Source organism: Eumetopias jubatus, unplaced genomic scaffold (assembly GCF_037043125.1).
Source record: "Eumetopias jubatus isolate StellerSeaLion01/CBP00866 unplaced genomic scaffold, mEumJub1_p1.0 scaffold_16, whole genome shotgun sequence".
Taxonomy (NCBI): Eukaryota; Metazoa; Chordata; class Mammalia; order Carnivora; family Otariidae; genus Eumetopias; species Eumetopias jubatus.
Window position 1 is genome coordinate 8675366 of NW_028274822.1, and position 144179 is coordinate 8819544.

The window sequence follows — 144179 nt, forward strand, 5'->3', positions numbered from 1 at the left end:
CTGCTCATGCTCTCTCTCTCTATCTCTGTGTCTCAAATGAATAAATAAAATCTTAAAAAAAATAAAACTTTAGTTTTCAATGTTAGAAATTGAGTGGGAGAAAATGGATATTTTTCGGATCAGCTCCTTTTCAGAGAACTTTAAATATTCTTTAGTGATGAAAATCTGCTGATCTGTTGTAGAAGCCTCAAGGAAAGTCATAGAAATAAAAGATAATTCTGCACATTGAACAATTTTCTGTATTTGTGTTAAGGATAATTTATTACACTGTTTTATTATCAACTATTCTGTGTTGGTAATTCACTGTATTAAATCCCAAGTAACATTTAATTGACTTATAGCAACCACAGCACAATTCTGACCACAAACGTCTGAAAAAACATGTCAGTTGATTGTATGACATTTACACATTTATAGCTATAAAAGACTCAAAGTACAGAACTTGGATTATTATAAGATAGTATAGAAATTTTGGTGCAAAGCACACCATAATCAGAGCGAAGTAGGAAGCCTTTAACACATGGGGTCTGAAGTCAACTACGTGTGTACGCCATATATCCTGAAGTAGTTCATATTCTTTTTTTTCCTTGCCAAGAGCTCCTGTTAGAACAGGAGGAGAGAATTACTTTGGCAGAAAAGGATAGAGAGCAAAGGTGGAAAGTGGAAATCATTCATTTGGCAAATATAAGAGCTGCCAAATAAAATGAGGCACACTCTTCTGAAATGAAGGGTGAAGAAAAATTGCAAGTAAGAGAGAAAGCAGACACAGTAAATAGGGATTTATGTGGGACAGAGCTAGAGAGAAAGAAACCAAAAACTCGGGACACCTGGGTGGCTCAGTTGGCTAAGCGGCTGCCTTCGGCTCAGGTCATGATTCTGGGGTCGTGGGATTGAGCCCCACGTCTGGCTCCCTGCTCGGCAGAGAGCCTGCTTCTCCCTCCCCCTCTGCCTGCCACTCTCCCTACTTGTGTTCTCTATCTCTCTGTCAAATAAATACATAAAATCCTTAAAAAAAAAAACCAAAAACTCAAATTATGCTTGAGCTGGGCACTCAGACCCTGCCACCTCCTGACATACACTCTATTCTCTCTCCATACCAAAAATATTACAGTGTATTTTTTTCCTACTGAAACGTTTTAAGATTGTGCACTGTTTAATAGGTATTTTAATAGGAAGGTGTCAGAGCATTTCAAGTAAGGCTAACATAGTGCTGCAAAATTGCTACAGATCCCATTGCTTGAAAATCAACAGCTGGAACAAATTTTATTATTATCCCTAGCCCCTGTGAGTCACTGTCTAAATTGTCAAGGTAACTGTCATTTTTATTATAAGTTTGAGGTAGTCATGTTTCCTCTATTCCATTTGGATCACATATTATGAATGCTACAAAATTTTTAGAAAATGAATTCATAATAATGTAGGTAACCCTACCTGAATAAATATCCCTCATATAAGAAAAATTAAATAGACAAAACAGAAAAAAATAAACAGCAAGGACATGTAATGAAAGAAAACTATCGTATCAGGAAAGGAAATAGTATTGTTAGAAGAAAGTAAGTATTCAAAGAAAACCTAAATTTTGAAATTATGTGTGTGTGAGAGAAAGAGAGAGAGAGTGTGTGTGTGTGTGTGTGTGTGTGTGTGTGTGTGTGTGTGTGTGTTTATTCAGTTAGGCATCTCCTACAAGATGCAATGTAAAATGGCCTTTATGACGAAGGCATGAGACATTATAAGGAAAGGCTGTGTGTAGCTAATGGCTAAAATGAAAATAGACAAATGTAAAAGGAAATCTGTAAAGCTGATTTTAAAATTGTTCTGAATGCAGAGTACTAGCAGCCATGAGAATATAACAAACTTGAAAAGCTTTCCCAGAACTCAGGGGAAAAGAAATCTAAGAGTTGAAAATCCTGGGTGAGAATATCACTGACTAACACAAGTGCGCAAAACAGAGAGGGCAAATGTGTACTGGCATTGCTGAAGGGATGACTAATGATCAAGAGGTGGAAAGAAAACACAGAAAAATGAAAACACAGAGGAAAAATATTGCATTCAAAGCTTCCTCCGCTGAAATGTAAAGACGAGCACACACACATGTAATTTTTACAATTACATTAAAATTATTAACTCATGTTTGCAACAGGATATATTCTGTTCTCATTTTAATTAGTTGCAAGGCTAATTTTAGTACTTTGGCAGAAAAAAAAAAAAACACTATACTTCCAAGGGGCAAACATTAAAATGATGGTGGTATCTTTTCTGTAACACCAAGATAGTAGGATTGTGTTTATCGAGGGCAAAATGTTGTGAACTTAGAAATCTGTGCAATCCAAGTTGTTCTTCATGTGTGGAAGGATAGGACCTGCTTATTATTCTTATTATTCTTGGAGAAAAATACTGAAATATTAAGAGTTCAAATAAAAGTATTTTATAGGTTTTTATTTAAAAAATTCAAAAACCAAAAACATTTAAAAATACATATATGGTCAAAAAATAAAAATAGTGACTCTAATCCCCACTAAAAATAATAATAAACATGATTTGGGAGTATAAATCTTATGAGAAGTTTAAAAGTATATGAGATTGTAACTTTGTTTAACTGGGAGGAAAAGATTAAAAAAGTACTCAAGGAACTGTACCATACACACCAAAAGACTTCAAAAGTGACAAATTTGAGGAATCATCAAAACTGTTATATAGGTTGACAATTTGTGAACATCACGAAGGATTACTCATTAATTTAAATCTAAAGCATAACATTTACAAACTGAAAGTGTAAAATAAAATTTAATAACACTGAATTTATATCTACTGTTAACATATTTTTACTCAGGTAATTTCTAGAAGAGCAGGAAGAACAAAGGGCAAACATAAGGTAAACAAGTCTTCATATGGGGGGGTATTTTAAAAATGTAATTTTATTCTTAATTACAGGGATGTAATTAAGAAATTCCAGATTTTAAAAATAAATGACTCTTAGTAGAAACAAAATCAAGATCTATAGCTCCCAAACCAAGGGCAGAGGACAAAACGTAAAAGCAGTGCCATACAGCATAATCCCTACAGGAAAACAGAAATGCATAGAGAACATCAGGCATGCAAAAGCAATAAAAAAAGAAAGCATACTAATTTTTTATTTATGACATTGTTGTTAATATTTTAAACCCTTTTATAAAAGATAAAACCCTCAGATTAAGTTAAAGTAATACCCATTTATATTCTGTGTCAAAGAGGCACAGAATGGGAGATGCCAATTTGGGTCAGACCCTGTGCAGCTGCTCATCTTTGCCTGGCTTCCGGCCTCTTTTCCCTCCAGACCGCCCCTCCCTGCTCTGTAATAACACAATGTTGTGGCACAAATGTGCAGCTCCTAGAGGTCACGTTTCAATTTCTACCAGAATTCTGGGAGTGCAAACCAGTGTGGGATCACGTGGCCAATGAACTGGGTAGTGGAGTGGAAATAAAATGCAGACTTGGCTCCTTGGCAGCTGGAGGCTGGAGGGGTGGGGGGGTTGGGGTGGGCGGGAGGGTGGGTGGTCTAATTCCCTATAGCAGGTCCTAGCTCAGCCATCTTTGAGTCCCAGATGGAATCTGCATGTGCCTCCCTGTGGCTTTCATTCCTAAGCAGCCCTTCTAAACCTGAGGGCTTAGTGAATTTAAGGGGAATAGTATTTGTCATTTGCCTGTCTCAAAATCTTCATGCTTGGGAGAGAGATATGACTTGAGTATATAGGCATCCAAGAGTAGGAGAGCTCTCTTCTCACAACTCCTCAATCTAAGAGTTCTTTGAGATCTCAACACACTGTTAGAGCAGAGCCTGTTGGGCCTTCCGTGAGCATCTGGTTTTCTACAGCTGAATGACTTCAGTATCCTCCCAGGAGATGTTGCTGAGGGGATGAAAAAATCATATCCAAAATGTGGTCAAGAGTAGTATTTTAATTAGAAGAAAGAATAATGCTATAAGGATGAAATCAGAATGTGAAAATTACATTTTGTTAACTAGAAAAATTTACAGAATAACTTTAAATTTGATGAGACTCCTCTTCAAAATATGAGATAATACATCAGCCCATGCCAAGGCTACTGCCAACAACAACAAGGAAAAAATGGCCAAATTCAAAAGCCATATTTTTAAAGGCATCTGAAATGTGTAAGTGCAACAAAGGAAGAGGGACTACAACTTCAGAGAGAAGAGAGCAATTCAGATCTGATCTGACAAGCACCAGTCACTCCTTATCTTCTATTTCCCTGGAGAATCAGCTAATTCTGATGGAGGCTTGGCTCCGACAGAGAACCATTACTGGGTGGGGATGGGGAGGAAGCAAGCAATGCTGTTAGGGACTACACACGGCTGGGATGACAAACTCAAGATGTGAGGGCCAGCTTTCCAAGACATTCCTGAGTTCTCAGGCTGTTGGGTAGGCTAAAGAGTTAAGCTAAAAGCTTCCAAAAAGAAAAGAATCTCCCATAATTCCACCAGGGACAAAGCCCTGGAAATAGAGCAAGCAAGAGATGACAGCCTGGGAGGAAGCCAAGATTTACCCATGGACCCTACCAATCCAGGTGGAGCTAGAAACATGAGAATAGCAGAGGTTGAAATCAACAAACAAGAAAATGGTGGTTAAGAGGAAAGAAACAAAAACAACAGGAAAAAATAAAAGTAAATATTTACCTATTCACGGAGGTCAGCAAGAACACTGCATTCATAAGACATAAAGACATTTAAAATAATGACGGGAGACTGCTTAAGTTAAAAGTAGCGTAAAATTTGTATCTTGCATAATGTTATTTTTATTAAGTGACTAGTGATATATATAAATGGATAGGTAAACACTAAAGATAAAAACAAGGAATTTAGGAATGCTGGGAAAGGTACATTCCCAATTGATAGAGCTGTACCTAAACAGGAATCCCTCCCAATGGTAAACAATACCATTGTTTATTTGGAATTAAGTGGTTCAACAGTAAAGGTAGTCTGAAAAAAAAAATGGGTACTTACAAAAATATACAAGTAAATAAAAATAAGCAACGATTAAGTTGAAAGGAACCAACATGCCAGACACTTAATTATAGTCCACCCCTAGGCTCTGCCAGAAACAAGTTGAACATTCTCCTGAAGGTGTAATTCATTTGACTCTGAATTTGTTATATACTCGGTTGTCATGAAGAGATAGAAGAGGCGTGGAGATTGGGGCATTTAAGAGTTCAAGCTAGAGCTTCATCTACTGTAGTGAATTCTCAAGAGATATTATTTAAAAAAAAGTAAGGAAAGCATATGCTATAGTAACGTGAAGATAAGTAGCAGGAAAAACACTAACATATTTAAAAGCAGTTGCCTCTGGGGAATGAAACTTTGGTTAAAATGAAGTATATTAGAAAATTTCATAAAATCAAATATAACACTATGCTTACAACTGGAATGAAAATAATTAGAAAAAAATTTCATAATGTTAAATATGTTATAATTTATAGCTTCTGAGATTTGTGTTTTCTTAAAAAGGTCTTCCCCAAATAACAACAACAAAATCTATTTTCTTGTAAGACTTTCAGAGTTTACTTTTGTTTTTTAATATCTCTTTTATCTACTTGCAGTTTAATTGTGTATGATTTGGTATAGGTTTTTTTAGAAATTTCTTTAAAAGCTTTATTCTTAGAGAGAGAGTGCACGTGTGAGTGGGGGGAGGGGCAGAGGGAAAGAATCTCAAGCAGACTCCCCACTGAGTGCAGAGTCCCATATGGGGCTTGATCTCAAGATTCAGAGATCATGACCCGAATTGAAGTAAGAGTTGGACACTCAACCAACTGAGCCACCCAAGCGCTCCTAAGAAAAAAAATTTTTTTATCTAACTCTATACTTTGACAGATTTATTTTTAATGTTACTAATTTAAATAAACATAGGGAGATAGCTAATAGACTCATGTACTCTGTGCAAAGTCTTAATTTCATTGTGTTGTAGTGAAGAAACTATGTAAAATTTTAATGTTTTAGACATCATCTTATAGATGTCTTAAATGTTACACATGCCATTGTTTCCCCAAATAGAATTTAGTTAAATCAGCACAACTATCTACTTTCTCTTCTACTTTTTGTAGTTATCACAGACTTTGAATTTTACGCACTTTTTTTAAGTTTTTATTTAAATTCCAGTTAGTTAAAAGTGTCATATTAGTTTCAGGTGTACAATACAATTCCATACAACATTCAGTGCTCATCACAAGTGCCCTCCTTAATCCCCATCACCTATTTAACCCATCCCCCCACCCCCACATCCCCTGTGATAACCATCAGTTTGTTCTCCGCAGTTAAGAGTCTGTTTCTTGGTCTGTCTCATTCTCTCCCTCTCTTTACATATAAAAGGAACTTCATGCCAGAGGAATTAGTAATCCTTCTTAAAGATTTCACTATAGTTCTCAGTGGACTACTACAGTAGTTTCTCACATTGATCAAGTATCAGAGGAATAATAAAATCTGACTGAAGTATTATTCATACTTCCTCTCTAGACCTGTTCCAGTCTCTGAGACTCGGGCATTGGACAGCACTGGCCCCATCACCATGTCACAAGCACTGATATCCAAGCACGGGGTATATTCAATCCACTCCTCACAGAGTCTTGGCAACAGGAAATGTATACTGCTAAAATGAAACATTCATGCTTTTCTTTGATTCTGAAATTCCTGTTGTTAAATGTTATTTTACAGTTTTTTTTAATTTTTTATTGTTATGTTAATCACCATATATTACATCATTTTTTTTTTTACAGTTTTTTAAATGCTCTGATGAATTTCTGGAATAATATAAAAAAAAAAAAAAACACCCAAGTACCTCAGCGTTAGTCAAGACATATGTTGACTGATTTTCCAGTTCCCAAATATTTGTGGTAACTACCTCTGCTCTTGGTGGTGTCCCTGAGAGAAAGCACCAGCTTATGATTAGAATCACTGAGTTACTGGAATCCTCTGAAATTATTCTCATTCCTACCCTTGATTTTAAATAAGTACTGCCTTTCTTATATTTTCAGAAATTATCTCATCCTCTGTTACTACTGTCTGTAGAGCATCTGGGCTCAGAGCAGGGGGACTGTGATGTGTGTACGCATGTGAGCGTTTTGTAGTCTCCAAATATTTTGTTTTCCTTTTCTAAATAATGAATTGGATTCTGGAAACTTTAGCCCAACCATAGCATAGCAGGAATCACTTAAAGTTCTACTCAGTAGTTGAACTAAAGCAGTCACCTTTTAAATGTCACATTTAAGATAAGGGCATTTAGTCCAAAATATATTTCATCCCTAGAGAAATTAAGTTAATTAAAGATTTATGTAAAAAGCTGCATTTCCATTAAATCATAATATTCTCTGAGCTATATTATCCAATCATTCACAGGAAATAAAAATAGACCTAAAAGCAAGCTAAAAAGAACTGATATATTCTGATTTTATTTAACTGAATGAATATGTCTAAGAGTATAGAAACATATTCATCCACAAAATTACAATTTATAGATCTGAATACTATTTTCTTACTCTATATCCCAAGTTTCAGCTTAATGTTAAAATGAAAGATCTTTTTAGTTTTAAGTTCACATTCTTCTCTTAGTCATCCCTTGGTACAGAGGATTGCCTAGTATCTTTCTCTGAACAAAATTTGACTTGTTCGATAACAAACTGGAGTGACCATTAAGAGAAAAGAACCCCAATTCCTTCTCTTATCTCTTTATGGGAAACAGTCTCAAACCTATTCATCACTGTTGTTCTTCTTGAGATCCTTTCATTCTCATTTTTGGTCACCATTTTGGTGACCAAAAATGAAAAGTGTAGTCACTTTTAAATACTAATAAAATAAATATGAAATGAATTAATAAAAAAATGATTAGTGAAATCCTGGCCAATGAAAAACATTTTATTGGTGTATATCTCAACTACAGTTAATCTGTCCTTAATTGAAGCTTCATAAAATAATCATAAAAATGTTGGCCTTCTTCAAAATGGCAGGATTTTCATATCATCAGTTATGGCTACAAGCTCACAATTAAACGGCTATTATCCTCTCCATTTTACAGGTGAAAAAACAGATTTCAAAATACCAACTGATTTGCTCAAATGTCTTGTGCATGTCTGATGGTTTCCAAAACCTATAATTCTGGGAGGTCAATAAAGAAGAGGGTCTGGAACCAGGAGAGATGATGGACTCTGAAAAACAAACTGAGGTTTCTGGAGGGGAGGAGGGTGGGGGGATGGGTTAGCCTGGTGATGGGTATTGAGGAGGGCACATTCTGCATGGAGCACTGGGTGTTATGAACAAACAATGAATCATGGAACACTACACCAAAACAAATTATGTGATATATGGTGATTAACATAACAATAAAAAATAAAAAAAAAGAATTCACGTCACCCTAAAAAAAAAAAAAAAAAAAGAGGGTCTGTCCAATCCACAGACATGCATATGCCACTTAAGCAAATCATATACTCATTGAAGCCACTGTTTCTCCCCTGTAAAGTGCTGATACTGTTTCTCCCCTGTGAAGTGTAGATTCCAATATCTACAGCTCAAAGCAGGTAGAGTAGTGATTGTTGCATTGTGGGGGCAGGAATGAGAGCCATTGTTCCTATTATGTTTGTGCTTCAGCTGTCCTCCTTCAGCTGTCTTTAAATTTGTTTCCTATTATGTTCTCTTCCTTTAGGGCCACTTTTATTTCTACTTCTCTTCTAATACAAAATAATATAGAATTATATATTGCTGTTTCTCTGTTTCTTTATCCAGCTCGTCATTGTGGCTTTTGGATAGCTTATTTCGGACAAATCTCTTTCACATCCCTCCTGCCATTAATTGGTAACACACCCCCATAATTATGGTTCAACTTGGACTTGAGTATTTTCTCCAGATAGAACACATTCAAATATAAGACATGTTTCTCTTGTATTTTAGAGGTCCAAATAAGAACATTATTACATTCAATATCAAACTGTTTTCCTATTTAAACTTCTCAAGCTATTATTGCAGAAAATAATTATACTGGTCTGGTAGAGTTTCCTTTTGAATACACCTCTTTCCTGTTTATTAGTTTCTTTGGTGAATATGGTGGATATAGATGCATAGAACACATCCCTAAAAATTACTCTTTTTTAACCAGAAGAATCATCCTCCATGAAAGTGTAGCCTTTCAAATGTTCCTTCATTAGTTATGTCCCCAAATGAATTTAGTCTTCATTTGAAGGCATAGAAACCAGATCTTTTGAGTTTATTTCCAAAAATATTACTGTCCTGACAATAATATATCATGGGAAGAAACTTTTTATCCATTCTCACTTAGAAATGGATCATGTCAACAAGATAAAAATGTATTAAAATTAGAAATAATCATTCTCATGCTTGCCACTCCATCTGGTGTGATGTGCCCCATGTTCAGCCACAGAGAGGAGATCTGTTTGTCTACCAAGGCAAGGGGCTTTGGAGATTTTTTCATTTCCCACACCGATCACAGTCTACATTTTTGTTCCTAAGAATAAGCAAGGGTTGGGACAGGCCAGGACACAGAAGGCCTTTGCATCTTGGAGGAAAATGCGCATGATGTGTATGTTCATTCTACACTAATCTTTAAAGTCTATGTAGAAGCTCCTTTTGGGATATGGAGACAAAACTGTTTTCAACATTTCGATTTAAAGTCAACTAACAGCTCCTTTCTTCCATACATTTGTATTAACCTCTGTAATGGCAGCATCATAAGGTAGGCATTATTGGAAGCATGAATAAACAAGGCTATTTTCCATATGTATCACTTCACGTTTTACATAAATGTTACACTTCACAATAAAATGTTCAACTTTCTTTATTGTGATATCTCTTTCTTTAGGCTGTTCAGTATAAACTATGCTTAAGTTATTATAGTTCTGTTTTAAAATATTTATGTCTGAAGTTGATCAGTATAATAAAAAGAATGAAAAGGGGTATTTTCAAAACAATATTGATTTTCAGGGCACCTGGGTGGCTCAGTCAGTTAAGTGTCTGCCTTTGGCTCAGGTCATGATCTCAGGGTCCGGGGATCGAGCTCCGTGTTCAGCTCTGTGCTCAGTGGGGAGTCTGCTTGAGAATTCTCTCTCTCCCTCTCCTTTTGCCACTCCCCATGCTTGTGCTTTTGCTCTCTCTCTAAATAAGTGTTTAAAAATATATTGTTTTTTAAATTAATGTGGCTATGTGTATTCTAATTTAAGGAAAACATTTAGATTACTATTTTCTTTTATTCTCAGTGTTTTCTAGTATTTACAATTCTAAATGTTTTCCTTAAAATTACAAATAATAACATTTGAAGAGAAAAATTCAGACCTTTATTTTATTGGTTAATGCCTATGTTTTTATATTATACTATTGTGTCCCTGACATTTTTTTAGTCTAATATATAAGAGTTTCAGGTGTTATCAAGATTTTTATTATAAAATGATGTTTAGTAGAGATGTAAGTAATTTCATCGAGATTTCAAAAGAGATAAGGCCACATAGCCAATAAAAGGATACAGGTTTAAGTATTTAAAATCAACAGCAAGCATTATTACAATTTTAGAATTTTGTGTGAGGCATTTCCAAGATTTCTTAAAAAGTGCACTTTCCTTTTTGCACAGAAAATTTACTTTCTAAATATACTTGTTCTGAGGGAAATTATCTCTTAAAAAGTACAGGGAGGTGAATAAACCTCTATTTGTTAAATATCAATGTCAGGTATGAGGTCAGATAGTTCTCATATACTATTTCATTCAGTCTTTGAGGGAGTGTGATATAATTCTATTATAAGTAACACGCTCAAGGTCACAGAAATGATAAATAGGAAAGTCTACCTTCTGATCTAGTTGGAGGAATATGAGCACAAGCAAAACAAATCAGAAGTTATTGTATTTGTGGTGAATTGTCTGCAAACATGAATGGTGACAACTTCTAGGACATCCCTGTGTGTGCATATGGCTCTTTCCATAAAGCCATGGGGCCAGTTTCCTCTTCTCTTGAATAAATCCACATACTCTGGAATGGCCCTTTGACCTTCTTTTACCAGTAGAATCTGGAGGGGTGTACATTGTGTGACTCCCCAGGAATCTTCCTGAAAGTCAATGTCCATATGAAGAAAGTCAAGCCTGACTACTTGAAGCCAGCCAGAGGCCTAGCCAACAAATTGCCACTCCTCAACCCCTGTAAGGTTGAGATGGGATCAGAGATGGGAATGAGGTCATTTTGGACACTGGCCCCAGTGATCTCTCTGTGGAATGTGCTGCTGGAGTAACCACAGCCACCTCCATTTAAAACACAAAACCAACCCACTGAACCCAGCAAACCCGCAGAACTGTGATAAACAATTTATAAATTTTGTAGGCAATTAAATATTTGGGTAATTCATTTTGCATCAAGAGCTATCTCAAACATGCACTGGTCCCTGGAAGTGAGGTGCTGCCATAACAAAACCCTAGAATCAGTGGCATTGGATTAGGGACCATGGACAAGTAATGCCAAAAGGACAGCGAAGAGATTGTCAGTGATGGCTGCGAGATCGGGAACAAGATTGTTACTGGAGGCTGGAGAAAAGGAGACCCATGGAATGCCCGGTTGTAACCATTAGCAATCGTGTTACCCGTGAAACATGGAAAACCTAACCCTGCGTAATAAACTTGTGAGCCTAACAAGATTTCCAGCCAGAATGTTAAAGTGACAAATGTCTTCTGTTAGCCATGTGTGATAAGCAGTTGTATGAGGAAAAAGAAGCTAAAAATTTAGTTTTCATGCATATTTTACAGGAAATAGAGAAGGGAGTCTCAAAGTAAGATTGTCTCCAGGTGCAGATAAAATCAAACTGACAATAACACCTTTTATTAAGAACTAAAAAAGACTTAAGGCAGGGCTTAATAGCAGTTCATAGGTAGACAGACAAAGAATACAAAAATCTTAGGAGTATTATGTATAGCAGCCTGACAAGCACCGAGAAGAGAGAAATCTGTCTCAAAAGGACAGTAGCTATGGTGTGTGGGACATAGCTGTAGCAAGTACTGATAAGGTTCATATAAAACTCTTAAAGGTTTAAAGGAGGTACTACCAGGAAAATCACCACCAGGTTGAACTAAAATAAAGAGTTAAAAATGAAAAGAGGCCTCTACTTTCCCAGTATTCTATGGTGACGCTGTGGGAGAAGAGCTAATTGACAGCAAACTTGACCCTTTCTTTGAAAGAAGGATGATTATGCGGGCAAGCAAGGGTCTAGAGTATAAAGCGACAATCATGCTATCTCTTGGGAACTAGTTACCATTTAAGAAGCACAGACTGTGCTACCGAGTGGTGAGAAATGAACGACATGGGGGAAAATGCCTGGGCCACAGAAACCCCAGCCCCTCCAGGGATCTGAGTGAAGCCACCTTGGACATCCCAGCCACAGTCAGACTCCCAGTTCAATGTAACCACAGACCCATATCACACAGGGAAAAACAACTTTTCAGCATGGTCTACCCACCAAAACCTGGGCAGTGAGAAATCACTGCTGTTCCAGCCACTGAGTTTTGGAATAATTTGCTGCATAGCAAGCTAGAATTAAAACAAAAATTTTGTTCCCAACATTTAGTAAGGAAATCAGCGAGGCAACTGACAGTCCAAAACCATTACCTGGACAAATCAAATGTCCACTATGCAAATCCCAATCCTGAGGAGGATTTACCTAGAAAGCTGGGTGTGCTTTCTTCCACAATCCTTTCCACGTAACCAACTGTACCTCCATTTCTTCACTTGGTTCATGAGGATAATAACAGGTCCCGTCACATAACTCTTACGGAGATTAAATGAGTTGACCCATATGAAGCACCTAGAATAATGCTTTGCATACAGTAGCCCTGTAAGTGGTAGCTGTCAGTAAGAGTCTGTATCGAGATCCTAGATTGCTGCCTCATCTGCCTATCATAATAGTTGAGCTCTAGAGTAGAAAAAGGACATGATATGATGAGAATAGAAAAGCCCACTTCTTTTTAGCTCTGGGAGCCAAATTTTAAGAAAAAATTTTCAGTTCTCCTTTATGTGCTTCAGTATGGAGATGGATTGTGTGTAAGCAACTGCTACAGAACATAAATCTGAATTGAGGGAGGGAGGTGGGGAGACTCTTGTTTTTTACAAGCATCTGGGCTCTCAGGAGGAAGATAGCTCACCTGGGACACAACTACAGAAAAACTGAGAAACGTGGTCAGGCAGAGGGAGGTGCTAATATTTAACTTCTCGAAACTGCATTCAGTTCTCATAGGGGTTGCAGCTCAAAGGAGAGCCCATCCTGGGGCCCACACTGAAGGTTCCATTGGATGAATCACTCAGTCTGTTGGTTCATAGGGAATGTGCTGGGATACAACTCAAGTTGTACCAGAAAGAGTCAAGATGGGGCCAGTTTAGAAAGACGAATGATGAGCAAAAAGAAGTGAGTTCACATTTCGGCATCACAGTGCTGCAGAGCATCCAGGGACAAAACGGACTAAATCTCACCATACAGACCAACAGACACCCACCAGTGCAGGCTTAAGGGCCAGCATAAGGCTGACAGCTAGCCTCTGTGCCCCAGATCTCTGAGTCCCCCTTAGTCACGTCTTCCCCAGCATTAGAGCAAGAAACAGGGATAAAAGGGAAGGATGGGTGAACAGGACTTACTTACAAAAGTAAGCTTCATTCACTAATCACTTAGTTTTCATTTTTTCCCCACTAATTGAGAGATAAACACCATGTATATTATTTACTGTTACATTTTATAAGTCTGCTCCATTTGGAAGTAGCTATCTAGGATTCCATAGTGGGATTTTTAAAAGTAAATTTCTTTATCTTAAAACCTAACTTAAATATAAAGTAGTTAACTGTACTATATAAAAACATTTTAAAGACCTATTCCTCTAAGTAAAAGTTCATACTTTGTTCATACCACTCACAGGGATATCACAGCTTTATTTCAGAGTGATTTATACCTAGATAAAATACTTTTCAATACTGGTGGACTTTTCTATGATTTTACTGCAAAATGACGGTCCAGATAAAAGCCAGAAGCCTTCTTACTTTCTCAGAGGTACTTATAGCTTTTCCATAGCTTCAATCACAGGTGATCTATTACTTTTCTGAGAGTATTTGTATCAATACGAGTGTAAATCTTAGCTTGCTCTGTCAGTCTCCCTATAATACAGATCATGATGTTTGATACCTCTGCCCACTTTTGCCATGAAGATCCTTTTGACTTTCAGAAATTTTACACCTTTTAGAAATTGTTTTTAAATGACTTTTAAATTGTGTTTACCATAACATGAAACATTTATTGGACAAAATAATAAAGGCTAAGAAGTCCATCAATTCAGGGCTCCTGGGTAGCTCAGTCAGTTAAGTGTCTGCCTTTGGCTCAAGTCATTCTGCTTCTCCCTCTCCCTTTGCCTCTTCCCTTTGCTCGTGCTCTCTCTCTCTCAAATAAATCTTTTTTTAAAAAGTCCATCAATTCAAATATTAGGTGACTTTGAGTTTCTTTCATTGATATTTCTAATTAATGAAAATGTTATTGATATATAAGAAAATATGGAAAAAAGGATAGCAGTATTTTCTTATCTAAGGGTTCTTTTTTTTTTTTTTTTTTAGATTTTATGTGTTTATTTGACAGAGAGAGAGAGAGTGAGCACGAGTAGCAGGGAAAGACAGAGGGAGGGGGAGAAGCAGTTTCCCCACTGAGCAGGGAGCCCGATGTGGAGCTTGATTCCAGGACTCTGGGATCATGACCTGAGCCAAAGGTAGACGCCCAACTAACTGAGCCACCCAGGCGCCCCTAAGGGTTCATTCTTGAAATCAACGTATTTTCTGAAATAATTTGTAAGTGCCCGAGTTTGCTTTCCAAGTTTTCATTTGTCTCTGTTCATCTTGAGATCCCTGGAGCTTATAGATCTGATTCAGGAAATCATCAAGCTGAAAGCAAAGCAGAAAATGTTTGACTTACAATGATTGAAATGAGAAAATCCTTTTAAAAACAAATTCAGTTTTTATGTGATATTCTTTTAAAAAAAATTTTTTTTAACATTGAGTATAGTTGATCACAATGCCACATTAGTTTCCGGTATCCAACGTAGTGATTCAACAACTCTGTATATTAGGCTACAAGTATGGCTCCCATCTGTCACCATACAACGCTATCACAACACAATTAACTATATCCCCTGTGCTATATCTTTTATATCTGTGACTTGTTGCATAACAGGAAACCTGTATTTCCAACTCTCCTTCACCCATTTTGCCCATCCCCCTACTTGCCTCCCCTCTGGCAAGCAACCCTTCTCTTTATAAGTCTGATTCTGCTTTTTGTTTGTGTATTCATTTAGATTCCACCTATAAGTGAAATCATATGGTATTTGCTTTTGACTTACTTCATTTAGCACAAATACCCTCTTGGTCCATTCATGTTGTTGTGAATGGCAAATCTCATCCTTTTTTAAGGCCGAATAATATCCCATTAGGTATATGTACTACCACTTGTTTTTCTTTTCACTTATGAATGAACATACATGGAGTTGCTTCCATATCTTGGCAATTGTAAATAATGCTATAATAAATAGAGGAGTGTATATATCTTTTTAGATTAGTGTTTCCATATTCTCTGGGTGAATACTCAGTAGTGGAATTACTGGATCCTATGGTAATTCTTTTTAATTATACTTTAATTTATTGGATAATATATAATATAAATATGGATAATATATTTAGTTATCCACACTGTTTTCCATGTGGCTGCAGCAGTTCTCATTCCCACCAACAGTGCCTGGGAGTTCCTTTTTCTCCACATCCTCGCCAATACTTGTTGTTTCTTCTGTTCTTGAGTTTGGCCATTTTGACAAGTGTGAGTTGTTCTCTCACTGTGATTTTGATTTGCATTTCCCTGATGATGAGTGATGTTGAAATCTTTTCATGTGTCTGTTGACTATCTGTATGTCATCTTTGGAGAAATGTCTGTATATGTCTTCTGCCCATTCTTATTTTTTTTTTATGTTAATCACCATACATTACATCATTAGTTTTTGATGTAGTGTTCCATGATTCATTGATTGTATATAACACCCAGTGCTCCAAGCAGTACATGCCCTCTTTAATAACCATCACCAGGATAGCCCATCCCCCCACCTCAGTTTGTTTCTCAGAGTCCATAGTCTCTCATGGGTCGTCTACCCCTGATTTCCCCCCTTCATTTTTCCCTTCCTGCTATCTTCTTCTTCTTCTTTTTTAACATTTAATGTAGTATTTGTTTCAGAGGTACAGGTCTGTGATTCAACAGCCTTGCACAATTCACAGCACTCACCATAGCACATACCCTCCCCAATGTCTATCACCCAGCCACCCCATCCCTCCCACCCCACACCACTCCAACAACCCTCAGTTTGTTTCCTGAGATTAAGAATTCCTCATATCAGTGAGGTCATATGATACCTGTCTTTCTCTGATTGACTTATTTCACTCAGCATAATACCCTCCAGTTCCATCCATGTCGTTGCAAATGGCAAGATTTCATTCCTTTTGATGGCTACATAATATTCCATTGTATATATATACCACATATTCTTTACCCATTCATCTGTCGATGGACATCTTGGCTCTTTCCACAGTTTGGCTATTGTGAACATTGCTGCTATAAACATCGGGGTGCACATACCCCGTCAGATCCCTACATTTGTATCTTTGGGGTAAATACTCAGTAGTGCAATTGCTGGGTCGTAGGGTAGCTCTATTTTCAACTTTTTGAGGAACCACCATACTGTTTTCCAGAGGGGTTGCACCAGCTTGCATTCCCACCAACAGTGTAGGAGGGTTCCCCTTTCTCCGCATCCCAGCCAACATCTGTCATTTCCTGACTTCTTAATTTTAGCCATTCTGACTGGTGTGAGGTGTTATCTCATTGAGGTTTTTTTTTTTTTTTTTAATTATGTTAGTCACCATACAATACATCATTAGTTTTTGATGTAGTGATCCACGATCCATTGTTTTCGTATAACACCCAGTGCTCCATGCAGTACATGCCCTCCTTAATACCCATCACCGGGCTAACCCATCCCCCCACCCCCCTCCCCTCTAGAACCCTGTTTGCTTCTCAGAGTCCATAGTCTCTCATGGTTCATCTCTCCCTCCAATTTCCCCCCCTTCATTTTCCCCTTCCTTCTCCTAATGTCCTCCATGCTATTCTTTATGTTCCACAAATAAGTGGAACCATATGATGATTGACTTTCTCTGCTTGACTTATTTCACTTAGCATAATCTCCTCCAGTCCCAAACATGTTGATGTAAAAGTTGGGTATTCATCCTTTCGGATGGCTGAGTAATATTCCATTGTATATATGGACCACATCTTCTTTATCCATTCATCTGTTGAAGGGCATCTCGGCTCTTTCCACAGTTTGGCTATTGCAGACATTGCTGCTATGAACATTGGGGTGCATATGGCCCTTCTTTTCACTACATCCATGTCTTTGGGGTAAATACCCAGGAGTGCAATTGCTGGGTCATAGGGTAGCTCTATTTTTAATTTTCTGAGGCACCTCCACACTGTTTTCCAAAGTGGCTGCACCAACTTGCATTCCCACCAACATTGTAAGAGGGTTAACCTTTCTCCACAACCTCTCCAAAATTTGTTGTTTCTTACCGTGTCCATTTTTGCCATTCTAACTGGTTTAAGGTGGTATCTCAATGTGGTTTTGATTTGAATTTCCCTGATGGCTAATGATGATGAACATTTTTTCATGTGTCTGTTAGCCATTTGTATGTCTTCTTCAGAGATGTGTCTTTTCATATCTTCTGCCCATTTTTTGACTTGATTATTTTTTTTGGGTGTTGAGTTTGAGAAGTTCTTTATAGATCTTGGATACCAGCCCTTTATCTGTAGTGTCATTGGCAAATATTTTCTCCCATTCTGTGGGTTGCCTCTTTGTTTTGTTGACTGTTTCCTTTGCTGTGCAAAAGGTTTTTATCTTGATGAAGTCCCAAAAGTTCATTTTTGCTTTTGTTTCACTAGCTTTTGGAGATGTATCTTGAAAGAAGTTGCTGTGGTGATGTCAAAGATGTTACTGCCTATGTTTTCCTCTAGGATTTTGATGGATTCCTGTCTCACCTTGAGGTCTTTCATCCATTTTGAGTTTATCTTTGTGTATGGTGTTAGAGAATGGTCGAGGTTCATTCTGAATGTGGCTGTCCAATTTTCCCAGCACCATTTATTGAAGAGACTGTCTTTTTTCCATTGCATGTTTTTTTCCTGCTTTGTCAAAGATTATTTGACCATAGATTGAGGGTCCAGATCTGGGCTCTTTATTCTGTTCCATTGGTCTATATGTCTGTTTTTGTGCCGGTACCATGCTGTCTTGGTGATCACTGCTTTGTAATATAGCTTGAAATCGGGCAACGTGATGCCCCCCAGCTTTGTTTTTCTTTTTCAACATTTCCTTGGTGATTTGGGGTCTTTTCTGATTCCATACAAATTTTAGGATTGTTTGTTCCAGCACTTTGGAAAAATGACATTGGAATTTTGATTGGGATGGCACTGACGGTATAGATTGCTCTGGGTAGCATAGACATTTTAACAATGTTTATTCTTCCAATCCATGAGCATGGAATATTTTTCTATCTTTTTGTGTCTTCTTCAATTTCTTTCATGAGTGTTCTGTAGTTCCTAGAGTATAGATTCTTTACCTCTTTGGTTAGGTTGATTCTGAGGTATCTTATGGTTTTTCGTGCTATTGTAAATGGAACTGTTTCTCTAATTTCTCTTTCTACCATTGCGTTGTTAGTGTATAAGAAAGCAACTGATTTCTGTGAATTCATTTTGTATCCTGCCACATTACTGAATTGTTGTATGAGTTCTAATAATTTGGGGGTGGAGTCTTTTGGGTTTTCCATATAAAGTATCATGTAGTCTGCACAAAGAGAGAGTTTGATTTCTTCCTTGCCAATTTGAATACCTTTTATTATTTTTGTTGTCTGATTGCTGTTGCTAGGACTTCTAGTACTATGTTGAACAATAGCGGCAAGAGTGGGCATCCTTGACGTATTCCTGATCTTAAGGGAAAGGCTTTCAGCTTTTCCCCATTGAGGATGATATTTGCTGTGGGCTTTTCATAGATGGATTTTATGAACTTGAGGAATGTTCCCTCTATACCTATACTCTGAAGAGTTTTAATCAGGAAAGGATGTTGTATTTTGTCAAATGCTTTTTCTGCGTCAATTGAGAGGACCCTATGGTTCTTCTCCCTCCTCTTATTAATGTGCTCTATCACATTGATTGATTTGCGAATGCTGAACCACCCTTGCATCTCGGGGATAAATCCCACTTGGTCGTGGTGGATGATCCTTTTAATGTATTGTTGGATCCTATTAGCTAGGATTTTGTTGAGGATTTTGGAATCCATATTCATCAGGGATATCGGTCTGAAATTTCCTTTTTGATGGGGTCTTTGCCTGGTTTGGGGATTAAGGTAATGCTGGCCTCATAGAATGAGTTTGGAGGTTTTCCTTCTGTTTCTATTTTTTGAAACAGCTTCAGTAGAATAGGTATTATTTCTTCTTTGAATGTTTGATAGAATTCCCCAGGGAATCCATCAGGACCTGGACTCTTGTTTTTTGGGAGGTTTTTGATCACTGCTTCAATCTCGTTACTGGTTATTGGCCTATTCAGGTTGTCAATTTCTTCCTGTTTCAGTCTTAGCTTGTAGGTTTCCAGGAAGGCCTCCATTTCATCAAGATTGCTCAGTTTATTGGCATATAGTTGTTGATAATAACTTCTAATAATTATTTCTATTTCCTTGGTGTTGGTCGTGATCTCGCCCCTTTCATCCATAATTTTATTAATTTGGGTCCTTTCTCTTTTCTTTTGGATAAGTCTGGCCAGTGGTTTATTGATCTTATTAATTCTTTCAAAGAACCAACTTCTAGTTTCATTGATCTGATCTATTGTGTTTCTGGTTTCTAATTCATTGATCTCTGCTCTAATTTTAATTATTTCTCTTCTAATGCGTGGCTTAGGCATCATTTGTTGCTTTTTCTCTAGTTCTTTAAGGTGGAGAGTTAGTTGGTGAATTCAGGATTTTCCTTTTTTAAATTTTAATTTATTATTTTTTATTTAGTGATTCATCACTTAATGTATAACACCCAGTGCTGCTCATAAAAAGTGCCCTCCTTAATGCCCATTACCCATCTAGCCCATCCCCCACCCACCTCCCTCCGTCACCTCTCAGTTTGTTCTCTATAGTTAAGAGTCTCTTATGGTTTGCCCCTCTCTCTCTCTCTCTCTTTTTAAATTTTTTATGATGTTAATCACCATACATTACATCATTAGTTTTTGATGTAGTGTTCCATGATTCATTGTTTGTGCATAACACCCAGTGCTCCATGCAGAACATGCCCTCTTTAATACCCATTGCCAGGCTAACCCATCCCCCCACCCCCTCCCCTCTAGAACCCTCAGTTTGTTTTTCAGAGTCCGTCGTCTCTCATGGTTCGTCTCCCCCTCTGATTTACTCCCCTTCCTTCTTCCCCTCCTTCCATCTTCTTCTTTTTTTTCTTGACATATATTGCATTATTTGTTTCAGAGGTACAGATCTGTGATTCAACAGCCTTGCACAACTCACAGCACTCACCATAGCACATACCCTCCCCAGTGTCTATCACCCAGCCACCCCATCCCTCCCACCCCCCTACCAGTCCAGCAATGTTTATAGCAGCAATGTCCACAATAGCCAAACTGTGGAAAGAGACAAGATGTCCATGAACAGATGAATGGATAAAGAAGAGGTGGTATATATACACAATGGAATATTATGCAGCCATCAAAAGGAATGAGATCTTGCCATTTGCAATGACATGGATGGAACTGGAGGGGGTTATGCTGAGTGAAATAAGTCAATCAGAGAAAGACATGTATCGTATGACCTCATTGATATGAGGAATTCTTAATCTCAGGAAACAAACTGAGGATTTTTCTATTTTTTTGAGTGATGCTTGGATGGCTATGTATTTCCCCCTTAGGACCGCCTTTGCAGTATCCCATAGGTTTTGGACCAATGTGTTTTCATTCTCGTTGATTTCCATGAATTGTTTAAGTTCATCTTTGATTTCCTGGTTGACCCAAACATTCTTGAGCAGAGTGGTCTTTAGCTTCCAAGTGTTTGAATTTCTGCCAAATTTTTTCTTGTGACTGAGTTCCAGTTTTAAAGCACTGTGGTCTGAGAATATGCAGGAAATAATCTCAGTCTTTTGGTGTCGGTTGAGACCTTATTTGTGACCCAGTATGTGGTCTATTCTGGAGAAAGTTCCATATGCACTCGAGAAGAATGAGTATTCTTCTTCTGTTGTTTTAGGGTGGAATGTTCTGTAAATATCTATGAGGTCCATCTGGTCCAGGGTATCATTCAAAGCTCTTGTTTCCTTGTTGATTTTCGGCTTACATGATCTGTCCGTTGCTGAGAGTGGAGTATTGAGGTCTGCTACAATTAACATATTTTTATCAGTATGACTCTTTATTTTGATTAACAGTTGGCTTATGTAGATGACTGCTCCCATGTTGGGGGCATAGATATTTACAGTTGTTAGATCTTCTTGTTGGATAGACCCTTCAAGAACGATATAATGTCCTTCTGTGTCTCTAATTACAGACTTTAGCTTAAAATCTAATTTGTCTGATATAAAAATTGCTACCCCAGCTTTCTTTTGATGTCTGCTGGCATGGAAGATGGATCTCCATCCCTTCACTTTCAGTCTGGATGTATCTTTAGGTTCAAGATGAGTCTCTTGTAGGCAGCATATGGATGGGTCCTGTCTTTTTATCCAATCTGCAACCCTGTGCCATTTTATGGGAGCATTTAGGCCATTCACGTTGAGAGTGATTATTGAAAGATACAAATTAATTGTCATCTTGTTGCCTGTGAAGACATTTTTATAGATTGTCCCTGTAAATTTCTGTTGTATATCACTGTTGGGGTCTTTCTCCTTTTATAGAACCCCCCTTAATATTTCTTGCAGGGCCGGCTTAGTGGTCACATATTCTTTCAGTTTCTGTCAGTTGTGGAAGCTCTGCATCTCTCCATCCATTCTAAATGACAGCTTTGCCAGATAAAGTATTCTTGGCTGCATGTTCTTCTCATTTAGTACCCTGAATATGTCTTGCCAGGCCTTTCTGGCTTGCCAGGTCTCTGTGGATAGGTCTGACGTTATTCTGATGTTCCTCCCTCTGTACGTAAGGAATCTCTTCCCCCTAACTGCCCTTAAGATGGTTTCCTTCGTTCTAAGATTTGCAAATTTTAATATTAAATGCCAGGGTGTTGGCCTGTTTTCCTTAATCTTGGGAGGGGTCCTCTCTGCCTCTAGGATGCGAATGTTTGTTTCATTCCCCAGATGAGAGAAGTTCTCAGCTATGATTTGCTCAAATATATCTTCTAGTCCTCTCTCTCTCTCTCCACTCCCCCCGGGATTCCAATTATACTGACATTGGAACACTTCATGGTGTCACTTATTTCTCTGATTCTATCCTCATGGATTCTCAGTTGTTTTTCCCTGGCCTCATCTTTTCCCTTTTTATCTATTATATTGTCTTCCAGGTCGCTTATTCGTTCTTCTGCCTCACTTACCCTAGCTGTTAGATTATCTAGATTGGATTGGATCTCATTGATAGCATTTTTAAGTTCTGCCAATTCAGCTTTCATTTCTGCCCTTAGAGACTCTATGTTGCCATTACTTGATTTCTCCATTCTAGCTATTGTCTTCACAATTGCTAGCCTGAATTCCATCTCTGACATCTTGGTTATATCTGCATCCATTTGTAAATCTGTAGCATAAGTCATAATCTCTGAGTCTTTTCTATTTTGGGGGTTCCTCCACCTAGTCATTCTGTTGATGGGTGGTTGAGGGAATGTATAGAGTCCAGATTATTGACCAGAACCCAAGCAAGATGCACCTGTTTTATAGGGACCTTAGGATTGCTGGCCTCTTATTTTCCCAGACTGTCTTCTGGGGAAGGGGCCTGCCGCACTGTTACTCAGGCAATCCTGTTGGGGTGGGGTTGCCCTGCCCCCCTATGGCAGGGGATGGGCTTAGTGGGAATCAGTTTTGGGGGCTTTTGTTCTCTGGCGGCTTTCCCTGGTGGGAAGCCCAGGTAGTATCTTTAAAATCATCATTCTGAACTCTAGTTCTGACATCTTACTAATGTCCATATTGATTTGGTCCCTTCCAGTTTGTACTGCCTCTTGTTCTTTTTGTGTGTGTGTGGTGATTTTTTCCGTCTTGTCATTTTGTCCAGAGGAGAATAGGTGAATGAGAGAACAAAATGTTAACAGGGTAACATGACCCCAGAAAAATATACACTAAACAATTCAGAAGAGACCTGAAACCAGGGGAAATGAAGGGGAAAGAAAGAAATAAGAAAAAGAAAAAAAAAGATAAAAGCAAACAAACAAAAAAAACAGAATATGATCAAATATGATCAGGCTGGTGCATAGGTCAGTGCCACACACTAGATTTTGGGGATCCTTTGGTCTGTTAGAAGACAGTGCCTCCCAAGTTTTACAGAAAGAAAAACTTATATGTGAACAAAATAAGGGTAAATAGGATGAAGGGATGGAATATGACTGTAAAGATGAAAATTATAAAAGACTGTATAAAAGGAATTGATAAGTTGGTTGAAAAAAGAAAGGAGAGGGGGCACCTGGGTGGCTCAGTTGGTTAAGCCACTGCCTTTGGCTCCAGTCATGAACCTGGAGTCCCTGGATCGAGTCCCGCATCGGGCTCCCTGCTCAGAAGGGAGTTTGCTTCTCCCTCTGACCCTCCCCCCTCTCATGCTCTCATTCTGTCTCTCAAATAAATAAATAAAATCTTAAAAAAATAATAGGTATTGTTTAAAAAAAAAAAAGGAGAGGGTTTAAAAAAAGCGGGGGAGAGATTGTGATCAGGCAGGAGACTAGAACTAAGCCATAGACTAGAGAGTTAGGGTGTATTTTGGTCTGTTAGAAGAAACTGTATCCCAAAATTTTAAAGAGAGAACTTATATACCAAAAATAAGGTTAAGTACTCTGAAGGGATAGAATATGACTCTAAAAATGAAAAATAAAAAAGATTTTTTTAAAAAAAGGGGTTGATAAGATGGTTGAAAAAGGGAAAAAGAAAAATTAAAAAGTTAAAAAAAATTCACTTTGAAAGACTAAAGAATCATGGGGAAAAAGCCATGAATTCTATGTGCTGTATTCCCCTAGCGCTGGAGTTCTGCCATTCTCATTGATCCGGTAAACTTGGTCTTGGTTGGCTGTTCTTGCTGATCTTCTAGGGGAGGGGCCTGTTGCCGTGGTTCCCAAATGTCTTTGCCGGAGGCGGAATTGCCCTGCCCCTGCCGGCGGGTTAAGTAATCTGCTCAGGTTTGCTCCTGGGAGCTTTTGTTCCCTACAGCCTTTCCCTACAGCTTTCGAGGAAGAGAGTGAAAATGGTGGCCTCCCAATTTCTGCCCGGTAGGAGCCAAGAACTCAGGGCCCCGCTCCTCAGTGCGCCCCCAGAGAAAAGCAGTCAATCACTCCCATCTCCCCGGTCTCCGGCTGCACTCTGTGCTCACCGGGCCTAGGACCCAGCGTTTCTATCTCTGGCACCCGACCCCGTGTGGAGTCTCCAAACCCAGCAGATCCCTGCAGTGCGCTCCTGCACCTCTCCTCCTGGGGAAGGGAGGGGAGTCTCCCTGGATCTGCTCCTTGTTGGATCCCTGCTGGAGGAGCAGTGGCCTGACTGTGCTGTGGATCACAGTTTATGACAGCCCCCAGCTGAGAGCCCGCGCCTCGGCTCTGTCTCTGCAGCCGGCTTCCCCACTCCGATACCTGGGAGCTCTGCCACACTCAGGCACCCCCGGTCTTTCTGTGACCCCGAGGGTCCTGAGACCACACTGTCCCAGCGAGGGTTCCACCCCCGCTTAGCCACTAGAGCAATGTCCCTCAGCAGAGCAGACTTGTAAAAGTTCCGATTTTGCGCTCCACTGTTGTATCACTTGCCAGCAGCGGCTGATGGAGGCTCCCTCCCCCGCCATCTGTCTTCCTGAATATTTCCTCGGATTCACTTCTCTGCAAGTCCTACCTTCCAGAAAGTGGTCACTTTTCTGTTCAGAGAGTTGCTATTCTTTTTTTCAATCTCCTGTTGAGTTCGTAGGTGTTCAGAATGGTTTGATCCATATCTAGCTGAATTCCTGGGACCAGACAAAATTTAGGTCTCCTACTCCTCTGCCATCTTGCTCCTCCCACTGCCCATTTTTAAATTGTATTATTTTTTTTGTGTTGAGTTGTATAAGTTCTTTATTTATTGTATACTAACCCCTTATCAAATGTCATTTGCAAAAATCTCCTCCCATTTAGTAGGTTGCCTTTTTGTTTTGTTGATTCCTTTGTCATGCAGAAGCTTTTTATTTTGATATAGTCCCAGTAGTTTATTTTTGCTTTTGTTTCTCTTGTTTTAGGAGACATCTAGAAAAATGTTGCTATAGCTGATTCCATAGAAATTCCCGCCTATGCTTTCTTTGGGGAGTTAATAGTTTCAGGTCTCACATTTAGGTCTTTCAGCCGTTTTGAGTTAATTTTTGTGTATAGCGTAAGAAAGTCCAATTTCATTATTTTGCATGTAGCTGCCAGTTTTTCCAGCATCATTTAAAAAAAGATTTTATTTATTTATTTGACAGAGAGAGAGAGAGAACACAAGCAGGGGGAGTGGCAGAGAGAGAGGGAGAAGCAGGCTCGCCGCTGAGCAGAGAGTCCAATGTGGGACTCAGTCCCAGGACCCTGGGTCATGACCTGAGCCGAAGGCAGACGCTTAACTAACTGAGCCACCCAGGCGCCCCAATTCTAGCACCATTTATTAAAGAGACTATATTTTCCTCATTGTATATTCTAGCTTCCTTTGTCATAGATTAACTGATCAAAACGTAGGTTTCTTTCTGGGCTTTCTAGTCTATTCCATTAATACACATGCCTATTTTTGTGCCAGTACCATAATGTTTTGATTACTACAACTTTGTAGTATATCATGAAGTCTGGAATTGTGATACCCCCAGTTATGTTCTTATGATTGCTTTGGCTATTTGGGGTCTTTGTGGTTCCATACAAATTTTAGGATTTTTTGTTTAGTTCTGTGAAAAATGCTGTTGGTATTTAGATAGGGATTACATTGAATCTGGAGATTGCTTTGGGTAGTATAGACATTTTAACAATAGTCTTCCATCCATGAGCATGGGATATCTTCCCATTTATGTCATCTTTAATTTCTTTCATCAGTGTTTTATGGTTTCCAGAATACAGGTCTTTCACTTCCTTGTTTAAGTTTATTCCTAGGTATTTTATTCTTTTTGGTGCAGTTGTAAATGAAATTTTCTTAATTTCTCTTTCTACTGCTTCATTTTTAGTGTTTGTAAATGCAACTGGTTTATGGATATTAATTTTGTATCCTGCAACTTTACTGAATTCATATATTACTTCTAATAGTATTTTGGTGGAATCTTTAGGGTTTTCTGTATAGTATCATGTCTTCTGCAAATAGCAATGGTTTAACTTCTTCCTTTCCAATATGGATGCCTTTCTTTTTTCTTTTTTTAATATAATTACCAGGGCTAGGACTTCCAGTACGGTGTTGAATAAAAGTGGAAAGAGTGGACATCATTGTCCTGTTCCTGATCTTAGAGAAAAAACTATGTTTTTCACTTTTGAGTATGATGTTAGCTGTAGGTTTTTCATATAGGGACTTTATTATGTTGAATTATGTTCCCTCTAACCCACTGTGTTGAGAGTTTTTATCATGAACAGATGCTGACTTTTGTCAAATGCTGCTTCTGCTTTGACTGAGATGATATGGTTTTTATCATTTGTGTTGTTGATGTGGTATATCATGTTAATTGATTTTCAATTGTTGAACGATCCTTGCATCCCTGGAATAAATCCCATTTGATCATGATGAATGATCCTTTTAATGTATTGTTGGATTTAGTTTGCTAATATTTTGTTCATTTTTGCATCTGTGTTCATCAGGGATATTGGTCTGTAGTTTTCTTTTTTTGTAGTCTCTTTGTTTTGATACCAGGGTAATGCTGGCCTTGTAGAATGTATTTGGAAGCTTTCCTTCCTTTTCTATTTTTTGAAATAACTTGAGGGCAATAGGTATTAGCTCTTTAAATGTTTGGTAGGAGTCACATATGAATCTATCTGGTCCTGGAATTTTATTTTTTGGTGTTTTTCTGGTTGCTTGATTCCATTTTGTTACTAGTAATAAGTCTGTTCAGGTTTTCTATTTCTTGATTCAGTTTTGGAAGATTGTATACTTTTAGGACTTCATTCATTTCTTCTAGGTTGTCTAATTTGTTGGCATACAATTTTTCACAGTAGTCCATTTAGTCCTTTGTATTTCTCTGGTGTCAGTTTTTGCTTATCTTTGTTTTTGTTTATTTGGGTCCTCTCTTCTTTTTTAGTGTGGCTGAAGATTGTTATCTTTTCAAAGAACCAGCTCCTGGTTTCATTGATCTTTTCTATTTTTTAAAAAAGTTGTCATTTACTTCTCTGATCCTTATTTTCTTCCTTCTCACCTTTTTTTTTTTTCTAGTTCCTTTAAGTTTATATTATCTGAGATATTTCCTATTTTTTGAGCTAGGCCTGTTTTGCTATATATTTCCCTCTTAAAACTGCTTTTTCTGTGTCCCAAAGATTTTGGACTGTGTGTTTTCATTTTCATTTTCCTCCATCTATTTTTTTAATTTTTACCTTGTTGATGCATTTGTTGTTTAGTATCATGTTCTTTAACCTCCACGTTTGTATTTTTTTCCAGTTTTTTCCATGTGATTGATTTGTCATTTCATGCCATTGTGGTTGAAAAAGATGCATGATATGATTCAACCTTCTTATATTTACTGAGACTTGTTTTGAGGCCTAACATATGATCTATCCTGGAGAATGTTCCACGTGCACTTATAAAGAATGTGTATTCTGTTTTTTGGAGATGGAATGTTCTGTATATATCTGTTATGTCCATCTAGTCTAAAGTGTTGTTTGAAGGCACTATTGTATGACACACTCTTATGCATGAGTTTCTTTTATATATATACATGAGTATATAAGAATATTCATTTACTTTCAATAACAGAATTAATGTATGTATTCAGCAATAAAATAAACATCTATGTGGAGTCTAGAATATTTGAACAAATCTTCTTTATTTAGGCACTCTTTCTCCTTTCCTCCCCTAAGTCAGTCACTAGACTGCAACTTGTACTTACTATTCCCATGATTTTGAAAATATATGGTTTTAACATGTATAAATATATATTTAGATATATTTAAACATAACATGTATATACATACATACACATATGCTATGTAATGTTTCCTTTAGTTGTTTTTAACTTCAATACACAAAAATTTGATTATCATGCTGTATGCAATCTTTAGATACTTGTTTTTTAATTCAGTTGCTAAAACTTATTTATATTTGTGTCTCACTGTAGTCTATTTGTTGTATATGTTTTGCATTATAGCGCTACATAAATATGCCATGATATTAAACCACCCTCCTGTCCATCAGTGTTAGTTTGTAGCCTGTGTTGCTCTAAATATTCTTGTATATGCCTCCTAATGCATATGGCAAAGTTTTCTTTTGAGACAACTAGTAGAATTACAAGTTATAACTTTATAATATTTAATTTTATAAGATTATACCATCATGTCTCCTAAAATGGCTGAGTAATTTACCTCTCATGAACAATAACAAGTTGTGAGATACTAAAACTTTGCCTATCTGATTAATAACATGTTTGATACATCTTTAATATTTTTCTTTTGTGTTTATGCTCATTCTATTTGGAGATTTTCCTTTTTTTCTCATCTGTACATTATTACATTACAATCTTGGAACACTTATAACAAAGAATGAAAATAAAGTGTCTCCACCTAGTGTATATCAACTTTATAACTTATCTTTCCATTTTATTTAAGAATCTTTGAGGAATATTTTGTTAAAATTTGTCAATATTTTCTTATTTTAGAATGTATTTAAAAATGCTAAAAATACTTCCCTACTCAGTTTAGAGAAATATTAATCTGTATTTTGTACTAAAATTTGTTAACGTTTTGCATTTGTCATTTGAGAGCGAGCGAGCACAGGGGGAGGGGCAGAGAGGTGGAGAGAGAGTCTTAATCAGATTCTGCATTCAGCATGGAGCCTGATGCAGGGTTTGATCTTAAGACCCTGAGATCACAACCTGAGCCAAAACGAAGAGTCAGATGCTTAATTGACCCATCTAGGTGCCCCAGGTTAATTTTTTTTTAAAGATTTTATTTATTTATTTGAAAGAGAGAGAGAGAAAGTACATGAGGGGGGGGAGGGTCAGAGGGAGAAGCAGACTCCCCGCTGAGCAGGGAGCCCGATGCAGGACTTGATCCAGGGACTCCAGGATCATGACCTGAGCCAAAGGCAGTCGCTTAACCAACTGAGCCACCCAGGCGCCCCCTGGGTTAATTTTTTATACATGAGGTAAGATAGATATCCAATCTACTTTTCTATATAGAAGAAATATTTTGATAGGTATATGTATTGAATAAACTTTTTCCTATTGACCTGACTAATCTGTCAGATATAAAAATTCTATATATTCTGTGCATCAGATTTCCTTTATGAAATCTATGGATCTGGTTTTGGGGGTTACTTTATTTGTCCTTTTATCCTATAAATTTCTAGGGCCTTCATTATAAACCTTTATATGTAATAGGGTAGGCTCCCTTCTCCCAGCTTTTTTTCCTCAGAAATATAAAAGGTATTCTTGATTCTTCATAATTTTGGAAACAACATAGTGAATTCATGTTTCCATGAACAACCTGATTTGTATTTAGCCCATAATTATATTAATTCTATAGGATAATTTGACATTATTTCAATATTTAATGTTTTAATGTCCATGAACATAGTATGTTTAAAATATTTTAGGCCATCCTTAAATTCTAAGTATTATAACTTATTCATTAGAAATTTTGTACATTTTGATTTATTTCTAGGAATTTTATATTTATGGTATTAAATGGGATATTTAAATTTTTTTCTAAATTTTATTGATGTATAGTATTAATTAAAACTTAATTGAATTATTTTATAAAACTTACATCTTGCTAAACATTCCTTGTATTCCTAAAAATTAGTTGATATTTTCCTTTTTTCTGATATAAGGTTATTATTTTAAAAGTTTCATTTTGAAATGTGATTTTAAGCTTTGAGATGAAACCATCCATATTACCTTTTTTTATTTGTGTAATACAGCAAGTTTCTTATGCACAGAGTCTCAAATTCCTCTTGTTTAGGGTTATAATACTAGCACTTATTTTACGGGCTTGTTAAGAAGATGAAGTAAGATATTACATATAAAGCACATTGTGTGGTACTGAGTATGCAGTAAGTATTCAATATATGTTAACTAATCTAAACTTGTTTTATTAGAAGCATAATCATGATTAAAATCTAGAGTAATTCTTGGGGCACCTGGATGGCACCGTTGGTTCAGCATCTAACTCTTGGTTTCAGCTCAGATCATGACCTCAGTGTCCTGAGACCAAGCCCTGCGTCAGGCTCCATGCTCAGCGTGGAGTCTGCTTAAGAATCTCTCTCCCCCTCTGCCACCTCCCCATAAAATAAATAAATAAATCTTTAAAGTCTAGAGTTCCTCTGAGTCCTGCACTTATGAGTAATGCTTAGCTACCATATGGCATCATCATGACTGGGAATGCTAATGCAGTAAAATAAGCACATAAAACTAAAATGTGGAAGTCACTTTAAAGGCAGAATTTCAGCAAAGTAAAAGTAGATAGAGCAAGACTTAATCTAAGCTGATGCCTAGAATGTAACAGAAATGGTAGAATCAGAAATTAGACATTTTCAAGAAGTGCAGCACACATGACGACCTAATCCTACTCAAATTTTATTTTCTCTCTGTAGTTACAAGTTAAAATGCTCAAGCCTTGTGAGTTGAAGGACAAACCTGTGTACAAGAGTCTCCTTCAACTCTTGTTTCATAGGCAATATCAAGTTCCTGGAAATGCAACCTTAAGCAATGGACCATGGTGCACACTGAACAAGGTGTGAGTTCTTGGCTTTGAAATAAAAATGTATCTTCTTCAAATATTATTGAGTTTCTCCAATTTAAAAATTATTTTTAGTTTTACCATCCTTTTTGTCACAATAATTGCTAGCAACCCTATTCCTTCAATGGAATATTTCAAAATCTTATGGAGATTTCCATGCATATGCAACTTTCAAGACAAAAATTTTGCCTTTCTAAGCAGATTTCTGCTCTATTGTACCATAGAAAATAAAATTAATAATTTTGGTATTTAAAAATTGTAAGGATAATCAAATCCTCCTTATTATGTACAAAGTCAGAGTACTCCTAAAAACCTGGTCCCAATTCCCTAATCCCTTAGGCCAGTGTTATTCAAGTTAAATCACTTTAAATATTAGAAAGAATTATATATAGTCAAGTTCGTATTATTATTTTCCAGGGAGAATAAAAAAGCTATTTTCTTCATACCCTCATGGGGTAATACCTTTCTATAAGCTCTTTTTATCAATTATTTGTGCCCATGGAATGAACATTTTTGTTAAAGTATATAAAAATGAACACTCAAATATTGTTTCTAAATTTCAAACATTCAGACATTTTTAGTAATACCCATTTTATTGACACCCACAATTCTTAAGTTCATATGCACCTAATATAACTACTTTTATATAATCTAAGTTTACTTTTTACCATAAAAGTTCTCCCTTTAACTTGCATAGATCTTTGCAGACCTCACTTTTTTTAGTTTCCAATTTATATAAATATTGAATTAAAAATTTTTATAGAACTGTTACATTTCTGCAGTTCTAATTTTGTCTGCATTTGTTAATATAACATTTATTTGTTAATATGTTAGGCTTATGTTGCATTTTAGTCATATTTTACCTAAAGTTATACAAATCAATAGACAGTCTTGTCAATTTAATAGGTAAAGGTGACAAAAATATGTGAGTGCAATTATATACTATCTACTACCTAAGTGTTTTTATAAAATTCTGGTAGGCTAAGCATACAGACTATTCTAATTTTTCTCTTGATCATATAAATAAAGTAATAGGCTAATAATGTTTGCCTAATAACATTCTGGAACCTCAGATTACTTCACATTTTAATCTTCTTTCCTAAATATCTACTTGGCTCAACAGCACTTATTTGGCATTACAGTGCAAGTTCCAAGGACAGTTCCTAAATAACATAATTATGAATGAGAAATATTATCTTTGAAATTTTCTTTAATGCATAATTTTTAGCTTGTACGCTTTCATTTTAGATTTCAATATATGAATAGTAATATGGGATATATGGTAACTACTTAGAAAGTTTAATCACAGACTGGTATTATTAGTTTAAGAAATATTGTAGTTCAACTACTTAAAAAAAAGTTTGAGTACAGTATGATATTATAATACATAAAAGTTATATTCAAATTAGAGTACCTGGAGTAAATAAGTTTTGTGATTGGTTTTGGAAATGTATGCCAAAAATGATGTGTTTTTTTTATCATTTAGTGAAATGTCTGAAAAATATCAGAAAAACATAAAAGCTCTCTTAGTACAAATGTTTTTCAATATGATCATGAAAAAGTCAGGTTGACCTGAATGGTTACTAAAAGTATTACATTTAATTATAGTCCCTCATTCTGATAGAACATTCTGTAGACTTTAAAAAGTTTAATTAGCTTTTATAAATCCTTATAATATTGTATGACATTTCTCATGTTAAACAAAATTTGATATTTTCTAAATCTGTGCCACGCTTTCATAAAATTTACAGTAAAAAATAAAAAAGAAAACTTTTAAGTAACTTCAAGGATGTTTTAAGTGCAATGGAAAGTGCCCAAGGTGTAATCCAGGCCTTCATAATCCCTCATCTGGCTACCTCAAAGACTTGGCTAAAATGCAGACCACATTGCCCCACTAGACAAATCCCTTAATAGCCTCCAGTACCTACAGAATGTATCTCAGTGACCAGGTTAGCCCGTAAATCCTCTTCTATTTTCCTCTCTCACATTACCTCCTCCCAGGGTAAATGCAGATTTTTTTGTTTTGTTTTGTTTTGTTTTGTTCCTTCAGCAACCCTGAACTTTCTGCAGTTCTTAGCATACAACACAGAGGGTTTGGTGGTAGCAATGGTGGGTATGTTCTCTTTTTTTCTTTTCCAAGGCCTTTACTTACATTCTATCTTCTCTCTGGAATGGACCACCCTACTCCTAAGATCCTTTAAAACAGACTTCTTAAACTTTTAACATCTTTATGAATTACCTTAATGTCCTGTTAAAATGCAAATAATTCAGTTGGTCTCAGGTAAGCCTCAAGATTTTTGCATTTTGCCAAGTTCCCAGATGATACTGATGATGATCGTCCTTGGCATAATCTGTAAGTAAAAGTCAATACAATTATACATGTCTGAATGCTGTAGCTTTCCTTAGATACTCAATTATACCTGTTATTTATATACTTATCAAACTATTGTGATCATTTTCTGTCTCTTTCTCTCAGACTGTGAACTTCTTGATAATGTTGTAGTCATATATTGTATGAGCATGTGTATACATATATATGGGGTGTGTCTATATACACACAATTTATATAAATACTAAAGTATATATATACTTAACTTTCTCTGCCCCCAGCTATGCACTAGATCCCATTTTCTTTCACCTGCTCAAGAATGTACATAGCTGCATCAATATGTAGTGCTTGGTCATATATCATCTGGTTTCTTTCCCTATTTTATCATTCCCACCCAGGGCTTTCTACTGATTCTTCCTCCTGCCTAGAATCTTCTTTCAACAGATATTTGAATGCTTAAAATCTTCATATTTAATATTGCAACCTGTTCCCAAAGCAAGAACACTGATTTTTTTTCTAACAGTTATATAATTTATATATTAGCTTAGTCTCTCTCCACTGGAATGTAAATTGCATGCAGAAAATATATTCATTTTATTCATGTACATATTTCTAGTGCTTGGAATAGTGTTTGCATGATAAAAATAAGAGAATAAATGGATGATTGACGGGTTAAAGCAACAGATGCCCTTCCCCTCTTGTTAAAAGTCTTTGCCAAGAAAGTAGGCTATAATTTAAAAAATTCTGTATTAATAGTATCCTAAAACTTTTATATGCTAGATAAATCCAATTCAACATATATTGTGAATAGGGAATAATTGCTTTGTTCCTACTGCTACTCTGTCAAAGCTCCAGGCAGTCTGGCTAAAACCTGGGTAGCTTCCCAAAAATTTATGATTCAAGAAAAATATGTTCAAACCATATCTTTATAATCTGATCAAACTGGCAATATAACCAGGTCCAAGCTATAGTCCAAACCTTGGTAATATGGAGACAATGATTTCAGCCAGGAAAAAAATAAAAAAGTCTGCAATTTCTGGAAAATACTCATTTCTACCATTGCAAAGAAAGGAAAATAATACAAAGGCTAGAAAAGGAAAGCTTGTTAGATGTTGCACATGGCAGCACATAAATCCTATTTTTACTTGTATTATAAATCTTTATCTAAATCTAACTGAAAACAGTTGATAATCAGTTTTGATGCATCCTTCTGTTAGCAACTGAACAGGACGGTGATACTGTGATTCCTGTCACAGAAATTTAACTGACATGTTGAGCATGGAGTATTCTGGCAAGTCGTCCTGGCAAATCTGGTCCAATTCTGCTCCAGGGCATCCACAGTGGGATGTCTTTATAATCTTTCCAGGCTGGAATTTGATGAAGGTAAGAAGGAATGATGGCACAAATTCAAGTAAATATGCTATTCACAAATTCCCTAAATCCAACTCATGTAATGCAGAGCCTTTGTAAGGAATGAGTGGGTGTGACAACTTGCCAACTTCAAATAATTAACAGACTAAATCTTGTACAGCTATTTATAATTGGAACTGAAGTATTCTGAACCATTTTATTAAGGATTATACCACAATATGTTCTTCTCCTTTAAAAAAATAGGCAAAATCAATAGAAATATTTTACTAAAACTTCTCTCAGTGATCTCTAATGGAAAGTGGTTGCATTTTGAGAAGTTTATAGTTTGTTTATAGTTTGATTCCACCTATTTTTCAATGTTAACTTCAAGTCTTTAAATGTAATAATGCATTTCTACCTGTATAGAAATTATTGAATGATTTAAATTCAGTGACTTCAAATTACCAAGGTATTCAAAAATTGAGATCTCATTTTATTCAAATAAATGTTTATTTATGATCTAATGTGATCTCATTTTGATAGACTATAAAATGTGTGATTTTATAACCTGTGATGTGTGATTTACCAGAATTGTTTCCTTACTGACTTTTTTATACATATATCATTGAATTTCATAGAATTTTCAAGCTTCATGAAACTGGTTGCTAAATTTCTACCAAGTTTTTTCCATGTAAAGTAAGTAGCTTCACTGTCTCCTGGACAGTTGTTAAGATGCTTGAGAAAAGTGAAGCCAGCACTGGATATATGCACTGCTGAAATAATTTATTGACCTTTGAGGTTCTATAAACTATAACTTTTCTAATGAGCTAAGGTGACAATGTAATTTTTAATATAAGGTTAGTGAAACTAATATGAGTATATCTCAGCTAAATAACCTAAAGTTTTTTAGAGCAAAAAGTATAATTTCTGCTTATAAATACATTGGTTTAATCCCCACAAGGTTCAGATCTGAGATATTCCCATTTTAATGAAACTGTATTTTTGGAAACCTGAAGACCATGAGAGCCTTATAGTGAATGCAGTGATGAGAAGAACATTTCCAATAATTTGAACCAATCATTTCTCCAGAGGTAGTTTTACCTCAGCAACAAAAGCCAAAATAATTTCCAAGTGGTTGTGCTATAGTGCCAGTGTTTCTTTCTCTTTGGAGGCACATGTGGATAAATCTGTAATAAACCTGAACATTCTTAATCAAAAAAAAAGTATGAAAATAGAACAATAGAAGAATTAGAAAACAATAATAAATTTGGAGAACTGCCACTTCCTGGTTTTAACACTTACTCAAAAACTATAGGATTCACAGCTTTTAACTGGTAGGATACACATTTAGGTCAATGGAATAAAATTTGTGTCCACAGACCAGAAAGAAACTTACATTTGTGGTTTACTGGATATTGGCATGTTATTTCAATAAGAAAGAATAATCGTTTCAACAAATAGTTCTGGGCCAACTAGATATCCACAAGCAAAATATTGAAGTTGAACCCCTACCTCACCTCAACTCATTTATAAAAATTAACTCAGAATGTACTATACATCTAAATATAATACCTAAAACTATAAAACTCTTAGGACAAAATATGGCAGTAAATCTCCATTGCATTGAATTAGGCAGTATTTTTTATATGTAAAACCAAAACACAACAGAAAAAAGATTTTTGATGAAACCAATTTGTTTTATGCTTTAAATAAAAGTGCCAAGAATTTGAAAAGACAATCTACATAATGAAAAAATACTTGCAAATCCTCTGAGAAGGGACTTGTGTCCAGAATATACAAAAACAAAACTAAAACAACCCAATTAGAAATGGGCAAAGTATCTGGATATATTTTTCCCAAGAAAATATGCAAGTGACCATTTAGTATATGAAAACATGATCAGCATCATTAGTTATTACAAAATTCAAATCAAAGCCACAAGATACCATGTCACCTCTACCAGGATAGCTATAATGAAAACGATGGACTCTAACAAGTTGGTGAGAATGTGGAGAAATTAGAACCCCCAAACATTGCTTGTGAGAATATAAAATATTGCAGCCACTTTTGGAAGTAGTTTGACATTCATTAAAAATGTAAACATAAGAAGTGTCATATGATCCAGGAATTCCAAGGGAAATAAAAACATACATCTACACAAAAACTTGTATATAAATATTCATAGCACCATTTTCATAATAGCCAAAAACTGAAAACAACCCAAATACTCATCAACTGAAGAATGAGAAAGATAGGTGGTATATCCATATAATGGAATATTATTTGGTAATAAAAAGAATTGATCCATACTACAATGTGGATGAACCTTGAAAACATCATACTAAGTGAAAGAAACATCATACTAAGTGAAAGAAACCAGTCACAAAAGGTTATATGTTCTATGATTCCATTTACATGAAATGTCCCAAATAGGTAGATCCATAGAGACAGAAAGTAGATTAGTGGTTAGTAAGGGAGAATGGGCAATGGCTGCTGGTGGGTAGGTAGTTTCTTTTTGGGATGATGACAAATCTTTTAAAATTAGATTATAGTAATTGTTGCACAACTCTGATTTTACTAAAAGCCATTGAATTGAGCACTTTAAATGAATGAATTTTGTGGTATGTGAATTAGATACCAATTATTCTTAAAGCAAACAAACAGAAATAAATATTAAGCCAAATAAAAATTAGTTTTAGGGTACCTACAAAAGTCGATTGAATATAAACAGTGATTCCAAAATTCTTAAGAGTATTATCTTAAATAATTGCATCAGTTGAATCTAGAATATCTCATTGCTTTATCTCTATATAATGAACTTTTGAAATACTCAAGATTTGGGAGTTTAAATGGATATTGACATTGCTTTAAAATGTTTCAACCCAGATAATCTTATATGATTATTGGTATTTATATACAAAGGATTCTATTAAACAGTTTATTCCAGCTCAGAGCTAGTTTTCTTTTCAATAAATTAAACCAGCATCATGACCAGTGGGAGCTAAGCACTTGACATCCTACAATACTGGTGTTTCTTAATTTATGCCCTGAGGGACTAATACTGAGAATATGTTCAGGGTACCATAGCAACTGCAGAATCAAAGCAATGATATCATATGGCAAGTTTGTAGCTGACAGAACACTTCAGGATTCTATGGGATCACCTGGGGCAGCAATATTACAAGTGTTCATGGTGTGGCATCTTGATAAGGGACACTTAATTGGTGTTAATTTTATCCAAATTGAAGACAATATAGAGCATCTCTTTCCATAGAGTAGAATTGTCTCATAAAGATGTGTTACAAAACATTAAGGATGTTTAATTTGTAATAGTGTTTCACAAGGGTTTTGATATGGATCTTTATCAAAACTGACTTCAAGTTGCTTTAGCCTTAGTAATATGCTAAAATGTTTGTTCAGGGAATAACAATGTGTCTAACATCAAAGGAAGACAAAACATTGTCAACTAATATCAATACTAATTTTAATGACAACAGCAGTTGTATTTGATCATCACCTGATATACATATTCCCCACTTTTCTCTTTGAGAATATGTATAGTGAGAACACTAATAAAGTACCCAGGGAACCAACAATCCCTCCCTTCCTATTTCATTTTACTCAATTAACATACAACAGATGTCAGCTTTCAGAAGAAGCTTTTTAAGAGCAGTGGGCTATGTGCCTCTTTGCCTTTGGATATTGGAATGAATTCCACCATCATGAAACTCAATGAAAGAAATAAAATTGCCATTTCCCCCAATTTCCAATCTGTTATCACATATCATGAGCCACCAAGCTTAATCTCCAACTAGTGTTGAATACAGGTATAAAAATCCAGTTATTTCTCCTTATTCTCTTAATCCAAAAAAAAGGAAATTATGAAAACATTAGTTATAAAAATCAAAGGTGAAATAGGACTAAAATTATGAAGCTCTCTAAAGGAATTTAAACATTAAGAACAAGAGGATTCAGTACAAAATACTCAATTTTACTTATTAAAACATGATTTGGGGGTGCCTCAATGGGTTAAGCGTCTAACTCGAACTCTGCTCAGGTCTTGATCTCAGGATCATGAGCCCAGCATGGAGCCCACTTAAAAAAAAAAGAAACATGATTCGGAAACTCTCTTGACTCTGTACTCTAGCAATTCAGTCGAGTTAGTAAGACTGTCCTCTGTGTAGGTGGCCTATAGTATGGCAGGCACTATCTGACAGAAATCTGTTTCTACAACGAGGTGGAATTTTATTAAGAACCCCATGACCTGTGTCCAAAAAAAATGAAGGAAAAACAAGTTAGGAACTAATGGAATATTTAAAAGCCAGTAAGTAGCCTTAATTAATCGATTACAACTAATGTTCATGCTATTAATACAAAAATTAGATATCCAAAATTAGTAAGAGAAATATCAATTTCATTTTGAAATAACTAAAGTGGAAAAGGTCTTCAAAAAGGTGTTTTATAAACAAGTAGACTGCAAAATAATACAGAAATGAATACAAATTAAGGGGAAACAATAATCAAAGGACTAATCCTTAGCTTCCCACAGAGGAAAGAAAAGATATTGTAATGTAATATTCATTTTTTTAAATTTAAAAGTGAACCCCTAAATCTCTAAAAGGAACTATAATGAAAGATGGGTAATGTATGATAACAGGAAGAAATATTTTCTTCCACAATACACATATTTTTCCAGTTTATAATTTCCAAAATGACAAAAGCATACAGGTGAAGTTACTTACCCTGCAACTTCTTGAATGAATACCCTTAGGTCAGAGGTACCTAAAAGCTTTTATATGGGCTTCTTTCCTGGAACAGAAAATAAGACAGGACAAACTAAATCTTTCTTCCATTGAATAAGATTCAAAAAGAAAACCTTATACTGAAATATATACCCTTCCATTTTAAGAAAAGATTCATACGGACCTGTAATTGAACTTTTGCATGTATAACCTGTGAGCATGATTATTGGATACATTCCCATGAAAGTTTCAAAGAACCATAAGGGATTCCAAAACTGCAATGTTTCTAAACCTGTTTTGGAAACAGATATGGACACCTCATTGTTTGTTGAATTACATTTAAGCTTCTGAGCTCCAAAATTCCTGCATTTGTCTACTATAATTTTGATTATTATGTAACTGGACCTATAGCCATATCTTTCCAGATAATTCCTCAAGAAACTTCCATTAATTTCCTCTGAATAATGTTGATGACTGCTATCTGGAATAATTAGCATTTGCCGCAGTAACTAAATTGCTGAAGACAAGAGAAAAGAGGAGTTAACTGGCACATTAGGGTAAGTGTTTAAATGTAAAGAATGTTTAAGTATTTTACATATTCCTAGTAAAAATAAGTTCATAATTTTTCCCTGTTGTCATGGTTAAGCTGCTTTGACAACAAGAAATAGTAAATGGAAAATGTAGTCATGTTTTACAAAAGTTTTTGCAGTCTTTAAATATAAAGAAAACATTTCTTCCACTAAATAATAAGTAGAATAAAGTTGGCATATTTTAATTTCAACACATGACTTCCAGTCATAGCATTAGTGATATTACAAAAATCAAAGGAGACTCATTAGTGCTGATAGGATAAAGACAGATGGCCAGTACATAAAGCATATTCCTTAAAATGAAAATCCAATTCTGACACATGAAAACTAATGATAAAATAGTAAGCATTCTTTCAGTAGAGTAATATGCATTCCAAAATTTCAAAATATTTCTTTGCACATTTCTTTGAGCATAATCTCTCCTACAATCTGAGTCACTGGAACCAACTGCCCTGCTATTTATTTTGAGCTATCAATTCAAAGTCAATATAATGAAAAGAGTGAAAAACATCTTTAAATTATTTAAAAGTAGTTTTGACCTCACAGAACCTCCAGAAAGATTCTGTAGGACCACCAGGGTTGGGAATTCCTAGTTTGAAGGATGTTTTCTCAATACAATACATTCCAAGTTGGATGAGCTCTTAACATATTTAGTTTACTTTGCATTGGGCTAGAAGTTACTAGAGACAGCATGGAATAAACATCCTCATGTATCTGATACAAACTTCCTTGCATGTAGGTTACATGGAAATGGAGAAGCATGTCATCCAACCTGCTGGGGAATGAAGGCTTCTCATGTTAAGAATGCCACACAACAATACCTGCTTTAAAAGACAACAGCTTATGAAGCACTATGTTGTAGACCTGAAACTATTACTACACTATATGTTAACTCACTGAAATTTAAATGAAAACTTAAAAAGTAAAAAGAGCATTAAAAAACCCTAGCTTGGAATGCTGCTATTCAATTCATCTAAGACTACCTGTATAAAGTTTTGGAGATTTCTTCCATTAATAGTGTGCAAGTCCTACCACATTTAGCCTCTTAATAAAGAACCAAAGATAAGTGAGTAAATGAAAGCAAACAAATATGCCTTAAGTGCACATACATGAAGTGGGATATGGATTGGAAAAATTCCTGAGTGCTACTGGTGATCTTGTTTACACACATGCACTTTGCCCTCCACACCTAGGCCACTGAGTGGACACATTCTATGTGGAGAGGCCAGTGTAAAATTTTCTACATCTATTTAGTGAGATAAAAATCATGTAACTCTTTGGAATTCTAATTTTTCCTACATTTGAGTAAATATAAACTGATGAAGCTATTATTAAATATTTTACATTAAGATTATGATGGATATTTTTATGTAATAGAAATTGTAAACATCAAAGAAATGTTGTATTAGCTAAGGACTAGAATGTCCTGGGCTATTAGTTCACTCTCTGTTATTCAGGGAATTTTGTGAAAAATAGCCATCACTATAGAACACCAGTTATTATACTTATATAAGACAACACTACTTATACATCTAAATTTAGTAATGTGAGTATATTTCTCCTTTTGAAGATTATTCATTAAAATTGAGCGTTTTTTTTTTACCCCCAAAGACCATATTCTTCTAGAAGCAATATGCCATGAAGTGTTTAATTTTGTTTGCTTAGTACTTAAAATGCAGTTTGGTAGTATAGGTACTGAAGTAAATGCTATAATGCTAGAGATGTTTAATAGAATTTTAGCATGTAGGAGTTTTAGGGACTCTTAGCAGACTTTATTTTCTAGAGCAGTTTTAGGTTTACACAAAAATTGAAGGGAAAGTAAAGAATTCTCATGTAACCCCTCTGTTGCCCACCTCCCCCACCCCACTTTCTCCTATTAACATCTTGTGTTAGTGTGTAATAGACAAAAGATAATGGTGTCTTGAGCAAGACTGGCAGTCATGAGGTTGGTGATAAGTGGTCACATTTGTGATATATTAGAAATAAGAGACTTCAAGAATGTGTGGATCAATTTTATATGGAGTAGGGGAGAAAGAAGAGCTAAAAATGAGTCAACTATTTTGCCTGAGCACTGGAATAGCTAGAGATGCAAGTTTGAAGATATAAATTTGAGAGTGATCAACATAAAGATGGATTCTGAAGCCATGAGGGTTAAAGAAAACCTCTCTGGGGTGAGTGTAACAAAAACAGAGGGATAACTTTGGAGACTCTCAGGCATGCCAAATTGGAGACATGAAGAGAAATCAACAGAGATCAACAAGTACAACAGAAGGTTGTACAAGAAACAAGAAACATTACTTTTTCTAGAATCCAGGTAAGTAAATTAGCTTAAGAAGGTGACTGACTGGGTGTATCAAATCATGATATTTTCAGAAAGATGAAGACTGAGAATGAACCATTGGCTTTAGATGTATGGGAAACATTTGTGATCCTGACATCTTTTCCTTGGTAAAGAGGAACTAGTCAGACTATCACTGCTGGGATTTAGAAAGAGAATGAAGTAAAGCTAAATAAATATATTTCTTTAAAGGATTTTTGTTGTGAAGGGATGGATTGAAATTTTTAGTAGCAGCAATGGAATGTGTGCTTAAAGGAAGCTCATTTATTTTAGACATTTTATACATAAAATCCTTATGCATGTATGTGTATAAATACATATGTATGTTTATATGTGTGTATGCACATCTATACCATAAATACATCTCAGATATATATTTATATATATCAGATATGTATATCTCTATTACTGAGATATATAATCAGATATATGTATAGATATCACCATTGCATTTTTACATCATCATTGTATCATTGCTACTTAATTAGGACCTGGTACTTGGTAAGAACTCAGTACAGAGTAGCTTTTCATGCAAAAATTCATGTGTAGGATGAATGACAATTCACTTATTGGTATTTTATGTCATAGTCCCTGGTTATCTGTCAATCACAGCACTACTGCACATATGTACTGCTTAAGGCAAAAGAAATTCTATCATTGAATATGGAATACTTTTACTATGAAGTAGTTTTAATTTGACTAAAACTTAAAGATTACCTTCTCCATCAATCTGCCACTAGTCTAAAGTTTTGCTGATGTCATACAGTGTAACACTGCACATTGAACAAGATTTTAAACTGCCAGAGCTTTAAAGCTCCCCTCTAGAACCTCAGTTCGTTTCTCAGAGTCCATAGTCTCTCATGGTTCATCTCCCCCTCCAATTTCGCCCCCTTCATTTTTCCCTTCCTAATTTTTTTTTTTTAACATATACTGTATTATTTGTTTCAGAGGTACAGGTCTGTGATTCAACAGTCTTACACAATTCACAGCACTCACCATAGCCCATACCCTCCCCAATTTCTATCACCCAGCCACCCCATCCCTCCCACCCCCACCACTCCAGCAACCCTCAGTTTGTTTCCTGAGATTAAGAATTCCTCATATCAGTGAGGTCATGTGATACATATCATGTTTAGAAAACCCCTTTTGGAATTATCTTGTGTGGATTGCCTACCAAAATAATTTCAATCTAGGTTTGACATTCTAGCTCTGGCTTACCTCCATTCTGACATGATTTATGGATCTCAACTCTCTTATTCAGCTCTACTCTTTGACTCTTCCAGAGCTATGTCCAGTTGTGTCCTGAAATATGATAATCAGCCCTGGAACATACAAAATGGAATTCAAGGTACTACTTTAACTCTGAAAAACATTTTTGATTTATAGAGCATGACACCAACAAGATGGCAATATAAGTCATTCCTGACTTTGTTCCCCCCTCACAAGAAGAGTAACTATTTATGGCCAAAACACCACAGAGAGAATCCTGGAACATGGAAATGAGGCTGAAGCACCACCCTGCAGCACGGAGACCAAGACAGACTGCTTTAGAAAGTAAGAAGAATGACTAATGGAAACTAACAAAGTTCTAATAACTGATCATAAAGAAATGGAGATATATGAACTGTCAGACAAAAATTCAGAATAATCCTCTTAAAGAATTGTAGTAAACTTACAAGAACACATAGTCAACTAAATAAAAAGGAAAATAATGAATCAACAAAATGAGAAGTTTGACAAAGAAATAGAAACCATAAAAAAAGGAGAAATCCTAGAGTTGAAAAACACACTGAACTGAAGAATTCAATGGAGAACTTCAGAAGCAGACTTGACCATGCTGAAGAAAGAATCAATGACCTGGAAGATAAGGGGTTTTAAATTATCCACCAGAGCAAAAAGAAAAAAGAAGAAAGCCTCGGGACACAATGAAAAAAAAATTCACATTATGGGAATTCCAGGAGAAGAGAAAAAGGGAACAATACTTAAAGCAATAAAATGGCTGAAAACTTTGCAAACCCAAGAGAGAAAAGGACATCCAGATCCAAGAGGCCTAAAAAATTCCAAATAGGTTGAACCCAAATAGGGCTACACCAAGACACATAATTGTCAAATCAAAGCTTATTTTAAAGGCAGCAAAAGAGAGAAGTTACATACAAGGGGACCCTATAAGACAATAGGTAGATTTCTCAACAACTTTTCATTCCAGAAGAGAATGGGATGACATATTCAAAATATTGAAAGGGAATGACTTTCAGGGACAAATAAATGCTGAGGAAATTCATCACCACTAGCTAAAAGGAGTTCCATGAGTGGAAATAAAAGGATGTTAGTTAACATCATAATTAACATCATAAAAACATAAGGTAATATAAAACTCACCAGTAATGGTATATATATAGTTGGATTCTGTAATATGGTAATGGTGGAGCATTAAGCATTTAACAACTCTAAATGTTAAAAGAGTAAAAATAACCATAACCATAATAAACGGTTATTGTGCAATATAAAAAATATGTAAACTATAACACTGATAACCTAAAACATGAGGGAGAGAAGAAGTAAAAGTGTAAAGCTTAGGTATTAATCTAAAATAGGGTGTTATAATTTAAAAATATTTTAGGTAACCCTCATCATAGCCACAAGGGAAAAACCTGGAGTACTCACACATAAGAACATGTTAAAGAAGTCAAAGGATATTGATCTCACGTGGCATCAAAACATACACACACACACAAGACAGAAGAAATAAGAACAATGGATCTGTAAGACAACCAGAAAACAATGAACAAAACAGCAATAGAAAGTTCCTATCAATAATTACCTCAAATAAAAGCATATTCTATAATCAAAAGACATAGAATGGCTGAATGAATTTTTAAAAAAAGATTAAAGGATATGTTTCATACAGGACACTGACTTTATCCATAAAGACACAAATAAGCACAGATAGCTATCCAAATATCAGACAAAATAGGTTTTGAAAAGAGACAAGGAAGGTCATTATATAATGATGAAAGGGTCAATATATCAAGAAGATAATAATTGTTAGTATCTATGTACCTAACATCAGAGAACATAAATGCGTAAAGCAAAGCCAGAAATAAACAGCAATACAATAATTGGAAATTTTATTTTATTATTTTATGTTAATCACCACATTATTAGTTTTTGATGTGGTGTTTCATGATTCATTGTTTGCGTATAACACCCAGTGCTCCATTCAATACGTGCCCTCTTTAATACCCATCACCAGGCTAACCCATCGCCCCACCCCCCCTCCCCTCTAGAACCCTCAGTTTGTTTCTCAGAGTCCATAGTCCCTCATGGTTCATCTCCCCCTCCAATTTCCCCCCTTTCATTTTTCCCTTCCTACCTCTGAAACAAATAAATAATACATTATATGTTAAAAAAAAGATTGTAGGAATAGTTGGAAGTTTTAATACCCCATGTTCAATAATGGACAGATCATCCAGTCAAATAATCTGTAAGGAAATGGTGAATTTGAATAACATTGTAAATAATTTGATTTTGCAAGAGCAGAATACATATTCTTAAGTTCACATGGAATATTTTCTAGGATAGACCATAGGTTAAGCCACAAAACAAATATTAGCAAATTCAAGATTGAAATCATACCATCAAAAGATACCAAGTGTCTTCTATGACCACACTAGTATAAAACTTGAAATCAACAGAGGAAAATTGTTTAATTTCCATGTATTTGTGAATTTTCCAACAGTCTCTTGAGTAACCAATGGAACAAAAAATAAAGGGGGAAACAAAGCAACTTGAGATGAACAAAAATGAAAACACAAATAACTGGGGTGCCTGGGTAATTCAGTCAGTTAAGCATCTGACTCTTGGTTTAGGCTCCAGTCATGATCTCGGAGTTGAGCCCCACATTGGGCTCCGTCCGGGCTTGGTGCGGAGTCTGCTTGGAATTCGCTCCCTCTAAACCTCTCCTCACTAGCTCGCTCTCTCTCTCTCTCTCTCTCTCTCTCTCTCTCTCTCTCTCTCTCAGGTAAATAAACAAAATCTTAAAAAAAAGGAAAACACAAATACCAAAACTTATCGGATGCAGCAAAAGCAGGTCTTAGAGGGAAGTTGATAGCAATAAATGCCCACATTAAGAAGCAAGAAAGATCCCAAACAACCTAATTCTACACCTTAAGGAACTAGAAAAAGAAACTGAGCCCAATGTTTGTTAGTAGAAGAAAGGAATAAGGAATAGAACAGAAAAAAATGAAATAGGGAAAAGGAAATCAATAGATGAGACTAACCAAACTAAGTCGGTTCTTTGAGAAGATAAAATTGACAAAATTTTACTAGACTTACTAAAGGGGGGGGGGACAAAAACAGAAATCAACAAAATTATAAATGAAAGAGGAAACAGTACAAATGACATCACAGAAATACAAAGAATCTTGAGTTTACTATGAACAACTGTACTCCAACAAACTGGACAACCTAGAATAAATGGAAAAAAATTCTTAAACTATGAAGACTTAGGAAGAAATAGAAAGTCTGGATAGATCAATTAATACTAACAATATTGAATCAGTAATCAAAAATCTCCCAATGAAGAAAAACCCAAGACTAAATGGTTTTTACACTCATTTTATCAGGCCAGCATCACCCTGATACCAAAGCCAGAGAAAGACACTACCAGAAAACAACAGAACAATATTCCTGATAAATATAGATGCAAAAATTCTCAGTAAAATACTAGCAAACCAAATTCAGCAGCATATTAAAAGGATCATTCACCACAATCAAGTGGAATTATCCATGGGATGCCAGGATAGTTTGACATAATCAAATCAAGCAATGTGATACATTAATAGAATGAAAGAAAAATCATATGATCATCTCAATAGACACATTCGAAAAAGTGAAACATCCATTCATGATAAAAACGCTAAACAAATTAGGTACAGACGGAATATACCTAAACATAATAAAGGCCATATATGATAAGTCCACAGCTTTCATCATACTAAATAGTGAAAGGTTGAAAGATTATCTTCTAAGAACAGGAAGAAAACAAGTGTGCCTAATCTCAGCACTCCTATACATCGTAATACCAGAAGTCCTAGCTTGAGCAACCAAGAAAAGAAAAAGAAAGGCATCAGAACTGGAATAGAAGTAAAATTGTCTTCATTTGCATGTGGCATAACCTTATATAGGGAAATCCTAAAAACTCCACAAAAAAATTGTTAGATCTAATCAATAAATTCAATAGTTTCAGGATAAAAAATTACCATAAAAATTGGTGGCATTTCCAGACATTAACAACAAATTATCTGAAAAAGAAATAAGAAAAAAAATCCCATTTACAATAGCATCAAAAACAATAAAATATTTAGGAATGAACTTAGCCAAAGAGGGAAAAGATCTCTATTTGAAAACTACAAGATACTGAAGGGAATAAAAGACACAAATAAATGGAAAGGTATCCCATGTTCATAGATTGGAAGAATTCATATTTTTAGAGCTTTCATACTACCAAAAGTAGGTTCAATAGAAACATTATAACGATTTGAATACCATTATTTACAGAAGCAGAAAAAACAATTATAAAATTTATATGGAATCACAATAGATCCCAAATAGCCTAAAGAATCCTGAGAAAGAAGAACAAAGGGGAAAGGCATCACACTTCCTAATTTTAAGCTGTATTAATCGAAACCGTGTGATACTGGCATAAAAACAGACAATAGATCAATGGAACAAAATTGAGAGCCCAGAAATAAACCTAAGCATATAGTCACCTTATATTTGACGAGGGAGACCAGAATACTCAGTAGAGAAAAGACAATCTTTTCAATAAATTATGCTGGAAAAATTGGATATTCACAAGTAAAAGAATGAAGCTTAGACCTCTGTGTTATAACACTTACATAAATTAACTAGAAATGGATTAAAGATTTAAATATAAGACCTGAACCATGAAACTCCTTAAAGAAAACAGAGGAATAAAAGCTCCTAACATGGTCTTGGCAGTGATTCTTTAGATATGATACTTAAAACACAAGCAACAAAATAAAAATAAACAACTAGGACTATATAAAACTAAAAAGCTTCTGCACAGCAAAAGGAACAAAGTGAAAGACAATGATAATGGGAAAGAAGTACTTGCAAATCATATCTGATAAGGTGTTAATAGCCCAAATATACACCACATATAACTCAATATACAGTATTTAAAAATATTTATATAAATCTTTATAAAAATTATGTTTATTCAATACTTAAAAAAATATTTATTGAGCTTTCCCTAAAATTCTCAGTACTGGTGATACAAGGAAAAACTGAATATTCATAAATTTCTACTATAGGAAACATCCTATGCTTATAATTATTATTCATATATCTTTATTCAAATGTAATTAGTCCAGTTTATACATATTTTAAAATATAAAATCAGGTATATTTATCCATCTTGAATTTAAAAAACCTACTTAGTAATTTTTCCTCCCACAAATAGAAAAAACAAAACTGTTCAGTATTTCTTGATAATTTGTGCCAATATAAATTTTTGTCTTATATTTATAGTCCTAGAATTCTTGCCACTTGCGACATGAATGGATCTAGAATGTATAATGCTAAGTGAAACAAGCCCATCAGAGAAAGACAAATACCATATGATTTCACTCACATGTTGAATTTAAGAAATAAAACAAAGGAAAAGACAGACAAAAACAGGAAAAAGACTCAACTCTATAGAACTGATGGTTACCAGAAGGGAGGAGGGTGGGGGATGGGTGAAATAGGTGATGGGGATTAAGAGTGCACTTATCATGATGAGCACTGAGTAATTTATAGAGCTGTTGTATCACTATATTGTACACCTGAAACTAATATACCAACATATGTTAACTCTGCTAGAATTAAATTTTTTTTTAAATTTCATAGGCTTAAAGCTCTGAGTTTTTAAATACAAGTAGTCATTCCTTTTATTTTTTTAAAATATTTTATTTATTTATTTGAGAGAGAGAGAATGAGAGATAGCACGAGAGGGAAGAGGGTCAGAGGGAGAAGCAGACTCCCCGCCGAGCAGGGAGCCCGATACAGGACTCGATCCCGGGACTCCAGGATCATGACCTGAGCCGAAGGCAGTCGCTTAACCAACTGAGCCACCCAGGCACCCCAAGTAGTCATTCCTTTTAAAAATAGTTCTAGATTGAGCAACACTAAAAATAAATAATTTAACTTTCTATATTAGTTAGGTAACCAAAATGTCTTCTAATAAAAAGCTCTGACAAATCTTTAAAAAAGATACAATTTAAAATATCACTGGTGAGGGGCGCCTGGGTGGCTCAGTTGGTTAAGCAACTGCCTTCGGCTCGGGTCATGATCCTGGAGTCCCAGGATCGAGTCCCACATTGGGCTCCCTGCTCGGCGGGGAGTCTGCTTCTCCCTCTGACCCTCCTCCCTCTCATGCTCTGTCTCTCTCTCTCTCTCAAATAAATAAAAAAAATTAAAAAAAATATCACTGGTGAAAACTAATGATTTTTACTTTAGAAAGTTAGAAAACATTTAAATCTAAGTCTACCTTTGACATTTGTTTTCTTTTTTCTTTAAGATTTTATTCATTTATTTGAGAGAGAGAGAATGAAAGATAGAGAGCACAAGAGGGAAGAGGGTCAGAGGGAGAAGCAGACTCCCCGCCGAGCAGGGAGCCCGATGTGGGACTCGATCCCGGGACTCCAGGATCATGACCTGAGCTGAAGGCAGTCGCCTAACCAACTGAGCCACCCAGGCGCCCTTGACATTTGTTTTCTTTTGAACATAACTTCAATACCCTACAGATGTCACTATTTCCTATTATATATTGTGTATAAGAAAACTTAGAATTTTACTTCCGGCAACATGATAAACTGTCCCTTGTTTTATTTTCATCTTACTGGAACATTATTTGAACTATTTTATTATTGAAATCAATTCTGATTTTTGCATGAAGAGAACATTCTGATTACAACAGAAAAAAAAAAAAATGTCCGTAAGTATTCCCTTTGAATGGCTCACCAGGAATATGGAACACCAATCTTTTATCAAAATGCTTGGTAATCGAACATGAAAGCCAAGATACTGAATAATGTTTTCTTTTTAAATTTTCATTTGCAGGGAAAAATAGCTGAACCCACATAATAAGTATTGTCACCATGTAAAGAAAATGATAATATATAAAAACAGAATATGTTTTTACATGTTTTAACAATACCCAAGTTGGTATCTGAACTCTTCCTTACCCATCTGTGACCAGGGTCTTGTTATATACTTGCTTAAATCTCAAATTTTTGTAATTACTAAAATTATAGTACCTAATTTCAAAGTTGTAGTAAAACTTACATGAAATCATTATATTAATATTTATATTGATAAATTATGATCACAGCCATTAGAAGTTTATAATAAAAATTAGGTTAAATATTTTATGTTAAATACTGGAATATTCAATTAAGCACTGTTACATACTGTAACATTAAATTAAATGTGGAATATTTGACCCAAGACCTAGTTAGATCACTTATTCATATTTTTTCATATTTAAGGTATAGTGTTTCTTTCCTCCCCTCCAAGGTTTTATTAAAAAATCTACGCACATTTCAGTGGTTAAATTTAGGTAATCTTATACATTATTCTTCGTTTTATAGATGAGGAACGTGTATCTCAAAAAGGCTAAATGCCAAGATCACACCATTAGTAAAAGCCTACATCAGTTTACTTTCACATCTAACTCCATTTCATCTTGCCAACTATACCATACATTGTGACAAAATTTCAGAACCTAGAGGGAGTTTATAATTTTCTCCTGCCTTTTTTTAACATTATTCAATCACAGGCACAGATCTGGAAAATACTTAAAAAAAAAAAAAAATCTCCTTCTCTAGTTTCACTAAGCATGGTTTCTAAAATCCTGCAGCATTACGGTGTGTTTTTGTGTAATCTGCTGTGAAGTAGAGTACTCCATGGTGCAGCTACACAGATTTACTCTGTTTGCTCTCCCAGTGAGCAAGGCCCAGCTGCACTCCTCTCTCAGCCCTTAGAAACAATCCTGCCACAAATACTCTGTACCTGTCCCGTCTTGGCTCTGTGTGAGAATTTCCCTGGGATATGGCCAGGAACAGGGTTAGCATAAATTAAAATACATACACATAAAACAAAGGACATAGTGTGAAACAACACACTTAAATGATACACAAAAACCTCATTCAAACGGCTGCACATGGTGGGAGGGGAATGAGATGTGAGTATGAAAGGAAATATGTAAGTAAAGAGAATGGATTTGCATGGCAGAATGAATGTGCCAAGAAATAAGTGACATTAACTAAATCTTCAGCACCAGAGTCCCAAAGAAGGAAAAAAAAAAAACTGCTCTCTGCTGAGTTGCCTTTTAATAGAATGAGGTCCATCACGTCCATCAATTTTCATAGCATATATGAGTAGATAACAATAGAGCTGAATAAGGGGGTAAACTATCAAATGTTGTTCAAAAGAAAAAAATATAAGAGGTTAAAGGATGGTAGGCTAATGAATGCTGTGCCTACATTTAAAAGGAGAGGAAAAACAGAAGATCATGGTAAACCTTTCCATAAACCCCGGAGAATATTTAGCAGAGGATAGAGCATGCATGCGAGGTTTGGTTTGTTATAAGGTTCTGAAGGACAGCAGAAGGGCTACACAATGGAGGTGGCTGGTAAAGGAGAACAAGATCATGATAAAGGATTGCAAGAAAGGGTAACCTTCAAGTTATCCAGGAAAGTAGAAGGGAATTATTAGAGTGACTTAGATTAGAAATATATAGAGACCGAATTGCTGGACTTCTGTCTGCGTTGTTGTGTCTATGATGTCTTCATTTTAGAGAACTCTGGACAGCTCTGTGGAACGTTGTCACGTTTAGAGGCACAGACTGTGTGGTCCTTACCCATATACTCCAGTTGGGGTGTCAGACAAGAAATAATTAAACACATAATTACAACTAGCCCTTAAGCACTGGAAAAGAAATATGACAAATTATTTCTGGTGCATCCTGTGAATGAATGTCACCATCCTGACTTTTATTTTGTCACATTTAACTTCCTGTATTTCGGTTTCAATATCCCCTGGCACACTAAAACCTGTTCTTGGGAAGAACTCAAGTATGTTCTAACATCTAACATATCAGTTGGGAAGTCATAAATATTAAATGAACTGGTCTGGTTGTTCCATTCAATTCAGATCCTGGGTCTGTGGTCACTTCCTGTGTCCCCATGAGAACCTACAGATTGGCCTCTTTATTATTTTAACCCACCTTACCTGAAACACTTACAACATCTTTTTTCATAGATAAATGTGAATTTCAGTCTGTCACTCTTCTCACAATCTTAAAATTAGTGAGGTGCAAATTAATGAGATTTTAGGACTAGGAAAGGATTTCTGTGTCCTTCCAAATTAAGGCTTGTTTAAAAATTAGCTGTTTATTTCGATAAGTACTGTTTTGTAAGTTTAAACAAAGTGTGTCTCACATTCATCATCGCTGATAATATCAGACTTTCGAAAAGATTCACCTTTTGACACCAGAAGGCATTAAAATGTGAGGCCAGAATTAGCTAAACTGTAATAAAGTGATAATTGCTAAGTGAAAAGCCACAGAAACAGTGTATTTAACTAAACACTAACACTTTTAGTGTGAACTTACAATGCTCAGTGGTATCTTATTTTTTCCATCTGTCCAAGCGATTTTGCATCTTTTGATTTTTCTCAAACTAGAAGACATTACATTAATTTTGCATATTATAATACTAAAAGGCACAAACTGCAATGGAATAAGAAATTCTTTAGCTGCAAGCCATTTTATTTAATGCTTTACTGGTAAAATCTATTATCACAAATATATATACGTTCAATGGGAACCAAAGTTATGAATTTGAGTCTCACTAATGGCAGGTTTTTCTCATCAGATCAGTGGTTCTGAAAGTTGGCTAGACATTAGAATCATTTGAGAAGCTTTTTAAAATACTCCTGCACAGCCCAAACCCCCCTTAACAATTGGCTCAGACTGTGTAGTTGAGATTTGAATATTAGTATTTTAAAAATCTTCCAAAGTGTTTCTATTGTGCAGATGGGTTAGAAATCAATGTGAGACATTAAACCTTATGCTGGCAATATATTTTACCTCTATATTCTTTCTCCCAAAACTGTACTGAGTACCTAGATTCCTGAATGTTAGTTTGATAAATCCATAAATTACTTAAAGCATGAATATCATTTTAAAGTTAGGCAATTCTTCTTCCCTTTACCATAGGAATTTTATTTTTCAATTACTATATCTTAACTCTTATCCCCTGCATCTTGATTTTTGTGTTATAGGCATCGAGAAGCTAGGCACAACTTGATCCCTGAATTTACATCTCTTTAACATAAAATATTCACACGGTGTTTTGAAAGTCCTTTTATATAGAGAAGGTATTACTAAAAAATAGAGAAAACAAACCGAGAGTAAGTATTGAATTACACTAGGGGAAAAGAGCTCAACAAAAGGAAGAAACTGAAATTAAAAGTATATCCAATTAGCAACTCAGCAAATTGATTAAACTCATAATAATTTTGTAAGTAAATCATTTGAGGTTTAACTGACTTTTGCATCATTTAAAATGCAGTTAAGGTTTTGATTAGACAATAAACATTTCCACAATTTGACCTATCATTGGGAAGCACAGAAAATTGCGAATGCTGGGTATATAAAGATCCATATCATATTCATATCCTTTAACCAATGATTACACCTAGAAAACTTTATCCAATGGGAAAAGAAGACCTATAGAAAAAAAATCCAAATGACCTTTCATAAGGGAAGATTGGTTAATTAAATAAATTCATATTCAAGGAAATATTACACATTCCCTTGAAATGCCAACTCTTAAAACTACACAGCAACATGAAAACTGGTTATAATAATTGATAAGAGTATATTATTTGCAAACAATGACTGCAATTATGCAGAAAATTACCTAAATGTTTGAAATCAATGCACTGAAGGATACACAGTGCAGTGGATAATTGACTTTTTCCCAGTTATTTTTTCTTATGTAAAATGATACTGCTTTACAAATTTTAAAATATTCTTTGGCCACCTTATATCATTCATCCTTTAGCCTTCCTGACACTAGTTCTGCAATGTGAGCATCCATGTGTCTTCATAATTATTTTATACTCCTTGCTTCTTAGGTACTAGAAGCATAATCTTGTAAATTCAGACACTTGTTCTGTCTCTAATCACTTTATTTTTTACTATATTATTCATTAGACTTTTCTTCCACCATATTTATTAAAGTGGTCAGTTATTTTGGTATTTTTTTTAAGATTTTATTTTGGTATTTTAATGTGACTATAGATGCTATTAGTCCTGAACTATGGGAGTGAAGTCTCAAATTTCACAAATTACATATTTTGAAATCATATATTCACAGATGAAATAAGAATGTTTACCTCCTAACAAATATACATCAAATTGGGTTTTTTTTTGTAAATATGCCTTGAGCAACTCATCCAAAACAATTTTTCAATTTGCTCATTTAAGCCCTAGGTTTTCTCCTATGAGCCCCCAAATATCTATTCTCTCTATAATATAGAGGATTAATATTTCACTTTCATTTATTAAAATCTGTTGAGTTGGGGGAGTTGGAAACTTTGTATTTGAGGGTTTCAATTAAACATTAATTTCAACTAATTATACTTTAAAGAATTTGCTACTAAAAAATTAAAAATATGAGCAGTGAAAATGACAGAATTTCCTTTGCTCCCAATGAAAAGTCAAACTGTGGAAGTATTGATTGCCATTTCAAAATCTTATTTCCATGAGGAATATTTTCATTTCCATCCACCAGAAACAGTAATGACCTTTCATCAGAGAAAAACTGAAGATTTGACAACTGCAATCAAATAATCCAAATTACAATATTCATATGAGTTGATAGTGCTTTGGGTCAATCCTCTCTGGTGCTCAACTGCTTGGATGTAGAGGTGCAGAACATTGAAATATTTTGTGTGTTGAATGCATATTTCAATACATCTATTTCTAGGCTTCAAAGAGGAAATGTTCCCAAATAGTTTTCCATATGGAACTATGGTTCCTAAAGTTTCTGTTGGGAAGCAGCACAAATTCCCTTTGCCAAATAAATCACAGGATCGTGTTCACCATTTTTGCTTGAGATTATATTCTTCCCACAGAAAAGGGTAGCAAGGATTAAAATATGACCATACTCATTCCCATACAATATAACACAGTCCATCCTCTTGATCACAAAGTATTTGTTTGCCTCCCTTCTTCATTCAAAATTTTTTACTCTCTCCCCAAGGGAAATAACTCAAGCAAACTTCCTCAAAGTCAAAGATCCTATGATAATGTGTACATCAGATCTCTGTATGTCTTCTCTTGCTCCAGAAGTCTATGTACACAAAAGGCAAGTGATTTACACACCTCCCCTCCCCTCAGACCCAATATAATATAGTGAAAGTAGGACAACAAACAACACTTCCATATAGAAAGGAGATATAGAAAATATTTATGAAATCTAACTCTATTATGCCTGTGGAAATGCCTCTTTATTTGGCTCAGGTTCTGCCCCCTGAAAATAGTTGCTCAGTCTGTAATTTTCCATGGTCTTTGGCTTTTACTTTCTAGGACATACATATACCTATACACATACATATACATATATAAATACATATATATACATACGTATATACACATATACATACATATATACACATATATATATGCTGTGTCCACATTTGAATGGCAATGGATATTATGGACATTATTCCTTCTCAAGATGTTGACAGCATGCTCAGCCAGCTTCCTGCTTGTGGAAGTTTAGAGGAATGAGGGATGATGAATTCATTCAAATCTTGACAAATCATTCTTTTATCCCAGACTGGAGGCTCATTTGCCAGTATAACTTTCACAAAAACCTAGTAATTTTTTTCTAGTAAATTCCACAGGTCAGTTGTCATATCTGCAATTCTTTTGGAGACATTCCATTACCTCTGAACTATTCACACTTACCTTAACTTTGGGAGATGTTCTGGTAGAAGCAAAATATCAATCTCCTTGTGTCATTTTGTTCAGTGAAAAATATTTACAGGTAACAAAATTTAATAGATTAAGAGCTCTTAACAGGCTTGATGGCCATACCATTGATTTGATCCTTGCCAGAAAGCTAAACTTTGACATTTATTTTTCAAATAAAGATTAACAAGAATGAGATCTTGCCATTTGTGACAACATGGATGCCCCTAGAGAGTAATGTGCTATGTGAAGTAAGTCAGAGAAAGACAAATAAATGATTTCAACTTGTATTTGGAATCTTAAAATGTGAGACCTGAAATCATAAAACTAAAAGAAAACATAGGCAGTAATCTCTCGGATTTGAGCCTTGGCAACATATTTACGGAGCTGTTTCCTCAAGCAAAGGAAACAAAAGCAAAAATAAGCAATTGGGACTGCACAAAATATTATTTATTAATAATATAGCTGATAAAGGGTTAGTATCCAAAATATATGAAGAACTCATACAACTTAAAGCAGAAAAGCAATCAAATTGAAAAATGGGCAGAAGACTTAGACATTTTTCCAAAGATAACACAGGTGGTCAACAGGCACATGAAAAGATGTTCAACATCACTCATCATCAGGGAAATACAAATCAAAACCACAATGAGATATCATTTTACACCAGCCAAAATGGCTAAAATCAAAAAGAAGAAATAAGTTGGTGAGGATGTGGAGAAAAGGGAACCTTCATGCAGTTTTGGTGTGAATGCAAACTGGTGCAGCCATTGTGGAAAACAGTACGGAGGTTCCTCAAAATATTAAAAATAGGAATATCATATGATTCGGTAATTCCACTACTGGATATTTACCAAAATAAAACAAAAACATTAATTTAGAAAGATATGCCTTCCTTTTATTGCAGCATATTTACAATAGTCAAGATATGGAAGCAATCCAAATGTCCATCAATAGATGAATGGATAAAGATGAGTACACACACACACACAAAAGAATGTTATTCAGCCATAAAAAAAGAATGAACTCTTGCCATTTGCAACAACATGGATTAAGTTAGAGTGTATAATGCTAAGGGAAATAAGCCAGTTAGAGAAAGACAAATACCATGTGATTTCATTCCTATGTAGAATTTAAGAAACAAACGAGCAAAGGGAAGAAAAAGGAGAGGCAAACCAAGAAACAGACCCTTAACTATAGAGAATAAACTGATGGTTACCAAAGGGGAGGTGGGTAGGGGGATGGGTGAAATAGGTGATGGGGATTAAAGAGTACACTTAATCATGATGAGCACTGAGTAAGGTATGGAACGGTTAAATCACTGTATTGTACACCTGAAATTAATCTAACACCATATGGTAACTATACTGGAGTTTTAAAAAATAAAACACACACACACACACACACACACACACAAACACACACACACACACACTGGACTGTTTCTCAGCCATAAAAAGAATGGGACTTTGCCATTTGTAGATGGATCTTGAGGGTATTATATGCTTAGTGAAATTCAGAGAAAAATATATAATTTTACTTATATGTGGAATCTAAAAAAAATGAACAAACAAAAAGCAGAAACAGACTCATAAATACAGAAAACAAATTGGTGGTAGCCAAGGGCGAGTGGGGGGGAAGGTTAGGGAATAGCAAAATAGATGTAGGGGATTAAGGAGAAAAAAAAGGGATCAAAGATAAAATGTCCACCAAAAAGTCACTGCTAGTAAGAGCAGGGGACAATGTATGAGCCTTCCTGGCCAATGATTCTGTTTTCACGTGCTTTATTAGAGAAGAAATTCTAGTTTGCCTGACTAGAATAGTATTGATTAAAAATAAAACCTCAAAATGTGGAATGTGTTCTGTTACAGAATTACCACTTGGATAAATAATTCAGTTTTTTTTTTTTTTTTTATTTCTAAGTGTTTGGCATTATCAGGAAACATCCTTACTAACCGGGGAACTGATGTTTTTTACCTCCTAAGTTGTCCAACAGGAGCAGATGCAGCGACTGGAACTCCATCTGAACTAGCTGCTGCCATGTGGTACCAGATACAATCCCATTAACATCGGAGACAGTTTCCTTCCAGAAAAAAAAAAAAAAAAAAATCTTTGTGGTTTGTAATTGCAGCTGAAATCACTTCCTCATTGCAGGTGTGCAGGACATCCCACCAAGGCCTCTACCTTCCAGAAATCTCTTAAATACTCCATGGGCCAGTAACAAGTCGACCTTACATAACAAAGGTGCCTACATTCTTTTCAACATCAGAGAATATGTATCATAGTATCAAATATGGGGAGAATATGTATCACAGTATCGAATCATAACATACATCCTATTGCTCTGATCTATAGGCTTAAAGCTGAAAACATCAAGCTTTCATGATACTGTGCCTGTAAGTAAACACACACAGAGGACCATGCTCAACCATATTCAGAGTTACAGAACGCACAGAAAAAATACACTATTCGCATCACAAAGATGAGCATATTGTCTATGGAGTATTTTCTTTCCTTATTTTTTATTGATTCTAGTTTTTTAAGTGTGAAGATTTTTATCTCAATGAAGCCATATGTTAATAGGGGAGAAAATGCTTTATAGAAGCTATAAAATGCTACTTTGACTCTATCCAACAGGTGCTCATGTATAAGGTATCTCCTCTTCCTGTTGGCTGAGCCCTGTTTTGGTTCTTCCACTGGAAGTCTGTTTCTTTACCTCAGCTTTGTTTAGATCCACACAGTTTGCGTCAGTTCCGCTATTTTTGCCTGCTTAGTTTATAGTGCGCATGTTGAAAGCCCAACAATTCTTTTTAAAAGAAAACAGAAATTCCCTTATTCATAATTTGCTCTGATAAGGTCAGAAGAATGGCAACTTCTTTTGATAAAGGAGAAAAAACATTTTTGGAAGAATTCAGATGAGGCATCTCTTCATCTGGGACTCTATTTCTGCAATTAAGTAGGATTAGCATATAACCGTAAATGGAAGATGTATTTTTGCGTGCTTGGAATGGCTAAAACAAAAACGTAACTCTGTGTTCTTGAATGAGCGATCCGTTTTCTATGTTATGCAAATTTGGTTTTTAGGTAGGCTGTCCACAAGAGGAAATCGCATATCCATAAGTGAAGAATAAAATAATAAAAATAAATGCAAAAATAACTGTTCATCGGCTCAATCAGATGATTTAGTGAGCTATCTGCTTTTAATTATTTTTCTAAGAGAAAAGGTTTTATGCTGCAAGTCGTGCTGTGAACAGCACCCTTCTGAAACCACATGCTTTTGGCTCAGAGACCTGGAGTAAGGGGCCCATCCTGTGAAGAAACCGAATAAACCCATCATGAAATGATTGGATCTCCAACAAATCTTGTTGTAAATATCATACAAGATATGAATTAACAGATTACATTAATTGGCCTCAGATTGTTACTAACGGAGCTTCTCATAAAGTGTGCTGAGCCAAGTTACCAAAACTGTCATTGCAGAAAGCATCTAGCTTTTAATAATGTAATCCTTTAAGGAAAATCTAAGGATGTTTCTTTAAATTTCAGAAAAATACTGTCATAATACTTTATGAAAACCACATAAAATGACACTAAAGATTAAGTTAAATTATTTTCCAAAAATTGGGTGGGTAACTGAAAATGGGATTCCTTCCCACATCTTATACCACCACTACTACTGGTCCTATTACTACCACTTACTACTAAAGAGAGACTCAGTAGTAAAAAATAGAGCCATAAAATATTGGAAAATACTGGAAAAAATTTGGACACTTTTTTATTACCAAATTGGAAAGTTTATCTAAGTATGATCTCAAATCATGAGGTCATAGAATTATAAATGTAATCAAATAAGGATACAATTTGTGTATAGCAATAAAATATGTCCTACACAGAAAATGTAACATGTAATATGAAAAGTTATATCAATTCTATGCATTTGATATAAAATATGGAAGGACAGAGTTCACAAGAAAGAAAACAGAGTATCTCTTAAATATTGAGAGCTATTTGGCTTCACTCAAAATTAGGGAAAAACTTTTCCAATTTATATAACATTTAATATATACTCCCACTTTATCCATTCAACTACCGATGGACACTTGGGTTTCTTCCATATCTTGGCTATGGTAAATAATGCTGCAATAAACATAAGAGAGCATGTATCCTTTCAAATTAATGTTTTTGTATTCTTTGGGTAAAGGACCAGTGGTGGAATTACTGGATCATAGGGCAGTTCTACTTTTGTCTGAGGAACCGTTTTCCATACTGTTTTCCACAGTGGCTGCACCAGTTAGCCTTCCCACCAACAGTGCACCAGGGTTCCTCTCCACATCCTCACCAACACTTCTTTCTTGTGTTTTTGAGTTTGGCCATTCTGACAGGTGTGAGGTGATATCTCGTTGTGGTTTTGATTTGCGTTCCTCTGATGACGAGTGATGTTGACTAGCTTTTCATGTATCCCTTGGCCATCTGTATGTGCTTTACCAAATTACATCACAAATTACATTTAAAATGCAAACAGGTTTCTTGTTTCTTCTCTCCAGAATATGTTTCAAATGCCAAATTATATACCTTATTCTTTTACAGAGAGATACATATGATAGGGAACACAATTCTATTATTAGGAATGACAAAGGAACATTGTATGAAAGATTTTCTTGATCTGTCAAAGAATTTGCCACAGAAATAATATAGAGCTTAACAGAAGGTTATATTTGTAAAATGATGTTTTTATTCAGGAATTATGCACCTAATTACAACTACTTAGATACCTTTCTGATTTATCAAAAATTTTCGTGGATAGTAAATGATTTGTCATTAGACTTGTACAATTCACTTTATTTTTTTTTAATTCTAGTGTAATTATTCTATGGTGTTATATTAGTTTTAGGGGTACATTATAGTGATTCAACAATTCTATCTGTTATTACATCTTTTCTTTGGAGAATGTTCTTCTGCCCATTTTTAATTAGATTTTTTTTTGGTATTGAGTTATAAGAGTTCTTTATATATTTTGGATACAAACCGTTTATCAAATATCTTATTTGCAACTATCTTCTCCCATTCAGTAGGATTTTAGTTTTGTTGATTGTCTCTTGTTTCAGAACTTTCAATTTTGATGTTGATCCAATAGTTTATTTTTGCTTTTTTTTCCCTTGCCTCAGGAGACCTATGTAGAAAGTTGTTGTTACAGCCAATGTCAAAGAGACTATTGCCTGTGGCTTTTTCTAGAATTTTTATGGTTTCTGGTCTCACATTTCAGTCCTTAATCCATTTTGAGTTTATTTTTGTGGATGGTGTAATAAAGTGGTCTAGTTTCATTATTGTACATGTAGCTCTTCAGTTTTTCCACCACCATTTGTTGAAGAGATTGTCTTTTTTCCCATTGCATATTTTTTGCCTCCTTTGTCAAAGATTAATTGACCATATAATCATGGGTTTATATTTGGGCTCTCTATACTGTTACATTGATATACATGTCTATTTTTGTGTGAGTACCATGGTGTTTTGATTACTACAGCTGTTTTTAATTATGTTCAGTTAGCCAACATACTAGTTTTTGATGTAGTGTTCAACGATTCATTAGTTGTGCATAACACCCAGTGCTCATCAAAACACATGCCCTCCTTAATACCCATCACCTCATCAACCAGCTACCCCGTCCCCCCACCCCCTCCCTTCTGTAACTCTCAGTTTGTAGTACATCCAAGTGGGATCGTGATACCGCCAGCTTTGTTTTTTCTTTTTTAGATTGTTTCAGCTATTTGGGGTCTTTTGTGATTACACAGAAATTTTAGGATTATTTGTTCTAGTTCTGTGAAAAATGCTATTGGTATTTTGATAGGGTTGCATTAAATGTGTAGATCGCTTTGGGTAGTAGGGACATTTCGACAATATATTTTCTCCCAATCAATGAGCATAGGATATCTTTTCATTAGTTTATGTCATCTTCAATTTTTTCATCAGTTTTATACTTTTCATTGTACAGGTCTTTTACCTCCTTGCTTAAGTTTATTCCTAGGTATTCTTTTTGGTGCAATTGTAAATGGGATTGTTTTCTTAATTTCTCTTTCTGCTCCTTATTTTTAGTGTATAGAAATGCAGTGAATTTCTGCATATCGATTTTGCATCCTCTGACCTTACTGAACCATTTATCAGTTCTAGTAGTTTTTTGGTGGAGTCCTTAGGGTTTTCCATATATAGTATCATGTCATCTGCAAATAGCAAGTTTTACTCCTCTTTTACCAATTTGGATGCCTTTTATTCCTTTTTCTTGTCTGATTTGTATGGCTGGGACTTCCAGTATGATATTGAATAAAAGTGGTGAGAATGGACACCCTTGTCCTGTTCCTGACCTTAGGAGAAGAGCTCTAAATGTTTCACTATTGGGTATGATGTTAGCTTTGGGTTTTTCACTTCATATATGGCCTTAATTATGTTGAGGTATTTTCCATCTAAACCTACTTTGTTGAGGGTTTTTATCATGAATGGATATTGTACTTTGTCACATGCTTTTTCTGCAACTATTGAAATGATTGTACGGTTTTTATCCTTTTTCTTGTTGATGTTATGTATCACATCAGCTGATTTGCAAATATTAAATCACCCTTGTATCCCAGGAATAAATCCTACTTGATCATGGTGAATGATTTTTTAATGTATTATTGGATTTGGTTTGCAAATATTTTGTTGAGGATTTTTGCATCTATGTTCATCAGAGATACTGGCCTGTAGTTTTTTTTTTACGGTGTCTTTATCTGGTTTTGGAATCAGGGTATGCTGGCCTCGTAGAATGTATTTGAAATCTTTCCTTCCTCCTCTATTCTTTGGAATAGTTTGGGGAAAATAGGCATTAACTCTTCTTTAACTGGTAGAATTCACCTGTGAAGCCATCTGGTCCTGGACTTTTGATTTTGGGAGGTTTTGTTTGTTTGTTTTTTATGGATTCAGTTTCTTTGCTGGTAGTAGGTCTTTCAAATTTTTCTGTTTCTTCCTGATTCAGCTTTGGGAGGTTATATGTTTCTAGGAATTTACCCATTTCTTCTGAGTTGTCCAATTTGTTGGCATATAATTTCTCATAATATTCTCCTACAATCATTTGTATTTCTGTGGTGTCAGTTGTTATTTTTCTCCTTTCATTTGTTATTTTGTTTGAGGTTTTTTTTTTTTCTTGATGAGTTGGCTAAAAGCTTATCAATTTTTTTGAATTTTTTATAGAATCACCTCCTGATTTTTTTTTTTTTTTTTTTTTTTTTAGTTTGTATTTGTTTATGTCTGCTCTAGTCTTCATTATCTCCTTCTTTCTATTGATATAAGGTTTTATTGTTCTTCTTTGCTAGCTGCTTCGGGTGTAAGGTTTGGTGGTTTGAGATTTTTCTTGCTTCTTGAGGTGGGCCTGTATTGCTATAAACTTTCCTCTTAGACCAGTTTTTGCTGCATCTCAAAGATTTTGGACCATTGTGTTTTCATTTTCTTTTGTCTCCATGTATTTTTTTTTTAACTTCCTCTTTGATTTCTTGGTTAACCAATTCATTGTTTAGTAGCATGTCATTTAACCTCCATGTATTTGTGTTCTTCCTAGATATTTTTCTTGTGGTTGATTTCAAGTTTCATAGCATTGTGGCCAGAAAAGATGCATCATATGACTTCAATCTTTTTCAGTTTGTTGAGACTTGTTTTGTGGCCTATTCCGTTTTGTGATCTATTGTGGAGAATGTTCCACATGCACTTGAAAAGAATGTGTATTATGCTGTTTTAGGATAGAATGTTTTTAATATATCTGTTAAATCCATCTGGTCCAATGTGTCGTTCAAAGCTATTGTTTCCTTGTTGATTTTCTGTTTGATTTATCCATTGATGTAAGTAGGGTGTTAAAGCCCTCTATAATTATATGATTGTTACTTCCTTTTTGTTTGTTATAACTGCTTTATATATTTGGGTGCCTTCTTGTTGGATGCATATTTAGTTCTTATATCTTCCTATTGGATTGTTTCTTTTATGATTATGTAGCGTCCTTGTCTCTTATTACAGCCTTTAAGTCTATTTTATCTGATGTCAGTATTGCTAGCCTGGCTTTCTTTTCACCTCCCTTTGTATAATTTTTTTCTCATCACCTTCACTTTTAGTCTGTATGTTTCTTTAGGTTTGAAATGAGTCTCTTGTAGGCAGCAGATAGATAGGTCTTGAGTTTTTATCCATTCCATCACCCTATGTCTTTTGATTGGAGTATTTAATCCATTTAAATTAAAAGTAATTATTGATAAGCATGTACTTGTTGCCATTTGGTTACTTTTTAAACGGTTTTTGCAGTTCTTCTCTGTTCCTTTCTTCTCTTACTCTCTTCCCTCATAGATTGCTGGCTTTCTTTAGTGATATACTTGGATTCCTTTCTCTTTAATTGTTGCATATCTATTACCAGATTTTCACTTGTGGTTACCATTTAGGTTTATATGTAACATCTTTTGCATATATTCTATATTAAGTTGATGGTTGATTAAGTTTAATCCCATTCTAAAAGCTCTAAACATTTATTCCTCTCCCCACCACACACATTTTAAGCATATGGCAATATACTTCATATCCTTTTTATTTCATAAATCCCTTGATTCATTTTTATAGATATAACAATTTTACTGCTTTTGTGCTTCCTACTTTTCTTACTCCTGTTTATGGTTTTTCCTTTCCACTCAAAGAATCCCCTTCAGCATTTCTTGTAGGGGTGGCTTAGTTGTGATGAATTCCTTTAAGTTTTGTATGTCTAGGGAAACTCTTTATCCCTCCTTCCGTTCTGAATGTTAGATTTGCTGGATAGAGTATTCTTGCTGCAGGTTTTTTTTCTTTCAGCACTTTGAATATATCATACCACTCTCTTCTTGCCTGCAAAGTTTTTGCTGAAAAATCAGTTGATAGCTTTATATACCCTTGTATATGACTGTTTTGTTTCCTCTGGCTGCTTTCAAAATTCTCTCTTTATCAGCACTTTTTACTGTTTTAATTACTATGTCTCTTGGTGTCAATCTCCTTGCGTTGCTTTTGTTAAGGGTTTTCTGTGCCTCCTGGATCTGGATTTGTTTCCTTCCTCAGATTTGGGAAGTTTTTAGCTATGATTTCTTCACATACATTTTCTGCCCCCTTTACTCTTTGTTTTTTTTTTTTTTTTTTTTTTCCTTCTGGGATCCCTATAGTGTGAATGTTATGCTTATGTCCCAAAGTTCCCTTAATCTATTCTTATTTTTTTTTAATTTTTTTTCTTCTTTTCAGCTGATTGCTCTCCATTACTCTGGATTCCACATCCCTGATATATTCTTTGGCTTCCTCTAGTCTACTCTTTTTCCTGTCTAGTGTATTTTTAATTTCAGTTATTGAATTCTTTATCTCTGGTTGGTTCATTTTAATGTTTTCTAGCTCTTTGTTGAGGGTCTCACTGAGATCTCCCCCTCTTTGCTCAAGTCCAAAAAGTATCTTTATGACCAATACCTTAAGTTCTCTATCAGGCATATTATTTATCTCCATTTCATTTGGCTCTCTTGCTATGATTTTATCCTAATTCTTTCATTTGGGACATATTCCTTTGTCTCCTCATTTTGTCTAACTCTGTTTCTATGTGTTAGGATAGTCAGCTACATCTCCTGCTGTTGAAAGTAGTTGCCTTATGAAGAAGAGGTCCTGTAGTGTCCTGTAGTACAGTGTCCCCTGTTCACCCAAACCTGGTGTTTCATGGATGTCTCCTTGTGTGTTGCATGCACCCTACTTTTGTGGGTAAGCTGTGTTTGCCTTCAATCCAGTCATCTGCAATGGCTCTCTTTGCCTGTTGTACACAGGGTTTGGTCCCTGTGTTGTTAATGGGCAGTCTGAGGCCACCATTGTCTTGAGTTGGGTCAGACCAGATATTTGCCAGATCTATGATTGCATCAAACTGCAAGGTGCTCTTCCTGTGTTGTCCCCTGAGAAGCTTTCTTTGGTAGGTAGGGTCTGTAGTCAGACCGGATGCCCGCCCCCAGCCCACTGCTAGGGCCATAGTTGAACTGGTGTATGTGGTTATCTACCCCCTCTCCCTAGGGCAGAAGTTACTTTGGAGTGATGCTGGCCCTTGTTGGATTTGCTTGCACACTGCCCTGCTTGTGGTGCTGCTTTGGATGGACTCCTGCTGAAGGCCTGTTGGAGTGGGCTGGTCAACAGGAGAATGTGTAGGAGGGTACACAGTGTTAGCAAGGTTTACATGGGTCTACTGTGGAGGGGAACTGTAGGTGCTTTGGAAAATTTTCCAGTACTGGTTGGAGGTGGCAGGTTGCAGGAGAATGCAGAGGTGGGGCACACTGGTTAGTAAGCTAGGTGGAGAGTGTTTAGTCTATGCTGGTTCCAGCATGTGTCCATGTATCTGGCCTGGGGAGCAGGGCAGGGAAATGGGACCCCCTCCCCAGCTCTTTTATTCTCAGAGAAGTCTCCTACTAAAGATCACTGCTCCTATAGCACACATTCAGAGATCAGTCAATAAATCTTCTCATATACACTAGGGGTTTTTCAAACTGCTGCTTCAATGCTGTATCTCAGTGGGGCTGTTAGTTATGCTTTCTCTTTAAGGGTGGGGACTCAATTTTTATTGCCTTCTGGATTTCAGAGCCAAGCTGCTGATTTTTAATGTTCCAGCTGTTAAGCTTCACCAATTATAAGAACTCAGAAGTTAACCAATCTGGTTTTCAAAGCCAAATCTTATGGGGATGCATTTTCTCAGTGCAGGTTCCCCATGCCTGGGGTCCCTGGTGCAGGTTCTGCTCCTCTCCTCTCTCTGCTCCTGCAGTGTCCCTCCCTTCTGCAGATAGTCCCATGAGTCCAACCATGTCTCTGCCCTTCCTCTTCTCTATAGTTATAGGAAGTGTTCTATCGGTCTTTCAGTCATTGTCTGAGTTATTTACACTGACGTGGGTATTATCTAGGTATATCCATGGGATGAGGCGAGCTTAGGATACTCCTACTCTGCTATCTTCCCTGGAAGTCTCACTTGTTTACTTAACTCTCTTTAAAGAAAACTAACAAAAACAACTTTGAGAAGGGCATATAGAAAGTAAAAAAAAAAATAAAATAAAGGAGGAAGGATGGAAGAAGTGAAGAAAAAGGGAGAGAATGATAAGGAGAGAAGGAAGAGAAGAAGGCAAGAGGGAGGGGAAAAAAGGAAAGAAGGGGAAAACACTACAATTTGTCAACAAAAATTGCACCTGAACCATGTGTCACCCTTGCAGGCAGAGCCCCTAGCATTCACATTCTACAGCTTGGCCCTTTGCTTAGGGAAGGTTCACCTATTCTCAGGACCAGAGGGGGCTATGTATTATTGGCCAAAATCTACTCTCAATCCATGATCTTCAACCTGCAGCGTCAGCATCACCTAGGAATTCCATCCAAGACCAACTGAATCAGAAACTCAGGGGTTGGGGCCCAGCAACCTTGGGTTTAACAAGCTCTCTGTGTGTTTCTGATTCAGCTTAAAGTTTGGGGACCATTAGTATATGCCAGTTGTAGTAAGATTTACTCTTGCCAAGTGCTTTTTTAGGAAAGTAGATATAACCTAACTGAGCAATAAAATATTGGGTGGTAGGAGATGATCTAGAATTTTTAGCATTTGAATATGTAAATGGAAGATATATGCTTGTAGGCACTGCAACAATGTAGGCCAAAAGGGGAATCCTGCTTACAGATGAGTTTCGCAGACCTGGTCTGGCCTGGGCATGTTTTGTTACATGAGCAAATATACCAAATTTTATCTACAAACACATTTTAATTATATTTATTGCATAATTTTTTACTTTTACTTTCTATTCTAATAAAGATGAAAACTGGATTTCACTTTAGGAGAAAAAGATTATTTCATTAATACAAAGATGTTTTTAAAAGTCAGTTTAGGGTAAAAGGAATTAGTATTAGCCAAGTACATACTATAATGCCAAACTCTTCATGTACCTTCTTCTCTCTCTCTCTTTTTTTTTTTTAAAAGACTGTATTTGAGAGAGAGAACAAGTTGGGGGTGGAGAGGCAGAGGCAGAGGGAGAAGCAGACTCCACAGGGAGCCTAACACAGGGATCTAGCTCAGGACCCTGAGATAATGACCTGAGCCCAAGGCAGACACTTAACTGACTGAGCCACCCAGGCACCCCAACATACCTTCTCTTTATTACCATTTTCCCTATTCAGTCTTAGAGAGGTTAAGTCAATTGCTTATAGTCAACCTAGTTGTAAATTACTCCTGCACTTTTCATTTTATCAGAACACTGTCTCAAAGCTGGCTTTAATCTTGTTATCAGGCCTTATCTATCAAGACTTCACAAGTTCTTTGACATTTTAAGACACTAATTCTCTACAATCCGCATTTGACTTTCTGGAAAGAGATGCATTTCTTTTTTAATTCTCAAAGCTCTGGCCTTTGCTACTCGTATATCTAATTTTTTGTTATTCTTGTAATGAGTCCTCCCCCTTTCCAGTTCTTTCTTTGAATACACATTACTGTAAAGGATGAAGGCTCTTAGGATCACAAATCATAGTCCCATGCATATGTTTAATGCCTTTATCTGAAATATCTATTTCCCTGTAAATTGCTTATAAATGTTCGATTGGAAGACATCCAAATATATGTTTATTTAAAGAGTTAATGGTTTGCATTTGAAAAGAGAATTAAATGGATAATAAAGATTCTTATGGACATTTAGAGCATGCTTATCCTAATATATTTTAATGGTAAAATACATAAAGCCATGATGTAGTATATCTATATTTTATTTTGGAAGAGAAAAATCTGAATGGAAATCAAACATATGTAAAGGATATATACAGTACTACAGATTTTTGTCAGTGTGCAATCCTCTATAAATCTAAAGCTATAAAACTGAACAGTAAATATAATTCACAATCCTTTTATAAGTGGCTATGAATAATGATACTGGGTCTTGCTATAGAAAATAAACGTAAATAATGTGTTTATCTAAGATATTTTGATGGGATAAGACTAGCTTCTAAAATAAATTGACTGTTTCTAGTGATGTAAAGGATTTGATTTAAATTTTGTATATGGTATTTTTGAACTCATGCATTAGTTTATGTTCTTGTAAGTAAGAATATTGCTTTCTACCTAGGAATTAATCTTATATCTGATACATCAAGTATTGAGGCTTACATGCTTTTGATTGTGGCAAGCTGACAGAACTAATACATTTCTTATAACTTAAAATGACATGAGACGCTGGTAAAAATTAATCACATACATTTAGAAGCATCTATTTGAAGGAAAACAAAATAACATGCAGCAGATTTGAAAGTATTACTGTTATTTTTCTTTGCTCAATTTTTTAAATCTACAGAAAATTAGAAATTTTTGCATCTGTAATATCAAATATTCATAATAGTGTATTGACATGTATAAATCTGAAATTCACAATGTAATATATAGTTCAACTATATTTAATAGAGAGAAACACTTGGAAAATTGGAAATAACTTGCTCATGGTCTGTTCATAGCCTTCCTAGCAGTATTACACACAGCTGGAGTCTATCAACAAGAGCAGATTTTTCTCAAAGTTGACTCAGATAGATTGGACAATAAGATCAAATCCATCTACTTAAATACATTAAGGAACTCACAGTCTCATCCAAATTAAGCATATTCTAAAAATTTCTTTTACCACTTGCCTATTTCTTATGATAAATGTCAATATCCATATCTATATATACAATAATTCTTACATCAAGAAATTAGAAATCAAAGAAATATATTTCAACAGAAATAAATTCAATGTTATTCATAAACATATTTATGAGGCTTGGTGACATTACTTTAAGAGCATTGTGGTTCTAAGTAGCATCTTTGGAGGGTTCATTTAATATCTCATATGTTAAATATAAATAGAGTATTTTAGTGCTAGCTATTGAGTTGACACATTATCAGTCATTCAGTCAACAAGCATCCACTGAGTATCTACTATGTGCCAGTGACTTGGCTATGCATTCTATGTATAATAGTAAACAAGCAGACACAATCTCTAACCTTATAGAGCCTACAAGCCAGTAGAGGTCATGGATTAAAGATAGTCTAATAAGCAAATTTTCCAATTGTGACAAGTACTAAGAAATAGTCAAATGAGTTAAGATAGGGAATTGGGAATAAATCATGAGGGGGTAGATGAGAAGTATGGATGATCTGGTGCCAAGGAATGCTGTCCTGTGCCCTTCAGAGCCACCTTCAGGATGGGAGAATGTATTCTACCAGTAGCTGGAAATGTAATACCACTCTTTCCCTTTGGGGTCAAAGATCTTTCTCCCTAAGTCCACATCCCCCGCCTGGGGCAGCCTGACCAATTTAGAAATAGAAACAACTGATTTTCTCACTTTGATTAGGCACACTCCACAGGTTCATGCTGGCTTCAGAACTGTGCAGAGGTCAGCAGAATTATTGTTATCTCTCATTCCAGTCCCAACTCTCCCTCTGCCCTACACTGCCTGTTCCCTTCCCCCATAGACATTATAACCCCAATAAACTTCCTGTATGTTGTTATCTGTCTCAGAATCTGCCTCCTGCATAACACATACTTCAACAGCCAGTGCCCCATGGCTGTGACTTGGGGAGATCTACCATAGAGAATTAAATATCATAGGAAAAAGGCCATGGATGGAAAAACAGAGGATAGAAACTTTGCTGACAAAGATATGTAAAAAGGGTGTGAAGATGCAGTAGCATATTCACTAATATTGTTTGTATATATTAATAAACCTAAGTAATTGAGGAATAGACTTGAGTTTATTTGGAAGGGAATATTGGAATATAAATTATGAGTTCATTAAATATCACGCTAAGTCACTTGAGACTTATTCAATAAGCAAAAGAGTGTTTTTTGAGGAAGAACAAAAATATTCATACCAGAGTTTCAAAGATAGACTTAATAAAGAGTAGAGGAAATGAGTAAGTTAAAAATACATTGCAGTCATTGGTCAAAGTGAGAAATTATGAAACTATGGACTGGAGTAGCAAATATAGATAAGTAGCAGTAGAAAAATATTACACATTTTTTGGAGGCAGGTTTCACAAATATGTGGTTAGTTCAGGGTAAAGAGTAAGTCAAAATTAAATTTGCTTCCTATAAGATTGGAAAGATGTTGCTTAAATTAGCCCAGGCAAAAACAGTGGTCAAAGAGACAAGTTTGAGAAATAAGGAAAGGTAATGAGTTCAATTTTGTCATGTTGTTTTGAGGCAATAGTGGGCCATCCTTGTGCATATTTATGCCGAGATAAAAATTCTCATCTCTAAGTCGGAAGAGAGACTATATCTGGAACTGTCTATACAGAGACCATGCTTGAATATGTGTGAATATGATGAGGTGAAGCCCACACAATGAAAATCAAATGTTAGAGTATGACTTTGTGTTTATTCAATGCCATAGATAATTAAGCAATTGACTAAAAAATGTTTGTTGAGCACCCCGTAAGGTCTTTATCTAGTTACTCAGGTCAATATTCCCAATAATATTCAAGTTGGAGAAAATATGGAAAAGCTTCAGTAATTTTAACTTCTAAGTCCTAGTTTCCTCGTCTATAAAAATGCATATAGCAACTTCACAGAATTGTAGCTTTAGATGATATAATATGTGTAAGTCATTTCTGATACATTAATTAAACATAAAGAAGAAATGAACAGTCTTGCTAAGATAGATGGGTTAGTTTTTATCAAATGCAATAATAAGGCTAGGGGTAATACAGAGCAGATAGAGAGCAAACACCATCAAGGACTGGGCCATTTTCATCTTTCTGTGTTGCCGCCCTTAGCTCATCCTTAAGGGCTTTTTCCTTAAGCTTGTTGTATTATAATCACAGAATATCTGCTGCATCTTGCCGGGCAGGAAATAGGAGGGGAAGGATCAATGATAAAAATGGTTTTCTTCTAGTGAGATTCTGCCTTTTTGTTGATTAGACAGCCTCCCAATGCTATGTTATAGGGGGAAAAATGATAAAGAGGAAAACATTGCACAAAATATTGAGATGGGTATGTAAAAATATATTCAAAGCCAGACATGTCGTAGACAAACAGAAACAACAAAGGCTAAAAGAGCTTTTTAAAGCACAAACAGAATGGGAGAAACCAAAAACATGTAAAGAAATGAACTAATATTTATAATCTTTAACAGTAAGAAATGTTATTAAATAAAAGAATGTCTTCAGTTGCTGAATAACCTAGAATTCTAAACCCAGGTAAACTAATATGTGAGACGCAGGGCAAAATCAATTGTAGTTTTAGGCAAAGGCAGGATTTTCCATTCTTGATGAAAGAACTCGGGATATTCTTCAGGAATTTACCTTTTTACAGTTTTGGATGACTCAAATCCTTTCCTTCCTCAGAGTACTCAGACATGCTCTTGCTTTCGCCCTGCAAAGAGCTTTTACAACTCTACACTAATATGACTCCTAATATCACTTGGGTCCTAGGTTAAATAGGATTTGTTCTGAGAAGCTTTCTTGATTACCCAAATCTGAATAATGATTCAGAGTATTATTTTTAATAATCTTTTGCATGACCTGTTCATTTCTCTTCATAGTCTTGCTCACATGTTGAAATGTATACCTGTTTATACATCAAGAGGAGGGCAGTGGATGAGGAGATGGACACTGAGCAAACAGAAATGTCTGTTATCCATGCATGACTTTTTTCTGTACTTCCTCCTTTCCTTTCTCCCTCTCTCCCTCCTTCCCTTTTCCATTCTCATTCTATCCATTCATTCATTCACAAATATTTATTGAGAACCAGCTATGTACTTGACACTACAGTAAGCACCAAGGATAGAGATATAAAAATCAACCCATAGATGTGTTTGCAGAGAAAAAAAAAAAACAGAAAAATTAAACATTCATCTTGGAAAGAACTAGTTGGGGTATGCTCAAAAAGAGATATACAGAGCAGCTAACAGCATGGGGGAAAGAAAGCATTATTTCCCAGCGAAAGGAACATTGAATCTGAAATTTGAGAGTTCATTAAAAATCACTACGTGAAGAGGAAATATTGAGAGGAAATCTCTCCGGGCAAAAAAGACTTTTTCTACTATATTATATGTAATATACACATACCTCAAAGGAATATTCTGCATAGTAAATTAGGGAGACAAACCATAAGAGACTCAACTACAGGAAACAAACTGAGGGTTGCTGGAGGGGAAGGGGGTTGGGGGATGGGGTAACTGGGTGATGAGCATTAAGGAGGGCACTTGATGTAATGAGCACGGGTTGTTATATGCAACTAATGAATCACTAAACTACTTCTCTACCTCTGAGACTAAATAAATAAATAAAGTAAATAAAATATATCTCAAATACAAATTTGTTGTCTTATACATAGTTATTATTGTTACTATCAAGAATAAACTACCTTCACTGTGCTCTAATCATTGGCTGCACATATCCAATGATTGGAAGAACTAAAAAAAAAAAAAATTAAAAGTCAATACGTGTAAATTTTGTTTGGAGTAAGTAGAACTTTCCTCCATGTATTTCTTTTTTACAATTCCCAGAGGGCATGTTTCTTTAGGAAACAATATATACTTTTTGTCTCCAATCATAAATAAGTGTTCCTGCTAAAGTGGTTTAAAAACACAAATACACTTATCTTGCATTCTGACACACTGCTAGATGCTGATGGTAAATGTGAACAAAAGTCATTGTTTCTACCCTCACAGATGAAGTTTTAGATGCGGGCATATGAACAAGTAATAGAAGCAGAGTTTAGTGAGTACAAGGAAATGTGTAAGAGGGGCACATTTGAAGGTAAAGTAAGACAAACACAAAGGATTTGGGAAGACTTAGATATTCACTCAACATAAAACTTAACCAAGAACCTTGCATCAAAACAAACAGAAACCTTGTTTGATTCTATGCCCAATGCAAGACATATAGTCCATTTCTCTATTGCCCTTCAAGGTAAAACTTTCTAAAATAATTTTTTTGTGTTTGTTTTATGTACTTCTCCATCAATAATTTAACTCTTCCCATTATTACTTATTCACATGATTCCAGAAAAACTCTTCTTGTCAAGGTTACCAATGGCTTCTAGATAGTCAAACACATTGCTTACCTTCCAGTCTTTAATTTTTTTTTAAAGATTTTATTTATTTATTTGAGAGAGAGAGAGAGAATGAGAGATAGAAAGCACGAGAGGGAAGAGGGTCAGAGGGAGAAGCAGATTCCCCGCTGAGCAGGGAGCCCGATGTGGGACTCGATCCCGGGACTCCAGGATCATGACCTGAGCCGAAGGCAGTCGCTTAACCAACTGAGCCACCCAGGCGCCCTACCTTCCAGTCTTTAAACTGAACTCTCAAAAATGTTCTCTATTTTGTGAAAATTATAATTTTACACACACACACACACACACACACACACCCAATTCAATTGACTACTGAGCTCTGGACTTGTATACCCAACTGTCTACTTGGTATCTACATTTGGACGTCTAATAGACATTTTAAACGTAAAAAGATTTATTGCTCTAATAATTCCAATGATATAGGAAATTTAATCAACACCCCTTTTACTACAAATACACAGAAATGTCATTACAACCTAAGGAAATAAAGAATAGGACCAAGATACAAGCCCTAACTTCTAATGGTTGGGTTTTTAACACTCATATTAGCACAGGAGATGTGATATTAAGCTCAAGTGAAAAATGAAGCCTGCTTCTGCCCACAACAGAGTATAAACAAATTACACTCCTAGGAAAGAAAAGAAAGAAAAGAAAAGAAAAGAAAGAAAATAAGGAAAAGAAAAGAAAAGAAAGAAAGAAAAACGAAAAGAAAAAAGAAAGAAATGAAAACTCAGACTTGGGCAGGGGCTGACGTGGAGGAGCTAAGTAATCACCAAGTTGGAAAATCAACCTAATTGCCAGTGAAACCTTTGGAATATGTAGAAGAAATAAACCAAATGACCCAAGAGCCTGGAGGCCTATAGAAAAGTCAATCTGATAGGAATATTAGCTCAAAACCAAAATTTCAAAGCATTAATAAGAACGATTCAATGTGAGGGGGAGTAAACAAATACAACAGGAAAATTAGCACCCCAAGAACTTGAGTTACGGCAATCTGAAAATGCTACAAAATAATCACAATATCTTTAAAAGATAAAAGATATAAGGGGAGGTTAAAAATATATTAAGGTCCAGACTTGCATATCCAACTCTTTACTAGATATATAAACCATAATAATATTTTAACAAGCCCCCAGTGACCAACCCTGAAGTACAGCCATCACATCTATCCACATTCCTTTGGCCACAAGTTAGGCACATGGTCACCTATCAGTAACGGGTGTCCAGAAAGAGGAGAAAATAGGTTCTATGTGCACATGCAAGGCTCTACCAAAAGAGCAACAAATAAAAATAGTAACTATATAGAATATTTGAATAGCAAAATTGAAAGTTTGATCTATAAAATATATGGGTGGGGATGGGGGGTATGTCCATATATCCCTTAAAAAAAAGAACCAGTAACAAGGGAACACATCCTTTTCTAAATATAATATATTTCAGCAAATAGGATATTTACAAGATTGCTGATATACTTGCTTGCAAAGAAGTCTTAGCAAATTCCAACAACCTTCCATCTCGACAAATTTCAACAAATTATAGATGACATTTTGCAGTCATAAAGCAACTAAGGTAGAAATATATTTTTATAAATAATTTAAAAATTATTTGGAAATGTATGTGAGTTAAACAAAATTATAATAAACTGCAAAAAAAAAAAGTTCTATATATTCACTGTGCAGTATTCAACTAACCCAGTGTTTAGAGGTCAGTTTATAGCTTTGGATACATTTAGTAAATGACATGAAGAGTAAAAAGAAATTAATTAAATTAGAAATTGTGAAACTTGAGACAGTAAAAGTAGATTTTTGAAAATTGGAAGCAGAAAAACAAGGATTAACAAAAATAATGAAAGTAAAGAGAAAAAAATTCCTTTAAAAATTACATATAAATTGAATAAAACACAAGGTTGACTTGAAAAAATGATAAAGGAAAACAATATCAGAAATGGATGCAGATAGAGTAGATATTTGTAAATGATTTGAAAACACTATTATGCCAAAACATATGAAGACATAACAAAATAAAATGGACAACTTTTTAGGAAAACATACTCTATCAAAAATTGAATTGAGTAAAACTAGAAAATTAGAGTGAATGCATGACCATTAAAAAATTGAACAATCAAGACACAAACACTTTGGGTAGGTTTAACCAAATTTTAAAGGAAAAGATAATCTTGTTCCATATTATTTCAGAGAATGCCCAAAGATCTACAAAATTTGCATTAGAATATTTATATGGATATAAAATATCTATAAAATTATATTTAAAATGTGAGGGCGCCTGGGTGGCTCAGTTGGTTAAGCAGCTGCCTTCGGCTCAGGTCATGATCCTGGAGTCCCGGGATCGAGTCCCACATCGGGCCCCCTGCCAAGCAGGGAGTCTGCTTCTCCCTCTGACCCTCTTCCCTCCCGTGCTCTCTCTCTCTCATTCTCTCTCTCAAATAAATAAATAAAATCTTTAAAAAAAAATAATAAAATAAAATAAAATGTGATAACCAGTCTAGATGCACACTGGAAGGGGATGTAAGTTGGCTAAACACTTGGGAAAGCAGTTTGTTGATATCTATCAAGTCTGAAGAGATACATAAACAGCAGTTCCCTGGACCAAGTGAAGAGAAATGGAAGAAGCAGAAATGGACAGGTGGAGTCCAGCCAGAAGACTTCTTCACAAATCTAAAAGATGACTCTGACCTTCCCCCTGAATTCATTGTCAATATTTTTCTTACTTAGAATGGTGTAAGGGTAGTGGCTGATAACCATTAATTATCTGTATGAATGAAACAATGAAAGAGCATAATGAAAATATGTGGGGCCCTATTATGTATGTCAAATGGAGTCCAAATGGGAAGTCCCTGCCCCTTTTTCAAGCAATAATCTGGATTATTTAGATGTCAGTACACAGTTACTGCTGGTTATTTCCTTTTAACCAAAAAAACCATATCAATGGGAAAGCAAAACAGACAAAGAAAAACAATCAGGGTATTCTAACATGCAAAAGTAAGGCTAGATCAGTTTTCAAATGTACCTGGAAATACTGCAGAGAAAAGTTACAGGGCCTCATTAGGAAAATTATATTTGTTTTCCATCATGCTTACATATGTGTTTATATACGTGTACATTTCGAGGGTATCTCATATGTGGCTCATGCACAGATATATATTAGTTCTTATAAGACAGGCTAAATAAAAATATCTCATTAGACTCATATTCTTTTAATTGCATGCATTACCATCAATTAAATCTAAGCACAATAAAATTCTATAACAGTAGGCAATACATTTCATCTATTATAATACATATCCTGACTGTGTGATATTTGAAGATTTCTAAAGAATTGCAAATATGGCTATTAACCCTACAGCTAAACCATAACTATAAGTTACAAATATAATTTAGTATTCATGTAGCATTCTGTGTCTCTAAAGAACATATAAATATTAAGTTAAATCTTTAATGGTTAGCCACCAAAATTATAGATGGAATCATAAGTTCTTTTTCTATTTTATAGGCCTCCGTGGGGAAAAGAGCTATCACTGACTCATTCTCAGTGGGGGAATGCATACACCTACATAGTTTTTCTCTTAAAGCCAGGCACACTTAGCTAAGTAATGCCTTATAACTAAAGTTTGCAAGCTTCTCTATACCCACACTCAGCACTCTGTAATTGCACAAAGCTACAAATATTCAGAGAAAGTACTTTTTGTTGAAAATGCTTAATTTCATTTAATAAATCAGGCTTTTCCAAGTCCCCAGGCAGCCCTTTTATATGAAAGTGGTTCCACACACAGCAAACTTTGCTGGTACAGCTAAGGCTATTGCTTTTGGTCATAATTCTAGAGAAATAAATAAATTAGTAGACTTGCTTATTGAGTTTTACAGACCTGATATCCAAACAATTCCTACTTTTATTTATATAAAAAGAACAGAGGAGCCATTAAGGAGAGAATAAGGAAGTGACCAGAAAGGCAAGTAGAAATAAAACTGTATTTAGTGTTCCTAAAAATTAATAGGAAATAATCCAGAGGCTAAGACAAAGATACACAAAGGAAAGAAAATTCACAGAAAAGGAAACCCAAAAAATGAAAAAAATATTCATAAGTATATTAATACATAAATGGTAAGAAACACACTCATATAGTGCTGAAGGAAAATGTAAATTTTCATGACAGTGGGAGAGAAGATAATTTACTAAAATATATCAACAGTTCTTAAATCTGTACTATATTTTATAACAAGAAAATTATTCTAGGAAAATACCAAGATATATATGAAAGCTTTCTGTTAAAAACATATTCACTCTGCATTATTTATAATAGCAACAATAATAAAAATTGGGAATAATCTATAAAACTGGGCCCTTACAGAATAAATTATAATTATCCTTACAGTGTAATATTATATGCCTTTAAATTATATGGAAAGAGTTTTGGTAACACAAAAATGAGGCACTAACATAATGAGGAATAAAAAAGCACACTGCACAATTTTATATACATAATGATTCTAATTATGAATGTAGATACCACATAAATACAGGGTAGCAAGATATTCAAAATATATGATGAAATGGGGCTTTTCCTTTTCTCCAGTTTTACCCAAGTCTTCAACATGGAAAACAAAGGATTCTTAGGTACCTCTCCTAAAACAGATATCAGAATGACCAGAAAGAAAACCAAAAGGCTGGGAGGAGAGAAACCTTGTCCTGTACCCATTAGGTCCTCCCACATCTGGAGGGAGTGTAGATCAAGAGGGCATTTTCCACTGACAGGGAGACATTGGAAAGTCCTATAATCTGAGCCCTGAGGTACTTCCTCTCCTCTTTTCCTGAGAAGCAAAGGGAGGTTACCCACACCCACCTGAAACCAAATCAAGCCGACTCCAGGAGACAATCTTAACACACGTCCCTTGGAGGCGGCGGTGGAGGTGAGGGGGAGATTGGTTCCTCAATCACATCAGAAAAATAGAAAGCAGCCTGTTGTTACAGAGCCAGGAGATGGTGCTCTACTAGTAATCGCCTGTACTTTCAGGCAATTTGTTGGGACAAGAATGAATGAATGTTTGGGATGGATCATGAGTGGACCCAGGAGAGGTACTGGACTTGCATCATTTAAACAAACAACTCATCCTATAGGATCAGCTTGGATGGGTGTGGTTGGTACCTAGAGAAGAACTCTCTATGGAAGGGACTCGGAGAACACAAGACAGACGGCAGAGTGACTAGTGGCTAAATGGGAGAGGAGTGCCATGACAGACAGGGCTGGCACCTGACCATCTAATGACCAGAGAAGCAGGCGTGGCCAAAGCAATGTGCCTGTCCATAGGAGCTTCCCTCTATCCTCTCTCCCAGCCATCTACTCTAGCCCTGAAAAATGTGAGGCAGCCAAGTGAGTCAGGGAGACAGAGTGGGAGAGCAATATGGAAGAGAGAGAAGCAGGCATTGCCCATTCTCCCTGCAGGCTTCCCAGCCTGAGGCCAGACTGAAGGAATGCAAAAGCTTTGACTCAGCTGAGAGACTGAAACTTTGATAATTGATGGGATTGGATTCCTTAACCAGTGATACAATAGACCATTTGTTAGCATCCAATGATAATGTGCAAAAGCTCTGGTAGTCCTAGATTTTAGTGAGGAATGAAGAACAAAACTTGTCCTAGGCAGCAGTATGAAGAAAATATAATTACTTCCCTTCCCATTTGCAGCTTGTTCAAGTAACCAAACACTCCAAAATGTAGAGTGTTTTTTCTATAAAGTCTAGAATTAAGATGATCTTCATTGTACTTTGTATATTAATCTTCACCTTCAAAGTATTTTAGGACAGCAAGAAATTCAACATATTTTTTTTGTCTAAGGATGTCAGTCTTTCAAAGGGAATCAATCATTTCAAATGATCCAGAAATGTAGACAAGTATCAACACTGAAAATGTGAGTTGCATAGGACACCTAGGCGTTCGTTAGTTAATTGCGAGCAGATACTTTCAGAGGAATGGGATAAGATATAGATTTCCAAGAATTAAATATGGAATTAAATTAAATTAAAATTAAATTATGGAATAGTCAGCACGGTTTGTCAAAAGTGTCAAAAACGGCAATGAGAGGAAGCGAGGTGAGTAATGCCTGACCAAGGAGAAAGAAGTGATTAAGCTGTTAGATACGAGTACCTGATTCCATCAAACATGTACAAGGTCTTGATATCACAGGACTGATCCATCAAAGGAAGCACCTAACTTGTGGTATGTGTTATCTTTTTTTTTTTTTTTAAGATTTTATTTATTTATTTGACAGAGAGAGACACAGCGAGAGAGAGAACACAAACGGAGGAGTGGGAGAGGGAGAAGCAGGCTCCCCGCCGAGCAGGGAGCCCGACGCGGGGCTCGATCCCACGACCCTGGGATCATGACCTGAGCCGAAGGCAGACGCTTAACGACTGAGCCACCCAGGTGCCCCTGTGGTATGCGTTATCTTTTGACACATGTCCACATGGATGTGCTACCATAGTTTGCCACTTAAGAGGTCCAAAACCAACCTGAGTTTAATCTTTCCTAAACTAGAAGCCTATATTCCCCAAGATAAAATGATACAGTTGTTCTCCCACAAAAATGATGCTGACACACCTTAGTGTGAAATATCTTCAATGACATAGTCATGCAGATTTTACTCTCAACTCTATCATTGACTCCAGTATTGTCTTTCTTAAGTATTTTATTTGTTTAGTTTATGCCTGTTGTCTTGGAGTACTTATTAAAAGTCCCCCCATACATTCTTTTTTTTAAGATTTTATTATTTATTTATTTATTTATTTGAGGGAGGGGAGAATGCCACTCACAGAGGGGGAAGGAGAGGGAGAGAGAACCTTGAGCAGACTCTGAGCTGAGCATGGAGCCTGACTTGGGGCTCGATCTCACGACCCTGAGACCCTGACCTGAGCTGAAACCAAGGGTAGGATGCTTAACCACCTGAGCCACCCAGGCACCCCCCACACACACCTTCTTTAAAATCCTGAGGTTTTAGATGATAAACAATATATCCATTTTAATCTTGACCCACATCACATGCCATCTACTCTATCAGTTTACATTTTTCCTTCAGTGTATCACCTGAGCAATTCTTTTATACTTTTCCCATGGCTTTTCCCATGCTCCACTGTACTAGTTATTTGACTATCTGTGCTGCTTGGCCACTTGTTGATCTGCTCTCAGATATATTCCTCCCTCCTCCCCGCTCTGGTTTGTACGCGCCTTTCCCAGGCCCCCTGCCAGCGGCTTCCAGGTAGCTTCCACCAATGGGGGATCCTGATGCCGGAGGGCAGGTGGAGGGGAGAATCCAGAGCTCTTCTTGCTCTGTCTAGAGTTGTAGCTCTCATGCAGTTGCTGATCCACTGTGGTTCCTACCCCTATCTGATGGCCATCCCTTGGAGAAGGGACGTATCAATAGTAGTTTTAGTTCTTATCATGCTGTTTCTGTCTCCCCCAGCAGCCTCTCCCACTGTTGCTTGGCTAGCTTCCAAATTCTTCAATTACTCTGTAACCAATTCCCTACATCTGATCTCCTCTGTGTGTAGACCTAGGGTATTTTCTATTTACTTGACTGAAACCTCACTGATATCAAGTATAAGTCTTATGAGGGAAGTGGTTTCATTTTACTCATTTTGTGTCTTTTTCAGCATCTATAATGTATTACATGTATATGTTATTTAAAACGGAGTATATCAAATTGAAATATGAATTGCTGATGTAGAGCATTTCTTGGTATTACAGTGAGGCCAAGCATTCTTAAAAATGTTTTATAGTTAAATATATATCATCCTCGAGAAGTTTACTTTTCCATGCAATACCAAATGCGCCATAATTTTTAAAAGAACATTTGCCTTGGGAGCAAGGTGAGGTATTACAGGTATACAAATCCAGTGGGCCTCTCAGCCTTTTACTTTCTATTGAAATAACCAAACTTTGATATAGGACCAGGAAGCTAACTCAGTTTTTCAATCTAAGACAAGTAGTGCATATTTTATCCACAAATTCAGGTAATCTCACGCCACAGGAATTAGACACCTGCTCATAGCCTTTATTTAACATTTAATTCTCCAGAGAGCCTCCATATCCAGAAATCAATATCTATTACCTAATGGAATTATCAAACTATCCTATAGATAGTACCACTAATTGGTACTCTAAGGTAGTCTCATAGGGAGTCTGGAAATATTAAAGGGTTCAATGTAAATTAAGAAAAATAAGTCCGTCAATATGGACTGCTTGGGTTTCATCTCTCTTCTCTGTGTTGGGTGTTTCTAAAGGAGAGGCATTGGAGGCCAAAGTCAGGCAAAACCTTAAAATAAAATTGGGAAAACAAGTCTCTCAAAAACTAAATATATCCCCATACCTAATTTATAAGGGTTGCCTGCTGGGCAAAGTAGGTCCCTTTGTGGATGCTAGCCTCAGTTTTGCTCCAGGGCTAGTAAGCACTTCAATAACACAGTACTGTGTGCATTAAGGAATAGAGTTTCTTGGGGGGGGGGGTAAAAGCCGAGTTAGGAAAGCTTAGGTCAGCAAAAACACAAAAGGAATAGGTTCCACATGTTTCAGGGGAAACTGCTAGAGTTGGATGCTCTGCTGGAAACATCATGTCCTCCAGGAAACTGACACCCCGCTTCCTACTGCCCTGTTCAGCAGCACCTGGTGATTGGAATCTGTGTGCTAGCTGTTCACACAAACAGTCCCCAAATGCCAGTTGCCCGTAATCTGGGGAGTTTAGGGCCTGTCAGAACAGGAGTGCGTTGGAGCCTGCCTGGAGTGGCTCAGACAGAGCCCATTGTTTACTTTTTAAAATTTTGCAAGCTCCTGTGTTACAAAAGTAACAGTCCTAGCCTTAGGGAACTCATGTTCAATAAGATGAAATGAGTTAATGTACATTAAAATGGAACATGATGAGGGCTACAGTAGGTCTGAGAATGGTTGCTGCAGATAAACAGAGTGGAGAGAATCTTATTAACTTTCCTACACGGGGAATATACTCTAGAGCCTGTTGTTCATATTAATTTTACCTGCGTGAGTGGTAGCTATAATTTCTTTTATCTTCTTTCTTTTTGATGGTTAAAAGCAGGAATTTAAATGATTTCAATATCTATCACTATGCAATAAATGCCATTTATACACATGCTTGTTGTCTTTGCAATAGGAAAAGGCCTAAGACTCTGGGGGGAAAAAGTAAATTTAGAAATATGCTCTTGATTTTTTATTGGCAGCTGTAAATATCCTCCCCAAGTCCCTAATTGAAAATCGGGCTACAGATACTGGTTTTGTATTCTTTTTTTATATTTCAATGCCATAGCTATTAAGGTTATGCATGCAAACTTTTCAATAAAACGCTTTACATACAAAGTTGAATAGGGTTAAAGAGTCTTACCCCAAACATTACACAAAGCATTCTGAGCTCGAAATATTGCTTTTTCTGCACTATTCATATGGCTTAAGTATACTTTCTCTTAAAATACTTTATCGATTTAAATATGCTGTCAGTAGACTCCATACATATAATTTGTGTATTGAGGATCAAATATTTATCCCATAATTATAATGGAATTCTGTCCATAATCTTTTAACTCAGTGGTGTGAAGTATGGTTATTTCAGTCCGTTTAAGCCCAAGTGTTACATAAACAGATATTGTCTAACACTGGCTAACACAATTTCAAGAAAAAAAACTTTTTTCATCATGAAAACAGTATATTTCTGCCAAAGGCACAAATGTACTTACAAACGCAAGAGTAGAGCCATGATAAATGCAATTCTGGTACAGGAGAAGCAATTTCCTTCTAAATTCCTTTATTTGAAGTTTTTCTTTAAAATGCTATAAAAATTATTGGAATTTATTTTGTCATTTTAGTTATAACTTTTGTATTATACTCCAAAATATTTTTTCATTCCTTAAAACATATAGCTATAATTATTCCCCAGTTAATAACTGTACAAGATCAGTTTCACACCATCCAAAAATCAGATGAGACTAACATTTTATTAAATTCAACCTGTAAGTATGAGAGAAAGTTCATAATAAGCCTAAAAAAGAAAATTCAGTGAAAAGCTCTCCTCTGAGTTTATTCACCAATAATAAATGTTAGCTCCTAGTAAACACCTTGTAAGGTATATTTTACTTGATACTTCATTAAATAAAATTATTTTTTTCTGACTTTCACCTCAAATCATGAAAGTAGGCGACTTTGTTATATGTAGCATATGTAGTTAAGAAGATATATGCATATTTTTGCATATGTAGTGAAGATGGATCCAACCTATCTGATACAGATTGGTAAAATAAAAGTCAGAGACATTTGCCTGAGTTCATATGTCCAACTACTCCAGTTTTCTGTGAACTGTGTGGGTCAGTTCACACAAGGTGAATCAACTATCCTTGCGGTTGCATCAAGACTTTCGATCCATTAAGACCTTAGTAAAACTGCCAAGTGACATTTTTTTTCTGCATAATACCGTCTGGTGTCTGCATTGATCAAATTAACTGGTCACTTGCCAAATGTCTACTTCACTTTGGCAGTCAGATAAGATTATGGGAATGATTTACTAAATGACTGAAAGAGTTCATATATTCACCCAAATTACATAAATTATACTCAAAAAATAACTTAATCACCCCTAGGATTCCTCTCAAAATAATGAATACTTCCAATTATAAGGAAAAAAAGTATGATACTAAAAATGGAAATTGAATAAAATAGACACAAATAACCAGATGATAAAAGCACTTATTTTAAAAACTATATTTTATCTATGGTACACACATTTGTGGTTTGTGCAAATACTTGTGGTTTATGATGTTAACTAGAAAAGGTATGAATACATTTTTAAATTTTTTTTAAAGATTTTATTTATTTATTTGAGAAAGAGAGAGGAAGCATGAGCAGAGGGAGGGACAGAGGGAGAATCAGGCTCCCCTCTGGGTGGGAACCCAACAAAGCGGGGCTCAATCCCAGGACCCTGGGATCCTTTTTTTTTTTTTTTAATTTTTTTTTAAAGATTTTATTTTTATTTAATTGAGAGAGAGAGAGAGAAACAGCATGAGAGGGGAGAAGGTCAGAGGGAGAAGCAGGCTCCCCGCTGAGCCGGGAGCCTGATGTGGGACTCGATCCCAGGACTCCGGGATCATGACCTGAGCCGAAGGCAGCTGCTTAACCAACTGAGCCACCCAGGCACCCGGACCCTGGGATCCCGACCTGAGCCGAAGGCAAGTGCTTAACCAACTGACCTACCCAGGTGCCCCACATTTTAAAATTTCTATCTACGAAATAATTATGTAAAATTTTGAAAGAAAATAGATATGCAATACATTTGAAGATTAAGAAATAGGTTATTAAATTGTTGCTGTGATATTACACTAGGTTCTTAGTCACTTAAATATTTTTCACTGACTACTACTCTCTAGACATTTTATTTCTTATGGAAGAAGAGTAGAGTGTAGAAGGAGAGAGAACATATTCTAACAAATAAAATACAATGAAGAGGAAAGCAAATTAGCTTTGTAACAAAAAAATAGAAATTGTTTTCCAGTCTCATCCATATAAAATTAAAATTTAATCACCTATTTTATTAAACATCAAGTTTTTGAAAAATGTACTGGAAAATAAAATCTGCACTCCTATGTTGGAGAAGAGAATTAGATACATCTGTTCTCTTTCAGGAGGGATGTACTCTGCAAATGAGTGTGTTGGGTTATAGATTGGAAGGAGAAAATATGACAACCAATGTGTTTGGATGTACACGTGTGTGTGTGTGTAATCTTTAAATTATCACATATGTATATATGCACACTTACATATATATGTATAATATAAACATATTATGTGTATTAAATATATATAGTCCATAAATTCTAATGCCTGATAAAATATCCACATGTTGGTTTTGTTTTTACACTGTTAGGGATAAATGAAGACAACGTTTTTGAGAGTATTCCACTATAGCTTTTAATATCGCACGTTTTAATCAGAGAAAATTCTGCATGGATTTTTCTCAAGGACAGGGTATTATCTTATCATCAAAGACAATGTTGATATCTCACACCCCATAACTTCCAGCTCCCTGGCTTTGTTTCTCATCCTGAAAACCTACTCACTTTAGAGCTTCAGCTCAAATGTCACTTTTTTTTATCCCTTTAGCAAGTGTCATAGGTTATGATATAATCTCAGAAATCTCTGTATTGGTTCTTTAATGCACTAATGAAATGCCAAACTTCATTAGGCCGAGGGCCTTGTGTGTTTGTTCACCGCCACGTTTCTGGCACCCGCCATGAAAGCAGTTAGAATAGGCACTAAAAGATGCATATTTCATTAATGAGTTAATGGCTTCATCATAATAAATCTTGATTTCAACTATCTCTGGTCCTAACTATGGAGTTCTCCCATTCTCATATTCCCATGTCGCATGTTCTCTGACTTGATCAAGACCTCCAAATCACCTACTCTGTCAATCATCAATCATTTATTTTTCTTTACATTTCTTTTGCCTCCACATCTTTTCTTCACAAGCATAAGTGAAAAGTGTTCTAATAAAACATTTCCCTTGCAAACAAGACTTAGTCCCAAGTCTTCCTCTCTGTTGGCTTGGCATTTTGCACTTGCTGCTCACTCCACATTACTAGTAAATCCACTTCTTCAATTTTGAAGACACTTTCTTATCAAATTTCCACTTCTCTTCACTCTCACTAGTCACCTAGCTGGGTACATCATAGAGGAGTGGAAGCAGACAAGCACCACACATTTTTGCCCTCAATTTCAACACCCAACCTGCACCTGCTTCTTCACCTTCTGTCTTCTTTCTTGAGACAAAGGAAAGTACGCGTCTCTTCCTATTTAAGACCAACCTCTCTACTGCCTCCCCATGGTCTTCCCAGGGACTCACTCTTCAGCAGAGCCCCGTTCTCACCTGCAACATCTATTTTTCATATCTCAGTAGGCCAATCCCATTGGCAAACAGAGTATCTTTAATATTTTAAAATATGTTAAGGATATTTAAATATAGTTGATATCTAAGTATACTAAGATCTTGATATCATTAAATATTTTAAGATATCAAAACAGCCCTGCAAACACCATTCTGGTTTCCCATTCATATTATAACAAAACTTCTGGAATATAAGTTTGTGTATGTGTGTGTGTTAATATATATAATTACATATTCTATATGTAACATATGTAATATCATATTTTTTCCACTGTTACCACTATATTACCTCCAATTATATTCTCAACACCGATCAGGTTTTATTCTCTCTTCTCCACCAAAACAACTCTTAATCAGGTCACCAAAGTGTTACAGCCAGCCAAGACACTGTGGACAATTATCTGTCCTTCTTAAAGGATCTTTTTTTCTTGTTTCCTGGGGGCAGCTCTCTTACATGGATATTCTTTGCTCTCATGTCTCCTTCCAGTTTGCTCTTTATTCTCTCTCTACCCAAATTTTGAAGGTTGCAATGCTCACTAAATTTCCCGCTACCTTGTGGTCCATTTGGACATCTGGCCAGTCCGGGCCTGATGTTTCACCACTTGGCTGAAAGGCAGGTGCCTGCCACAGTGGGCCCCATTGCTGCTCCACAGGATGAGAAGGGGGCCCCTCTCTGCAAGGGTCCCTGAGTGAATATGGGAATTAGAGCTCACCTTCCCACCCCACCAACCACACTGAGTCTGTGGAGTGAGCAAGAAATAATCCTTTGTTTTGGTAAGTCTCTGAGATGCTAAGGTTCTTATCACTGTTATCACCAGCACCGAGGCCAGCCTCACCGTATGAATTGGTACATTTTCTGGGGACTGCACTTTACTCTTAGTATGAACTTCCTTTTCTTCAGTTTCCTTTCTCTTCACTTCCCTTCTCCCCTCCCTCTCCTCTCTTTCTCCAGATGCTTTAAATTGGAACTAAATATGCCTGCCTCCTTTACCCACTTGTCTTCTTTTACCAACTATAAATTGTAACTCCTAAAAGTGCTCTTAGTATTAAGTAAATCATGCATATTATAGGGAATCTGAAGGCACGGAAAAGTAAAAACATGAAAATAAATTCAGCCATCTGGTGATAGCCACGCTACGTCCACTGCCATCAGTCTCTCCCAGATTCCAAGCTATTGCTCTCCTGGACTGTGGCAAGAATCTCCTTATAATGGGACCCATCGTGCTCATCAACAATCCGCTCTCAGCAGCTAAGTGAGCCTTGAGCCTCTTAAAACACCACTCAGATGGTACATACTCATCTCACAAAAGGCCAGTATTCTCCCCTTTCTCTGACCAAAACCCAGTGTCCTATCATCTCTCCGGCCTCATCAACCCCCACATCCTGCCTCCCTCCTGCTTCAACCACACAAGCTTCTGTGCCATTCCTCCAAAATGTCAGGTCCACTCCAATCTCTGGGCCTGGATCTAGTCATTCCCTCTGTCCCCACATATCCCCTGGCTTGCTGACTCCTATTAATCTTTGTCCAAGTGTCATCTTCTTAATGTGACTTAATCTGACCACGCTGTTGAACACTTCAAACTATGTCTCCCATGCCCCCTGGATCTCTTTCATTTTATTTTACAAAGCAAAACAAAAGAGCGAACTTTCTCAGGTAGTATTCAGTTCTAGATCTTGTTTTGTTTTCCTTTGCTGGCAACTTGGCTAACATATAAACTGTTCAATGGCAAAGATCTTTGTTTTGTTCAGTGATGTATCCCAAGTAGCCACTACTTAGGAAATTCCAAGCCCTAAGTAAATACGTGTTGAATAAATGAATGACCTTGTGTAAGATCATTATAGCATTCTGTGATGAATGAAGGAAACTGTAAGTGACTTAAGAAGAAAGGAATTTAATATAAGGGAAGAGGTGTTCATAAAATGTTTAAGATTCTAGAGGAGAGAATTCCATCGTGGATCTCCAGAATGGCACCAGCCACTGTTCTACCAGGAAGGTGGGAGAATTTCAGGACAGCTTGGAATAGAAAGCCAGGACCTAAAAAGAGTGACCACTGTTTCAATGGCCCTTGACATCCCAGAGTATAGTGCCTACAATGAAATAACACTTCAGCCCACAGCTGTTCTTGCCCACCAAGCTTGTTTGCCCACCCCAACAACAGGACAGTCAATGGCTTCTGCTTTCCTTTGGCTTCCCAAGTCTCAGAAAAATGTAGAACCTAACTAACATCCAGAACTCATGCTGTGTGGGATCTCAGAAAGTGACTTTTTGGCTTTTTGGCCTCGACAATAAAGGAAAGCATTGGAAGAGGGCAATCTATAGTATCTACCACGATCCATTCCACCCACTTGTTCTTCACTTAATAGAAGTATGTTTCCATGAAAAGTGAACACATAAGTCTTTGCAACTGTCTTTTTGAAAATTGCAGGACAGTTCATTAGATATCTGAACCATTTACCATTCCTCTGCTGAAGGAAATTGCATTTTATTCAGTCTTAATTTTCTACACTGAACTACATCCAGCATTCTCCCAAAGAAATCTGGTAAATATTATTTTCTTCACCTCCAACCCCCCAACTTTAGTGTTCCTTTAGTTCCCCATAAAGTTGGGCTAAAGACAGCAGTTTGAGTAGCTTCTTTTTTTATTCCTTTTTCTTTATCTTTGGCTTTAGTTTTATATTATTAAATCAACTAGAGAGCATTTCATTTTATTCTGGAGTCCACATTTCTCTGAAAGTATGAGACTAAAGAAAAAGAATACTTTTAAGAAAAATACTTTTAAGTCTATACATATTGCTATGATTTTCCTCTTCAGAAATATACCAATTTGCATGCCTACCTCACTGTAGAATCACCACTGTTACGTAGCATGTTGAACATATTCTAAGCTGTTTTGAAATATTTAGAATTATTTAGAACACACAATTTATATAGGATGAAGTGCATTATATCATTATTATACTGTTGGATAAACTTTTCAGAAGGCAATATGCCTGTGAGCCCACCACCCAGCTCAATATATATAATGTTGTCAATACGACAGAAGCCACCTGCATTTTTCCCTCTACCCCATCGGCAGCGGGTGTTCCTCCTATCACTACATTCTCTAAATGAAATCACATGGTCTATATTCTTTTATATCTGCTTCTTTCATTCAACATTGTCTTTGAGTGTGTCTGGTATTTCCACTGTAGGCATCTTTGCCACAAGCATTTTTGCCACAAACACTTTCTGCATCACTAATTGGCCACAGGGTAATTTTGCCATAAAAGATAAAAAAAAATATTAACTGGTTGACTGTTTGGTTTCATGTCTCCATTGACACAGTTCTCCTATTTTTGTTATATAGATTTAGTCCTCATGGGGGTCTATACAGTGGCACAGAGTTTTTAAACATCCCAAAGAACTTCTGAATGTCCATTAATGGACATTCTGCCTGCATCATGGCCTATTGTGATTTCTGACTAGAAAATTTTTGAGATTCTTAGTAAGTATTTATGTTTATTATGATTGTTTCCTTTTTTACACAAAGTCTTCATTCTTAGTTTGAAATTATAAACACTTTGAAAGGTGGTTATAGAAACCAATTTTAAGCATAAATCAATATTTTTAACACTTTAAAGACATAGCCCATTTTTAAGCACCATTCTTTCATCTTTGTGTTTCCAACTTTCATTAACTTAATCTGGGACTAGCTCTAAGTCCTATTACTTTTTATAAAATAGTTTAAAATTTAGCTATTACTTTTGTTTCAATGTTTAGCATATTTTATCCCTTGTTGAAAACAGCATAATTATTTTTATAGACAATATAGACAAGATATTAGTAAGTATTGGCCTGCTGTCCTATTAAAATAAGTTGCAAAAAAAACTTATTTTTGCATATGTCTATGTCTGCAGTTTGATTGATGGCTTTCATTGTTTCCATATGAGCTGATCTAGACAAAATAAAGATGGACAGACTGCAAGACACTGCTTTCTCTAGATACACAAATGACAAGACCCCCCTCAATCCCCATGTTGAATTTACATTATTTAAAAGCATGCAACTGCATTTGTATTTTCACCCAAATTGGTTGTGAGTTCCAAAGGCCTGTCACTAATCATAATAGAGTTTAAAGAAAGCCATATTACATTAATTCATTAATTTATATAAAATGAAATCATAACTCCTTTTCAAAAAGTCATCAAGTACATTAAGGGGTTAGTATAAATAGTGTCCAATATACTCCCACATTCAGACAGGTTTGGCTGCCACTGTGATGATGAATACATTTTCTAAGCTATTCAACAAATATTTCAAATAAAAATAAGCTTTTTAAGCTGTATATGAAAACAAATTTAAGTATAAATTGATAAATTCTGTCTATATAAAATAGTAGCAAATTGAATTTGGCAGCAAATTAAAATGAATAGTAAAACATGAAGAAAGTTTTTATTCCAGACTGGAAGAAATATAATTACTATTAGAAGGTTATTTATATAACTCACTTTATATAATACTAAACGGATGGAAAAAATCCCAAATCTTCTCAATATAAGTGCAAAGGGTATTTGAATAAAATTTAAAAATATATACTAAAAAAATTGAAATTCATAAATTAGAATGCATAAGATGATATTCATACTCATACATTCTCCATAATTCATAACCATCATATTTAATGTTAAAACATCATGCCATGTCTATAAAATCAGGAAAAAGCCTAGGATCTTTGTTTCCAACCCTATTTTTAGTGTTGCTTTTTAAATTATGGCCAAGCCAATGTTATAAAATATTTTTGTAAGTTACAAATATTACAAATATGGGGAAAAAAATCACCATTCTTCGCAGGAGTATACACAAGCAAAACCCAAGATCATAAATCGACTAATATGAAACACATTGTGGTCAATCTGGTTATATTCTACAAAATACAAACCATAACATTTCTTATAGTCCAGAATTGACCTAAGAAGAACTATAATAAAAAGGAGAGCCAACTAATATCATCCAGAAACTACAAAATATCTAAGAATAAACTGAATAGGAAATTCATAAGAATATGAAGAAAACAAAGACTCTTTTCTGAAGGGAAAGAAAGACCAGACTGCTGTAAAGAGTTATCAATGATGCAAAAGCCAATCTCTAATTCACAAATTTAATGCCATCCAAGTCGATGGGCTCATACTGGGCTTTCTTTAGGAACACAGAACAATAATCTGGAAAATTATCTGCCAGTATGAGTGTAAGAAAAGAGCCAAACTTGAAAAAGAAATGTACTGACATCCTCACTCAATGAATTAAAACAGAGGGAAGTTACAATATTTAAAAACAGGCAGTATTAGGACAAAAATAGACAAAGAGAGGAGTTTAAAGGAGGAAGAAACTAGGAAATATTTCTAAACAGTCATAGGATTTATATGTTAGTTGTCCGTTGCTAATGAAAATAAACTGATACTACTTTTTTAAAGACAACCTTTGCAGTGCAAATTTATCAGTTAAAATGTGTCCAACTTTTGACCTAGTATTGCAAAAGTAATAATTGAGTATGTGCTCAAGTGGACATAAATATCACCTACTGGTCTTCAGTTAAATGCATTACTCTGTACACATTATGAGGCATCCATTAAGAATTATTTTGCAAAAAAATATTTAATGATTTTATAAAATCTCCCCAATGTTTGTGATATTTTCTGTATTTTTCAAAATTTCTACAGGAATTCACATCATTCTTATTACCAAAATAAGACCACTAAGAGTTGTTTTTAAATGATTCATTACTATTCTGGGCATGCTTTAATTACTTTTTTTAAATTGGCAATTTTAAGATTTGTGAAAATATATTAGATCTTTAGGGAAAATTTAAGTTTTGTTAGTCAAATGGTTGTCTTTGTACAGACTTTGTACAAATGAATAGAAATCTTAAAAATCAAATACTGGAAACCAAAACCAAACCAAAGAGAATATTTTATACTTCTTAAGCTTTGTATAATTTTAGCAATAAAGAGAAAATATCATTTAACTGAGAAAAGGGAATTTTCTATGGGCACTGTCTCTTCAGAGCAAACTTCTCTGAAAGGCATCTGGATTTCTATTGAATCCTATGAACACAAAACTTCAATTAGCATTGTATGTATGAATAACAGCTAAATATTCCAGAGGAGAGAGGAAAAAATAGTGATTGTGGAGTGTGAAGAGCCTAAAGTCCCATGGTGCTGAACTATACAAATTTCATATATGGAAAAAAAATTTTTTTTAAAGATTTTATTTATTTATTTGAGAGAGAGAATGAGAGCCAGAGAGCACGAGAGGGAAGAGGGTCAGAGGGAGAAGCAGACTGCCTGCTGAACAGGGAGCCCGATGTGGAACTCGATCCCGGGACTCCAGGATCATGACCTGAGCCGAAGGCAGTTGCTTAACCAAATGAGCCACCCAGGCGCCCTAAGGAAAATTTTTTTTAAATGAGCCACTGTAGGAGATGGAATGTGCTTTTCCTCAGTACATAAAAGGTAAGTTGTTTGTTTAGAGAATAAATGAAAGAAATCACTTGCAGAATGGCCTAACACGTGAGAGTGCAAAGTCTCTAGGCAATTGCTTATGAAATCACATTATTAGGCAGCAAAAATGGTACACAGCAGGTAGATCAACCTCGGAAAATATTCCCAAACCACGCACTTCAACTTGGAAATAGACCTGGAGTTCATAGCCTTAACTCATCATTTGTTAGTATCCTCTCAATAAAGCAAACATCCAAAAGGATTTCCCGAAGGACTCAGAATCAGTTTGATTATATGCATGAGAGCAACTGTCCGAGGTAACATTAGAAAAATCAATTCACACAGAATTCTCAAACGTTATTAGAGACTGCACAAATATGTATCCGCCTCCTTCCTCAGATATTTAGTGAGAGCTTACATATACAATGAATTGTTAATCTTATTGCTTTCTTAAGTCAAAAATAATGAGTTAATACTTTAACTTGTTTTCTCTTGACCTATGGAATACTCATGAGAAAATAATGATTAGAAATTTTATCCATAAGGAGAAGAAAGGGGCATACAAAATTCCAAGAATAATCAATCCTGAAGAATTAATTTCATATATTTTGTAAGTGTAGATAGAGTTGACAGTGGTGCCCAAGATGGTTGCCTATATTTCTCCTTTGACTTTGGGCACTCTTCTTTCCATGATGACATGTTTAAAATGCTCAGCTAATTTGTACATCCATTGAGGGATATGGTGTCTTACAATTTAAATTTCTCATACCATTTAGCACAGTGGTTCTCAACATAGTGTAGGACTGAAAGATAATTTTCATAGACCATTATACTTTTCATCTACAAAAAAATCCTATCTAAATGTTTTAAATGATTTTTGGTAAACTTTATTTTTAATAATTACAGGGGAAAAGCACCACATATGTAAAGAGGTCAAGTGGGGTTCTCTTATAAATCATAGAATCTTTTTTCCTATATTCCTACATCATAATTCCACTTCTCTTTTTACTGAATCGACTTTAAAATTTTCAGATGTATTTGAATGTATAGCCTTATGGTTATAAGGGAAAATTATGTCATACCACAGTTAAAAAGCAAGTTATCTATTGCATGTGTAAGGGTTCTACCATATATAAATTAATTCTACTCCACAAACAATTTTTGTCAATAAAATAAATCAGAAAATGCCATAGGAAAAAAACGACCTCAAAGAGCTGGAGTATAACATAACATTAAAAAAAAAAAAAGTATTCAGTATTTGAATTTTATTTTAAACCTTACTCTCAAAATAGCTAAATATACAACAAATGACCAACATAACTGCTGACAAAAGCTTGTAAAATCACCAAGGATTCATAGTTAGTCCTTTATGATGAATATTTTTTAATATCATTTATATAGAGAGTGGCTTGGCCCTTGCAAAGATTTGATGCTACAGTAGTTAAAGTTGCAAAGGGTCCAATGTTTGTGGATCTTGCAAAAACAGTGAAAAGCACACTAGTGACTATTTTGTGTTAGAAAAAAAGAATTAGTCAGCATTTACGAAACTAGTTCTCAAACAATAAGCATTTTTTGCCATAATTTTGAAGGTTTTTTTCCTGAAAGAAAATGTTCTTCGTGAAAATATGCTATATATGCAAAAAGGGCTGAATCTAAATCTTGTATATTTGTGAGAGCTAGCAACTTAAGGTCTTTCTAAATAATAGTAAATATGCTTGTAAATGATGCTGTATATTAAAAAGTATATCCAGTTTTAAGCATCCTAGACAGACATCAGATACAATGCCTTTGGTTGCTAAACTTTATGTGATTTTCCTCTTAGGTCTATATCAGCGACACTTTGAATACACAGATATGTCAGCTTTGGGAGTGGCGTGGGTTACCCGCAATCAGCAACATCCTACAGTATAATAATTATTGCAAAGACAACAAAAGTGATTTACTGTCCTGTGGTTGGGTAACCATTTATATGTTTTTCTGGATCATATCTTTATTGTCTAGTTTGCTTTGTATCCTGAATTAGACATGGTCTCAATAAATGATAGGTTTGTTTTCAATTATATGGCCATTTCATAGAAAATAGGAGTGATCTGTCAATCAAAGAACTAAACAAAATGCAATACTTAAGTTAAAAAGACATTCCATATTTATGTGGCCAGGCTATTTATGGATTAGGAACTCCTTGTATACTGCAACAATATGCAAGTCAATAAGTAGACTCAATGATTTGAGTGTATTACCATTAGACTACCTACTATCAAAAACTCACTAAAAGAACATTAGAAATCTACTGCCTTTATATATATTACTTTCCAAATGAAAGCATCCCATGAGTAAAAAACTCATGAATATTCCATTTGAAATTCCAAATGTATGTTCGTTTTCCTTTACTGTTGTGGATCTTTAGAAGTAACTCATAAACTTTAAAGAAAATATCTTTGCTCAAAGAGCTAAGAAAACTACACAAAGTAGAAAGATACTGTTTTAAGAAAGAGCAAATTTCACCATGTCCTTGCTTTTTAATTAAATTTGAATATAATCATGAAAGAATCTCTAAAATTTTCATTATTAACATTCAGCTAAACTTATAGTAATATGTATGATATTAATATCTAATATCATTTCATGCGTATTTCTGAAACCAAAGGTCAACATTCTGAAATCAATTAGTTTAAAAATATATACTGGGCGCCTGGGTGGCTCAGTCAGGTAAGCATCTGACTCTTGATTTCAGCTTGGGTCCTGATCTCAGGGTCATGAGTTTGGGCCCCGCATTGGGCACCACGCTGGGTATGGAGCCTACTTAAGAAACAAACAAACAAAAAACGTGTAAAAATAGATACTGAGCATCTATCATGTCAACTTCCTCTTGAGATTTTAAGGGGACTAATAGATAACAAACCTTTTCCCAATAGTTCAGAGCCAGTTGAGGTAGACAAATAGGAACAGACAGAAATCAAAAGGTTAGAGAAAGCTCTGAGAGACTGGTTCAGTTTGAGGACAATAACCGAAATCGTAGTGAGTGTGGAAACACAGAAGCACAGATGTGCCTCGCACTCAGAAGTGTGGAGGCATGCCCCTTTAGCAGCATGACTGAGAGCCCAGGAGATGGATGTCCTGCAGGCAGACCAGAGGGACAGGCAGGTGGGGACTATGTATACCTGCTTCCTGCTGCCAACAGTACCCCTCGGGTAACTCTCTCCTCTTCTGCAGAGGAAGAGACTTACGTGGAAACATGAAGCAAGGCTAAAGAGTTAGTCCAGACCCTGAATTCCAATGTTGTCTTTGAAGGAAAGAACTCAGGATGCAATTCCAAAATTTAGCATTTGGGGATTTTTAAAAACATCTACCTTTTTAACTACTATTTTAATATTTCTAGTGACTTTCTTCTTGTGACTGAAGATATGCTTCACATCATGTTGCTTTGGCTTGGCCTCCGGTGCTAGGCATTAACTTTACCAGGTATCTTTACAGGAGACAATGTAGAGAAACACTGAAGGGGATAGAAAAAGGGGAGTGAGAAACAGGTGATCATATCTTTCAATAACAGGAGCAAATTTCAAAGTATTGACTTTTTTTTCTGTAGAAATATTTGCGTACATGTATCCCTGATTGTGACTTTACTAGATAATTGCTGGGGGGTGTGGATGAATATGTGAAAAAGAGAAATCGGACAGAAGTAGAACTGAACATAGATCTGCAAGTTAACAATGAGAGATAACCAGGTCCATAAAGCCACAATAAGATAGAGAAGTGATTTTAATTATATATAATTTGAAAATACTTTTGTGGACACACTCTTAGATCTACATACAAGTAACAAAAAGAAGTATGGAAAAATTGGACCTAATCAAAATGAATTGGATTAAAAATCTCATAAAGAATAAATTTTGATAAAAGATATTTTAAGTATGATTTATTACAGCATTCCTTTTCAAAGTTTTTGTTTCCAGATACTTATTTCACATTGTTCTTCTTGAATGTTGCCACCTTGACTACAACCAAATATTTGCTTGCTTTTATGTGTGTATCTCACATGTATATTACTACACAGTAACCTACCTTTAGTTTATTTATACCTTGAACCAAATTATGAGACTCATGTTCATAGCAAAGCATTTTTCAATATAGCATCATGATCTGGGATATAAGCATTACCTTAGTTGCTACTACCAAAATTATTACAGATGCCATATGTGTTTTATTTAACTTACTGAAGTGTTTCAGGTTGGACAATTTTATTTAAAAAAGAATAAAGCATATTGCACTCAGAAAATAATGTCAATATATTAATTACTCATGTGCTAGAGGTTGATCTACATTATTAACAAATGTGAAACCATCCAATTCTCTAAACATCCCGGTACTATTATATCACCGTTTAACAGATGAGGACATGGAGGTAAAAACAAGTTAAGTGTTCCCAAGGACAAATTGCAAGTATGTGGGAAAGATGAAATTGGAAACCAGGCAGAAAAAATAAAAGTAAATAATACAATCATAAGGATGAAGTCCATATGTAGATATTTTTAAAGAATCACACAAGAATAGTAATTCTCTAAGCATATCATTTCTCCAAGTTTGGCATGAAATAGTGTCAGTAGTTTTTTATAACAAGATATGGACATTTTTAAAAGAAGAATTATGTAAGATAAAAAAATCATGAATATTTATGCTACTTCTAATTTATAGTAGAAGTTCTTGTTCTTTATATTTTGATTTATTTCATCTAAAAATAAAGTCCTAGCTATATCCTTCCCATAGGCAATAAGGGTTAGCCAAAGAACTTGAAAGATAAAGAAATAAGTGCTCTTTAAGATTTACTACCAATATTGTATCTGTTTACTATTGAAATACAGTCAATGATTACCATAGCAATAAATATGCTAAATATTTCTCATTTGCTAATATATTTTATGAAACTCTCTCATTCTGACAGCTTAAAAGGGACCTAAATTTCTCATTCTCAAATTCAATAAGGAAAATAGCCATGGCTGATGGATTTACATGATGTAAGATTTGCTGAAAAGTAATGAAATTATATTTCAAGGCTATATAATTTGCTCTTACCAGAATAAATATGCATATGTGATTTACAAAAGTCTTGGTCAATTAAATAATTTTATAAACACTGAAAATGGGGGCTCTAATATTTTTCATGATTATGTACTTCTTACACTGATAGATAAAAAAAGAAATGCCATTCATCAAAAAAGTTTTATAGACACAAATTAATAATGCAACAAAAAATTATTATAGTTTACTATGAATAGTTTTTGTCAATCTCTAAGTTGGAAGAAAAAATAAGACCCTGAACTATAACACTAAAAAAGTGAATTTTGTGACCCATATTTTATCATTGTATTTATTATGGTAATTACAATACAGTATTGGTTCAACAAATATCGTTTTGGCATTGTGTACTTAACACTATATCGTTATGAGCAAATACAGGAATTGACCTCATAGTGCTAATAGTTGTCAACAGGAAATCAGGGGGGAGAAAAGACAAGAAACCCAAAACTCTACCCTTGTGGGAGAGGCAGGAATACATGGTCAGTCCTGCACTATATCTGAAGAACAGGCAAGGACACCTGAGCAGGATACTTTCCCAATACCCAGTTCACAGTGCCTGCATAAGACTGGGACTCACTCAGAACATCAGGGAATAATTTCCTCTCCCATCCCCTCAACACCACAATAACAAAATAACGGTCAAGCAAAGCTGGGAGAGCTGTAAGACGAGGTCCCCTCAGGGGCAGCGCAAAGTGATCAACCAAAGTCAAAGGATGATCAGATATTGAGATGAACCTCTGACATATTAACCAGCACCCAAACCACTCAAAATGTGGTTAGATGAACACTAGCTCATTCTCTAAAGGCCTAACAGGAGGAAAGGCTTGGTCATCTACAGACATGAAAAATTTGTCCAGCTTTCAACAAACTATTAGGAGGTATATAAAATGGCAAGAAAACAGCCTGGAGAGATAAAGCAATTATTGGAAGGAGACCGAGTGAAGATGTAGTTGTTGGAACTACCAGACAGGGATCACCAGTAGACTCAACATGTATTCACAGAATGAATCATGAACTTGTAGGTTATTAGAACCTAACCAAACTGAAATAGTAAGATGGAAAAGTGGGAAAATAGAACAGAGTATGCAAGATCTGTGGGAAAATATCAAACAGTGTAAAACCACACCAGAGTATCAATGGAGACCACATGATAGTAGTAACAACAAACCCCTCCACCTCTCAGTGAAATGATACCAGAAGAGGCCTAGTGGGGAGTGTGAATTCCAGCAGTAATGACGAGCCTCTCACCCATGTGTGATGACAGAGGCTGATCAGGGAAACTGGACTTTCACCCAAACCTGGAAGTACCAAGGTGGTTGCACCTCTTCATCTACTGGGGTGGTGTCAGAGCAAGCCAGATAAAACAAAAGCTTTAAATGAGATCCAGAGTCTCACAGTACCACAAATGTTCAGATTTCAATAGAAAAATCACGGATTTTTCAAGACCTGGAAAATCTCAACCTGAATGAGAAAACATAAACAGACATCAGTACTGGGATGACATAGGTGTTGGAATGATCTGAAAAGGATTTTAAAGACACCATCGTAAAACTATTTCAAAAAGCAATTACAAATGCACTAGAAACAAAAAAATAGAAACTCTAAGAAGTAGAAATTCCTAATAAAGACATAAAATATATAAAGAAGAATCCAATAGAAACTTTAGAAGTGAAAAGTACAATGATCAAAATTAAAAAAAATAATTGGATGGGGTTAACACAATAGAGGGATCAAAAGGGAAAACATAATTCCCCTTGAACATAGAAAACAGAAATTATCCAATGAACAAAAGAGAAAACAGAATGAAAAGAAATGAATTGAGTCTCTGGGACTTACCGGGCTGGTATAAAAGTCTAGCAGTCACATCACGGGAGGCTTGGAAAGAAGAGGGCACAGAGGTCAGGGCTAAAAAAGCACAATGAGGAATAATGGCAACAGCTAGAAACCTACAGATTCAAGATGAGCAAACACCAAACAAGATAAATTCAAAGCAATTCATACAAAGATACATCATAGTGAAACTTCTGGAAGTTCAAGACAAAGAGAAAATCTTAAAAGCAGCCAGAGTAAATAACCCCCTACCTATAGGGGAAAAACAATTCAAATGGCAGGTTTCTCATAAGAAGCCATCAAAGCTGATAGACTATGGCTCAACATTTTTTAAGTGCTAAAAAAAAAAAAAAAAAAGAATCATCATCCAGATTATCAAGCAAAAATATCCTTTAGGAATGGAAAATTTATGAAGACATTCTCAGGTGAAAGGAAACTATGAATCTGTCACCAGCAAACCTATGCTAAATTTTAGAACATCAAGAAAGAAGAAAGCAAAGGAGATGGAAAAGTATGGGTAAATAGTGGAGAGGTCACTTCTTTTGAGGTTTTAAAAAATTATTTATTAAAGCAAAAATTTTAACACCATCTGAGGCTCTCATGATCTATAGAGAAAATATTTACCATAGATCCCCAAGGGCTGTAAAGGCAGGGAGGTCTCTGTACCACTTGAACTGGTTAAATGGTGATACCAGGAGACTGATGCATGATGTGATTTTACCGTATGGTACCAAATTGTTCTCTAAACGAAGTCGTTCTAATTTTTCTACATTTTCATCATGCTTGTACTATGAGACTTTCAATTTCTCCTCATCTAGTAAATATGCAAGAGTACTGGATAATTATTTTAAGGATGTGCATCTCAGCTGACCACTAAAGTTAGGCATCTTTTCACATGTTGATTAGAGTTTCCTCTCATGCAGATGCTTGTTTAATCACTACACTTTCCAAAACCTGGTATTTATTACCTGGATGATGTGCATGCTCTGGTTGCTCTAGGATATCAAAAGATAAGTCTGGAATTTCTTTTTTTTTTTTTTTTAAAGATTTTATTTATTTATTTGAGAGAATGAGAAAGAGAGAGAGAGAGAGCACAAGAGGGAAGAGGGTCAGAAAGAGAAGCAGACTCCCTGCTGAGCAGGGAGCCTGATGTGGGACTCGATCCAGGGACTCCAGGATCATGACCTGAGCCGAAGGCAGTCGCTTAATCAACTGAGCCACCCAGGCGCCCCAAGTCTGGAATTTCTAAGAATTTGCATAAAGTTCATGTATCTCTGAACACCAGATTATTGTACCTCAAGTTGTAGCATCAAAACTTTCCTCATGAAACTGATGCTTATCTAGGTTACATGATTTTCTATTGGTTAATGGATTATTTTTAATCCTGTGGAAATTATACTACAACCTGTGATTAATGATCCTGAAGAAAATGAATTAATGATCCTGGAGCCCTGAACTGGTGCTACCACTTAAGAAAAGAACAGGCATGGTGAATGGTTTAAGCTTATCAATGAAAAGACAAATATTGTTAGAATGGTTATAAAAGCATGCCTCAAATATATGCTGTCTATAAGAAATTCACTTTAAATAGGTTTAAAAAAATATGGAGAAAGAATGCCATGAAAAAACTGAGCGAAAGAAAACTAGGGTTAGCTATATTAATTTCATCCACATATGATTGCTATGGACTGAATGTTTCTGCCTCTCTTTTCACATCAAATTCATATGTTGATACCCTAATGTGATGGTATTTGGAGATGAGGCCCTTGGGAAGTGATTAGGCTTAGATAGGGTCATGCCAGTGAAGCCCTCATGGTGGAACTAGTAGCTTTATAATAAGAGAACAAGATCTCTCTTGGGAGGCCTGGGCGGCTCAGTCAGTTAAGTCGTTGCCTTCGGCTCAGGTCATGATCCCAGCGTCCTGGGATGGAGTCCTGAATCGGGCTCCCTGCTCAGCAGGGAGCCTGCTTCTCCCTCTGCCCCTCCCCCTGCTCATGCTCTCTCTCTCTCTGACCAATAAATAAAATCTTTAAGGAAAAAGGAGAGAGATTTCTCTTTCTCTTTTCCCCTCTCTTTTCTCTGTCCCATTGTCCCTCTGTCCTTCTCCACACAAGGACAGAGGAAAAGCTACGTGAGTCTATGGGATTTTGCTATGACAGCCTGACCTGATTAAGGCAATCCTATAACTACAAATCTTAAACACGAAATTCACAGCCAAGATTCAATGAACAACCGAAAAAAGCCAAACCATATAGAAGCACCAAACTACAGTATTTACATCTTTTGTACATCTATCTACACTATTTACATCTCTCTGAGGTTATTAATAATATCTAAAGTTAACTTTAGAAAGTTAGGTTTTGGTCATTGAGATTAAAATTGTACAATGGGTGAGCAGAACAACAAAATGGTTATAACTGGAGTAAATTTGTTAGCTCAAAAAAGAGTCAAGGAATTACCCTAGAATGTACTGTAAATAACTTATAGAAAGCATAAAGTAAAAAAAAAATTAAAAAAGCAGAGGAATATCAAGTTTAAATATTTGCCTAAATGGATTTTCTAAACAAGAAACATTCATGGTCATATAATACACAAAGCAATACTGATGGACATTTTCTAGAACAGCAGATATCATTGGTTCTGAAAGAACCCTCTCCCCACCAGATACCAAACTTGATATCTCTGTCACAGCATATTTGAAGAAAATAGTCTTCGATGCCTGAAATCATTAGTAATACCTGAAAGTTTTGGGAGCTATCTAGAAAGTGAAGACCTTTCTTGATGCATACATTTTTATGACTCAGGATGATACCACCTATGGAGTTTATCCAGAAAAAGTAACAAGATTTACTAAAATAAGCACATGCATACATATCCAGTTGACTCTTGAACAGCCTGGGTTTGAGCTGCTCAGCCCTACTTATATGTGGATTTTTTTTTTTTTTTACAGCAAATAAGTCCTTACAGTAAGGACTATAAATGTATTTATATGACATTTTCTATTCTCTATCTTGTTTTTTGTAAGAATACAATATATAATACATATAACATACAAAATAAGTGTTCATTGACTCTCATATTGGTTAGGCTTCTCGTATTATCAGGTTACTGGTAGTTAAGTTCTTGGGGGTGTCAAAAGTTATACATAGATTTTTGATCATGTGGGGGGGTGGTACTCCTAATCCCCATGTTATTTAAGGGTTGACTGTATACATACATACCACAAAGAATTTAAGAAGAAACCACTGGATACAAAACTGTAGTCATTAGCAAGGAGCCCATGAAAACCTGCAGTAATGTCTAAAGTTGTTAGACGTTACTGAAACATCTGCTAGTTGTTGATTACAAAAAATAATCATATTCTCCAAGAAGAATCCCAGCTTATCTGAATATGGGAAGAAGTAGCCCAGAACAGATGGAGACAGGGAAGGGGTAGAAGTGAAAGTTATCTTGATGGGCAGGGAATATACTTATTAATTAACATGGGGTAAAATGTATACCTTTTATATTAATATTTAAAAGTAATCACTGGTAGAATAGATATAGGATATGTATTTTGCTCTTTTTGGGCGGTCTATTTTTCTTATCTTTTTATCTAGGTAATTTACAGGAGCACCCCTTATAGTCTATAGGGACTTTTCCCTTATTGACTTCAAAGTTGCCAATACCTTCTCCCAATCTCTGATTTGCCTTTTAAATCTCACTGATATATTCTTCATTCAACAGAAATCTTTCACTTTTATTCAAATAGGCCATTTTTTTCTTTTGATTTTTGCTTTTAAGAAGTTCTTCTTTACTACAAAATCATGAACATATTTTCCTCCTTGATTTTTATAACACTGTGGTCCTGCTATTCATAATAGATCCATGATAAATTTAAATTTTACCTTTATATATTGTGTGACTTATATTTTTCTCTACACCACCCGCTAAGAATCCTTTCTTCCCTACGTGAATTACCAGGTTTATAGTGTATCAAATTTCCACATTCACATGGATGCTCTCTGATCTTATCTACATTCATCTTTTTCTCCAGTCGTGGGCTAGTACCACACTATACCTCAAAGGACAAAAAGCCAATTCTCAAAGAGAAACGAAAAGGTTAACACATACCTGGAAAATACTCAAATTTACGAATGATCAGAGATAAAAACTTATATACTAGTTAGAGAAATCCAAGTAAACAAAGAGTTGCAAATTCTATTCAGATCAGAAAAGATGAAGAAAAAAAACTGAAAACATTGATATATACTGAAGATGAGAATAGACTGGAAGGTATTATCAAGAGTAACTTTTGTTTAGTCTATATAATTTGATTTTCTTAACACAAAACATGTGTTAATGTTTGACTAACTTATCTAAATGTAATGTGAGATTAAGTTGGCCAGTGTCTCCTCCTACCCTTTCCACAATCCTTCTTACTCTAAACCACTCAATATGCGAGGCTCACACCTATTTTGTCTATATTTAAAGCAGCCTGCCTCCCTGGAGACTCCATAACCTCCTGACTTTGTAAGTGATAAATCACTTTCTTTGGATCTTCCAAATACGGCCAGTCTCCACCAGACTGGGATAATGGGTTTACAAATCTTTTCCCAGCTAGACTGCAAGCTCCCTGAGGATAAGACAGAACCTCATCCATTGCCAATCCCCACAATGTTAAAGTAAAAATCCTGATTATATTTGTACTCAGAAATGTCACAGATGAATATACAGACACACAAACAAAAGAGTCAATCAATAAAGCAATGCTTTAACAGACAGGAAAAATAGTTTAGATTCTTCAGTATAATAGGAAACAGGGAGTCACAAAAAGTCTTTGGGGAAAAACGAAATGGCTGAGGCCAGTATGTAGGAATCACTGGAAGCAAGCCTAGAGACTGTACCATACATGGGCTTAAATTACTGATAGGAAAACAGTGCAAATTTATTTAGGTGATGGATATCAGGTAAAACATATTCATAAGGAAAATAAACAGGATTTGAATTGTATTTCCCTATTTACTTGAACTTGACTCAAACTCCATGAAGGCAATGACTTCATTAGATTTACTACTGTATATACAGTACCTAACCTAGGACCTAAACACAAGAGGTCAATATATAACTATTGAACACTGACAAGAAGAATAGATGATGTGTGAAATAATAATTGTCAATGAAAATGTAATCAGTTTCTGAAGATAGGCAATGTGATGTACAGATGATGATCCAGTAATAACTAAAATATTTTAAGTATAAAGGAAAATATTATTGTAGCTGAAAAGCATGATTAGTCTAGAAACAGAAATAAAGACTGGATGTCATATTGAGGTGTTAGTGAGTCATCCAAGGGCATTCAATTCTTGGATAATTGGAGGTAAAGGGTTGGAGTAAGCATAAGAGAACCAAGCCAAATACACAGATTTATAAGTTGCCCAAGTAGAATGCAGAACTCAACCCAAGGAGACTCCAGAGTAAATGGAGCAAATCTTTATTTGCTTTTCAAAACTGCATCACAAAACTAATGGAACATATTCCCTCAACATAATTAAAAGAAACTAAAGTAAGGCAAATAAAAGGATAGAATATATTCTAGAATATATTAGAAAACATTACAATTCTTAGGATGACATTTCTAAATACCAATTTGGCTGCTCTTTGGAAAAGCAAAAATTAATTCTCCAGGATACATTAGCAAAAACGTCTAGTGAAAGAAATGCCTATTTTATAAGACATATACTCAATATACAAAAATAATATCTGCAGTAAAATGTTCAGAGATTCTACATGTTATGAAATTTAAAAATAAATTTACAGAGTCCCACAGAGAATGAATATATAAAAGCAGGTAAAATTCTATTAAAATACATAGAGTGGTATGTTAGCTGGTGTCAAATTATACCCTTTTGGAGAATTTAAATTACCATAATATTTCTATAGAAATGTTATTTTTATATGCACATACACACAACACCACAGGCACAGAATATTCAATATGAAAAAAGCTACTATGTAATTTGTAGAATGAGAAAGAAGATAAATTTCAAAGCCTCCTTATTCCAGTAACAATTTTGTTGGCAGAAAACCTGATTATTTTATAGGTACATTCTAACTTTTTACAATAAATGATATCCTAAAATTTCTTTAAGTTTAATCATATGCTAAGAAAGTACTACTACATAAAATAATATTGTAAATTTATTTTAGGAAAATATAATGTTTGTCTTATTACCAAAGGAAAGTATGAAAATTTTATAATATCTAAGCTAGAAAATCCTCATGATCCCCCATCTAATTTTTGTAAATGTAAGATCAAACGATATAAATGTTTTTGTCATGATTGTTTCCATGTTAATGGAATGAATTTTTTATATGAAACAATTCTGTATGAAAAATAATTGCTTCTTTTATACTTTAATATTTGAGAAAATACCAATTTGCATTTATCATGTATGTCTATTTGTGTAGAAATATAACACATCCCTTGAGTTAACATTAAAATACATTTCTTTTAAAACATTAATAAAGTAGTGATACATTTGTTTTCTAATATTTCAAACCCAGATTAAAACCAACACATCTTTTTTTTTTTTTAAAGATTTTATTTATTTGAGAGAGCGAGAATGAGAGAGAGAGAAAGCACATGAGAGGGCGGAGGGTCAGAGGGAGAAGCAGACTCCCCGCTGAGCGGGGAGCCCAATGTGGGACTCGATCCCGGGACTCCAGGATCATGACCTGAGCCGAAGGCAGTCGCTTAACCAACTGAGCCACCCAGGCGCCCACCAACACGTCTTCTAAGGCACTGGAATATTTGTGCTATTGGGGCTTAATTCAGTGAAACAAAATTTGCAAAAGCAAAATGGCGTGTCATCACATTTTCCTGTGCTAATGGAAAACATATCCTTGTGTTCCTATGATAAGAGGCAGGTGAGGGTCAGTGTTGAGAAAATCCAAAGTCAGACAAGTGCACCAAGATCCAGGGAGATCAAAATATTCATTACTAAAGGACCCAGAAACTTAATTAGTATTTCACTCAGAAGAGGTTTCAGGAATGCAAGGAAATCCATGAAATTACCCCCAAGCCCCCTAAATAATTGAATAATATTTCTATTTTTTACTATATTCAAATATAAAATGTTGGAAGTGGAGAAATGGAAGGAGTTAATTTCTGACACAAGTAGCAGCTGGGATCCACACATCCTCTATGGGAAACTTATACATAGAACCTCTTATTTAAAATGATTTGGTAATGGACAATATGTAATACAAAGGCACACATAGATGTCATTAGTGTATAGAAGGCTGACTATATTGAGTCCAAACTTTCAAACTATTTCCCATTGAGTTTAAACATATTTCCCTCATTACTCCTCACATGCACACATCTTCTCAAGTAGCTATGAAAGCATTACAGATCTAGAATTCACACTTCTGGAATACTATCATGGTATGGGAAATGCTAACTATACTTAACTCCATGACATAATAACTAAAATTTAGAGTGTATTATTTTTCCAAAGAAATAAATTTGTTTTCAAATAAGAGACAATAGTTTTAACAGTAGAATGAGAAGTGTAAGGTGGTTGAATGCAATGTGTGAAGGGGAAGCAGGATTTCTCAGAGACTAAGAATTACAAACATTAAGAGATTCAGCAGCAAGAAAAACTGTCCTGCAGCTGCATGGAAGCTCAGGGTCACTGAGAGGCCACAGAGCAACCTCCTTTGTTATACATTATATAAAAGAAAACAAATTGATACTGTTCTTTCCAGCATACAAGGGGTAGAGTGAAGCAGAATAAATGGAGAGAACAACCAGTAGAAATGAAGAGGCAAAAATAGAAGGAAATACTCTGACTACCAGAAAAACAATGAATGCATTTTAAGGACTCGAATTTATGGAAGTACCCTTCATTGACTTTCCCATTGGTGATTTGAAATGGAAATTAATCACTTCTCTACCACCGTATGCATTTTTCTGAATGTATACAGATTTTTTTAAAAAGATTTTATTTATTTGACAGAGAGAGACACAGTGAGAGAGGGAACACAAGCAGGGGGAGTGGGAGAGGGAGAAGGCAGGCAGACGCTTAACGACTGAGCCACCCAGGCTCCCTGAATGTATACAGGTTTTCAGGTATTATGCTTTCCTAAATTGAGGCATATCTGGGTGTATCTTTCTACGGTACCTCAGTTAATTAAATTCATTTAAAAATAATGTTATTTTTTATCAAGTGTTTTAATTCCAGGATTGTTGGCATACAGTGTCATATTAGTTTCAGGTGCATAATACAGTGATCCAACAATTGTGCGCATTACTCAGTGCTCATCATTAATCAGTGTACGCTGAATCCCATTTACCTGTATCTTACGCACCCGTCTAACTCACCTCCCATCTGGTAACAAGGGACTTTCCTAATTCTGAATTCAAAGCCCTCTATTACAGACACTGCTTTTCTGATGAAAAAGAAGTGAGAGATATATTGGATGCATTTAAAAGTTTGTTCTTTGAGGAGGAGTCTTGTCTTATGGAAACAAACTGATCTCAGGTAGCGATTCTGAAAGGCATTCTATGGGGCAACAAAGATATTTTCACAATATTTAAGAAATACAAAAATTTTGGTCACAAATATTGAAATCTTCAGAGATAAGTTATAAAGGCATTTTTTTCTTCAGCAACATTTGGAAATGCTGAGCTTTTAACAAATGGTTAAATGGTAAGGGCAGATGGTAACTGAAGCATAAAAAAAATGAAGACATTTAAATTTGAATTCCTTGATTAGAAACGAATTCCAACAACTTACATGTATACTTATGAAAATAGCCCAGATTGTTATCTGTGCCCAATCTCTCTTCACAGTGGCATGGTGAGCAGAATCCTAATTGGTTTCAGTAGAAAAGATTTCATTCAAATTATTATTTTCCCACTGTGTAAATGTTGTTGGTATAGATCACTTGATGTTTCTAACACCCATGTTTTCCCTCTGTAAGTCAGACTGTTAATCATGGTACGATTCATAAATATTAGATTACATAATATATACAAAATGCTTTGCCACAAAATATGAAAAATAACGGATGTCTGAAAATGTGATCTTAAGTTTTCCTTCTTCCACGTAAATATTTTTGTATTACTGAAATACAAATTTGACTTTGTTATAGTCCTCATGCCTAAAGAAAATTCATATTTTAATAATTTTTAAACTGAATAAATATGAATGCATATACCACTGAAGCAATCATAGTTGACGTTTAGTCCTGTAGATATCTAGTGCATTTTCATTAGGGAGTTTTCAGACAAGTGATAAAGGTGAAATAAAGCTTTTAGAGAAGTTCTAGTCTTTGAACAGGTGGTAAGATATTTCCACAGATCAGCATTTTTTGTGGATGCTGTGTCATTGCTGTGAAGCAGTGTATCATGTCAACATTGTCACTGATATGGTCGTAATTAAGGGTTATGATGTTTTCATTTTTAAAATGTACATGAGTAACACTGCAAATATTCAAGAATGCCAATGATAATGTAATGCAATCATAAGTCAGACATTAAAAGCAGCAAGTCAATGAAAATCATTTGAGCATTTTAATGCCACATACAGATTCAAATAACACTCCAGAAGTTATAAAATTATCCTAAAAGTCAGTTTGCTATCTAAAGCTTCATGAAATCTCTTAGCACAATGGTGGCAGATATTCAGATGGAAGGAAGATTTCCTCAGGTATCATCTATTTTTACAATTTATGTGTAAATAATTATTTCTTCCGAGGAAGCATTTTTATTTTCACTTAACATATTCTACAACAGCAAATAAACGAATATAAAATAAGATTTTTAGACAAAAATAATGAATCCACTTGGTCTAAGTAGAGCATATAAAAGACCCAAGAATAAACTTCCTAATTGGTTCTTTCTTGGGGCAGGAAAATTGGTCATTTAAACAGAAATCAATTCCTGAATTTAAACATGATCCCCTTTAGTGAAGGCTATTACCCAGTAAAGGTAGTTCTTCTCCCATATAATGTGATACATAACTATAACATAGTCTTTCCCATGACATTTACTGTGGACACTAAACTCACAGGATTTTTCGTTGAAATTCGTTAATGTAATGTTAGATTCATTCAAAAGATATGAAGCATATAATGAAATGATTACCGATGCAACCAACAGATGTAAGAAGTAGAACATCACCAATTGTGTGGCTACCTGTGTGTTTGCCCCATGTCCTATCTGTCTGCCTCCTCCCCAGTGTAAACAATCCTGACTTTTACATTTATCATCCTTAAGATTTTCAAAAATTTATTCCATGTATAAATTGCATGTTACTAACAACATATTGTTTTGATTTTTATTTGTCTTTGGTATTTACAAGAATAGAATTATCCTGGACATGGTAATTTGAGGCTTGTTTTTCCACTCAGTATTATGTTTCTAAGATTCATCAGTGTCGCCACAGGCAGCTCTAATTTTTTTATTCCTCTAAAATATACCATTGTGTGTCTGCATCACTATTTTTTCCATTATATTTTTTTATAAGTATTTGGGTTGTTTTTATATTTTGCCACTTCACACAGTACTTCTATGTCTTAAGTCTACATGTACAAAAGTATTGGTATGGCTTGATGTCTAATGCTGTAATTGTTGATTCATGAGCAATGCACATTCAAACAAGATAACGCAAATTTCTTCCAAAGTGGTCGCCCCACGTTAGGTTCCCAACAATGTAGAGCAGTTTTGTTGACACAAATCCCTGATAGCAATTGGAATTGTCAAGCTTTATAATTTTTGCCAAGTAGTGATAGTAATACTCTATCTTACTGGGGTTGACCAAGGGCTTACGATTGCCCATTAGTTAGCCACTGGACTTTGGCTTGAACAAACTTTATTTCAGCCTCTCTCTGCAGGATAGGCCCTAAACTTTGGTGCGTCACCAAGTTTGATGAAGCACTAACACACATCATCCCCCACTTAATAGCTCATTCTGAGAATTTTACTTCTTCCTTCTTGGTTCATTTATCCCAGACAGATATCTACTCAATAACGTACTTCTGCTCATTCTTGCCAATGTTTTAACTGGTAAATACAATGATAAATGCTTACAAGGACATTAAATGTATAAAATCTTAAACTCCACCAAAGAGTTGTAGAGAGGGGAAAACACATGAAAACCACTAAGAAATTGCTCTGAAACAAAACACATTTTAATCTAAATAGTGATGGTTGACATTTCTTAAATATAAAGCCAAGCTGTTAAGGTGATTGATAATCTGTATGTTGTTTATGTGTTGATGCACTTAATGCTATGATGAATTGGGTGAAACAAATTGCTATTAAGTAGGAAGACACTGGTTTCCTATTTTTCTTATCAAACTTGGTTAATTTCCACAGTTAGGGAGAAAAATGCACATTTAATATCATCTGTATAAGAGAAATTTGGGGCAAGCTCATTTTTCAGGGCAAGTTCATTGGGGAGAGGAGGACATACAAAGCAACATTTTTTCTTAATACTCTTGCAATTTAAACTTAAAATTTGGATACTTTAAATTGCTGCAAATGACATGACAAAATGTTTTCTTTCCATCTCTATTAAATGATCGCTTCATTCTATCACTAAACTTCAGATTTAAAGGGTAAAAATTGATCCAAGACCCTTAAAGAGAATATTAAAAATGACTAGGTAAAATGGATCCAACGTTTCTCTAAAATTATAAAGTACTTTATTTTTTAGAACTTACAATTTAACATTTTCTAATTATTTATTAGATTGTCAAGATTTTGGAGAGTTGAAGTTAGTTGTGATTAACCCCACTTTAAGGAGGGGCATAAAATTTGACATCTTTAAATTTATATTATTTGCAAAAATCATTTCATGAGTCAGTGGAAGAGCAGAACTGAAAACTAAGTTGTCTGCCTCCTAACCTAATTGATCTATAGTAGAACAGTATAACACAGAAGAATTTGTTTTTAAAGTTTATATACATCTTTGGATACTGAAGGAAAAATTAAAAAGTTAAGAATCAGTATCTTCCTCTGGCAAAGAACCAGAATTCCAGTAAATTTGTAAAGAAATTTATGTCCATGTACCCAATGTTGTTCTACATGAGTAGAAAAATATCTGTCCCCATTGTACACCTGAAACCAATATGACACTGTATGTTAGCTATACTGGAATTAAAAAAAAGAAAAAGATGGGCCATCCAAAAGAAAAAGAGAAAGAGAGAGAGAGAGAGAGAAAAGGAACAAGTAATACTAGATTAATTTAGTCATTTCCTAACTGAATTAATTTAAAATAATTAAAAAGTGAATGTAATAGAAAATACCTATTTAATGGGGGAGAAAAGAGAAAACAAGTATTTTGTCTTAGAATTAGATTGTTTTATAATCACCTCTATTTTAAAATATTTTACCCTTTATTAGTGAAATATAGATCTTTTGGGTGATGTATTCATTAAGTGGATAAATGAAAATCTGAGGTCTTTTTACCAATCAAATTTCATTTCCCAAGATGGACTTTAAGAATCCTCAACTAGGACCAAAATCATTAGTCACCTGATTCCAAACACCCTATGTGAATTTTCATTTCTGCTTCTTTTCTAATACTGTATTTTTTTTATTTCTGGGAGCCCCTTCCCATCATCTGTGTTTATTTAAATTCTGTTCATCCCCTAGTCACAGCTAAATGGCCTCCTGAACAAACTCTTGCAGCTAACACTCTAGATGTCTATTCCTTCCCTACCACACTTGAACTCTACACAGTCTGTCTGATCAATAATTCCTTGAAAACATTACCTCTGTTCCACATGTATTTACGTTTCCAGTACTACAAAGATCATCTCTACTTAGCTGAAGATGCTGTTTTTTCCATAATACATTTTATTATGTGAAAGTACATAAATAACTTGAATTAGCTTATGTCTAAAATTTATCATTAGCATGTTTAATTTTCACATAAAAACATGATTAAAATGACTGTTCTTGTAGGTTTTTAACATATCAATTCTACAAAAAATCAACTTAGAATTTATTGCTATATTTATAAATACATAAGGTTCATGCAGAATTTTTTAAGCAATTGAAAGGCTGCAAATGGGGGAATATTTTTTCCTTCATTTCCCCCAAACTTTAAAAAAATATATTAAAAAAAGAGAAGACTCAAATAAAAATCACAAATGAAAGAGAAGAAATAACAACTGACACCACAGAAATATAAACAATTGTAAGATTATGAAAAATTATATGCTAACAAATTGGACAACTTAGAAGAAATGGATAAATTCCTAGAAACACGACCCACCAAAACTGAAGCAAAAAAAAAAAAAAATAGAAAATTTGAACAAACTTATTATCAGCAAGGAAATTGAATCAATAATCACAAACTCCCCCAAAATCCAGGACCAAATGGCTTCACAGGTGAATTCTACGAAACACTGAAAGAATTAATACCTATTCTTCTCAAACTTTTCCAAAAAATAGGAAATCTTCCAAATTTATTCTATGAGGCCAGCTTTACCATGATACCAAAATCAGATAAAAACACTACAAAAAATAAAACTACAGGCTAATATCCCTCATGAACGTAGATGCAAAAATCCTCAACAAAATATTAGCAAACCAAAATCAAAAATACATTTAAAAAAAATCATTCACCATGATCAGGGATTTATTCCTGGGATGCAAGTATGGTTCAATATTTAAAAATCAAACATGATGCATCACATCAATAACTATAAAAATGATATGATCATTTCAAAAGAGGCAGAAAAAGCATTTGACAAAGTATAACATCCATTCATGATAACCCTCAAAAAAGTAGGTCTAGAGGGAACATACCTCAACATAATAAAAACCTTATATGAAAAACCCATAGCTAATATCAGTGGGGAGAAACTGAGCACATTATCTCTAAGATCAGGAACAAGACAAGGATGTCCACTCTCAGCACTTTTATTCAACATAGTACTGGAAGACCTAGCCATAGATACCAGACAACAAAAAGAGATAATAGGCATCCTAATTGGTAAGGAAGTAGTAAAACTTTCACTGTTTGCAGAAGACATGATACTATGTATAGAAAACCCTAAAGACGCCACCAAAAAACTACTACGAATAATATATGAATTCAGTAAAGTTGCAGGATAAAAAAAATCAATGTACAGAAATCCATTGCATTTTTATACACTATTAATGAATTAGCAGAAAGGAAAATTAAGAAAACAATCCCATTTAAAACTGCACTAAACATAATAAAATACCTAGGAATAAACTTAACCAGAGGTGAAAGATCTATATTCTGAAAATTAGAAAACATTGATAAAAGAAACTGAAGATACAGAGAGACTAGAAGAACAAATATTGTTAAAATGTCTATACTACCCATAGCAATCTGCAGATTTAATGCAATCCTTATCAAAATACTAAAAGCATTTTTCACAGAACTAGAACAGATAATCCTCAAAATTTGTATGGTACCACAAAAGACCCTGAGTAGACAAAACAATTTTGAAAAAGAAAACCAAGCTGGAGGTATCACAATTCTAGACTTCAAGTTATACTACAAACCTGTAGTAATCAAAGCAGTATAGTACTAGCACAAAAATAGACATGTTTATCAGTGCAACAGAATAGAAAGCCCAGAAAGAAACCTACAATTATATGGCCAATTAATCTTTGACTCAGGGGGCAAGAATATGCAATGGGAAAAAGAATCTCTTCAACAAATGATGTTGGGGAAACTGGACAGCAACATGCAAAAGAATGAAACTGGACCACTTTCTTACACCATACCCAAAAATAAACTCAAAACGGATTAAAGACCTATATGTGAGACCTGAAACCATAAAAATCCTAGAAGAGAGCACAGGTACTAATTTCTCTAACATTGTAGCAAATGCTTTCTAGATATGTCTCCTGAGGCAAGGGAAACAAATGTAAAAATAAACTTTTGGAGTTACATCAAAATAAAAAGTTTCTGCACAGTGAAGGAGACAATCAAATAAATTAAAAAACAACCTACTGAATGGGAGAAGATATTTGCAAATATTTGCCAATGACATATCTGATAAAGGGTTAATATCCAAAATATATAAAGAAAGTCCTACAACTCAAGCCTCCAAAACAAATAATTGAATTTAAAAATGGGGAGAAGACTCAAATAGACATTTATCCAAAAAAGACATAGATGGTAAAGACACATGAAAAAATGTTCAACATCACTCATCACCATGGAAATGCAAATCAAAAGCACAATGAGATATCACCTCACACAGGTCAGCATGCTAGAATCAAAACCTCAAGAAACAACAAGTGGTGGCAAGGATGTGGAAAACAAGGAACCCTCATGCACTGTTGGTGGGAATGTGAACTGGTGTAGCCAGTGGAAGTGTGGAAGACAGTACAGAGGTTCCTCAAAAATTAAAAAATAGAACTACTCTATGATCCAGTAATTGCACTACTGGGTATTTACCCAAAGAATATGAAAACACTAATTTGTAAAGTTATATGCAGCATTATTTACAATAGCCAAATTATGGAAGCAGTCCAAGTGTCCATCAATAGAAGAATGGATAAAGAAGTGGTGGTAAATATATACATTGGAATACTATTCAGCCATAAAAAAGAATGAAATCATGCCATTTGCTGTAACATGGACGGACCTACAGAGATAATGCTAAGCAAAACAAGCCATTTAGAGAAAGAAAATACCATATGATTTCACTCATATGTTGAATTTAAGAAACAAAACAAATGAATTAAAAAAAAAGAGACAAGCCAAAAAACAGACTCTTAACTACAGAGAACAAACAGAGGGTTACCAGAGCAGGGAGGTGGGAACGGAGGGAGGAAATGAGTGTAATCAGTGAGAGGGATTAAGATTAGACTTATCATAATGAGCACTGAGTAACATACAGAATCGTTGAAGCACTATATTGTACACCTAAAACTAATATAATACTGTATGTTAACTACACTGGAATTAAAATTTTAAAAATATTTTAAAATAAAGTATATATTATAAACTTATTAATATATGCATACTATATATTTTATACTTTGGAATTACATAATATATAATATTTTATTACAGTATGAATATCTATATTTCCATTATCATGAATGTCCCCATAATCTAATGAGCCAACAGGGCACAATTTTAGAATAAATAGTAAAAATGCCATTTATAGAAAGATAACAGATATTCCAGAAAAGACAAAATTAAACAGCAAAAATTTAAAGAATGTTCTATCATTTCAAATACACTTTTATAAAGTCTGACTTATCTAATAGCATATATTATATAAATACACTAATAACATATATATAATTTCTTTCACCTATATTTTTAATACTTAGGTAAGTTCTACCACTCAGTCTTCTGGGTATAATGTAGAAGTTTTGCAGCTTTTCAAATGCTATGAAAATATATAGAAACGCAAGCAAAAAGCCTTGTAAACTGAAGATTTTAGCACTTGCAATTTACTATTGCTCACCTATTAACATTTCTGCAGATTCAGATGTGTACATTTTGAAATACTTGAGTTAAAACTTTCTCATGTCTACTTCAGATAAAAATATTTTAGAATAAAAATACTGCTAAAGAGAAGTCAGCAAGTCCTAGTCAACTCAACCCCCAAAACTAAGGATTATAAAACCATCTCCTATCTCTTGAATAGAAATCAAATACTTTAAGTTTATATGTAGGTTGTTCACTTCTTAGATATATTCATGTAATTACAAATTCATAGAAAAATAAAAACATTTTAGCAATGAAAAAAACTAGTATTCCAGTTAATGGCATTTCTTAGTTTTTGTAACCAGAAATGCTTCCTCCACTTAAACCAAGACTTGGAGTTGGTGTTTAATATAAAACATACGGTTATGCAAGGGATTTATTATTTATTAGCCATGATTTCATATTGGATGCTCTCTCAGAAGTGCAATAGCTAAAAGGGGGTATAAACTTAATCTATTTAACATTTTGTTTTATTTTATTTTTAGAACAAGAGCATGTTATAATAGGAAATATAGAGCAGTGGAAGAAGATAAAATACATAAGACACAGAATAACATGGGGCAAGATTTCTCAGTAGATGGAGATTTTATTCTTGAAGGGGGGGGTTGGCTTCCAATAGAAGGGTACTATCACTGTGACAGGAGGCAAAGAAGACAGAGTGGAAGGAATCACATCATAAACTTGGGGGGAGAAATGATTAAATATCTAAGGGATTCTGTTTCACTTATGAAACATAAAACAGTATTTTGTGCTTGTTGCTCAAATAAACTAAGCAAGATCCCACCTTAAAGTGTTACCATTTGTTACTTCTTCCATGTGAAATCTCCCCTACCTGGGAATCTGGAAGGATCACTCCTGCTCTTCCTCAACCATCAGTGCTTCCCCCAACCATCCTATCCAAAAGGCATAAGAGTCATTTTCTCTTTCTCATAATGTATTTGCAGCTTCATTGACTTATCACCATATAGCATAGTGAATACTTCATTATTTATGGATCATAATCTGCATGACAGAATGAACTCTGCATGTTTTGTTCTCAGTTATACCTAGTACCAAGAGACATCAGTGCTCTTGGCCAATACGTGCTCAATAAACATGAAAAGAATGACATTGATTCTGCTGGTGGCAGTGGTAAAGGGAGAGAAGAGATCAGAGGGTAGGCATAGCGAAACTTTCCATGTGTTGAAGAGCTCTGAAGTGGAAGGCTGTACAGAGTGCAAAAGTAATCGGACCAGAGATGGAGGGTCAGTTTTCTGGGCAATTTGAGAACCTATCTGAGGCCCCCTGGTGATGCAGTGATCATGGATTTATGGCAGAACCATAGTCCATGTTTCATTAATTTCTGCAGCTATACTTTATAATTATTTGGCCCAGCATGGAAAAAGCCATAAATTGAAGAAAATAACATAAGAAATGATAATACAAGAAAGCATACATTAGATAGCAAGTAAAAGAAAATGGCAATATCATTGAGCAACAAGCCTTCAGTAAAGCCAGCAGTGGGTACAATTTAAGTAGTGCCTGGAAGTGCATTTTAGTTATTAGAGAAAAGAGACTGGTATCTTGGGCTTGAGAGGAAAAAAACCAAACAGGTGTAAAACAATTACCCTGCATATCAACAGTGTGCTTTTACTGTAATTTCTAATTTATTTTCATTATTGTTACCATGAAAACAAATGTGCTAACTTCTTTCATATTGCCACGGAGCATTTCAGAAGCCGTAAGTTTCTAATTAGCACGTGTGTATGCACATGTGTGCACATGCGCACGCGCACACACATGCACACACTAATTAATCAAAAGTAAGTTAAAATGAGTCACGTTTTCCTAGCAGAATGAGAAATATTTATGAAGTTGTAGGATGGAGCCGGGGGAGTTGCGCAGAGGAAAAGGTGAAAAACAGAATTTATCTATTTAAGAACTAAGCCACTAAAACAAAAATTCAATGAAATATTTCAGAAAAGGACAAAAGAGAAAATGAACACACACAATGTATGCTAGAGAAGCAGAAAATAGAGTGATCATTTTAGGAAAGCCTGGATTTAAAATGCTTTTCCCACAAGCCAATCGTGTCCAAGGTCAATTGTTTTAATATCTATGAATTAGATCAGAAAATGTAGTGGTTTCAGCAATAGGCCATTACAATATCAACATGATAAAGGACAATTCTTAAAGGATCCTATCATAGGAACAAAGTGTATGGATAAGCTCTTCCTGGAATAAACAAGGACAAATTACTTTACTGCTGTTTTACAGGAGATTTTCCACAACATTTATGAGGGATACCTTGAGGTTATATTGTAACAGCATGCTTCAGTAACCAACACTATTAAAAGCAGTTTCAATCTATTATCTACTGGAAATCAACAAACTATAAAATCCTGTGCCAACCCGTAAAACAAAGTCAGGTAAAATAAACTAACATTTATATCAGCATTTGTTAATTGTGGGATTAAAATTAAGAAATTATTTGTTCTGTATCACAGATGTGGGTAGATAAATGAAGATTGCTTTGACAATTATTTGTTCATGATAAGCAAATCATATATATGACCTTGAAAATATTAATTTTGCAATTTGTTGGTTATTTAAATTGATCATTAGATTTATATTAATATAAACTAGAGTTTACAGTGCAGACTACCCACTGAGTAACTTTTTTCAAAAAGAAAGTAAATTTTTTCATGGTAAATAAAAATGAAGTGATCATTTTTCTATTTATCTAAATCATATAAACAAATGAAACAAGTAAACTTACTTGAGTGTAGGGGTGTGTGGGTGTAGCTGGGCAAGTGAGTGAATAGTTGAGTGTGTGTGTGTATGTGTGTGTGAGAGAGAGAGAGAGAGAGAGAGGGAGAGGGAGAGGGAGGGAAAGGGAGAGAAATGGGGAAAGGGAGAGAGGGAGGGGAGAGAAGAAGGAAGTGAGGAGTAGAAGAAAAGTGAGAGGGAAGGAGTAAGAGGGAAAGAGAAGAGAGAAAGGGAACACTGCCTATGGCATGTGTGAAACCAAGGCTTTCTGAAGCCAAGCAAATGTCTCTAGCTGGATCAGAGACATTTGGGGAAACTTGAATCACCAGGGATTACTGGTAATGATGGAGGAGAAAAGGACAATTCTGTTGTATTTCAGGGCAGTATCATGGGGAAATGGTCAGGACTATAGGATTTGGAGTCAGAATGGATATAAACTTCTATCTGGAACTTGCCAGCTCTGTAAGGGCAATTTTCCTAACTTTGCTAGTAATCACAGTTCATATCTGTGAAATGTGATAATACTAATCTCATGGTTATTATTATGATTAATATAGATGATTGAATCTATACAATATATGAATTCAGTGACTAGTACTCAGTAAACTGATAGATGAATGGCAACTTTCATTATTGTTTATGACTCAAAATTTTGATTATTTTCAAATTTTTAAATAAATCTACATCATGATGTTACAAAAGAAACATCTGTCAATATTATAATTATTTTACAATTGCTGTAGAGAAAACAAAAAAATGTACTCTGACAGTGTAGAAATAGTCTAGAGCCTAGAAAAGTGCCATAATGGGTAGTCAATAAAAAATTGTGACGTGAAAAGATAAAGGAAAAAAGAACCATAAAATGAGAAAACAATTAACAAAATCGCAATAATTACATACACATTGATAATTACTTTAAGTGTAACTAGGCTAAATGTTCCAATCAAAACTGGGTAGGGTGACTGGATAAAAAATACGATCCCTCTATATGCTGTGTACGAGACTCACTTCAGACCTAAAGACATATACAGAATGAAAGTGAAGGGATAGAAAAAGATTCCACAAAAATGAAAAAAGGAAACCTGGGGCAACAATACTTATATCACATAAAATAAACTTTAAAAAAAGACTGAAGAGACAAAGAAGGGCATCACATAATGATGAAGGGATTAATCCAACAAGAGGATATAATAACCGTAAATATCTATGTATCAAACATAGACGCACCCAGGTATAGAAACAGACATAAAGAGAGAAATTGACCATAATACAACAATACTAGGGGAATTTAACACCTCACAGTAATGGAGAGAACATCCAGATGGATAATTAATAAGGAAACAGTGGTCTTAAATGACACATTAAACCAGATGGTCTTAATATATATATATTCCATCCAAAAACATAAGAATACACATACTTTTCAAACACATTCTCCAGGGCAGACTGCATGTTAGGCCACAAAACAAGTCTTAACAAATTTAAGAAAGTTGAAATCACATCAAGCTTCTCTTCCTTTTTTTTATTTTAATTTTTTTTGTTTTAATGTTTTATTTATTATTCATGAGAGTCAGAGAGAGAGAGAGAGGCAGAGGCAGAGGGAGAAGCAGGCTCCCCGCCTAGCAGGGAGCCCGATGTGGGACTCGATCCCAGCACCCTGGGATCCTGACCTGAGCCAAAGGCAGACGCTTAACCATGTGAGCCACCCAGGCGCCCCCAAGCATCTCTTCTAAGCAAAGTGGTATGAAATAGAAATCAATTACAAGAAAAAAGTGAAAAAACACAAACACGTGGAGGCTAAAGAACATGATACTAAACAACCACAGGTCAATGAAGAAATCAAAGAGTAAATTGAGAAATACATTGAGGGGGTGGAGCAAGATTGCAGAGGAGTAAGAGACCTGGATTTCGTCTGGTCTCAGGAATTCTGCTGAATAGTGATCAAACGATTCTGAACACCTACAAACTCAACAGGAGATCGAAGAAAAGAATAGCAACAACTCTCTGAACAGAAAAGCGGCAACTTTCTGGAAGGTAGGACGTGCGGAGAAGTGAATCCGAGGCGATATTCGGGAGGATAGACGGTGGGGGAGGGGGCCCCGTTGGCAGCTTCTGGCAAGTGATAGAGCCGCAGAGCACAAAATCGGAAAGTTTAGAAGTTGGCTCCGCTGAGGGACGTCGCTGCAGTGGCTAAGCGGGGGGTGGAACCCTCGTGGGACAGTGTGGTCTCAGGACCCTCGGGGTCACAGAAAGACCGGGGGTGCGTGAGTGCAGCAGAGCTCCCAGGTATCAGAGCGGGGAAGCCGGCTGCAGAGACGGAGCCGACGCGTGGGCTCTCAGCTCGGAGTTGCCATAAACTGTGATCCGCAGCCCAGTCGGGCCACTGCTCCTCCAGCAGGGACCCAACAAGCGGCAGATCCGGGGAGACTCCCCTTCCTCCCCCGGGAGGAGCAGCGCGGGAGCGCACCGCAGGGATCTGCTGGGTTTGGAGACACCACATGGGGTCGGGTGCCAGAGAGAAACGCTCGGTCACAGGCCGGGTGAGCACAGAGTGCGGCCGGAGACCGGGGACACGGGAGTAATTGACTGCTTTTCTCTGGGGGCGCACTGAGGAGCGGGGCCCCGAGTTCTCAGCTCCTCCGGGCAGAGATTGGGAGGCCACCATTTTCGCTCTCATCCTCCAAAGCTATACTGAGAGCTTGCAGGGAACAAAAGCTCCTGAGAGCAAACCCGAGCAGATTACTTAGCCCAGGGCAGGCAAGGGTGGGGCAATTCCGCCTCCAGCAAAGACATTTGGGAACCATGGCAACAGTCCCCTCCCCCAGAAGATCAGCAAAAACAGCCAGCCAAGACCAAGTTTACTGATCAATTGAGAATGGCAGAACTCCAGACCTAGGGGAATACTGCATATAGAATTCATGGCTATTTTACCATGACTCTTCAGTCTTTCAAAGTTAATTTTTTCTTAACTTTTTTTTTGAATTTTTCTTTTTCCCTTTTCAACCAACATCGTATCAACCCTTTTTTAAAAAAAAAAAACATTTTTATTTTTCATTTTTAGAGTCATAATCTATCCCTTCATAGTAGTTACCCTTATTTTTGGCATATATATATATATATAAGTTGTCCTCTCTTTAAAATTTTGAGATACACGTTCTTCTAACAGATCAAAATATACCCTAAATCTCTAGTGTATGGCTTTGTTCTAGTCTCCTGCCTGATCACATTCTCTCCCCCCTTTTTTTTAATCCTCTTCTTTCTTTTTGCAACTACTTATCAATTCCTTTTACAAAATTTTTTATAATTTTCATCTTTACAATCATATTCCATCACTTCATTGTATCAACCCTTATTTTGTACATATATAAATCTTTCTTTAAAATTTTGGGAGGCACTTTCTTCTAACAGACCAAAATACACCCAAAATCTAGTGTGTGGCAATGATCTATGCACCAGCCTGATCATATTTGATCATATTCTGTTTTTTTTGTTTTGTTCTGTTTTTGTTTGTTTTTATCTTTTTTTTCCCTCTCTTTCTTTTTTCTTTCTTTCCCTTTTCCCCTGCTTTCAGGTCTTTTCTGATTTGTTTAGAGTATATTTTCTGGGGACGTTGTTACCCTATTAGCATTTTGTTCTCTCATTCATCTATTCTCCTCTGGACAAAATGACAAGATGGAAAAAATCACCTCAAAAAAAGAACAAGACATACTACTGTCTGCCAGGTACCTACTCAATACGGATATTAGTACGATGTTGGACCTAGAGTTCAGAATCATGATTTTAAAGATACTAGCTGGGCTTGAAAAAAGCATGGAAGTTATTAGAGAAATGTTTCTGGAGAAATAAAAGAACTAAAATCTAACCAAGTCAAAATCAAAAAGGCTATTAATGAAGTGCAATCACAAATGGGGGCACTAATGGCTAGGATAAAGGAGGCAGAAGAGAGAATCAGTGATAGAGAAGACCAAATAATGGAAAATAAAGAAGCTGAGAAAAAGAGAGATAAACAACAACTGGATCATGAGGGCAAAATTCGAGAGATAAGTGATACCATAAGATGAAACAACATTAGACTAATTGGGATCCCAGAAGAAGAAAGAGAGAGAGGGGCAGAAGATATATTGGAGCAAATTCCAACAGAGAACTTCCCTAATGTGGGGAAGGAAACAGGCATCAAAATCCAGGAGGCACAGAGAACCCCTCTCAAAATAAAAAATTTGTCAACACCCCGACATCTAATAGTAAAATTTATGAGTCTCAGAGACAAAGAGAAAATCCTGAGAGCAGTTCGGGAGAAGAGATATGTAAGCTATAATGGTAGAAACATTAGATTGGCAACAGACCTATCTACAGAGACCTGGCAGGCCAGAAAGGACTGGCATGATATCTTCAGAGCACTAAACGAGAAAAATATGCAGCCAAGAATACTATATCCAGCTAGGCTGTCACTGAAAATAGAAGGAGATAAAAAGATTCCAGGACAAACAAAAACTAAAGGAATTTGCAAACACGAAACCAGCCCTCCAAGAAATATTGAAAGGGGTCCTTTAAGCAAAGAGACAGCCTAAAAGCAACATAGACCAGAAAGGAACACCGACAATATACAGTAACAGTCACCTTACAGGCAATACAATGACACTAAATTCATCTTTCAATAGTTACCCTGAATGTAAATGGGCTAAATGCCCCGATCAAAAGACACAGGCTAACAGATTGGATTAAAAAACAAGACCCATTGATATGCTGTCTTCAAGAGACTAATTTTAGACCGATAGACACCCCTAGATTGAAAGTGAGGGGGTGGAAAACAATTTACCATGCTAATGGACAGCAAAAGAAAGCTGGGGTGGCAATCCTTATAAAAGACAAATTAGATTTTAAAACAAAGACTGTAATAAGAGATGAGGAAGGATACCATATCCTACTTAAAGGGTCTATCCAACAAGAAGATCTAACAATTGTAAATATCTATGTCCCTAACATGGGATCAGGCAATTATATAAGGCAATTAATAACAAAAGCAAAGAAACACATTGACAACAATACAATAATAGTGGGGGACTTTAACACCCCCCTGACTGAAATGGACAGATCATCTAAGCAAAAGATCAACAAGGATGTAAAGACTTTAAATGACACACTGGACCAGATGGACTTCACAGACATATTCAGAACATTCCATCCCAAAGCAATGGAATACACATTTCTCTCTAGTGCCCATGGAACATTCTCCAGAATAGATCACATCCTAGGTCACAAATCAGGTCTCAAGCGGTACCAAAAGATTGGTATTATTCCCTGCATATTTTCAGACCACAATGCTTTGAAACTAGAACTCAATCACAAGAGAAAAGTCGGAAAGAACTCAAATACAGGGAGGCTAAAGAGCATCCTACTAAAGAATGAATGGGTCAACCAGGAAATTAAAGAACAATTAAAAAATATTCATGGAAACAAATGAAAATGAAAACACAACTGTTCAAAATCTTTGGGATGCAGCAAAGTCAGTCCTAAGAGGAAAGTATATAGCAATACAAGCCTTTCTCATGAAACAAGAAAGGTCTCAAATACACAACCTAAGCCTACACCTAAAGGAGCTAGAGAAGAAACAGCAAATAAAGCCTAAACCCAGCAGGAGAAGAGAAATAATAAAGATCAGAGCAGAAATCAATGAAATAGAAACCAAAAGAACAGTAGAACAGATCAACGAAACTAGGAGCTGGTTCTTTGAGAGAATTAACAAGATCGATAAACCCCTGGCCAGACTTATAAAAAAGAAAGGAGAAATGACCCAAATCAAAAAAATTATGAATGAAAGTGGGGAGATCACAACCAACACCAAAGAAATACAAAAAATTATAAGAACATATTATGAGCAACCCTATGCCAGCAAATTAGATAACCAGGAAGAAATGGATGCATTCCTAGAGATGTATCCACTACCAAAACTGAACCAGGAAGAAATAGAAAACCTGAACAGACCTATAACCACTAAGGAAATTGAAGCAGTCATCAAAAATCTCCCAACAAACAAAAGCCCAGGGTCATATGGCTTCCCAGGGGAATTCTACCAAACATTTCAAGAAGAATTAATACCTATTCTCCTGAAACTGTTCCAAAAGATTGAAATGGAAGGAACATTTCCAAACTCGTTTTGTATGGCAAACATTACCTTGATCCCAAAACCAGACAAAGACCGAATCAAAAAGGAGAATTACAGACCAATATCCTTGATGAACATGGATGCAAAAATTCTCACCAGAGTACTAGCCAATAGGATCCAACACTACATTAAAAGGATTATTCACCACGACCAAGTGGGATTTATCCCCGGGCTGCAAGGTTGGTTCAACATCCGCAAATCAGCATGACACATTACATTAACAAAAGAAAAAACAAGAATCATACGATCCTCTCAATAGATGCAGAAAAAGCATTTGACAAAGTACAGCATCGTTTCTTGATCAAAACTCTTCAGAGTATAGGGATAGAGTGTACATACGTCAATATCATGAAAGCCATCTATGAAAAACCTACAGCGAATATCATTCTCAATGGGGAAAAACTGAGAGCTTTCCCCTGAGGTCAGGAACGCAGCAGGGATGTCCACTATCACAACTGCTATTCAAGATAGTATCAGAATTCCTAGCCACAGCAATCAGATAAGAAATAGAAACAAAAGGCATCCAAATCAGCAAAGAGGAAGTCAAACTCTCACTCTTTGCAGATGATATGATACTGTATGTGGAAACCCCAAAGGACTCCACCCCAAAACTGCTAGAACTCATACAGGAACTCAGTAAAGTGGCAGGATATAAAATTAATGCACAGAAACCAGTGGCATTCCTATAGACTAACAACAAGACAGAAGAAAAAGAAATTAAGGACTCGATCCCATTTACAATTGCACCCAAAACCATAAGATACCTAGGAATAAATCTAACCAAAGAGGCAAAGGATCTGTACTCAGAAAATTATAGAATACTCATGAAAGAAATTGTGGAAGACACAAAGAAATGGAAAAAACGTTCCATGCTCATGGATTGGAAGAACAAATATTGTGAAGATGTCAATGCTACCTAGAGCAATCTACACATTCAGTGCAATCCCCATCAAAATATCATCCACTTTTTTCAAAGAAATGGAACAAATAACCCTACAATTTGTTGGAAGCAGAAAAGACCCTGAATAGCCAGAGGAATATTGAAAAAGAAAAGCAAAGCTGGCGGCATCACAATTCCGGACTTCCACCTCTATTACAAAGTTGTCATCATCAAGACAGTATGGTACTGGCACAAAAACAGACACATCGATCAATAGAAGAGAATAGAGAACCCAGAAATGGACCCTCAACTCTATGGTCAACTCATCTTGGACAAAGCAGGAAAGAATGTCCCATGGAAAAAAGACAGTCTCTTCAACAAATCGTGTTGGGAAAATTGGACAGCCACATGCAGAAGAATGAAACTGGACCATTTCCTTACACCACACACAAAATAGACTCAAAATTGTTGAAAGACCTAAACGTGAGACAGGAGTCCATCAAAATCCTAAAGGAGAACTCACGCAGCAACCTCTTCGACCTCAGCTGCAGCACATTCTTCCCAGACACATCACCAAAGGCAAGGGAAGCAAGGGCAAAAATTAACTACTGGGATTTCATCAAGATAAAAAGCTTTTGCACAGCAAAAGAAACAGTCCACAAAACCAAAAGACAACCGAAAGAATGGGAGAAGATATTTGCAAATGATAAATCAGATAAAGGGCTAGTATCCAAAATCTATAAAGAACTTATCAAACTCAACACACAAAGAACAAATAATCCAATCAAAAATGGGCAGAAGACATGAACAGACATTTTTCCCGAAGAAGACAATCAAATGGCCAACAGACACATGAAAAAGTGCTCAACATTTCTCAGCATCAGGGAAATCCAAATCAAAACCTCAACGAGATACCACCTCACACCAGTCAGAATGGCTAAAATTAACAAGTCAGGAAACGACAGATGTTGACGGGGATGCGGAGTAAAGGGAACCCTCCTACACTGTTGGTGGGAAGGCAAGCTGGTGCAACCCCTCTGGAAAACAGTATGGAGGTTCCTCAAAAAGTTGAAAATAGAGCTACCATAAAATCCAGCAATTGCACTACTGGGTATTTACCCTAAAGATACAAATGTATGGATCCGAAGGGGTACATGCACCCCGATGTTTAAGCAGCAATTTCCACAATAGCCAAACTTTGGAAAGAGCCAAGATGTCCATTGACAAATGAATAGATAAAGAGGAAGTGGTATATATATATACAATGGAATATCATGCAGCCAACGAAAGGATTTAGATCTTGCCATCCAACAACGTGGATGGAACTGGAGGGTGTTATGCTGAGTGAAATAAGTCAATCAGAGAAAGACATGTATCATATGACCTCACTGATATGAGTAATTCTTAGTCTCAGGAAACAAACTGACGGTTGCTGGAATGGGGGTGGAGTGGGAGGGATGGGGTGGCTGGGTGATGGACATTGGGGAGCTACGTGCCATGGTGAGCGCTGTGAATTGTGCAAGACTGTTGAATCACAGATCTGTACCTCTGAAACAAATAATGCAATATATGTTAAGAAAAATAAAAAAAGAAAATAGCAGGAGGGGAAGAATGAAAGGGGCAAATCGGAGGGGGAGACAAACCATGAGAGACGATGGACTCTGAAAAACAAACTGAGGGTTCTAGATGGGAGTGGGGTGGGGGGATGGGCTAGCCTGGTGATGGGTATTAAGGAGGGCACATTCTGCATGGAGCACTGGGTGTTATACACAAACAATGAATCATGGAATACTAAAACAAAAATTAATGATGTAATGTATGGTGATTAACATAACAAAATAAATTTAAAGGAAAAGATACTTTGAAACAAATGAAAATGGAATTATTTTATTTATTTTTTTAAAATTTTTTTAAAGATTTTATTTATTTGAGAGAAAGAGAATGAGAGACAGAGAGCACGGGAGGGAAGATGGTCTTAGGGAGAAGTAGACCCCCTGCTGAGCAGGGAGCCTGATGTGGGACTCGATCCTAGGACTCCAGGATCATGACCTGAGCTGAAGGCCTTCACTTAACCAACTGAGCCACCCAGGCACCCAAAAATGGAATTATTTTAAAAAGTCTATGAGATATAGCAAAAGCAGTTCTAAGAGGAAAATTTATAGTAATACAGGCTTACTTCCAGAAGCAAGAAAAATGTCAAACAATCTCACCTTACAGCTAAAGGAACTAGAAAAAAAGAAGATAGAAAGTCCAAAGTTAGTAGAAAAAAATAATAATATCCAGAGTGGAAATAAAATTAAGGTGAAGAAAATAGAAAAGATAATGAAAACTAAGCTGGTTCTTTGAAAAGATAATCAAGATGATTAAACTTTGTCCTGGCTTATCATGGGGGAAAAAAAAAAAAAGTGAGAGAGAGAGAATCCAATTAAATACTATCAGAAATGAAAGAGAAGTTACAACCAATAGAGAAATACAAAAAATTAGAGGACACTACTCTGAAAAATTATAAGCCAATGAAATGGACAATTAGAAGAAATTGGTATTTTCTTAGAAATTCATAATCTCCCAAAACTGAATCAGGAAGAAATAGAAAATCTGAACAGTCTGATTACTAGTAAACAAATTTAATCAGTAAAAAAAAAAAAAAATTAAAAAGGAAGAAATGCTTCCAAATTCATTCTATGAATCTAGTGTAACGTTGATATCAAAGCCAAAAAAGACACTGGAAAAAACAATTACAGGCTAATATCTCTGAGGACCACAGATGCAAAAATCCTGAAATAATTAGCCAACCAAATTTAACAATACATTAAAGGGATCATACACCATTATCAAGTGGGATTTATTCCAGGGATGCAAGAATGGTTCAATAGCTACAAATCAACCAACATGATACACCACCTTAACAAAATGAAAGAAAAATATGATCATCGCCATAGGGGCAGAAAAATCTTTTGAGAAAATTCAACATCCATTTAGGATAAAAACTCTCAACAAAGTGGGTATAGAGGGAACTACCTCAACATATTTAAAACCATATAATAACACCACACCTAAAATCATACTCAATGATGAAACACTGAAAGCTTTTTCTCAAAGTCAGTAATAAGACAAGGATATCCACTCTTGCCACTTTTATTCAACATAGAACTGGAAGCCCTAGCTACAGCAATCAGACAAGAAATAGAAATAAAAGACATCTACATTGGTAAGGAAAAAGTAAAACTGTCACTACTTGTAGATGACATGATATTATGTACAGAAAACCCTAAAAACTCCACCAAAAACTGGTAGAACATATGAATTCAGTAAGTTTGCAGAATACAAAATTAATATACAGAAATCTGTTGCATTAATACATATAACAAAGGAGACGAAAGATAAATTTAAAAAACGATCTTATTTACACCTGCATCAAAAAAATACCTAAAAATAAATTTAACCAAGGGTGAAAGATCTATACTCTGAAAACTATAAGACATTGTGAAATAAATTGAAGACAACACAAATAAAGATATTCCATGCCCATGGATTTGAAGAATATTGTTAAAATGCCTATACTACCCAAAGCAATCTACAGAATCAGTCAATTCCTATTAATATACAATTAACGTTTTTCACAGAGCTAGAACAAATACTAAAATTTGGATGGAACCACAAGACACTCCTAATAGTCAAAGCAATCTTGAGCAAGAAGAAAAAGTTGGAGATATTATACACTCAGATTTCAAACTATACTTCAAAGACACAGTAATCAAAATGGTATGGTATTGGCACAAAAACAGACATATCAATAGAACTAAACAGCTGAGAAATAAACCCATGTTTATATCGTCAGTTAATCTATGATGAAGGAGGCAAGAATATACAATGGAGAAAAATCTCTTCAATAAATGGTGCTGGAAAAACTGGACAGCTACATGCAAAAGAATGAAAATGGACCACTTTCTTACACCATACACAAAGTAAATTCAAAATGGATTAATCACCTAAATACAAGAACTGAAACCATAAAACTCCTAAAAGAGAACACAGGCAGTATACTCTTGGGCATTGGTCTTAGCAATATATATAAATTTTATCTGTCTCCACAGGCAAGGGACAACAAAAGAAAAGTAAACAACTGAAACTAAATCAAACTGGAAAGCTTTTGTACAGCAAAGGAAACCATCAACAAAATGAAATGAAAAAGCAACCTAGTGAATGGGGGAAGCTATTCGCCAATGATATACCCAATGAGGGGCTAACACCCAAAATATATAAAGAACCCATACAACTGAAAGCATAAAAACAAACAATCCAATTAAAAAATGGGCAAAGGACCTGAATAGACATTTTTACAAAGACAACATAAAGGTTTCCAAATGATACATGAAAAGATGCTTAACATGACTATTTATCAGGTAACGCGAAACAAAACCACAATAAGATATCACCCCACACCTGTCAGAATGATCAGCAACCAAAAGACAAGACATAACTAGTATTGGCGAGGATGTGGATAAAAGGGACCCCTCTGCACTGTTGGTAGAAGGTAAATTGGTACAGCCACCGTGGAAAACACTATGGAGGCTCCTCAAAAAATTAAAAATAAAAATACCGTATGATCCAGCAATTTCACTACTGGGTATTTATTTAAAGATAAACACTAATCTGAGAAGACATATGCACCCCTATGTTCACTGTAGTATTATTTACAATTGCCAAAATATGGAAGCAACCAAAGTGTGCATCAATAGATGAATGGATAAAGATATGGTATATATACAATGCAATGTTACTCAGCCATAAAAGAATGAAATGTGTTATTTGCTATAAAATGGATGTACCTACAGGGCATTATGCAAAGTAAAATGAGTTAGACAAAGAAAGTTTTATGGAGACTCTAAAATATAATAACAAAACAAATAGACTCAAATTAAGAGAACAAAGAGGTGGTTGCTATAGGTGAGGGCTGGGGAAATGATGAAAATAGGCAAAAAGAATTGAAAGTTACAGATTCCCAGTTATAAAATAATAGAGACATGAGAACATAAAGTACAGCATAAGGAATATAGTCCATAATGCTATAGTAACTTTGTATGGTGACATATGGTAACTAGACTTATTGTGATGATCATTTTGTAATGTATATAAATATTGAATCACTATGTTATAGACCTGAAACTAATATTTCAACTATACTTCAATTTAAAATAATTGTTTGATTGAAAAAAATTGAGCAGTGACAAAATTGCCCAACAATACAACAGTTACACACTCAAAAATCAACTTAATAAGTATTTTGAATCTGTCAGAAACTTTATGTCATTAACAAGTAAATGGACCCTTAAAATTTAAGTACCAGCGAATTTTATCTTAGTTGGTACAAAAGCACTGTCCCTACAAAATCAAGACATCTCCAAAGAAAATTGAAGTTGCTTTTTGGCTTTTGTATTTTATGTCTACAAAACCATTTCATGCCTACATAGTTAATTCTGCTATGGCTGTAGTTATTTTTAAAAAATAGTAAGTCACCTTTCTCACTATGAGCTGGCAAGTTTAGGGGTCTTCCTTTCTGTTAAGGTGCAGAACAATTAAGACATTATCTTTGCCTTAAGTAGCCTACACACCAGTGAAAGAGAAGAAAATATACAAACTGCTTAATGTCTAACATAGTTAAAATCAACACACATTATATAAAGGAAATATGAAAGCTTTTCTTCCAGGAATCACCTATTAAATATAAGATACTCATGTCTGTTATACTAGATTCTGAGAAAATGGGACATTTCCTCTATTTTTCACTTACATTATAATATTACATTGCATTTTGATGTTTCTTGTATCTAATCCAGGATTTCTCAGAAATATTCATGCTTTCTACTGAGTAGTAAACAAGTATGTCAATACTGAGATTATAATAATCTATCAAAAACTAACTTAAAACGATGGTTTCTTAAATATCAAATGACCAATATCAAATGGCAAGCCTACATGTTCAACTGATTCATTATTACTCATGGGTTTATGTACCTTAATGAAGTGAATCATCTAATACTGTCACTTAATCATAGAATATTAGGAGCCTGCATGTTGAGTGCATTGGGTTAGTTTCATTAGAGTTTAATCTGTTGAAAAGAAACATAAAAAAGAAGATGAGGAGACATTTCACTTAAATGCAAAAGGAAAATAAAATGAAAAAATTCATCATTTGTGACTTCTATTATCTCTTCTAAGCTTCTAAAAATTATTTCAATCTAGCAGTACCTTCTAGCATATGACATATGTCTTCTATAGTAAAAACAATGTTTCTCTCCACTAAAAAAACTAAGAATAGCCTTTATTTCACCCATCAACTGGCAACTCTGAGTAAAGATGGCGAATTCTTTAGGTTATAAATAAAGCTTGACCCTTAGATCTATCAGGATCAACAGGATATCATCAAGAACAGTGCTGAGCAGAATAGAAACATTGTTTCCCTTAAATTTATGATAAACTATATGTAAAATGTACAGTTGAAAAAGTAAAAAATATAAATTGCACTTGAAAATGTGTAGAAAGATGTCTAATATGCAATCTTTCCCTTTTTAAAAAGAAATTAATGGAAATAAATCCCTTGAAATGAGAATAACCAAAGGCAACAACATTGGTTAGGCAGAAACATTTATTTCCTATCTCAGAACTATAATCTCAGAAGTATCCATATTTATTGGGATGACTTACATTGATTAATATCCATATATAATAAGCTGACCCAAGTTATTTAAAAAATGTGAGATATAAATGCAAAAATTTCACTAATCGATTGTTTCTTTTTCCAATTCCCACATATCACATTATCATGAGAAAGCTTTATTGAAAAAATAAAATGAAATAGTTTTTAAGCTGAAAGCATACTTATTTATTTCACATATTTACTGTAAAATAAATAATCTAGAACCAGTTACTTCAGGAGAAATGAAGGAAAATATAAAATCTTTACTTACTATTTTATTGAATTCAATAGCCATTTTAAAAGTTTTTAATTCCAGTTAACAATGTAATAGTAATTTCAGGTGTACAAAATGGTAATTCAACACTTCCATACATCCACCCTGTGCTCATCAGGAGAAGTGTACTTGTTAATCCCTATTACAGACTTAACTCATCCCCCCCCCCCAACCTCCCTCTGATAACCATTAGTTTGTAAATACACACACACACACATATAATTAAGAGTCTGGGTGGCTCAGTTGTTAGGCGTCTGCCTTCGACTCGGGTCATGGTCCCAGGGTCCTGGGATCAAGCCTCACATCAGGCTCCCTGCTCTGTGGGGAGCCTGTTTCTCCCTCTCCCACTCCCCCTGCTTGTGCTCCCTCTTTCACTGTGTCTCTCAAATAAATAAAATCTTAAAAAAAAAGAAGAGTCTGTTTCTTGATTTGTCTATCATTTTTTTTGCCCTTTGCTTGTTTCTTAAATTCCACGAGTGAAATCATATGGTATTCTTTCTCTTACTTATTTTGCCTAGCATTATACTCCCTAGCTCCATCCACGTCATTGCGTATGGCAAGGTTCCTTTTCTATGGGTGAATAGTAGTCCATTGTATATATACCACATCTTTATCCATTCATCGATCAATGGACAATCAATGGGGCTGCTTCCATATCTGGGCTATTGTAAATAATGATGCAATAAACATAGGGGTGCCTGGATCCATTTGAGTTAGTGTTCTTGTACTCTTTCGGTAAATACCTAGTAGTGCTGGATCATAAAGTAGTTTTATTTTTAACTTTTTAAATAACCTCCATACTAGCTTCCACAGTGGCTGCACCAGTTTGCAATCCCACCAACAGTGCACAAGGGTTCCTTTTTCTCCACATTCTCACCAACACCTGTCGTTCCTTGTGTTGTTGATTTTAGCCATGCTGATAAGTGTGAGGTGATAGCTCTCATTTGATTTGCATTTCCCTGTTTTCACATGTCTGTTGACCATCTGTAGGTCTCCTTTGGAGAAATGTCTGTTCATGTCTTCTGCCCATTTTTTAATGGATTATTTGTTTTTTGGGTGTTGAGCTTTATAAATTCTTTATAGATTTTGGACACTAACCCTTTATCAGATATGTCATTTTACAAATATCTTCTCCCTGCCGGTTGTTTTTCAGTTTTGTTGATTGTTTCCTCACTGTGCAGAAGCTTTTTATTTTGATGTAGTTCCAATAGTTTCTTTTTGCTTTTATTTTCCTCACCTCAGGAGATATATCTAGAAAGAATTTGCTACAGCTGATATCAAATTATTGCCTGTGTTCTCTTCTAGAATTTTTATGGTTTCAGGTCTTACATTTAGATCTCTAGTCAATTTTGAGTGTATTTCTGCATATGGTGTAAGAAAGTAGCCCAGGTTCATTCTTTTGCATATTGCCGTTCAGTTTTCCCAATACCATTTTTGAAGAGACTATCTTTTTCCCATTGGATATTCTTTCCTGCTTTGTCAAAGATTAACTGACCATATAATTTTGGGTTTATTTCTGGATTAATATTTTGTTCCATTGATCTTCAATAGCCTTTTTGAGCATGCTTTATTGGTGTGGTATGTATTGTGTGTCTGTGTAAATACACACACATATAAACATATATAATGTTTTTGGCAGTTAAAGTGGTATAAAGTGATTAGATTCTGAAAATACTTTGAAGGTAAAATTGACAAAATATGGTAAAGGATTGGATATGTGTATGAGAGAAAGCAAGGAGTAAAAGATTGACTTCAAAGACTAGAGAAAAGTTATTGCCATTAACTGAGATAGGGAATATATACTTTGGTCTATTTTTGGCCATTTTCCACCATATGTTGTACCTAGATCTTAAGACAGTATAGCATAAAGAGACATTAAATATTGGCTGAATGAACCAAATATGAGACACATTTAAAACTTTACATGAAAATCATCAATATATTATGAAATGTATTTGGATAGAGTATTTGCTTGAAAAAAAAAAAGGCACTGCTATTTTCCTATTAATTGCCATCTGACTTCTAGTTACGGAACATTTTATACATTTTTCATACATGTATAAAAATTATTACCCTCTAAGACAGACATAGGGTAAGATTTTCCCTCAAATAAATCTGTTTTCTTTGAAGTTGAAAATATGGAAAGTCTCAGAAATCATGTGTAGGATTGTTAATTTGTGATCATCCATTTTTTTTAAGATTTTATTTATTTGACAGAGAGAGAGACAGCGAGAGCAGGAACACAAGCAGGGGGAGTGCGAGAGGGAGAAGCAGGCTTCCTGCCGAGCAGGGAGCCCCATGTGGGACTCGATCCCAGGACCCTGGGATCATGACCTGAGCTGAAGGCAGATGCTTAATGACTGAGCCACCCAGGCGCCCTGTGATAATCCATTTTTTTAAAGATTTTATTTTTTTGTCAGAGAGAGAGAGAGAGCATAACCAAGGGGAGCAGGCAGAGGGAGAAGCAGGCTCCCCACTGAGCAGGGAATCCAATGCAGGACTCGATTCCAGGACACTGAGATCATGACCAGAGTGGAAGGCAGCAGCTTAACCAACTGAGCCACCCAGGGTTCCCTGCGATAATCCATTTTAAATAGCTTCCTGATAGAAAGTGATCATATCCATGCTACAATAAAGTTCAAAAAATTGTTGAATATTTGAATTCCTTATTTAGGAGAGATATGCAGTTAGTTCAAAGAAATCAAGAAGCCTGAATTGATCAATTTTCTAATGATCAAAAAAATCAAAACCAAAATAAAACCTAGCTTCCTTAAAGAGAATTTGGCAACAATGCTCTTAATATGTAAGTCATCTTAATTTAAAACTTAAAACTTAAAGTGTCTTCCAAATTATTTTCCACTACAATAATATATTTAAATTATTTCTCTACTCTAAGGATAAATCCTGTATAGTTTATTGCCTGCTGATGAGAATGTGGGCACAGTAGAAATCAGCTGCTTTGGTGACATAATTTTTCATCAATAATAATCACTAATCATAGGTGAAAGGACATTTAGCTAGTGCCATCTGTGAAAAGATTACTGCCTCATTTAAAAAGAAGGCTAATTTCAGGGGCCCCTGGGTGGCTCAGTCGGTTAAGCGTCTGCCTTCGGCTCAGGTCATGATCCCAGGGTGCTGGGATGGAGCCCCGCATCCGGCTCCCTGCTCCTTTGAAAGCCTGCTTCTCCCTCTCCCACTCCCCCTGCCTGTGTTCTCTCTCTCTCTCGCTGTGTCTGTCAAATAAATAAATAAAATCTTTAATAAAAAAATAAAAGGAAGGCTAAGTTCAGTTATTGTAATACATAAATAGCTCTCTCTGGTTGTCAAATGTTCCTTAGACTACACTGGTAGTATGTAGAAATCACATTCTTTTGGATTTTTGTTTGGCTTGTTTCTAATTTTGTTCTTTGGTTAATTTTTTAAAATTCAAATTAAGAAGGTTATGAGTTTCAGTTAATGGCAATTACCCTAATTACATTTACATTATCATATTATAGGAATTGGAACACATGAATTTCTACAATTTGATTGTAATAAAGCCTGACAGTATTATACAACAAGTTTTTTTCCCCCAAAGATTTTATGAGAGAGAGAGAGAGCACGCGCATGCATGGAGCCAGCACGAGCTGGGGGAGAGACAGAGGGAGAGGGACAAGCAGACTCCCTGTTGAGTGGGGAGTCCATTCAGGGCTTGATCCCAGGACCCTGAGATCATGACCTGAGCCAAAGTCAGATGCTCAACCAACTAAGCCACTCAGGTGCCCCTACAACAAGTTTTTAAACTGATACTCAGCTCCACTAATCCATCACTTAATAATCTTGAACAGTCTAAGGAAATTAGAGCTCCACAATTAACAATTATGTACATACTCAAATATTTTGCCTAGACTTCTTCAAATTCATGAATGATTGCCCCAGTATCAGGCCCTATAGATTTGGTTACATATCCCAACAAGATTATCTAATTTCCTTAGAAAGCCCAATGTTACCAGTCAAAATGATGTTAAGATATCTAGAAATGTTTTACAGAGAAAATGAAAATTATAATTATGCTTAAAATTAAGACCATTTGGTTTCCAAAAACCTTGGGAAAATTATAAAAGGTAAAAATAAATTTATTTCCTTAAATTTCAGCTTCAAATTGTGGACAAATTAGTAAGAAACATGAGATTTTCCTTTGTTAAATATTTGTGGCCAGGTTATGGAGAACAATTCCCAGTTGTGATGAGGTGACCTTTGGAGTCAGCCAGCCTTAGATCCAAATCTGGCTCTCTACGGACAACCTCTGTTTGGGCCATTCATTCTTCCACCTCAATATTCTCCTTTATAAAATGTAAAGAGTAAAAGAGTCTCTTCCTAAGATTTTTTGAGTAAATAACACTTTAAATATTCTTAACAGAGTGGAGGAGATCATAATCACTCAACATATGTCAGTCAGAAATACAAAATAGAAAGTGAATATGCACTGTAATTACAGCTGAAAATACTGACATGAATACTTGTTCGACAAATAAGACTGTCTGTTCTCAAGATGCCTAGTGGACATTAAACTAAAATCTGTTATCACTCAAGAGCAGAAAGGAGATTTAGAAAGAGAGGAGCCTTTCTGTATCATTGCCAATAAAGCAGAAGAAAATATAAAGTTTACCTAAGGAGGCTCTTCATTTTTTTACCAGAAAATTAAGATAGAGTGATTTAAGGATCTGTGCGTTTCATGGTGAGGTCCAGAATCAAAGTTTCTTCCTTGTCATAACAGTATTATTTTTTTTTCTCCCCAAGCCCTATTAACTCAAATCTAATCCTGAACTAAGTGTTTTTTGAAGCGAATAGGTTCATCTCTAGGAAATTTTTCAGAAGATTGTGTTATATAAAATGGAATCAAGGAGAAAAATTCTAATCCAAAGTATTCCCTAAAATTGTAAGCACCCAGTTTGCCTTTTAAGGTAGTATTTATCTACAGTCCTCTCCAATATAAGCAATCCCAAGCTATATTGTGGTATAAACAATTTTGTCATTTGGTGCTTGTAAAGTACTGCTTCTTCACTCAGGATGACTTGCCTTATGTCTATACAAATAATTGCTCAAAAAGCAGTTTTTAGGGGCACCTGTGTGGCTCAGTTGGTTAAGCACCCATCTCTTGATTTCAGCTCAGGTCATGATCTCAGGGCCCTGGAACTGAGCCCTATGTGGGGCTCCCCACTCAGTGGGTAGTCTGCTTGAGGATTTCCTCTCCCTCTGTCAACCCCCCAACCCACTCTCATGCACTCTAAAGAAAATAAGTCTTTTTTTAAAAAGGCACTTAAAAAAAAAGGTATTTATTAGATTAGTGATAAAAGCCACTTTATATAAAAAATTCATATATTTTTTAAAGATTTTATTTATTTATTTGAGACAGAGAGAATGAGAGAGAGAGAGAGCACATGAGAGGGGGGAGGGTCAGAGGGAGAAGCAGACTCCCCGCTGAGCGGGGAGCCCGATGCGGGACTCGATCCAGGGACTCCAGGATCATGACCCGAGCCGAAGGCAGTCGCTTAACCAACTGAGCCACCCCGGCGCCCAAGAAATTCATATTTAAATGTCAAAATAATGTTACACAAAAAGAGACACAGCAAAAGCCTAGACTAAATTCACAGAAATACTGGTTAATTATATCAACACTGAATAAGGAAGAATCCCATGAAAGTGAAATGAATTCACAATTCTCCATAACTGGCCAACAATCCACTGACCAGATCTATAGAGCTGGAATCTGAGTTATGTCGGAAGAAGCTGACATGGAGATCCGTACATCAGCTCAGCAAACAATTCAGGAAACACTCATTGAACGTGCACTCTGTGATAGGTACACACCTATGAATCGGAATTTAAAGATCACTAGCTATTCACTAAAATTTGTTTTTGTGTTCCTGGACACATAGCTGGCCTACATTTCCCAGCTGCGCTTGAAGTTAGCTGCAGTCCTGTGACTGTATTTTAGTCAATCACTATGGGCAGGAGTGTTTCCAACCACTCCCTTACTTGGTCATAAAACCCTTCTATACACACTCTTTGGTTATCATCTTCTGTTAAATGGAAGCAAAAAAACAAGAACAAGTCCCTAGAATAGTCTCTCAACTCGCCTTTCCATTATTACCTTCGCTAAGAGATGGTTTTGGACTTTTTCATAATCCTTCCTTACCATCAAATTGTAATACCATGAATATACTGTCCTATATAACTGTTTACATACTGTGGCCCTTTGGAGGACCACAGACTATTGTAATACTAAAATTGTTGTCACCCCTACCCATTTCACGCTCCCCCTTTTTTTCCCCAAAAAAAACCCACCAATTCTGACCCCCTTGGATGATCTGGCCCATACTGAGAATGTATGCTCTGGGAAATCATGAAATAACAAATGGAGTGTCAGAGTCTGATTTAAACAGCTTTATGAACACAATGTAAATTCTAATACGCTGAGCCATTGTATATTTTGGTCCAATATAACAATTTAGTCTATCCTAAATAATATGAAGGTCTTAAAATGTATTCATACAATATACTTTGACCACTTAGCTAAAGAATCCAACAGTTGGCAAAAATTAATAGCAAACAGTAAAACCCCTGCTATACAAAACAAAAAATAAAGAATTCTCCTAGATATTGGTGACTTACAGATCATATTTCCCTTTGAAAGTAAGTCTGACCACAATATTAATCAGGCTATTAGTACATCCATTCATTCACAGAACTCCCTTGAAAACAAACATAAGTGGGGGCTAGTGAGGGGCTTAATTACTGCCCAATCACCTCATTAGGCTCACTGTCCTCAAAGCTAGCTCTCTAGAAAGCCATTCATTTCACAGGATATGCAAAGACTAGGTACTCCTTACTTTATACACATCATATAAAAGGTAGTAGTGCGAACATTCTGCTGTCTGAATAATTCCCTTTGTGTTTCCACAGGAAAAATACAGAAGCCTATGGAAATGAGATTAATTTAAAATCTTTCAAGTTCACATTTATTTTGGTTTTGGAATTAAAAACTTTATGTAGACTATATAAATGCAAAATAACAATTATTTTAAAAGTTTAAATTAAGCTGTAGGTTATAAGCACAACAAATGCTTCCTGAATACAAATTATCTTCTGATATATTTAATTATGTAATGAAATATCACATAATTCTTATTACTTTTGACAATTAAATTTTTGTTATTAATGTTTTCCTCCAATTGTTTGACTTTTTCAAATATATAGACACCTGAAGGTTCAGCTGAAAGTCTATCAACTAATGATAATTTATGGTGTTTTTTTCAATTGGAAGAGAAGGGTGGCAGATTTCCCAATTCATCCATTATGGCTTCTGAGTGTGAAAAATATTCAGCTTAATAGTATGTCTCACTTAAGGGACTAGTGATTCTTTGATTTCTTGAGTATACGAAAGTGGTGGCTAAAATAAGCACAAGAAAAATCTGTACCAAAATTTACATTATGTCTAAGAAAATGGATACTCTTGAAAACAAATTGTAAAACCTACTTTAAATTTTAAGGTGGGTGGATTATTGAAATGTAAAACAAAACAAAACCCTAAATCTATTGATCATGCCTTTAAATAAAAGATGTATAATAAAGTAAAAATCAGTATAATTGAAGAATTCTCTAGCATTTTAAATAAGCTTTTCAAATAAATCACTTGTTCATTGGGGAAAAAGTGTGTAATGTATGTATATAGTTGCTATTGTGATATTGTGTTTTCTATAGACTTCTTGACATTGTACTTTATTAAGATTTGCTTTTTAACCAGACTTTACTAATATAATGTTCTAAATTTAACCAAAGAGCCATTTGTGAGATGGAGAAAATTAAGGTGACCATCCAAAACTTATGTTCTGGTGATTTGCAAAGAAAATCCCTCCATCAGTGCTTACACTTTTGACCCTTACATTTATAAGATTTGCCAGTTTTGGCAGGTAGCTCACATGCTGCCTTCATATTGGTTTAAAAAGTTATTCCTCAGTAGATACAGAGCAGACCAGAACCCATGACATGAAGAACTCAGCACATCTTTAATTTCAACCTTATTGTGCCCCGTTTCAGGTGTCCAATCTGCAGGACCAAATCACTGAATTATTTTCATGCCATTCACTGAATTATTTTCTTTGTGTTATCTACTGTTAATAACTTATTGTATATTAAACTATAAGGAGAATAAGTGAGATTTGGTTTTACTTGTATCCTGAGAACATCTGTAATAAAGAATAGCCTATAAAAATATCTATATGCATCTTGCATACTTATAGGTCACATAGATGTTAAAGTATCTGGGTCCTTTATAGATTACATTGCCCTATCTTTGCTTGTAGATCTTTCCAGCAAGGTCTGTGTGATTATCAAATTCATCCTAGGAGACTTGGGATGTTAGAGGAGAAATGAAAGAAGAACAAAATGAAAAATACAAACCCAAACATAAAACGTCATGTCTAGAAAGCAACACAATTACTGTTTTGATTTGTAGGGTTGTATGGTAATTAGAGCAATAAATTTTATCATAAAAATATTAAACATAGGGTAGACATGGTGATTTTAGGTATGTGACACAATTTGTTCACTTTTACTAGCCACATTATGTCCCATATGCTCTACTTGTACTTGGTCTAACAAAGGTGGGACCCCAAATAATTTTATCACATTATCAGAAATTCATTCTCTGAAATTTTAAATCAAATTAAGTCACTGAAATAAATCCATTCACTTCTAGAAATATCTAAGCAAGATGGAAAGCAGAATTTAATGTTGAAATACCAACTCTGTTTTTAATGCTTAACAAGCTCAGGCCCCCTGGTGCTTCTTCCTCAGAGGAAAAGTGAAGCTTTGGCCAGCCCACCAGCAGGGACTTCAATAAAAGCCACTTTCTTTGCTCAGTAAAACCAATGCAAAGGCAGTCTGTTGGAAAACCGATGCTTTTGTAAAGTGGAAAACTCAGCAGAAGGATGAAATTGTTCCATTTCTGGTAGAAAAGGCTCTTTACACAGCCTTTGCATCCATTGGGTCAAAATTGAAGTTTTTAGTTTTATGAGACACTGAAGGGTGAGATTAAGGCTTTACTAGCTTTGACGCCCCTACTGTGTGGAATCTGAGAGAAAAGGCCTGTTAGGTCACATCTTCTACTCAAATTATTAGATTTCTGCTCCAATCCCACAAAAGCGACAATGAATTTTCAATGTCTTTCATTTCCTTTATAGGTATGGAACGTATATAACCATTAACTACTAATCTTTAATTGTGATGATTTAAAATAGATTTGATTAAACCCAAATAACTCATTGAGCACAAATTCCTAATCTTCCAGCTTATCTGCTTCATTGCTTTAATCGCCTATCTACACATACACCTGTTCTGCCAGCCCATCATGACCTCCAGCCCATCACCTGAAAATCTCTGCCACTTCTTTTACTATTGAGTTTAAATACCAACATCCACCATTTCACTTTCTTGCCCTACAATAATCCACAGTTCCTCTCTATCCAAAATCCACCTGACCAGAAAAACATCAGTCTTACTCTTGACAGAACGAGATTCCTGCCTCAGCACACATTTGGCCCTCCTCCCACCTTACCGCAATAGAAGAGGTGACCCATCCTATTGTAGCCAATTCAACCATCTATTCAGAAAACCTGAATCATTGGTGGTGTCCTTTCCAATTCTACCTCTCTACTCATCTTCATTAAAAAGGCTCAGTTTTCTTAAAAAAAAATACAAAAAAATACTTCACTAGCCAATATAACTCTTATTCTATTTGTTTTTTTATTTTTTTTAAGATTTTATTTATTTATTTGAGAGCGAGAGAATGAGAGACAGCATGAGAGGGAGGAGAGTCAGAGGGAGAAGCAGACTCCCTGCTGAGCAGGGAGCCCGATGTGGGACTCGATCCCGGGACTCCAGGATCATGACCTGAGCCGCAGGCAGTCGCTTAACCAACTGAGCCACCCAGGCGCCCTATTCTATTTGT